Source organism: Mustela erminea, chromosome 5 (assembly GCF_009829155.1).
Source record: "Mustela erminea isolate mMusErm1 chromosome 5, mMusErm1.Pri, whole genome shotgun sequence".
NCBI lineage: Eukaryota > Metazoa > Chordata > Mammalia > Carnivora > Mustelidae > Mustela > Mustela erminea.
Genome location: NC_045618.1, coordinates 108,462,242 through 108,606,420, shown reverse-complemented (window position 1 = coordinate 108,606,420; position 144,179 = coordinate 108,462,242). Strand labels below are relative to the sequence as shown.

Here is a 144,179-nt window from a genome sequence, read left to right as displayed (position 1 = left end):
TGAGCACTGTTGCGACTGAAAACCAAACAGGGCAAAGTGGTGGGCCAGCTGTCTCACAAAGACACACACTCTCTCCATACAAGAGCTTAGGGCAAAATGCCAAATTCTGCAGAAGGGGCACCTGTCAGTACTACGAGTGGCTGATTCGGGGGTTTCAAATTCATGCTGACTTCCAAAACCTTCAGCTGTTAGGTGAAACCCCAGGTGTAGATGAGAAAGCCACGGAAGAATGTCCAGAAGGCGGACAAAAGTTAACAGACGGCAAAGACTATGCATGGGATCAAATTTTCAATTTTGATAAAGGGGGTCTCTATCATAAACACATGCTTCCAAGGGCCTATATCTCCAAGACAGAAAAACAAGCTCCAGGATTTCAAGCTGGCAAACTTGGGTGACCTTCCTCATATCACCCCATAATGCCTTGCAAGCTGTGCCACCTGCTTCCAGAAGCCAACTTCGGGTCTTTTTCAAGATAAGGCGCCATCTTTATTGTAGTACTGACCCTTTCTCAATCATTTAACATGTGCGAAGCTGTGCTATTTCTATTAATATCTCTTTTTAGTGTTACTGACAAAATTTTTAGGTGGCTGCCGTTTCTATAAGCCCCGCAGTTTTTATTGTGTGATTTTGTGCAGTGAGGGGAGTTTTCGATATTGAAAAAAAAAATACCGACTGTACTATAATGAAATATATAAATGCACTGGGATGTTATTACCCAGATCTTTTAATTCCTACATGTTTCTCACTCCACTGCAGGCTACAGGTGTGAACCCCTAAATTAAGCTGGGCCCCAGGATCAGAACCCCACAAGCTGTTCCTTATTCCTTGAGGCCCTTAGAGCTGAATCAGACGTCTTGACAACCCTACACTGTGCAGCTAGTTTGTGAAGGACTCCCCGAAATCCCATTTGTTCTCCAGAAGCATGTTCTTTCCTCTTCATCTCCATTGCTCGTGTCCTTTCTTTCTTGCACCCACATGTTGGAAGCCCCGTAGATCCCTGTGGTTGCTATTATCTGCTTTCCATGGAACAGGCCCCACCTCCCCTCCCCCAGCATCAAGTGGTGCTGGGTGAGATGTCAGGGCCTCATCAAAACTGGTACCCTTTCCTGGATGATCCTGGGAGTGGCCGGAGAAAGCTAACACAGCTATTAGTGGGACAAAGACATATGGTCTCTAGAGAAGCCTCAGTTGTGGGCTGGGCATCCTACAGGCTGTCCTCAGGCTGTTCTGGAAGTCTTGGCTCTTTTGCAGGACTCTGAAGATCTGTCTCTTCAAGGGCAAGCTGAGATCAGCCCCACGGGAGGTGAGGAGAATAGGATGAAAATCAGACCCCCGGCCACCTAGAAAATCATACTTTAGCCACTGCCATTTGTGAAATGCTTTTCCTGGGGAATTTTATTATTCTTTCCTGACTACCTAACATATGTCAGACATCGGAGACTTCAGGAAATCCCCCACTGTGCTAGCTTTATTTTACTTTTAAAAGTGAGTTTCGAGCCCTTCCTGTTTCTAAACTCCAGTAGCTTTGTCTACATAAGAACACCACTGTGCAGCTCAGCGAAGACAACCCCAGAATGAAAGGTGTAAATCATGTCACTCCAACAAGGCAGAAACTTCAAAACTGTGTTAGTGCTAGAGACTAAAGGTGGAGATCAATAGAATTCTTCAGAAATCTGACTTCCCTTAACCCCTTGCTTCAGCTGAATTGCGTGTGGTTTCAGAGCGGTTTTCAAGGGGATCACATTGAACTTGACTAGCAATTAGGAGAATTGTGTATGATTCTGAATTCATCTCCTGACCTCTTAGCGTGTGGACTACTTCAGCTCTAAATCATAGACCACAATAACGTAATGCTGAACAGTGTCTCCCGCAAAAGTGAAAAAGGTAGTGTTTTCAGGCTCAGAGAAGAATGTGTTGGGCGGGTGATGGCCCAGAAACATTTCAGTAAGAAATACATTGCTTTTAAATCAAGGTCAGACATCTATACTGACAGTCAGGGATTGCCTAGGAACATTCAAGCCTGGAAAGGCTCACTTTGGTGAGGCTTTGGTGCCAGGCTGCCTGGGTCTGATTCTTGACTCTGCCATCAATGAGTTGTCTGACCTTCAGGATGTCACCTTCTGTCCTCTGTTTCCTTAACTGTAAAATAAGCATCATAATGACACCTGACTCATAGATTATAAAAAAACCCAATGAAGAGTTCATGGAAAATATCAGGTGCGTAGTAGGAACTCAATAAATGTTTGCTATTTTTAACATCTCAAACTACCTTATGAACAGTCTAGAATAACATGCAATTTTATGCAAAACTATTTATTCACCGTGGTAATTTGTTGAAAAGGCGCAATCTTCCTAACAATACCACTTTTCATGAGTTAATACATGGGAAGTACCTGGTACATAGTGGGTTCTCAATAAATGTTACTGGTTATGGACCATCTCAAATTGCACGTGCCTAGCCGTGGGATGCTATCTGAAGAACACTCAAGATTATTTGCTCTTGTTATTTCATAAGAGTGGTAATCTTTAGTGCCTTCTGTCTATTTGAGTCCAAATGCCGGTTTGGGTTCTGATAAATGACTTATTTTAAACCCTGAGCTCATGAGGTTATACTCGAAGGAATCACAGCCAACTATTGGTTGTTTATGTTGAAAGAAGAGAGGAAACACAAACAGAGCCAAAGTCTATAGCAGTTACACCAGTTCCCCTCAGAATTTGCTGGACCCCTCCCTCCTTTCTGCAAGAGGTCTGCAGGCCTAACCCCTGGGGCAGTGGAATGCTTGAGCCCATTCTTCCCCCACTTGCCAGAGCTGATTTGGCTCATTTCTTCCCAACTCTTCTTTCAGGGACTCCTAGTTCACATCAGGGACTTGCAATTGGGGGTGGGGAGAATGTTTACACCATGATAATTGGCCAGTGCTACAAACTAGAGATTTCTTTTCCGGACAGCCATTTGTTAAACATTTAATAGCACACACTGCTTGGTGGGGCCCAAAACTTTGTTCCCTCTTGTACAAATCCTTTCCAGAGATCCTCCCCAGGCAAGGGACCATCTGGCACCCCTGCTGGGGGCGTCCCTGTGGGAAGCCTATTGCCATCTGGCACTCTGCAGAGCCCTGGTCCTCCTGATGGGCTGCCTGCCACTTCCACTGGAGAGGAGGATGCAAGATGACTCTCTCTCTTGTCACTTTGCCCCTCAGTCCCCACAATACTAATATACAGGCTGCAAAGACACAGGCAAATGTCTTTAAAAGAGTTAATACACTTAGTCCCCCCGGGGGAGGAGAAAGACTACGGGTCCTCTCAACACACATTTTATTCAGTCACTAATCTTCTCATTTCACCTAGTGATTCAGACATGAACTCAAACTTTTCAACCACTAAAAAGTAGCACAGCTAAGGAACTTGAGTTTTGTCTATTTTTCCCATCTTTTCTCCCTTTCAGGCTCTACTTGTCCAATTATGAAGAGAACCAGAAGAAAAGAGTAGAAAAAACCCTGAAGATCTGGTTAATTGACAGTTTTAATCATGGCTATGGTTGCAAATAATTGTCCTTCACTGGTATGTGTCTGCCCTTGGCTGGACAGATGGGAGCATTTTCATACCTACCAACACCTTTCCCAGGAAATGAAATGTCTTTGGCTCAGGACACCCCAAAGAATTTTCCCTGTCCTAGTTCCATTGACAACTGCCTCCGGAAATTTCTGTAGCCATTTATTCCAATTCAGTAAGAATTTCTCCTTCTAAGACCTTGGCCCAGAATTCATTGAGTTCCTCCTTAAGTTCAGTGGGGTTCCAAGTGGCTTCCATTCCCTTCCATAACCAGCACAGCCCAGACTCAGAGAGGCTGGTTCCCTCCAACAGAGAGTTGGATGAGGGGAGTGAATGGGATTTGTCCCAAAGAGCCAGAATTGCAGTGGAGTTTCCCTAATGACATGCCTAAGAGTGGAAAGAGCCGCATAGCAAAACTGGAACAGAGTCTAGAGAGAGAATGGAATTAAAGGTGGGAACCTCTCAGAGGATAAGGGAAATTGAAAGTGAGAGATATTGGCTACTTTCACAAATGAGGCCCATCCACAATGGGTATGACAGCAGAGGGCACTGGGCTCCTGTAAAAACGAGGCTTGGGATCTGCCCAATACACACTTGGGCAACTCTCAAGTATCAACGGAATCTCTCATTTCCCTAAAAGCTGATTTCATTTCCAGGAAAAAAAAGAAAATGAAAACTTCCCTATTAGAGTAACAGTTGAGGTATAAGTACTAAAAACAGATTCATATTTGTGGAGACAAACCCAAGTGTTTTGTTCCCCATGTAAAATTCAAGCAAAACACCAAAACAAAACCCTGTCCTTTTGGAACATAGTCTGAGTTCCCTGAGTGTTTTGAAATTTAAATCCAGCTCCAAACCTAAAGTATGTTTGGCTAGTTCTTAATTATTAAAATCTTGGGGAAATTTGAGGGAAATTTTATCCATATACTTCTGATCTGTTTGCATTCAACCCATCAAAAAAGTATTTAAATGCTACTTCATTTCAAGAGATTTTTTACAAAATCAAAAACCAGGAAGTTCTATTTTACAAAGAGTAAACAAATTTAAACACCAACTGTTCTCATTTGGTGGGATTTGCCTAGACCAAAGAGACCAAATGAATTCTAAACTTGGCCAGATACAGCCCTGCCTCCCTACTGGACTCATTCTATCACATGCAAAAAGGCATGAAGTGATCCTAGGAGAAAAAAATTTAAATATATTTTTGATTTGCATACAAAGCTTTGTTCATATCAAACTAGAGTAGAAATTTAAAAAGCTTGAAAAGTTTCTGCTCTTTTTGTTGTGATTTCCATCTCAATTTCTCATGGGTTTCCATGGCACTGGGCCAGTTTTCTCATTTTGCTGGAGCTCAGGTCTCTCAAGGAAGAAAGAGTCCCAGCATAGGTCACTCTCATAGAAATATACTGAAGGATTTTCTTCATTGACTACAGTGCCTGGAAGAGCAATAATTTATTTTACCATAAACTGTGGTGATCGTGTGAACTGCCTTGTTACATTTAAAGAGAAAGTTTATAAAATCCCTAAATGATTTTCCATGGCGTCCAATTCATTAGCTTTATTTCTTTTTTCTTCAGTTGTTCAACATTTCCACTGGGAAAAGATAACATGTGAAGTGCTGGCATTGCAAATACCAATGAGTTTAAGTAAAGATCACTTTTAAATTGACCAGATGACCATAAACTTTTGAATTCTTAGTCTCTTAGAAACTATGTGAGATCCAAGCCCAAAAACATTAGATTTTAGTTCAAGAGGTAATAAGAAATGACAACATTAGAGGACCAGCCAGGAAGCTGGAAGGGAAGGAGACACAAAGACAAGTATAAAATAACTCTTTATCAAGGGTGAGGTTAGAAATCTCCAACCATAGATACACTCTATCATCACCAAACCCACTATAGTAGACAGATTTCATCAATTGCTCTAATCATTCACCTTTTGCTGTACCCACTGTTTGCCAAGGAACTTTCTACTTGTCACTCTGGTGTGAAGCCTTAGACATAGAACTTTTTAAAAAAATCAGTTTTTTTAAGTTATAATTTATATACAAGAAAATATACCCATTTTTAAATGTATTGGTAGATGGGTGTGATAAATATATAATTACCAGCACGATCGAGCTATAAAACATTTCCATCACTCAGAAAGTACTCTTATACCAAGGTCACAAATCTCCAGCCCCAGGCAAAGACTAATCTGGTCTGTAGCTCTATAGCTTTGCTTTTTCTAGACTTTCCCAGACATCAAATCACCTAGTCTTCCACTCTGGGCTTCTTTTGCTTAGTATCATGCTTTGTTCTTTCATGTATCAGTAATTCATTTCTTGATGTATTCCATCGTTAGGAAATACTATAACTTATTTATCCATTCATGAGTTTATAGATATCTGGGTTGGTTTCGCTTTCAGCTAGTGAAAATTAAGTTGCTATGAACATATATGTACATATCTTTATGTGGACCCATGATATTTTTCTTATGTAAATATCTAAGGATTGAATCACTAGGTCATATTTAATGACCAACTCCATTTAATGACCAACTCCATTTAATTTTATAAAAAACTGAGAAACAGTTTCCAAAGGACTGTACCATTTCCCATGTTCCATCAGTAATAGAAGAGAGTTCACATTGTTCCACATCCTCACCAGCACATGGTATTGTAAGTGTTCTTAATTTTAGTCATTTAAGTACATGTGTAGCAGTAACTTACTGTTTTTAACTTGCATTTCCCTAATGACGACTGATGTTGAGCATTTTATCACATCCTTATTCACCATTTATATATCTTCTTTGGTGAAGAGACGGTCCAAATCTTTTGTCCATTTGCTTTTATTTACCAGAGTTGTAAGAGTTCATCATATATTCTGGCTACAAGTCCTTTATAATATATCTGTTTTCCAAATATTTCCTCCCAGTCTGTGGCTTGCCTTCTCATTTTCTTGATAATGTCTGTTGAACAGCAAAAGTTTATAATTTTGAAGAAATTCAGTTTATTTTTATTTTTCAAAGTTTGTGTTTTTGTATTCTAAAAAATGTTTGTCTAACCTAGTTCAATTTTTTTTGGTATGCTTTCTACTAGAAGTTTTGTTTTGTTTTGTTTGCTTTTATTTGAGAGAGAGAGTAAAAGCACTGAGGTGGGAGGGGAGAGGGTTGTAGGTTCCCTGAAAGCAAGGAGCCAGATACAGGGCTCAATCCCGGGACCCTGAGATCATGACCTGAGCTGAAGGCAGAGGCTTAACTGACTGAGCCTCCCAGGCATTCCTCTACTGGAAGTTTTGTAGTTTAGGTCTTACACTTAGGTCTATTGCCTACTTAAAATAAATTGAGTGTGTGATATGAGGTAAGGTTCAAAGTTCATTTATTTCCTTACAGATGTCAGGTGTTTTTTGTTTTGTTTTTGTTTTTGTTTTACTTTTAATATTTTTTAAGGATTTGATGCATTTATTTGAGAGAGAGAAAGGCATAGAGATCATGAGCATGGGAGGGGCAGAGGGAAAGGGACAAGCAGACTCCTCACTGATTCGGGAGCCTGACACAGGACTCAATCCCAGGACCCTGAGATAGTGACCTGAGCTGAAGTCAGACGCTTAAATGACTGGGTCGCCCAAGCATCAACTGTTTTTTTTGAAAAGACTCTCCTTTCTCCATTGAATTACACTGGCACCATTTTTCAAAATTTGATTGACCACGTATGTATGGATCTATTTTTAGACTCTCTATTTTGTCTGTATCTCTCTATTAAGTCTTTAATTTCTCCCAACAGAATCTTATGTTTTAACAGATGCTGCACATATTTTGTTAAATTTATCCCCAAGCGGGCACCTGGGTGGCTCAGTGGGTTAAGCCTCTGCCTTCAGCTCAGGTCATGATCTCAGGGTCCTGGGATCGAGCCCCACATCAGGCTCTCTGCTCTCTCTCCCCTCTCTCTTTGCCTGCCTCTCTGCCTACTTGTGATCCCTCTTTGTCAAATAAATAAATAAAATCTTTTTTAAAAATTTATCCCTAAATATATCATGTTTTTCAATGCCATGCTAAATGTTATATTTTAAAGATTCAATTTCTAGTGATTTGGGACTAACAAAGATACAGTTGACTTTTGTTTAATCAATGTACATGTTTCAACCTGTCTAAGATCACTTACTCATTCTTAAATCTTTTTTGGTAGATTTTTAAGAATTTTTCCACATCAACCATCATGTTATCTATAAAGAAAGACATGTATCAGTAGCCCATCCTTTTTCATTGCTAGGTAGTATTCCATTGCAAGGATGTACTATGTAAGAGTTCATCATATATTTGGTTTTGTATTCACCATTTGGTTTTGTATTCACCAAAGAAGATTGGCTTTTTTGGCAATTGTGCATAAAGGTACTATAACATTTTTGCATATTATTTTCTGTGAGGACATATGCTTTCATCTACCTTGGGTAAATACCCAGTTCTGTTTCATGTTTCTGAAGTTCTTGCATTAGGTGCATGTGTGTCTAGGATTGTTACATCTTTCTGATTAATTTATTCCTCTCTCATTAATAAATATCCCTCTCTATTTCTGTTATTATTATATGTTCTGTTGTGAACCAACATGCTGCATTCATGGAATGAATGTTTAAAAAGCCCCAGAAGTTTCTGGAAGGCCTTTCCCTCTAAAGAGTGTTCTGAGATCCGGGTTATCCTAGTTATCTCAGACCGGGGTTACAAAACAATGCTTGAATCACCTTCAGATCAGAGCCTGGCCAAGGAGAAATCCAGTTGGCAAGAAAGCACTGTATTGCCTTAAACTATTTTCAAATATCACAGTCTTGAATCTCCTCAAACCAACAGGAAATTAAAATTCATTGAAAACTCCTATATCAAGGCTCACAAGCCAGAATGACTCAAATGTGAGATGATGAAATGTCAGGAATGATTTTTGAGGTTTTGGTTCATGAACTTTTTGGTTACTTCTTTTTTCTCTCCTCTGTCTTCCTTAGTTTCTTCTAAAACTTTTTGCAAATTCATGTAAGTTATGCATGGCTGTGCCCACCATCTCCACAAACACTGAGGACAGAAAACCATCCTAATGTCCTTCTGTCGTTCTTCCTTCCCTCCTTTTCCTCTTCTCTTATGCCCCTTTTTCTTTCCTCCCCATCATTCAACATTTATCAAGTACCACTATGCATAAAGTACAGTTGCCTCAAAATTTTTAATCATGACCCACAGTAGAAAACACATTTTGACATCAAAACCCAGCACCCTCCCATCTTTCTTCCCTTTCTCCACTTGCCCTCTTCTCCAGACCGTCTTCCTGTCCCTCTCATCTGGTCGGAGGGCAGAACCGTTAACAGAACAGTGAACACCAATGGCGGGACTGCATCCCCAGCAACTCTAATCTAACTGGTGTGCTGCAAAACTCACAAACCCTTTTTAAAAGCTGCCCAGGTGATTTTAATACAGAGTCAAGGCTAAGAGGCATTCAACTTAATAGTATTTAAGCCCCTTGTATCTCCTTTCCTGGGAAACTGTGATTAAAATATTGAAAGAATTGGCCCCAAATTACCCCATGAGGCAAGACTAAAGCCCCAAGATCTTGTGTGTATCTATGCCCCACCTCTATCTGCCTAAAGAGGATGAATATACAGGCAGCCCTTTGCCCTCGATCTAGTGTGGCCTGAGGATTCCCGTCTTCTCTTTCGCTACAGTTTGTAGGTACTGTACCTCCCATTAGTATCTCTGTTGTTCCTGGTTAATAGCCTAGATGGTATCAAGAGCCTAAAGTGTGTTCACTAATAGCTAGAAAGCATCTTAATAAAGACCAAGCCTTTTTCAATTGATCCACATTGATTGTTTCCTCCGGTTAAATGGACTGAGACAAAACCCAGAGCAGGGCGTGTTCTTGTTGTAGGTAGTGAGATTCCACGAGGCATGGAATCGTCCCTCAGCCCCAGTCAGAGACAGGTGATGGAACCTCCAAGACTATCTCCACAGGAAGAGACAGGCTGACAGCAGAGAGAGGAGAGCACACTCATCCGCCACGCTCATGGCCAGGGCTGGCCTGCTCACAGCTGACGTGTCTGGTTTAGACAGTGTAGCTCAAGCTGGGGTTTGGATTCCTTCAAACAATCTACACACAAGGAAAGGAAAACACCAACATGATTTTCTTTGACACTTTCCCCTGAGTTCCTTTTCCATTATTATTGTTAGAAATTCCAGAAAGAAAAACACTGAATTAAGCATTACATACATTCCTCCCGGGATGAGAATCGGGTGTGTACATTTTGGACTCATGATTAAAGTTCTTGGGTACCCAGTTACTTGGCAACCCAGGAAAGGCCACAGGAACTCCATGCCTTTACCTTCTCTAGGGGTACAATGCGCTCAGCACAGAGACATTAAAGGCCAAACTACCAACCACAGCCTTGCTTGAATTTTCCTGACTGGAAGTTGGGATGGTCAAGAAAGACAGGGACTCGCCTCAGCAGAGCTAGAATGTTAGTCGGTGTCCCTGCAGGAAGCAGATGGCACGCTCCAAAGGGGTGACTGGAGAGAGTTTATAAATGGATAATTTGCTGGGCGATGGGTCAACCTACGAGGGACGATGACGCATCCCAGGGCTGACAATATACTGTGCCTTCCCTTCCTCGGGCTTGAAAGGAAAAAGTGATAAAAAGCAGTTCCTGGAATCTGGTGAGACCTGCCATTGTAGGAGCTGTGGTCTTCAGTGATGGTATGGAGCTGCTGCCAACCCACAGCCCCACCGGGAAGCAAACACCCCAACCTCACTCCTCCCTCCCTCCCTGCATGATCTCCTGCTGTGCCTCCCTTTGGCTGAACCCAGCAGGAAATGGGGGCAAAGAAGTCCAGCTGATGCAATCCTTAAAGGCCGGCCTCCCATAGCGCCTGAGCAGGATGGAAAGGGGAGGCAGGGGGAGAGCAGATCCAAGGGGCAGGCAGAGTACAAACAGAGAACTGGGCAAAAGCCCCAGAGTCCCCTGAAAAAGGAAAGTCCCAAAATACAAATCCACGGTGTATACTCCTACTTCAAACATCATATCATGATGCGTAATTGTTAAATAAGACTTTGTACACAAAAACACACCATCAACTCTAAAGACCTACCCATAGTCCTATTATTATTAATAATACTATTCAAAGGGGAATTAGAAAACTCTATAGCGATTGGATGTCAGGAGCTGAGTAAGTAAGTAATTTAGCAGCTGTAAGGTACAGAGTCTGTTATCAGGCGGCCTCAACCCCTGGGCCCTGCCCCATTTGGGTCCCACCTGTAACACCAAGTGGCCCTACTAGGGATTCCAACAGTGTAAGCTACGGTCCCTTTGCCTGCTCGGTGCTGATTTTCCTCTCTTGGGCTCCTGCAGGGTGGAATGTCAGCTGAGTGGCAGGGAGCCTGCTAACCAAGGGGCTGGGTGATTGCTTTGGAAACCCATCCCTCTACTGGAATTTAATAAAAACCACCCACCAGACGCAGGGTGGGGGCATTGGCTCTTTAAATGATGCGTTCCTTTAAGGGAGGGAAAAAAAAATCTATCTGTGCCAGCAAAAAAGAGAAAGAATCTAGTTATTCAAAGATGGAAGAAAAATGTTTTTAATTTGTAACTTTGCTAATTTCATTCCCCTGCTCAAAGCTCTTTGATGTTTATCATTGCTGAGAAAATAAATTTCAAATGCTTTACCCTGAGCTTTGCCCTCATCATTTTCTACCCAAACTCTCATGACTCTCCTTCAATTCTCCTTCTTCCTTCAGAGGGACCGACTCAGAGAAATTTTTCTAGGCCATTCCATGTGTGCTCCCATACACCGGTCTCTCATGCTTTCTACCAATATTTCCCAACCCAGGATAGTCTGCTACTTAGGGGGCATTCAGCAATATCTAGAGGCATTTTTGATTGTCAAACCTAGGGAGGGGAATTGCTACTGGTATTGAATGGCTGGGTTTTAGAGATACTGCTCAACATCTCATAAGGCACAGAGTGGCGTTACGGAGCCCCCAGAAGACAACAGGGCCAAGGTTGGGGAGCCTTGAGATTCTGCCAGGAAGTCCTCCTATGCTCCCCCTCAAAATGCTGTCCATTCCCTCACCACTTAGACCTGCACTGCCCAACTGAGGAGCCACTTACCCTCTGGGGCTATTGAGCCCTGGAAATGGGGCGAATATGAGTTCAATGCACTGTGTCAAATGCTCATCAGATCTCAGAGACTTTATATGAAAATTAGAATGTGAAATGTTTCATTCATAATTTTTATATCGATTACATGTTGAAGCAACATTTTGGATGTTCTGAGTTAAGTAAAATACATTATTAAAATTAATTTTACTTGTTTATTTTCACTTTATTAACGGGGCTACAGAAAATGTTCAGTTAAGTATATGACTGAGTTATATTCCTATTAGTACTGGTCTAGACCAGGTATTGGCAAACCTTTTCTGTAAAAGACCAGACAGCTTTTAATGTTTATGGCCCATACATGGCCTGGCATGTATTTTCTCCTTCTTCTCCTCCAACAGCTCCTCTTCTTTCTCCTTCAACCTTTTAAAAATCTAAAAACCATTCTTAGCTCAGGGGTATATAGAAACAGGCCTTGGCCCCAGACTTAGCCTATGGGCCATCGCTGACAGACCCATGGAGATCACTGAGCTCCAGAAGTAATCCTCCCTTCCTGGTCTTTCACCAAGAACTCGGACTTCTCCAAATCCCTTCTCCTATAAATTCTGATGTCTGCATCTCGGCCTTTCCTAAATCCATGAGCTCTTAGAAAGTTGATACCGTCTTTCCCAGACATGGATCCTTCAGAGAGACGAGCAAGATGCCTCCACCAAGCACAGCCCCATGCGGAAGGCAGGAGCACACAGGGGTAAGGCACCCAAGCTATACATAGCTCCAAGGACCTCCCTGACCTTTTGTTTTCCTTAGCTCTAAGTGGAGCTAATGGTACAACTGAGCTCAGAGACTAGGCGTGAGGATGGATGGAATAAAGACAAACAGAGCACTCAGCACTTTGTTGTGAACAGAGCTGTGCTTCTCATTACTGTTATTATTTTTGTGAGTAATCATTAGAATTAAAATTTAAGTATTTATTGAGTTAGAGATGAGAGAAATATGAAAACAATTCTTGTTATTCTTCTTGTTGTTATGATTATGTTTTAAAAACCCAAGTATTTATGAATTGAATTATAAAGTCTATAGAATTATAGCCTACGGCTTCCAGAAATCTGATTGTTTTTCCAGGGAGTTACACATACGCATGAATGTGTATATGTTGGCAGCTCAGAATTAACAGGGTATTTTTTCAAGTTCTAAATTCCTCTCAAATGAGAACGAAGTGTTCTCCTGACCCTTCCTACACTTCATATTACTGTCGACATCTGCAACTAATTGGTGATCTATAAGTCAAAACTGTGACCAATGCAAAAAACCTTTAGCAAAGTCGGCCCCAGGTTTGGCTGACCCTTCTTAATGTATTTCAGATTAAGACTAAAACAAGCTACCTTTTAACTGTTCAACTGAGTACCAAACGGTAGCAGTGAATATTTATCAAACATCAAATAATAACATGATCAGATAACATGCTTACCAGTGAAAATCTAATTTGGAGCATTTCTTAAATTTCATTTGAATTTTTAAAAACTCAGACATTTTTGAGAGGTATAGAGGAATATATTGTCAGCATGCTATTTGACTGATTAAAGTAACCCTTTAAGACAACAAATCAAATTACGACCATCAAACTATCTTCGTCATGACACTTTAAGAAACCGTAGGAAGAGGCAACATAGCATTTTGCAAAAGAACTTGGGACCTGAAATAAATTGGCCTGAGTTTGGGTCCCAGCTTTACGTTTTACTAGCTAGGTGATGCCTTATACCTTTGCCTTCATCCATGAAATGGGGGAGAGCAGAAGCTTCTTTGCAGGGAAACTCTGGGAGGGTTAAATGTGATACCTTTAAAGCAAAGTGTTTGGCACACTGCTAACTATGTGCTTCAAACATCAGACACAAGAAGGCTACAAAATGTACAGTCTAGGTAAGTAACTATCTTTTTAAAATTAAAATATATAAAAGGTGATGGACTTGATAGCCTGTTTGTGTGTTGACTAACTGACCTACCCCGTGTTCTTTAGGAGAAGATGGATGTGACTCCAGAGAATTGCCCATATGAGAAGCAGCTTGTTGCAAACCAACAACCACATTCCAACTTAGGGCTCCTGTGTGGCAATTTGCTTTCTTGGTCCCATATCTTAATTCTGGGGCCAGCACCCCCTCAGCTGCCAGGCACGGCTTCTTGTCGCCAAATTTCAGTTTCATTCCTTCTGAAGAATGATGGCTTATCTTCCTGAGATTCCCCTTGGGCAGAGCACACATTTTCATACCACCCTACCATGCTCTTCAAACCTGGGAAAAATCCACCCGGCAATCTTCGTGGCCTGTAGTAAAGGCAAACAAGGAAACAGAACTCTCGTTTCTAAGCTGAAGTTCACTTACGTTCATTTATGATCCAGGTAATTCAAAAACAGATTAATAGGATGACGCTTGTTTATTTTTAAAGTACTAATAGTTTTGAGCAGGATGATTAGACTTTGAATTCTTTTCCATTGACATCTGCCTGTCTCAAGCCCTGGGTCAGGCATCTATAGAGCTGTAGACATTTCCTTCCACCTGAGCTGCTACTGCTTAATGTCGCACCACCGCTCTGTGAAAGGAAGTGGCCCCCCAGCCTGATGTCTCTGCAGAAACGGGGTTCCCGGAGCCAAGAATGCAGGCACAGTGGCCACGTACTCCTCAAAGGGGTAAGTTCCTTGGGCTGCCGTATCAGTACACATTAACTTTCCTTCATTTGTAGGTTTCTGAAACTACTTGGAGTGAGGGAAAGTACACTGACCACTTGCCCATACCAAGGTTTCTGGGCCCTTCTGGAAGCTGTGGCCACTTCCCAACAGAAGACCAGGTCACCAGGGAGCCTTGGAAATAGTCCTCTGAAGCCATGCTTAGGAGAAAGTTGTCTTCCCAGAGTGGAAGCAGTTGTTGATGGGCTAGGTCAGTCCCTCTTCCATAACCAGGGTAGGATGTGTGCATGGGGACAATCACATACCAGTGACATCAGCATACTCCCTTCTTCTCCAGCCCAAATATGGCCCGCGGCAGGGGAGGGAAAGTGACCACTGCTAGCCACCTCCAGCCAACCTGCTTAGGCGAGGCGCTGGGGGATCTGGGTATATTACCTCATTTAATCCACGACAGTCTTTGGAATTAGGCCTTTCTCTCCCCATTTTATACCTGAGGAAGCTGAGGTCCAAGGAGGTTAGATCATTTGCCCAAGCTCCTGCAGATCATAAGTAGCAGAGTCCAACCCAGGTGTGAACAACACATTCTTACCCAGACCCCCACAGCAAGCCAGGAGGGAGTGCGCCCCAATGCCCCCTGATGGCTACCTGTCAGGGTCACTGGGACCGGGGCTTTGTTCCAGGGCTGAATGCAGGCTCCCTCTCCCACTCCCCCTCTCCCCAGGTTGCCAGAGTAATGTGTCTGTTCTGTTCTGCTCCCAGTTTCCCAACTCAGAGCGCCGGAGTCCTCTGCTTGGCTTGGCCAGCTCTCAGCAACGCAGGGCCGTCCATCACTCATGTCTCAGGTTTGCTCCTCGGAGAGCCGCAGTTGACCACAACTGCTTTGGCGCCGTTCCACTGTGAGGGAGTCACAAAACTGGCATTTAAGTCCAGAGCGGAAAAAACACCCCAAGCTTGTTCGTTTTTTCTGACAGGTGCTGGAGCCCATGAAAGGTCAGATTCCAGCTCGCAGTCACATCCTGGCTTAGCCGGCTCCAGGCACACAAAGGCCTGTCTGTCTCACCCGAGCGCGGGGAATGAGGACCCAGGCCAAGGGCTTAAAATGGCCGCCTGATGGCCCGCGCCTGCTGATCCGTTCCTTCACGGACATTGGCCTAAATGAAGCATTGGGAAGCCCAGCTGCCAAGGATGTGTGAAACCGGTGAAATGAAGAAGAATGCAGGCTTTTTTCTGATTTGTAATTGCAAGAGATATTAACCCCCACCCCCACCCCCACCCAGCAGCCCATGAATCCATCCCCTGACATCCAGCCCTGCTGTGGCTCATTTGTAAGAGCCCTGGGACACTTCTGTTTCATGTTCAAAGACTTGCTGGGCTGGAAAATTGAGCGAGAGCTGTCCCTCCAACCCCAGCCAGGCTGCTGGGAAAGGAAGGAGTTCGTTCTCTTCCTTGCTGAGGTATCAGGGGTGGCTCCGCGTTGTGGTGTTATTGGAACAGAGGCTGTGTGTGTTTAAATGCACGTAGTGCACGCTTTCCACCAGGAATATTTGTTTTTGCTGCCTTTATGAAAACATGCCCCAATTCAAAATGGCTCCAAGGTCCCACAGTCCTGTATTCTAAGTTCCTCAACAACAGCTGTAGGCTGAGGTGCTTTGACACCTTTAACGTTTTCAAAAGATGGTCACTTCACTGGCCCTCCAGCCCCTCTAGTCATGTGAGTCCTTCCCTCCTCCTTCCCCCTCCCCATAACTTTACACAGAACTGTGATGCTGGCAGGGAGCCAAGGGACAGCGGCTACCACAGATCACCCTGGAAAGGAACATGGGAGATCCTGATTTTATAAGGGCTTCATTTGAAAGCTCCTGTTAAATAACAAGCTCAGACTTCCAATAAAATTCTTACCCCCCCCCCCAAAAAAGATAATAAATCTGTGAAATAAAAACCATTGTTTTGGAATAATTTCTTCCCCATCAGTGGAGAATCTCACCCTAACAAGAGACTTTCTTAGTAACATAAGCCACGGACCAGGCACCAGGGCCCTAGCCTCTTGTCCTAACTCTGCCTTGGAGTTGTTCTGGGTCGAAATGTGTTCATACCCACACGACCCCTGAAATTCCAGTCTCTGCCACCTCAGCAAGGTTCCATCCCACAGACTTCACCAGTGGTTGGACTCAAAGAACTTCTGTTGACAGCCTCTGTGAAAAGGCGTCCTGGGGGCCTGTCCCACAGCCACTCTATAATCTCTCTCTGGGAAGCACAACTCAACCCTAATAAACACACCGGTGCTCACACCTACAATATGCACATACTGTGCTAAGCTCTTCCCCAGCACAGTCATAGGATTTCCCCAACACTTGAGGAAGTAGATATGATTCTTCCCATTTCGTAGAAAAAGAGCCTGAGGTTCAGAAAGGCCCCCTGCATGGGGTGGAACCAGCATTCAAACTGTATAAATCTGACACCACAGTTTAGCCCACCGGGCTGCTGAGCCTCTCCCAACCAGGGATGTCAGGAATAAATAATCCCCAAGAATCTTTACAAAGAGTTTAGTAGAAAACAGCATTTTGGCCAAAATACCTCTCATGTTTTTGGGCTCTCAGTATGTGCCAGACACTGCCAGGAGCTGTGTATAAATCTCCCCCAGCATTCCTACAAGGTAGCCAACGTGACTCCATGTTGTGTCAATGACCTGACAGACATGAGAACAAAGCAAAATGCTGAGTGAGCTCGATCCTAGAGTAAGACGACCCTGGCCATGCAGCTGGCTTCCATACGATGTAAATGTGGCAGCGTCCGGACAACTCACTGCTCCATCCTGTTATTTTTTCTTATCAGAAACAATAAATGGCATTTATTGAGCATAGAGCACATGTTTTCGGGTTCCCGTCCTAGGTTAGGTTTGTGGTCCCTCTTTAGGGATGTCAGCTTTCCCAAAAATGTGATTCCTGTGATTTCCCAGACTGCCTGGGGCTCCGTGTGTGAGTGTGTGTGTGTGTGTGTGTGTGTGTATTTGCACACTCCCGCTATGTGTCGGTCACACTGCAGGGAGCTTTTCCTCATTTAAACAGCCAATTAAAACCCACTTTGGCACTTAACGCATGTCACTGCTTCTAGGCGCTCAGCTGCCTTCCCAGCAGGCCTTTAATTTGATAAAGAGCTTCTAATAACGACTAACAGAGCCCCAGTAAGTTAATTAAACCTTGTCCTTTATTTTGCTTTCAAGGTGTACCCTCCCTGTAAAAGGCCCAAGGTCTGTGCTTGCAAATGACTTTAGACAATGTTCCATGCTTCAATGAGAAAAGTATGTCTGTCATGTCCTGGCAAGTTACACTTAAAGTCTCAATTTCAGCATCATGTCAGGCTTTAACGGAGGCCAGAAGCAGATGGAAAAAAACCTCTGCACCCAGTTGTATGGAAGCCAGAGTTAGCAATGGAAGATGAGTTTCCTCTGAGACTATAACGCTGAAAGACGACCTGGCTGTCATACCAAACTCCATTTATCCCATTTCTTTAAAGTAATCTGAGAGACCAGATGGGCTGTATAAACAGAACAGGAGGTTCCTGGGAGTTCACTAGCTTAATGAAGCCCGTATGTTTGACTCATGTAATAAGTATTTAATCATGCTGATGAAATTCATTTAAACCTCAGCCACACACGCTGTTGCGAAGTCCCGATAATGCCCCACGTCACTCGTGCTAGCCGTGCTGGAGTGAGATAGGTGCAACAGAGAGCCGGTGACATTTCTCCTGGTAAGTGGGCTTTGGGAAAGATAATGAGCCGTGAGAAGCTAATATGCAGCATTACAGCCTCTGAGTCCTCGACGTTCTGCTCTGCCTCTGCCCGTGAAAGGTGCTAAATGCTGGGTAATAACTCACGTGTCCCCTCTGCCTAATTTCTGAGTGATCAATGAGAAAAGATACATCACTTGGGAAGCTCTCTGCTGGAAGTAACAGAAACCACCCCCCACCCCACTCCACCCACTTAATCTGGAAGTTTTCTGGATGCACATAATTAGAAGTCCTGGTACACTGTGCTGTCAGACCCTGTTAATTCAGCAGCTTGATCACATCACCAAAGACCCGAGTCCTTCCTGTCTCTCGTCTGCTGTCCGTGGTGTGTGCAGGTGTCCACAGGCTAGCTGCCTCCACAGCCTCCATGATGGCTGCCCGTGCTACGTCACAGCGGGATGTAAATTATTGTAGTCCATTCATAGCCAGAGGAAGGGGATAAGCCATTCGTTCCTTTATTAACAAAGAAAACTTTTCTTCAAGTGCCAGGTCCCATCTCTAATGGCTTTTGCTCACAAACCAAAGACAGACACCAGGATGGGATCACCTGATTGACTTAGACTCTTTTATCTCTGAGTGGCTGTAGCAGCGCTGGACTGGAGCAGCTCAGGCCAGTTTGCAGGTGCGCATAGCGCACAGCTCTTACCCTCTTACCAAAGGCCTCTGTTTAGTGACCTTGTGCTGGTATCTTGAAACCAGCCACAATGGGCAGATTTATACCACATGAACTGGCAGACACTACAAACAAGGCTTTTTCCTGAAGAGCCAGCTGATATGTATTTCCCAGCACATCACTGCAGTAGGGTCACTTTCCTTATTTATTTATTTATTTATTTGACAGAGAGAGAGATTACAAGTAGGCCGAGAGGCAGGCAGAGAGAGAGGGGGATGCAGGATCCCTGCTGAGCAGAGAGCCCGATGTGGGGCTCGACCTGAGCTGACGGCAGAGGCTTTAACCCACTGAGCCACCCAGGCACCCCTAGGGTCACCTTCCTTAAGGCTGGATACCAGAACGAAACCGGGGCTCTTTTAGCTAGAAAGAAAAATAGGGACGTGGGTGCCACATGAGCACTGAACGTTTTCTGTCTGAGAAGGGCTCAATGGCCTGATCGTTCTCTCTAGAAAACACAACACTCAGAGTCTGAGCAAGATTAAAATACCTCATAAAAGTATAGGGCAAACCCTAAGTGGCTTTCAAAATATCCTAAAAGAATCTGCTTGGGTAGGGAGCGCCTGTTTTGTTGTTTGGCTTCATTTTTCCACCAAAATTGAAAAACTTCTCCTAAGAAAGCTCTTGGTGTCCTTTTGTCTGAAACGGTTCTCCACACGTAGGGTGTTCCATGACCATCCAGAAGAATCTGGGACCACAGCAGGCTCCTGGCAGCCTCCCCAGGAGTCTGGTTCACTGGCTCTGCTGAGAGAATCAGGAAGCTGGACTTTGAGCACCATCCTCCTCCCCCGCCCCCTCTGTGATTCTGATGCAAGTTGTCTGAAAAGAAATTCCACACGGCAAAAGAAGCCTTCCTCATGGTGGTCTAACTCAGAGGTTGGCCAACTAGAGCCCACAAGCTAAGACAGATTTGTATATTTTTAAATGATTTCTAGATCTCAAAGGAAGAATATACTGTTGTGTGATGTTAAGGTGATAGGAAATGCAAATTTCAGTGTCCACAATAAAGTTTGCCTACGACACCATCACACATGTGTGCATGTGTTTTACAGAAAACAGCTGCCCTCAAGCTATGATAGCTGAGTTGAGTTGAGCTGCAACAGGAATCCCATGGCCTGCAAAGCCTAAAGTATTTACTCTCTGGCCCTTTACAGAAAAAAGTTTGCCAACTCTGCTCTAAACATATTCCATTTAGTTGAAGGACCAATGGAATGAGAAGACTTTCCCTATCAATTCTCTAGCAGAGGGGTTCCCAATGGGTTAAGTCAAATCCCACGAGCCACATCAGAGCCTTGCAACCTGGGAATCATTCTATGGCTCCATTTCCTTTGGCTCAAAGATGACTAACAATGGCCACATGGTTTTCCCTTTGACTGCTAACGGGCCCTTGATGGTGTGTAGAGTAGGTAGTGGTGTTTTCTTAGTAATATGCTCCACATATTCAAAATCAGTAGCCATCATACCATTCCCCACAGTGCTTCTACCCTGGACACACCCCTGTGCTTGCCCATGGTCAGGGTCAGTGGGGAACGGATACAAACACATAGGACACATGGCCTCTGCCCTCCTGGGACTTACACTTTAGTTGGAAAGAAAATACAGAAAACCCGCAGGCAAGGCAAAAACAGCAGCACTTCCATTCCAAGCAGTGGGACTTTTCTCAAAAAAAGTCAGAAATGTGTCCAACCATTAGCCATCCTAGGTCAGGGCTCCATGAAATCAACATCCTCTGAGACAGGGACCCACAAAGGAGAGCTCCAAGGACTGAAGGCCATCACCGAGGATTCTGGAAAGTTCCATTCAAGGGCTATTTGCTGTCTGAATGTCCCTGATGAGTAGGACACAGAATGTGAACTCAAGGAAGCAGAGGACTCAAAAGTGGGAGCTGAACAAAAACTAAGGACGAATGCACAGAGAAGATGATATCTGAGATCTTAAAGTTGGGGGGGCAGTTCATAGAACCTTCAGAGTAAGGGCGCAAAAACAAGAAAGTATAGGATGACTGAAGAGAATATGTCCCCTGGTGAGGTTGGACTAGGGGGATTAGTCTGAGAAGGTAGGTCAGGTCACAGCGCAGAAGATCCCTAATGCCAGAGTCAGACAATGGCACTTAATTCTATAGAAAAGGAGGAACTGTTTTTTAATGTACATTTTTACTAAAATATAACATATACAAAAGGGAGCACAAATCACAAGGAATTTTCATCAAGTGCGAATATCCAAATAACTAATAGTTCTGTTCCCTGAAGTATCCCAATCTGTGGGAATTCCCCCCATCTTGGTATATAATTAATAATAACCATGATCATTATGTCTCATACTTATATAGGATGTTATGATTTTTAAATGTATTTACATGCATTATTTAAGCCCCCCAAATTATGTGTGGCTATCATTATCATTGGCCTTGCATCACAAAGGCATAAAGCAGTAAGACCATGTGTGAGTAGAAGAAGCTGGACTCTGTATCCTCACTCCGTTAATGGTACAATCACTGAAATGATGTGGCAGATATATATTTATTTAAATAGAAACATGGTTAAAATACATTATGGAGTTGAAGAAAATAAGACTACTGAACAGCCATATAGAATTTCACTCGTGGAAGATCTCGTGGGGCAGTGGAACATTCCAGAATCAGACCATCTGCTTTCAAACCCTGACTCTGACATATACTGGCTATGTGACTGCTAGGGACTGAATTTTCTGTGGGACCCCCATCTGTGGAAGCCCTAGTCCTCAGGGCAGTGGTACTTGGAGCTGGGCAGGTAAGGAGGAGCAGAGGAAGCTGTCACAGAAGTGCTGGTGACGTCTCTGCTTTTCCCCCACCCATATTCTGGGAAACGGATGACTTGATCTGAATGGCCTGGATTTAACTGTTTGGAATTTTGACTCATTTGCCTAGTGTTTCTTAGTGATCTGAATTCTGATAACCCTTGTGGAAGGGGTTAGTTCACATCTTAAACAGGGGAGCGTTGGAGTCCTGTGTAGAATTCTCGGCTCCCCCAGTGACTGGTTGTTTGATCTTGAATAATTAACCTCAAAGGAAGCTCAGTCTCCCCATCTGTAGAAGCTGAAACACATCGCATTCCTGACAGGCTACTGAGAGGATTCAGTGAGACGACGTAAGGTTCTGAGCACAGTGCCAGACAGAAAGTAAGCGCCCCAGAGGGGTGGCATGAGTTCGTTAGTAATCACCCACAAAAGGGCACCATCCCAAGAGCAAGGACCCCTGAAACAAGCACGGTGGGTGCCTTCCCTACAATCCATGAGGTCCCCAAAACACCCCAGAGTGTCCAGCCCACATTTGTGCTGAGCTCTGCTGAAGCAAGAGGCACAGGCCGGCTGATGGAGACCATGGAGGCCCGTAGAGACCAGGGGCGGGGGGAGCCACACGCAGGAGCCTGCTGAGCTGAGAGTAACGGCCCTCTCCAACCTGGGACCTGCGGTATCCTGCCACTGGCTTGAGATTGTCTGCAGATGCCTGCCTCCTCCAGGTGAACACCCAAGCGCCCCCTGTGGGTGTGAGCGAAGGAAGGTTCTTCGCCTAGGAACTCTGGCTTCCAAAGCAAGCAATGTCAGGAGGTACTTCCCACCCTCCCTCCTACTCTGTCTCAGTTGGGCCTCTGCCACATCCCAGACCCCAAGGACACCAATGCCCTGATGTAGCACCAGAGTAAGGCTGGGGCATCCAAGTACAACAAAGAGGTGAATGCCATTCTCTTGTTCCTTCCTTGACTTCTTGGAGCAAAGGGTGGTTTTGAAAACACTCGAGGCCCATCCGTAGTACAGCACAGAGTGGGCCCAGGGCCCTAGCTTGGGACAGCGATCATGACAGTTCTCCTCTCCTGGAAGGAAACTCCAGTCCCCTCAGTTTTTATGCCAAGAAATCAAAGACCTGTGCATTATAGGAACAGGAAGGAATAAAGGAGGTCTGAGAATGAGAAGAACGGAGAGAAAAATTGGACTTCATCGTTTGGAGCCAGGCCCACAGTAGATGGAAAGTAGACGCCGGCAAGGGACAAAGACGTAGTGAGAGGATGATGACCAGGCCTGTGGCCCAAGAGCGACACAAAGAGCTGAAAGCACCAGCAAAGCACATGTTGCCATGGACCCACAGCCACCCAGTCCCCGATAGCAGGTGCCATGGGGAGATGGGCATGCCCCCAGTGCCCGTGCTGGTGTGGAGCCCACTTGTCCAGGGAGAAGGGGCAGAAAGAAGAAAAGGAAAAAATGGCTGGCTCGCTCTGGAGTCATAAATCACTGGAAGGGAGAGACCTTGCCCAGTGAAGCTGGAGACTCTACCTGGCAACGTTCTGAGGGCGAGCCTGGGTGTCATCAATCCCTGTGGCCCTGCCCATTGGCCCAGGGCAAGGATGATGGTTGTTTTGCTGGCTCTGGAGCAGGTGTCTGCCAACTCATGGACACAAGCCCATTCTGTGTGTTTTCCCTTGAGTGTGATGGGGGCTAAGAGCAGAGTGGAAATCTGTCCCTGGGAACCTGGGAACAGGGCCCAGCGACCTGGCAGAGCTGGAATGTCCTTGGCCAGTTCTTTGTGAGCAGAGACAGTCAGGAGATGAATCTCATGATCAGATGACTTGGGCTTGCTGGAGTATTTTCCTCAGGTTTTGGAATCATCTGAGGTCACTTGAGTGTCCTTGCTCTCCCTGTTGGGTCCCTCAGGTAGCTCGCTGAGTTCTAACTGTTTAGCTTGTGTTAATGTTTAGCTTGGGGGAGCTTGCCCAAGAGGTAGATGTCAAAGATGTTGTCAAAGATTGTCAAAGATGTGAACTGTTCACCTCACTGTCGCACCCATCAAGGAGGGGCCATACCCAAAAAGGGAGAGATTGTGGTTAGCAATTGTCTCCCTCCCTACCCGCCCAGGCGAGCTACATGGATCCTTGCTCCCCAAGGCTTCACCACTTTCCAAATCACATCCCCACTAGTACATCTGCAACAGCCCTTCCTTCTGGCAAACACTTGATAATGCTACAAGGTGTCTTCCAGGAAGCCTTCCATGACATCTCCCCAACCTCATACCACTGCATGCCCGAAAACCAACAAGAGCCGTTCTTTCTTTCGTTTGCTTAACAAATGATTGTTGAGTCCTACGACGTGCCAGATGCTGTCAGAACAAGATGGGTACAGTCTCTGCCTTCCTGGAGTTTAGTCTGTTGTGGATTAGAGAGATAATACAATATAAATAAATAAGACGGTCACACTTGAAAATGCTTTAAAGGAAATCAACAAGAAACTGAGAGCAAATGATGACGATGAAAGCTGATAAGTTACCATAGATGGGGCGATGAAAGAAGGCCTCTCTGAGGACAGATATTCAGCAGAAGCTCGAATATGAGCAGCCAGTGGTACGCAGTTCAAAGGGGACGATGTGTGCAGAGAGATCCCGAGTGAGAGGACAGAGAGGTTCATGCATCTGGAGCGCGGTCAGGCTCAGATCACTCTGGGCCAGCAGCCATGGGAAGGAGCTGGGTGGCAATCCACACTCATGATCCTTCAATCATTGGGTATTTTACCTTATTCTGGCAGGCATTCTGTTACACCGCTCCCACTGATTTACTTCCCTACCTTCCAAGCGGAGTATGAGCCTTTCAAGGGCAAGGCTGTGTTTTGCTATGACTGCATCTTTGGCGCTAGCCCATACAGCGCATTGTGGATGGACGGGATGGACATTGACCCCTGACCACCTAAGTAGATTTCATACCTGTCTGTTCTCCCCCTTTTCCTCCCTTTCCCAAGGTAAGAAAGAAGCTCTGGCTGGACGAGGGAGTGGCAGAGCCAAGTGGCCAGAGTAACTGACCTAGCCTTTGTCCTGAGATAACCCTGGCACCTGAGACACAAAATCCCCCGGGCTGGAACTGGTGGAAGCTGTGAGCGCTTCTCCAGCTGCTGGCAGCCCCAAGGGTTCTCAGCAAGACCGAGCACCTTTTATGGACTCATCCATGTTTTGAATACATGGCAGAAACTCATGAGGAATTCCTGCCCATTGTTGAAGAATTATTTACATATAAAGAATCCGGTAAACATAATTCAGGTAATATATGCTCATGGCATGATTTGATCTGTGGCAAGAAGCACTGATCCTAGGTGAGATTTTGTATTTCATTTTAACACACAATTCTAGGCTGGGCCTGCCTTCAGAGAGCTTACAGTCTGGTTAGAAGTAACGACTTGTAAACAAGTAAATTCTAGAAAGTATTTCTGTTGCTAGGACATCAGCTCTGTTTACAGATGAGGTGATCAACTGTAGCTAGGGGGAAAGGGAGAGCAGGGGACACTGGAAAGGTTTCCATTTGGGAAAGGATGAGTACGCGTTGACCAGACAGATGAGAAAATGTCTTTCGGGTGGAGGCAGCAGAGTAAGCAAGGGGGTGGGGGGAGGGGGAAGGTCAGAAAGGGAATATGGCACGAATTGTTTGTGTATTTGGCAAGGCTCAGTGTCCAGTACTGGGGAGAAGTGCGGGGGTGGGGCAGGCTACGGAGATTTGAGGGCTGGGCTGTGGAACTTAGACTTGATCCTGTGAGTATGCGGAGCCCGTGAAGAGCTTTATGTGGGGCAGAGAGTAGAGGTCACAGTGGCCAGCCCCCCCAAAGACAGCGGGAGGTGGGGGGCAGGAGCTCAGTCGAGGCACAAGTGAGAGCTGCTGCTGGGTGGAAGCCGGGGGCTGGAAAACAGGGACGATTCTGTGGAGGAGCTGAAGCCCTTAGAAAGCTGCTCTGGGCGTGGAGAAGGGCTTTCACTCTGGGAGTTTCCTTCAGGGCGGATGATGGCAGCAGCCTAGAAGCGAGTAGATTTGGCGGGAAATTCATCCCCTTTTGGAGAGTTAGAGTTTGACATACTCAGTACCAGGTGTGTAGCTGGGCAACTGGGTGCCCACCCTGAGCTTGTCAGCTCAGTGACTCCATCTGAGCCCTTCCTGGATCACACTGCTTTCCACGAAACAAGAAGTCCGTGGGACCACGGGGATAAGCCTGCCTACATGCAGGGTCATCTCCTTCTTGACCTTGACCTGGGTGACTAAAACCTGGGACTCCCCTGTCCAAATGGCCCCATCTGTGGCCTCTTCCCAGACCTGTCCATCCACGGGTGGCTGATGGGCACACTTTGGTACCAGGCAGTGGCCCAGCGGTCACTTTTTGGGGCAGTGCAGAGGCCAAGCTTGGTTGGGGGTTCCTTGCCCATGTGCATGCGGTAAGGCCTCTTGGGGTCTGGGACAGGGGAGGGGTTTGGGTGGAAAAAAAAAAAAGAGTCGCCATTTGTTTCCCACAGATATTAGGGACAGACCTAGAGGTAACCTGTAGGGTTACTTTCTTGGTGTTCTGAATCGCTCTTATACACTAGTTATAACATCTGCCAGCCTTCCCTACGCCCCCGCTAGTTGGTCTGACTCCTTTCCACACCCCTCATCATCTTGGTCACCTCTTCTGAATTGACCCTGTCTTGTGTAACTAGACATTCAGATCGCTGCTGCATAAACTCTACAATCAGGGGCGACGAGGGAATTCAGAATCAATTACACAGAACAGCATAAAGTACCCCCTCCCCAGACACTGACGGATGTAGAGGTGATCAGGAATTAGGTTAGTGGTGGGACAGAGAGTGGCAACCCGGGAAAGGGTTTGGAGCTGTAGGGCCATAATCCGGCGGGGGTGGGGGTGGGGGGGGGGAGAATGAGCAAAGAACAGAGAGGAAGAGGCGCTGAGGGCACGCATCTCAAAGAGACAAAGCCACACCTACACCTACGTGTCCTACAGGTGCACAAAACACAAAGGGAAGGGAGGGTCCACTTCACTTCCAAGCCCAAGGTGCTGACCCTCCACAGTCTTCCTTGTGTCTCTTTCCTGAACAAGGTGGGGGGGGTCCTCCTCTCCCTTCCCCTCTGCCCTGATTTCTACAGGCCGCCTTCTCCCCGGGGGTGGGGGGTGGGGGCAGCAACCATCCCGATTATCTTCTCTGCCTGGCCGGCTCTTCAGCTCCTCACCTTTTCATAATCTCATCTGAAAACATCCTTTTTCATTTGTCTCTTCACTTTTCCCTCCTCCACAAATGTCTTTCCCTCCTCCCTCTCTCTCTCTCTATCTCTCTCTCTTGCTCGCTCGCTCACCTGGCTGTTGGGGGGACAGATGACCTGAGAAAACACGCCCATAAAGTAAACCACTCTGGCTGGGTCTCTGCCTTGTCTAGACCTAAGGTAGCTGTGCGCGGTCACAGGCCCCACTGTTCACCTGAGCGCGGCCCAGCGACCCCACGGTGCCGGTGCTGGCTTAAGAGCTACTCCGTTTCTGTCAGGAGTGTCTTGTGCATGGTTGATCTTGGATCACTGGAACCACTCAGCCCGCAGCCCTGGTGGGTTACTCAAATGGAGTTTCCTGGTGGGGGTGAGGGGTACTGCTCTAGCCCTGGGGGGTGGGGCGGGGGTGGAGGCAGCAATAATTCTAGGAGCCTGACATCGGTGTCCCCGGGGTGTTTCATAAGCCCCAACATCTCCTCAGCACGGCTTTAGGGGGAGCGGAGGCTCCTCTGGCTTCCCCAACCCGTTGTTGTCCCTGGAAGGGATCACTCTCCCCACTTGGAGTCTCTTCCCAGACAAAGGAGAGGGAAGTGACTGCGTGAATCAAGAAAGGTCAAGTCTGGCCCAAAAGAAAAGGGACACGGTAGGCCCCATTTTGCAAAAACCCTTTGGGGTTCTTTGAATTAGCTTGTTTTGTGTTGCGCTAGGTGGGGAGAGCCCAGGATCACTCTGTCAACAGCTCTATCTATAGCGGGAGCCCAGGCAGGCCCGGCCCTCCCCCCCAGTCTCTCCACTTGCCGGGCGCTCGCTGGCGCTCGCTGACCCTGCGGCTCAGCTGTGGGGATCAATCATCTCCTTCCAGAACTCATCCTTCAGCAGCTGCGTGGCCTTGGCTATTTTTACCACCCCAGGAAGCCGGTGGCCAAGGACGTGCTGGGCCACCTTGGCGGGAGGTGTTGCTGTAGAAGGCTGGTGGGTTGTCAGGGCAGCTGAGCCTCTGCCTCAAGGTTAAATCCAAAGTGCCTGACCTGGAACAGGAGAGCACTTGCTCTTCTTCCACTCTGCAACAGTGAAAGCACCCAGAGGCTTAGGCTGGGGAAGCAGGTGGCCAGAGGAGGGACGGAGCCCAGGGACACCATGGTAAAGCCTGGAGGATGGGGGGCAGGGAGGAAGGGAGGCAGACAAGAGTGTGCCTGCACCTGGGCTTCTCTTAGCCAAACAGGGAGATCGGAAATCAGAAGGTCTCAGGCAGCTGGCCTCAATCACCTGCAGCTTTGCAGCCAGCCCCGAGACACCCACCCCACTGCTTTCCCATCATCAGCCGACACTTCCAGGCGCTCTCTCTGTGCTTGGACCTGGGGATCCAGGGTCTGCCCTGGAGTTGTCCAGAAACTAGAGAGGCCAAATCAAACCAAACATCACCAAACCCATGAGGGCCCCTTACTCCCCAGTCTGCCCATCACCCCCAGTTCCTTTGCCCAGCCTGAGTGTATAACTAGCTTCCTGCTCGGGTCCCAAAGGGGGAGCCTGTGTAGTGTAAGAGCAGGTGACGCAAAGCATTTCGTGTTTGTAAAGGTTCATCTGATACCCTAAACCAGCTCCTTCAGCACAATCCTCTGAAGTCAGTCAGTATTTTTAGTCTGTTTAAAAATAGTCTGAACAGCCAGAGTCTCAGCTGCTGGTGCACATGTGTGCTCTGCTCACGAAGTAGGAAAGGCAGAACTCACTAATGTCCTGACAGAGCAAAGGGTGGCCACCTTGGATTCCTGGGATGTCTTCCATCTCCGAAGAGGCAAGGAGGGGATCTGGGAAGAGAAGCTCTGAGGCTCTGTGTGGGTGCCCTTCTGAGGCCTTTAGGAAGGGAGAAATCAGAGCTCAGGAGATGCTTTACTGAAGGGTTGGAATCGGGGGAGAGCTGAGGCTCTGATCCCTTTCAGGCTCCAAAGACAGAGACAGAAACAAGTGAGCTGGGACCAGAGCCCCAGCACCCCCTGAATGGGGAAGCAGGCTGGTTCTCCAAACCTACTCTGGTCTGTTGTGGATCAGCTGGGAGGATGGCTGAGGGCAGCCTGTCCAAGGTGGAATAAGAGATACCCTAGGGAATGTTACATCTCTTAGAGCAGGGGGCAGGACGTGAGGACCTGTGTGGATTACACAAGTCCATGGGCATCCATGGGCCAAGAACGCCCTCAGCGCCCTGGGCTCTCTGTGGCTTAATAGACCTGATACTCTCTTGCCCTTGAAATAGTCTTTCCCATAGTCAATGCCAAATTAGCAAATCATTTACAGAATAAAGTCACTTGACACTCTCATTTACAGCTGTGTGCAAACCGACATAAGCTTTGTGGAGAACAATGCAGCAATTAGTATTGGACCCTAAAAATATTCACACCCCTTAAACTAATCATTTCTGCTTTATAACCCCCCCCCCAAAGCAAATAATGCCCAACAATAGGAGAAAAGTGAAATGAACAACAGAACATCCATTTAGCAATGATACATACTAATGCTTTGGGAAAGTGCTAAAAATGTAACACTTGATTTAAAAAGGCAGAATGAAGACTATAGAGAGTATGATATCACCTTTTTTTATTATTATTATTAAAACAGTAGCTATAAGATTAGAAATGTCCTGGGGCACCTGGGTGGCTCAGTGGGTTAAAGCCTCTGCCTTCAGCTCTGGTCATGATCCCAGGGTCGTGGGATCAAGCCCCACATCGGGATCTCTGCTCGGTGGGGAGCTTGCTTCTCCCTCTCTCTCTCTCTGCCTGTCTCTCTGCCTACTTGTGATCTATGAAAGTCAAATAAATAAATAAAATCTTAAAAAAAAAAAAAAGATTAGGAATGTCTTTGTTTAAGGAGATTCCTTCATAAAGCGCGTGTTCTACAAGGGAGACCTTAAGGGTTGGGTACTAATCACCATCGCCCCCCAGAGCTCTTCTGCTACTTTGCACAGTAGCAGAAGAGATGGGGGGGGGGGCTATAGTGTTGACCGTGGAGAGAAAGGGGCATGGAACTAGAGGAGGAGCAAGGAGCTGGGGGGCATGATTCTAAGACTTCTCAGAGTAAAGCAGCCAGAGATAGTCCACATTAGGGGAGCTGCTTATGAGGCAGAAAGATGCACTCTGTCGCATTTAAAGGTGACTTTGTGGCTCCCATCAACGCCTCAAGTCTGTACCCACCTGAAATTTTCAGGAAAGCCCATTTCATTAGTAAATGCCTCACGTAAGGGGATGTTGGGGGAAGAAATCCAGAGAAAGACCTAATATCCATCTAGGTTCATAAACTGCAGAACAACACAATTAAAATGACTATAGAAATAGATGCTTATGGGCAGAGTTAATTAAGAGGACCTAAGACTCCCTGGGATTTCCAGAAACACTGGGAAGGACTTTGGACTTCCACAGTATATGCCACAGGGTTGAACCTCTCCAGGAGTACAAGACACTGGGGATTCTTGCCAATATCCCATATGCCTGTATACACACACACACATACACACACACACACACACACACACAGGCACACACACAGCACTGAAAGAAGCAATACCAGGATTTCAACAATGGTTACTTTGGCAGTGGGTCTATGACAATATTTACTTTCCTCTTTATACAGCTTAGAAATCTCCAATTCAAATAATAAACAGACTTTGCATAATTTTTCAAAAACAACAAATAAAAATAAAAAAAATAAATAAATACAAATAAAAAGCACAGCCATTCCATTTGGCATCTGGAGTGTTTGTGTTTTCCTGTGAGTGGATGAGAAGCCTGGTGGGCCCAGATCCCATCCTCTATGCTGACTCCGCATGTCACCTGGGGGAGCACGAGGGGCCGGGGGCTGCCCACACATGGACAACTGAAGACCGCATTGAAATCCTGAAGCTGGAGGTCTGGGACACTCTGGTCTCTTCTGCAGCCTAGAGGGTTCTCAGCTCACATCGCTGGATCTGTGAAAGGGAACCTATTTGCCAGCAAACTGAGGCGGAATTGCAGTTGGAAGGATATAATCAACCACTGTCTCCTGGTTTCTCTGCCTTCCTTTGACTTCTGTTTTTGTGTCTTCCAAAACCTTGCAAGTAAAATACCATCCTACACCGATTTTCACCTTCAAATATCTTTCCTCTCTTTATGATAGATCAGAACCCTACACTGCTAGATTTGTTCTCTTCTCTCTCTCATTGAGGAGAAATTCTGCACATAGTCAATAGAGATGAAAAGGCAACCTACCCCCTTCACAGAACTAGAGCAAATAATACTAAAATTTGTATGGAGCCAAAATAAATAAATAAATAAATAGAAACCCGGAACACTCAAAGCAATCTTGAGAAAGAACAAAGCTGGTATCACAGTCCCTGATTTCAAGACACACTACAAAGCTACACTATCAAAATAGTATGGTACTAGCACGAAAATACACATACAGATAAATGTATAGAATAGAGAGACAGAAATAAACCCATGGGAATGGGTTCAATCTACAACAAAGGAGGCAGGCATCTACAAGTGTGAAAAAAAAAATGGTCTCTTCAATAAATGGTGTTGGGAAAACTGGAAAGTTACATGCAAAAGAATGAAACTGGACCAGTTTCTTATATCATACCCAAAAATAAACTCAAAATAGATTAAAGACCTAAATATGAGATCTGAAATCATAGAGCTCCGGGAAGAAAGCAGGCAGTAATTTGACATCAGTCTTAGCAACATTTTTCTAGATAATGTCTCCTCAGGCAAGGGAAACCAAAGCAAAGACAAACTACTGGGACGCATCAAAACAAAAGGCTTTTGCACAGCAAAGGAAACCATCAACAAAATAAAAAGGCAACCCACTGAATGAGGGAAGATATTTGGAAATGTTGTGTTTGATAAATGATTACATCCAAAATACATAAATTACTTACCCAACTCAACACCCAAAAACCCAAACAATCAATCCAATTAAAAAATGGGCAGAGAACACAGACATTATTCTGAAGAAGACACAGGAGATGGCAAACAGACACATAAAAGATTCTCAGCATCTCTTTACATGAAGGAAATGCAAATCCAAACCACAATGAGGTTTCTGACCTTACAACTGTCAGAATGGCTAGAATTTAAAAAGACAGGAAATATCAAGTGTTGGTGAGGATGTGGAAAGGAATCCTGGTGCGCCCTTAGAGGGAATATAAACTGGTGCAGCCACTGTGGAAAATGAATGGAGGCTCCTCAAAATGTTAAAAATAGAAGTATGGACAAAACAAACTGAGGGTTACTGGGGGGTTGGGAGGTAGGGCTGAGTGGCTGTGTGTGGACTCTGGGGAGGGTATGTGCTATGGTGAGTGCTGTGAAGTGTGTGAGCCTGATGATTCACAGGCTCCCATGTATCCCTGGGGCAAATAATACATTATATGTTAATAAAACATAAATAAAATAAGAGAGAGAGAGAGAATAGAAGTATTGTATGATCCAATAATTCTACCACTTGGTATTTACCCAAAGAAAAGGAAAACACTAATTTGAAAAGATATGTGCACCCTCGTGTTTATTGTAGTGTTATTTATAATAGCCAAGATATGGAAGCAACCCAAGGGTCCACTGATAGATGAATGGATAAAGGTGATGTGTATGTGTGTGTGTGTGTGTGTGTGTATGGAATATTACTCAATGATAAAAAAAGAATGAGATCATAGGGTGCCTGGGTGGCTCAGCTGGTTAAGCATCTGCCTTCAGCTCAGGTCATAATCCCCGGGTCCTGGGATTGAGTCCCACATCAGGCTCCGTGCTCAGCAGGGAGTCTGTTTCTTCCCTTCCCCTTGGCTGCCATTCCCCCTGCTTGTGCGTGTGCACATGCTGACAAATAAATAAAATCTTTAAAAAAAAAAAAGAGTGAAAGCTTACCATTTGCAACACGGATGGACCTGTAGGGTATTATACTAAGTGAAAATAAGACAGGGAATGACAAATACCATATGATTATATATGGAATCTAAAAACAAAACAAAACAAATGCATAAACAACTAAAAAGTAGAATCAGACCCACAGAGAACAAACTGATGGTTACCAGAGGGGAAGGGATGTGGGGGGTGGGCAAAATGAGTGATGGGGAGTGGGAGACACAGATTTGCAAGTTATGGAATGAGTAAGTCACAGGGATGAAAGGTACAACACAAGGAATAAAGTCACTAGATTGTCATTGTGTTGAACAGTCACGGAGGGCAGCTACACTTGTGGAATTACTATGCTGCATGCCTGAAACTAATGTACCATTGTGTGTCAACTCTACTTACATTTAAAAAAAAAAGACAACCAACCCATATGCCCATTGCACCTTCGGGTGGACAAAGCAAGTATTTCTGTCTTAGATATAAAATATACTATCACACTTGGAACTTCTCTACCATTGCCTTTGTGGAGATCTGAAAATGCTTCACTGCCCAACCATTAATTCTCAAACCATTTTGAGGGAAAAGGAAGGAAACTAGGAAAAATTACTCTCAATGTCCTTTTTCTGGACCGTGCCCTCAAATGTTTTTGACTGTGGCCAACTTGGGCTTGGCAGACGTCCCCACAGCCTATGTCCCTCTGCCTGTTCCCTCCTTCCAGAAGAAAATAAACAAAACCCTGTAGAAAAAAAAACCCAGAGGAACAAGAATTTTTTATTCACTTTATAAAAACATTCTAAGCATATACCCATGATTTTATACTAAACTTCTATTATATATAATACCTATTTCTCATGTGTATATATTTTATACAAACTTAAATCTTTTTATATTGCATTATATTTTAAAACATGAAACAATGTTTTCTTCAAAAGCTTAGTAATGCTTAATGATTCTTAGTAGGCTTCAAATAAATAAACTTCATTTAGGTGCAGGCTAGGCACAGGTATCTCTCCCTGAGTGGAAAAAAAAAAATGACCTGTAGAAGGGCTGGTTTTATTTGTACTGTAGAAGTATAAATATCAGAAAAATTGGAAGAGGGGCACCTGGGTGGCTCAGTGGGTTAAGCTGCTGCCTTCTGCTCAGGTCATGATCTCAGGGTCCTGGGATCTAGTCCCGTATCGGGCTCTCTGCTCAGCAGGGAACCTGCTTCTCTCACTGCTTCTTCTCCCTGCCTGACTCTCTGTCTACTGTGATCTCTCTCTGTCGAATAAATAAATAAAATCTTTAAAAAAAAATTGGAAGATACAAAATTAAATAAAAGCAATGAGCCTTGATGCAACTCAACACACAAGGACACGAATCCTCTCAGTACAAGATCAGCTGATCGTCCCTCCCTGGCATTCCGTCCCCCAAACAGCCCAGTCAGGCTATGCTTAGCTCCCCGCCCTCTTGCACATCTCCAGGCTGCTCTGCCCCACACAATGCTGTCCACCCAGGTCCTGCCCCACATTCTCCAGAGGCCTGTCCTGGCTTTTCAGGACGTGCCCTGGCAAGAGAACATAGTCTTTCCTGAGTTAGGTATCATTCTGGATTTTGACGTCTTCCAGTGTAGCTCAGTCTCTCTCTCTCTCTCTCTCTCTCTCTCTCTCTCCCTGTGTGTGTGAAATGAAAAGACTGGGTGATTCTCTCCCCACTTTTTATATTCTAAAAGGAGTAGGCATTGTCCTCATGCCCTGGAAATCTCTGCGAACTTGGTCTGGTCCTGCCCGCACGCAAATGGAAATGCCTAGATGGAACTAAGGCCGACGGAAAGGGTTTGGCCAGGCCCCAAAGAAAATAAAATGATTCGGCCCTAAAGAGGCAGACAGTCCTGATTCCGGGCACACGAGGTAAACGCGAATGGAAATCCAACTGTTGTAGAGAGTGATTGCTCAGATGGAGCAAATGTGCTGTGAAATCAGCCCTTGGAAAATCATCTGGAGTTCATCTTCGTGAAATCCAAAAACAATAACGGACTCCCCAGCCGCCCCAGAGGGAGCCTCAGGAGCTCCCCTCGTCAGAAGCCCGGAAAGCCACGGCAGGAGCCAGGCCCAGGGTCTCCGACTCTGCCCTTGTTTATTTACAAACCTGCTTTCCTTTCCCACCTCGGGTCATCCCTCGGCTTGGCCTCCTGGGGAGCCCAGGGCATCCATCATGCCCCTTACCGGGCAGGCGCTGAGACACACATGAAAAAGAGAGACCTTTAACTCAGTGGCTGCCTCCCCAACCCCAGGGAAAAGAGATCCTTCTCACGGCAGGAGGCAGGCAGACCAGGGACTTCGCTCTGGGCCAACACAACAGAAGTCAGAGGAAAGGTGAATCCCAAGGCAGTTCCTGAGGTTCCCTAGAAAAGAGAATGCCCCTTTGGGTTGGGCTATGCCTGTTGCAGTGCATATTCAATAAAGTCCGAAAAGCTCTGACCACTGGGGTATTTTACTCCCGAAAAGGGGCCTGAGCTCATCCGCATTCCCAGAGGCACCAGGAATCAGCCCAGAGGAAGTCCACATCCCCACCAGCCAGGAGAGCCAGGAGGTGTCCCAGTGCAAGGACGGCGACTATTCCTACACAGGAGGTTGGAGCTCTGAGGAATTCAAGGATTCGTTGTCTTGCAATAGCCTGGTTTTGACTACTGCAAAAGATTCAGTGAAATGGGTGAATTTCCGGAAGACTGATGGCTCCTGTCCCCAAACCTCACATCTGCCCTTGACACCCTCCCAGAGCCTGGAGCCAGCCCACTCTGGGTCTGTGATCTCACTTGGAAAATTCAGATGGTCAGGCTGAAGCAAAGAAGTTGGAGGGAGTCATGGGAAGGACTGGGAGAATGTTTGTAAGCTGCTTAGCAGATGAAAGTGACAACGTGTCAAATTTTCCAAGCTGGTTTCCAAAGCATTCTGTTAATGGGTCTTCCAGAAGCCCATCTCGTAACGACCTGAAAGAGGCTTGGGTCCCAACTTTTTCTGCCGCAACATAGGAGATGATGACATTCATACAGGCAACACACTCCCATGGCCCTTCCCATGTGCCCAATTCCCAGCACGTGGCCCTCTCCACCCTTCCTCTCCCACACATGACAGCACAGCAGGATGAAAGTGAGTATAAGAGCCTTGCAATGGAGGTCATCTAGAAACCACTCCAGTTACAAAAAATAAATTAGTGAACAAATCATTCACTTACTTTACTAGAAGGGACAAATGACTCTTGTCTAAGTGTAGTCTCGTTGGGATGATGGTTGAAAAGGAGAGCTGGAGGGGTGCCTGCGTGACTCAGTGGGTTAAGCGTCCAACTTTTGATTTTGGCTCAGGTCATGATCTCAGGGTCATGAGATCCAGCCCCGAGGTGTGGGGGGCGGGGGGGGGGGTCGTCCATGCTCAGCAGGGAGTCTGCTTGACATTCTCTCTCTCCTTCCTCTGACCCTCCCCTCACTTGTGCATTTTTCAGTAAATAAATAAATAAATCTTAAAAACAAAACAAAGCAAAACAAAACAAAACAAAACAAAAACAGAGAGAGAGCGCGAGAGAGAGCTGGAGTGGTATGGAACTCCCCGTGGGTGCTCGAGTCCTGGGCAACAGGCCTGGCTGCCTTAATTTCAGGGTCTAGTGTTGGGGACTGGCCATTGTTCCAGGCTAGGGTCCCCAGCCTTTCAGAAGTGGTGGCCCCAGGGCTGGCGTCACCCACTATGCAAATACTGTAGCATTTTGCACTCCCATTGTTGCAGACTTACGACTTCCGTGTCTGGCAGGGGTTAGGGTAACTCATGCGTAATCACATTGTCAAGATGATCATACTTATCATCTTGTGACCCCCAAAAAGAGGCTAAGCTCCCGGGCCATTGAGGAGAGATGAAGCTGAGGAAGGTGTGCTGGCAGGGAGGCCTTAGGAGAAAATGGGTTGGGGGGGATATCTGTGGCAATTCCCAAGCTATGGGACGAAGGATTCTCTCCGCATTTAGAATCTGCTTTCTTTGGGCCACATCTTGGGCCCCCGACAAGCTAATAACTTGTTTCTTTTCCCTTCCTGCCTCTAATAAGGAATACAGCTGAAAACATGTATTTCAGAATTTCAAATCAAACCAGCAGCTTGCCACCCCGGACAGTACTAAGTCCTGCTCCTCAAGCAGCAGCCAGAGCTCCTCGGAGGAACTAGCCCTTGGGAGGCCCTGCTGGCCTACGGGCCGGTCAGAGTTCTTTCAAGCTAATTGGGTATTTAGATGTGCTTGAAACCAAAATAGAGATTCCACAGAAAGTCTGTGTGTCCCTCTCTTTCAAACGTCCCTCAGGTCCTCCGAGTCATGGCATCTGTGCACCAAATAAACAACTGGGAGCTACGGGCTTCAGCAAGGACCATGAAGTGGTTCGTCCCATCTCATGCTCGATGTCCGCTGTCCCTCCGGTTTGACAAGAGATTCTGAGTTGACCATAGCGAGCCAAAGGTTCAGCTTGTCTAATCTGCAGCATCTGGGGTCTGGTCTTCACGTAGTGACCTTGGTCAGAAACATCCCTGTTTTGATTGTCGTCTCCTTCTCCTTCATTCCACGACATTCAAGCGTCATGCACAGCACGGACCCAGGCACACCTACACGGAGCAGCTCTTCTTCGGGTAGAGACAGACAAACAAATGCAGACACGTCCGGTGAGCTCCAGGACAGTCAGGATTTTCATCTGTTTGTCTCTCCAGACCCTAGAAAAAACACCTGGCACAAAGTAAGTGCTCAATAAATGAGTATGTGAATAACCACAGAAAAGGCGCTTGAGCTCTGAGTGGTATGGCCAGGATGCCCATGTGTGGAGACAGAGCAGTGCCCAAGGCATGGCCTGCGAGGTGGGGCAGCAGGGAGAACCGGCCCATAATGTCCTGTTCATGCACACCTGACCGACACATCGGGCATGGAGTCATTTGCTGGAGCTGCTCTAGCACATGGTGGAGACTGGGCGGCCTAAGCAGCAGAAATTGTCTTTCACAGTTCTAGAGGCCAGAAGTCACTAAGGTGCTTCCTTTTGAGGGCTGTAAGGGAAGATCTGTCCCAGGCCCCTCTCCTTGATGTGCAGATGGGCAGCTGCTCCTAGGTCTCCCTCCCTCCACACATGTCTGGGTCCCAGTTTCTCCTTACAAGGACACCGGTGATGCCCCCCACTGGACGACGACGTTACTATAACTTGATTGCCTTCGTGAAGATCCTGTCTCCAAATAAGGTCGCACTCTGAGGTACTGAGGGTTAGGACTTCAACATATGAATTTTGGAGTGGACACAATTCAACCCCTAGTTAAGTGTTTCATAAACGTTAGCTGTTAACAAACTCATAAACAAGGAAAAAGTAGAAAACAAAACCATTAATAATAAAGTCAAATGTTGGTTGCCTGGATGGCTTGGTTGGGCCACTGCCTTTGGCTCAGGTCATGATCCTGGAGTCCCAAGATCGAGTCCCACATTTGGGCTCCCAGCTCCATGGGGCGTCTGCTTCTCCCTCTGAACTTCTCCCCTCTCATGCTCTCTCTCTCTCAAATTAATAAATAAAATCTTTAAAAAAAAATCAAATGTTTGTTTAATTAGCTCAAAATCTTCCAATAGCTCCATATGCAACCCAAGATACAGAGGCCAAGTCCCTCAGCCCTACAGTCAAGGACTCCCACAATCGGCCTTCACTCCCTGTGTCAGCGGCCCGTCTCTCGCATCTCTGCCTGTCTCCCTGGAAAATTCTTCTTCTCTTCCCCACATATGCAGCTTCAGCTGCTGCTCAGAAGCCCAGCTATAGGCTCTGCTCCTTCCGGTCTATTTCCTAGGACGGTTCACTGGTCCGCCTCCCAGCACGTGCAAGGGAACTCTGAAGAATAAAGGGACTATTTTCAGAGGAAGGGGGAGACTGAAGGAAACGAAAAAGGGACCCAGGGACCCAGCAGCACCAGGAAGCCACACCATCCTGTGCTCTCCAGGAGCTGTGGCTTGAAAAAACCCAGCCAAACCAGCATCATTGGTAACAAGACAGGAAAGAAGCAGCGGGGAAACATTGCAGGCCCCCCTCCTTTCCGCCTGCCCTCGGGTCTCCTGCCTGTGGCTCCACTGGCAAAGCCCACCTAGAAGATGGGGGCAAGGGGCAAAGCCCACCTAGAAGATGGGGGCAAGGGGCTGGTCGATGTGGTCTACAACGGTCTCTCCCAGGGCACCCAGGGGGGAAAAGAGAGTCTCTGCGTGTGAGTCCCAGGCAGACAGAATAATCAGCACACACCCTGCCCCCATCTCTCTTGCCCTCCTTGGATCCCACAGGGCATTTTTGCATCTGGACCATTTCTGTGACCTAGAGCCAAACCGAGCCCCCCTGGTTGGGGACCTCACTTTCCCAGTGTGTGGCTGTGGCTATGGCTGGAGGATAAGCCCCAAAGCAGAGAGCGTGTCCAAAGCTTCCTCTGCACCCACCGCCTGTGCTGCTGAATACAAAGCTGGGCTTGTAGTACGTGCTTAGTAAATCAGAGCCGCACACGAGCTGGGTTGTAGAGATGAAGTGTGGGTGGGATCCACACAAACACATATTGAAAAATCACCGGCTCTGGAAGAACAATTGTCAGGCCCATTTCCTGCTGCAGACGGAGCCAGGAGACGCTCGGGGCTTGGCAACCTGACAGCTGAGGAGCAGCCAGGGAACGGAGCAGGAGACAGAGAAAATGAGCCCTGTGGGTCTGGCCTGGCCCCATCAAAAGCAGACTTGGGGCAAAGTCTCTCTTCCCAGATTCAGGGGCCAAGGTGGGGTGGGTGCTGGCTCTGTTTGCTCAGGTCTGCTGCGAGCCAGAGTTGGGGGTGGTTAGGGAGGAGGCAGCAGCATTTTGGAAGCCGATGGCTCAGCCTCAGGCCAGGCAGAGCTTGAAGGCACAGAGACGGTCACCTAAGGGGAGAGCACACACGTGTCTATTATGGCACCTGCCATACCCCAGACCCTCCTCTGGTAGAAACTGTCTGCCCTTGACCGAGGCTGGGCTGGAGCGAGAGGTAGGCACCGAATGGACCCACAGCAAGCACCTGCCTTGATGACAACCTGTCTATAGGCTAGTCATTGACATATCCGATGGACACTTGGTCCTCACCTCAAAATCCTCTCTACCCCGAAGACCTGAAGGGTAGAAGACCTGAAGGGAAATGTTCATTTCATTTCCCTTTCGAAGGAATGCACATGAGACTGAGTTCTAGCCAATGTAATTTATAGGAAAGTCTGATAGGGGACTTCTAGGAAAAAGAAAGTGACAAAGACAATCTCCCCTATTCCCTGCACGCCGTGTCTCGATGTGACGTTGCTGCCATCTTCTTACTGCCAGAAGTTAAACCAACACCAAAGCTTCTAGCATAGGCGTGGCAAGAACTTCAGTCTTTGAGGAGATAGCTGAGCCCCTAAAACAGCCGGTCTCCACGTTCCCAATCCCAGTACTCCAGTTGTAGGAGGTGGTAAATGCCATTATTTAGGTCTGCTTCCCTGGGGTTTCTGCTACTTACAGCCAAGAACACCCTATTTGATATGACCTGAAAGACAATAAGCGAAGTTGGATAGACAGTCCCCCTCCAGGACGTGAACAGGATAGGTAGCCCACCAGTGGTTCAGGAGAGAACTTCAACTGGCACGCAAACTTTTTTTTTTTTTTAAGATTTTATTTATTTATGAGAGAGAGAGAGAGAGGGAGAGAGAGCGAGCACAGGCAGACAGAATGGCAGGCAGAGGCAGAGGGAGAAGCAGGTTCCCTGCCGAGCAAGGAGCCCGATGTGGGACTCGATCCCAGGACGCTCGGATCATGACCTGAGCCGAAGGCAGTCGCTCAACCAACTGAGCCACCCAGGCGTCCCGGCACGCAAACTTTTAATAGTTACATATTTATCATCTACTCATTTAAACCTATAAGGAGAATATCAAACCTGTGACACCATGTTTCTTTTAAAAATAAAGTTTCTTAGGGCCCCTGGGTGGCTCAGTTGGTTAAGTTTCCAACTCTTGATTTTGGCTCAGGTCATGATCTCAGGGTCCTGAGATTGAACCCTTGGGGGGTGCCCAGTGCTGGGCAGGGAGCCTGCTTAAGATCCTCTCTCCCCCTCTGCCCCCACCCCTCCCCACCCTCCACTCTCCCCCCTCACACACACACATTCGCTGTTTCTAAAAAAAAAATAAAGAATAAAATAAATTTGCTTGCACAAAGGAGAGCATAAAACATAAATGGTACAAAGTGAAATATGATACACGGAATGTGAGTCTGAAATGTCAGTAAATTAGATCAGAGGCTACTGAGGAATTAGCCAGTGAAGAGAGAGAGGGAGGCGCAGGAACACTGAGAGGGGGAGACATTCAGCTCCACAACGACCAGCTAAGGACCCTCACGGGCCGTGCCTGGGTGGAGGCTGGGGACGCCGTAGAGAACAAGGCGCTGTTCCCGGCCCTGCTGCCTGCAGTCCAGCGTGGAGGCAAACATGGACCAGGTAACCTGACAACACGCCATCCAGTTCCCGTACCAGGAAATTCCGTAAGAGACAAAGCGGTGTTGGGAGTGTGTAGAACAGAAACACCTGACTTCACCTGGAGGGAACAGAAAGGCCAGAGAGGGCGAGAGGTAGAAAGGAAAAACTCCCCGGAATGGCCGCTCTCATCGGCCCACCTCAGCTCAAGGCGGTGAGCATCCTTAAAATAAACTTTTGCTTAGGAGGCTGTTAGGGGCTAAACTGCATCCCCTCAAATGTTCAGGCACTGACCTCCTAAACCCCAGTACTTCAGAATGTGACTGCATTTGCAGAGAAGCTGTTTAAGAGGTATTATATTAAAATGAGGTCATCAGCACAGGTCCTAGTCCAGTATGACTGGTGTCCTAATAGGAGGAGAAATTTGGGTCCAGAAACACATGAAGAGAGAAGATAGTGTGAAGATAGCCCCCAACAAGCCAGGGAGAGAGGCCTGGGACACATCCTTCCCTCACAGAGCTCAGAAGGAAGCACCCTGCCGACACCTTGATTTTGGACTTTCAGACTCCAAAGCTGTGAGACAATGATTTTCTGTTCCTTGAGCCCCCCTCGTCTGTGGTACTTGGTTTCATCTGCCCTCGAAAACAAACACAGAGGCCTAAGTGGGTTTTTGTCCTTCACAGTTAAAACAGCCCAAAGGACCCTGAGAGCACATAGACCTGAGTTTGGGAAGGGAAGATCCTGGCCAGGGAGGACTTCACAGGGCAGTCCCCTCCGGGTCTGGTAGGCCTCAGGGTCTTCCTCTTTCCCTTCTCTCCCCCAAACGGGAAGTCTGGAGCAGACACCCGTCTTCCCTCCTGGACAGGGAGGAACTGGTAAGGAGAACCCCCACTCCTGCCAGGTTATGGGCTCCCTGGCCATAACCTTGGATCACTTCTAACAGTGCTGCAGGGACAACGGGGTTTACTGCCAGGAAGAGAAACCCCAGGAAGCCAGCCTTTCTGCTTCTCGGGGTAGTGGGGTGGAGTGAGATTCTCCAGCCATGACTCATGCAAGGTTTCATGGGGAAGGGAATTTAAGAGAGTCATAACGACCATACTGAAAAGCAGTTAAGCCCATTTTCATGGCAGCATTACACAGAATTAAAAACTGGACGATTTGATCCTATTTTGCGACCACAGCTGCCGTGAACTATGCACAAGCAAACTGGACGGGGTGAGCTTCGTGCTGGGACTCAGGCTGGGCACACGGGCTTGTGGGAGGCGGCGTTTGAGCTTCAGCCGAAAACACCCCCACCCCTCCATTCCCTTCCTATTCCTCAGACTCCTCGAAATCACATGGCCATCTACCCCTTGTGGGGGGACACCAGGATAGCCAGCCTGTGCCAGAGGGAGAAAGGTCGAGGCCTCGGCAGACCAGACTTCAGAGACTCACTCCTGTCCTTGTGCGAAGAACCTCCACTCCACCCCCAACTCAGGGTTGCTTGGAAGGTGAAGAATTTGTAGCCATGCCTGCCTAGAGCCAACCAGCTTTTCCTGTCCCAGGGTTTCCTGAGCAACACCTCCCACAGCAGTGAGACTTGGGCAGACAGCATTGAGGAAATCCTGGAGAAGTGAGGGGCCCAGCAGGAAGGAAAATGGGCTCTTTCACAGACGACAGGAGATTGGCAGGTGCTAAGTGGGGGGAGGTGTGGGGTTTAGCCAGAGTTGTGCCACACACCGAGACTCAGAAGCAGCTCTGGGAGCTGAGCAGTCAGTATGTTCCTACTAGCGGGCTGGCCTCAGTGCTTCCATCTGTCTGACCACATTTATTGAGTGTCGAGTGTTTACAAAGTGCAATTCTAACAGCAGAGGAAAACTTTAATATTAACTAGGAGATTACACTTGGATGTCCCGGTCTTTGAACTTGGTCTGGATGAGCAGAAGCATCCTACTCATTCTTTTAATGGAGTAAGCAAGGGGCAGGAATGAGCATGGAAATCAGAATTATTCATCGGACTACTTCCACTGTCCCTGAGCCTATCCAAGCCTTCTTTATTTTGTACTAACCTGGCTTCCAAAGTCAACCAACGAGCATTTGCTTCGTGACCTGCTGGGGCCCATAAGAGGATTTTTTTCAACCTAACACGCTCATCTGTGAGCAACCACTAACAACACAGGCATTGTGAGGAAGGGCCCCGGACTTTTGAGGGCAAGGAGAAGCTGCTCACCCACTTCCTCACACCATCCTTGAAGGTTACCTTCTTGCCCACGTGATGGCAGCAGGAAATGTTCTTAGAAGCAAGAGCAATGAAAGAGACCATATTCTCCCAGCAACCCCCAACCGCACCACTGTCCCAGATAGGGAAGGAAATGCCAAAGCAGCTTCCCCCCAACACATCCTAAAAAGTTATTTCTAGTAACTGCCAGAACTATGTGTCTGACACTGTACAGTTATTCTGATTTCCACAATTCTGCATGGCCAGTGGTATCTCCCCATTTTATAGACATGAAAGTACAATGAGCAGACCAAATTATGGCCCAAGGCACACAGCAGGATTTAATGCAGAAACAAAGGCCCGCCTCGAAATTGCTCAGTGTTTCCATAATCAGTGATTACAACCAATTCAAGAATAATAAATTTGGAGTGTGTCTGAAAGGGAGTCAGCAGCTATAAATAAACACACATGGATATTTCTCTTGAGCAAGCTCCAGTAAATTTTAAGGAGTCACAGTTCTACCTGGAATCTGTTTTCCAGCAGCCAACGGATCTTTCCCTGGGCATCACAATGCAAGAAGAGTGAGGCCATCAGTACTGTTTCCCTGGGTCCTGCTGTGCAGCGACAATTTATTCTAGAAACCACACTGCAGAGCAGGACCAAAAATAGAAATGCAGGTTTTGCATATTTCATTCCTTAATGCTAGCACTTTGACCTTGTCCATAGTGGACCGGAATGGCTGCTGTGATTAATCCAACTTTATTGACACTTGATGTGTCCCTAGTTGGCCTGAAATGCCAGGTGCCTCAAAGGTGACAGTTACCTTCTGAGCAGCATCTACGTCAGAGTCTAATATTTTAAGCACATTTACCTCCCTTGATGCAGTGAAGGTTTCTAAGCTTCAGTGGGCACGGAGAACGAATGTGTTCTCCAAGGCCCAGGTCATGATCGAGCATGGGTTTTAACAACGTTTTGAAATGGGGAGGATGACTAAGGAGATTTGATATGGCCTTCGTTAACAACAGGTCAATTTAGGTCAATTCCTGAACCTGATGGTCTGGGTAGTCAATTCTAGCAACCAAGGCTGGATTCTCATAACAGACACAAACCAGAGGCTGAGAAAGCCCAGCTACCAAGGCACAGGCAGATCTGATGGTGGAAACGGAAGGCACATCAGCAAAGCAAACTGAGAGGCTCTCCGTCTGGTCCCACTTGGCCCCTGCAGATGTCTGACTTTCCACTTTTCAGCATTCACCCCCTCTAGTGAGTACAGTGCTTCCCAAATGACCATGACAGTCAGTGGCAAAATAAAGGTAGTTGATTTTTTATAAACCAATTATGCTCCAAGGAAAAGACTACCCTTTCCACTATTGGATGTTGTTAAAGAAGTCTTTCTTTTAGGAAGGACTGATGATGCTAGGTAGGAATTTGTTTTCTTTTTTTAATGTTCTCACTTAGCAAAATAAGAAGTTAGCCCTTTGCCAGGGGTTGCCAAAATGTTTACAGATTTCACTGGTCTGGGGAACCTCTGCATTAGAACATCATCAGAAAGCTTGCCGGGAGAATGCAGATAGTAGGCAAGTCCAGACATGTCCCGTGACAAGGAGCTTGCCAGGTTCCTTTCCCTCCAGAAGGTCGAAGCCTGACTTCCTGAATTCAGTGGGCACAGGGAGGGCGGGCCCTGGGGCCAGGGAACCAGAGGTCATGCTGAGAGGGGAGTTGGGCAAACATTTTGTATTTACTTTGTGATTCTGCCAAGGCTCTTCCTAGGTGCCTCTCCGCGAAAAAAGACGAAAGTGAATTCCCCAAAGAAAAGAAAAGGGCAACGGGGCAGATTACAGTCTGGAAGGCAACTGTTCTCATGGATCATTTACCAGCCTTCAGTGTTCTCTATCTCTCCAAAGCCCTAAATACAAGGAAATTGCCTCAAAATGAAGCAAGAGCAAGCATAGTTAGTACTCGCTGTTCTCCCGACCAGGAAAGTTCTTCCTCAACCTCTTCCAGCTTCCAAGGCCCAAATCAAACTTCTTCCAAAGACGGGTCCCAACTTCCTGAGGTGGCCCCAAACCCCACCTCTCCTGGGCCCCCAGCACTCTCCATTCATACTTCTAGGACAGCCTGGCTCATTCTTACATAGGTCATTTCCTTCTGATTCGGGAAACAAAGTTAAAATCTTGGCACTTTAATAATAACCTAGGCAAGGCCCACCACATGCCTGGCCCTCCTCTCAGCAGCGGTGTCAACACATCCATCCTCTCAATAACCCAGCGGCTCAGCAAACCCGGCATTACCCTACTTTCATAGCTAGAACCAGACCCCAGGATCTTCCTGCCTCTGCTGCCTGACCCAGTGTTGGTCACAGTCAGTGCCTACTGAGAGAAGCGTGAGCTACAAGGCAGTTGGATTTGCCTATTTGGGGTGTTGCCAAACCAAGGAATATAGGGCTGGTCTAGATAATGTTTAAGAGTTTTCTCCAGCTGTTCAGTTGTGGGAACTTTAATTAACTTGCACACTCCATAATCGTATTATTTGTGTAAATATATCAGTACACTCGTAATTTACCAGTTTATTGATCACTGACTGATAGCTAAGGGTGGGTACACAGTTCTCTCACCACCTTGAATCTTGTGAAGTTGTAGGAGTGTGTACAGAATTAGTTATGTGTGTATGAGTCCCAAAAGGATTAGCAAATTAATACATTATGCCTGTGTCAACACTTCTATTTTTAAACTAAACTATTTACTTACTTAACTAACTTTTGGCTTTACGGACAGCTGTTAGTACAGCAAACTGGTGTTTAATGAAGCAAGAAAAATAATAAACCATATTGATGTTATTTCCCAAATAAGTGCTTTTTAAAAACATCTCTTTGCTGGGAAGGCAAAAATGGAGCTGGAGAAGAGACAAAGAAATGCAATAATATGGTCAAGAAAATGGAATAATTTCTATGCAGCCAAAAAAAAAAAAAAAAAAAAAGAGGGGGGTCCTTTTTCCTGGAAAGATGAGGGATGAAAGAAAATGTGATAAAAAGCTCTAAAATTGGGGCGCCTGGGTGGCTCAGTGGGTTAAGCCGCTGCCTTCGGCTCAGGTCATGATCGCAGGGTGCTGGGATCGAGTCCCGCATCAGGCTCTCTGCTCGGGGGGGAGCCTGCTTCCCTCTCTCTCTCTCTTTCTCTCTCTGCCTGCCTCTATGCCTACTTGTGATCTCTCTCTGTCAAATAAATAAATAAAATCTTTAAAAAAAAAAAAAAAAAGCTCTAAAATTGTGAAAGTTACACAAAGAAGATAAACATGAAGAGTTGCTTCCAAATCCCAAAATCACAGCATCACTTTTTTCTTTCTACCTTGGAGATCAATGTAAATACAAGCACCTACCAAGAAATAATACTGCTTACATATTGAGAAAGAAGATAAAAGGTAGTACTAACTTTTTACACAGTGACAACTAGTAAAAGCTAATTGGCTTAGAGGTGGATGGATTAAGGCGACTTGTAAATTATGAAGAGAAAACAGTATGTGGGAGGAGGGGAGGTATTTTCTATGTTGATGAGGCAGACACTGTTGCCAGTAACTCTGCCCTCTATCTGTCCTTCCTCAAACCAAATATTATGCTGGATGGACCATGAATCAATGTACCAATATTGGTACCAATGTACCAATCAGTGTACCAATATTACACTTCTACCTTTCCTATTGTGTTTCTGTATCAGATGATGAATTTGACTTTTGCCAGAATATATATAAAAGCTGTCCCCCGCTGACCAGTTTCATTGCATTACTATTCTATAAAAACAATCATCTTCTAATGAAAGGGTCTTAATTTAGTGACAAATGATAGTCCTTCTGAACAGAATTACCAGCAGGACATTAATTCATGCAAAGGCCTTTTAGCTGATCTTAGGAACATTAGCCTAAGTTTTGTCTTGGGCCACAACACCTCTCCACCCTTCTCTCCCATGACCCCAGATCACTGAGCTGCCATGTGTTCCCGATGCAAGAGTCCTGTAAATAAATGACCCCTCTGCTCATAAACTCACCTTGGGCTGGGGACAATGAGTCCTGGCACCAAAGCCATGAAGGTGCCCACAGGGACACATTCTAACATTCACAAGAGGACAATGAAAAGGACTGGAACCCCTTCTTGGGTTCTGGCTCAAAGTGCTGCTGCCTTTCCTCTGGCTTCTCCCGATAGCCTTCTCTTAGCAGATAATCACATCTCACCCTTTAGAACATGTACTTGATATTAACGTTACACCCTCGCCTAGCAGGGCGGCCAGCTTTCCCGTGGTGGCTGGGTGAGGGTGGCCTTGGTCCACAGCAGGGACTGTGCCAGCGCCTTCAGGTCCAAATAAAATCTTGGAGATCTTTGCCTTCAGTGGTAATTATTCTGGCAAAGATCCTTTATACAGTGCTCTAAATGTTAGCCCTTCAAAGCAGAAAATGACTCTGTGGAAAGTCTTTTGTGTTTAAAAAAAAAAAAAAAGCAGCAGCAGCAGCAGCTTTAGTAAAGGCATAGCAGCTTTGGAGATAGAAAATGTATATTTTTACAGGCCATAGTGAAACCCACTTGCGTAGCTAAGAGCTATTGCACATACCCATTCGCCTTCTTCAGTGACCTCCCAGGATTCAAGCTCTCAAACCAAATATAGTCTTATGTGTTCCCAAATTAGTTTTTCTCAGGGCTAAAGAGAAATTCCCCTAAAGCCCCACTTTTCCAGAATGCAGCACCCTCTCTCTGCCCAAGAAAAAAATACACTCAAAACTCCATTTCTCGATATTAGGGCATATTATGGATATGAAATCTTGGTCCAAATCCCCATGGTCATATAAAACATGTCACAGAATTGCGTTTGGGGGCATGGAAGAGTGTTACAAAATAACTATTTCCCCATCAGAGCACACTGGGAAATGTTTGCTGACACCTTCACTTGAACCCAGCAGGTTCCCTCGGAAGAGTTTGGCAAAGAACAGGCCCGTCCATAATGAGGTGCTGGAATTGGTTAAAAATTTAATATGAATTTACAAAAATGGTCCATCCTAAAAATCAGACCTCGGGCCCGCACAGGGGCGTCTGTGCGGGCTGCATGGCTTCAGCTTTCGGTCTGTGAAATGTCCTGAGTCAACCAAGGATCATCGCCTTGTGTTGGTCACTCCTTCTGTTTCTAAAGCAGTCTGTGGAAAACATCAAGAATTTTTTTTTCTTTCTTAAAATTTTTGCCTTTATTCCCCCTCCCGGAAAATTCTTCCTGAAACTGTTGGTGATTTGTTTCAGAGGATTCCAAGAGATTCCTATTTGCAAGGGCCTTGGGAGCACAAGTCAATAGGTGTGATAATTGCTGGTTCCTCTTGGAGAACGGTTTCCTCTACACATCGTCTACATACTCTGGGCTGCCCGGTCATGCCCTATTGCTCCAGAACCCTCAACTGCCCTGTCTCTGGCTTTCCTCTATGGCCAGATTGAAGAGAGAGGACCACAACGGTGGCCGAGGGCTTTCCTCCCCACTGCCCTTCTCCATCAGGTTAGGCATTCTGATTTTCAACCACTCAGGGGCTCTCAGTTCCAGATTTGGTCATTTTCCTTCCAGCTCCCATGTCCTTCACAGAATCCCCTTCCCTTCTCTACACACACATTCACACACTCACTCAAATCACACAAAACTCTGTCTAGTTCCGTGGTCTTAATTTATAAGTGGAGTGATGGTTGCAAATTAGTTATTATAGTCGTCCTTCCAAAGCAGACTGCATGCATTTTAATCCCTTAAGATTCTGGGAGTCTTTCTTTTACTTCTAATGGTAGAATTTCAAGGCACCAGAGCAAAGGGGCAAAGTTTTGAGGCAGGCTGGCCTTTGAGCATTCTTCCAAGCACAACACCTACTTTGGCTGCTATGTTCAGATCATGGGGATGGGAGTTTCAACACATTATGGGACGTAAATTAGTCTACATATTTTAACACCTTTTCAATCAGAAAAGGTTTTTGTTTTTTTTTCTTGGAGAGTTTGGGAGATGACAAACTTGATAAAATGATTCTAACATGCATTTAAGAGAATAAATATATGAGAATAGCCAAGAAAAGATTTTTTGAAAGGAAGAGGAAGGAGAAGATACATGCTTGATTAGATATGAAAACATGAGTTCCACTTCTGTCCAGTGTGCCAAAAGCTGAAAATAGTGCCTCTCCCATCCTCACAAGCACAGAAAGTCAGATAAACTACAAAATCATAGATTTTCCTAAACCCATCAGAGAGCTAAGCTCATATAGAATCAAAACACATGAAATCTATAGAAAGACAGCCCCTCCAAGGAGAAATGGGACACAAGCAAGGGCCTTCTTGTGGTTGAGTATATGAAGAAAGGGACCAGGAACCATACAAGCAGAAGAAGATGAAAGAGAAGAAGAAGAAAAAGAAGAAGAAGAGAAAGGGGGAAAAAAAAGAAAAGAAGAATTCAGCTACAAATTGTAATAAATTGTTAAAGGCTAAAAGTGGGCTAGCCTGAAAGTATAGCACCCCTGGGAGTCGGAAATACAAGTGGAATTTACACCCACTTGCAGGCTTTCATCAGAGGCCTCCACCCACTGCTTGAGAAAAGACTGAAAGGAGGGCAAGAGACCAAAGCAGCTCCCCTCCGTGGTGCAGGTCTGTGGGAGTGTGAAGCAGTGTTGCTGAGGGAAAGGCACAGATTTATACCCAGACTCTTCGCCTTAAGCCACAGGGGAAAGGCAGTGAACTCTGTTGCCCTTGGGCATAGATGAAGACCCATTATAGCTGGGAGAAGGGTAAGAGACAAAAAAATCCTCTATTTTGGGGAAAGGGAAAGGAGAGAGTCCTGGACTCAAGATTCTATAAGAAGTCTCTCACCAACAGGAAAGGGACAGGACACATTCTCCTGCATAAGACAGAAGGCATAGCTCAACTGCCATGGGGAAAAAGGGCAGAATTTCTGAGTAAGCCCCACTCCTGAGACCCAGATACACAAGGGCAGTCTGGGACTGCACCGGGATGAAACCCACCCACACATCCCAGCACCCAGTAACAAGTAATGGCAGTCTACCCCACAGGCTGGGTGCAAGAGCATGGAGAAAGAACTCTCTGAGGCAGAGGTACAAAGGTTGAAAACTGCAGCTGAAGAACGAACACCGAGAAAAATACCTTTGATATTCCAGCCATGATCAAAAACATAAGGTAATGCTGAAGGAATTTGAATCTGGTCATGCACTGAATACTAACATAACAACAACAAAAATCCAAAAAGCAAACAAACCAAAAAAAAAAACCAGAACCAAACCCAAGCCCAGCTCAAATCCTGCTATATTCATTCAATCTAACAGAACAAGGTAAATGTCTATTTCCAGGCACAAATTTTATTTACTTTAACTTTCTGGACTACATACAATGTTGCATCAATAAAAAATTAGGAGAAACATAAAAAGGGGCGGGGGACAACCCACTGTCAAGAGACAAAGTAATCAATGCAACCAGACTGAGACAATCCAGATAGAATTATCAAATAGGGAATTTAAAATAACCAATATATCAATATATTAGAAGCCTAGTGGAAATGAACACATCAAAATTTTTATCAGAGAAATGAAAACCATAAGAAAGAATCAAGTAGAAGTATCAAAAGTAAAAAAACATAGCAAAGATGAGGAATGCCTTTGACGGGCTCAAAAATAAATTAGACACAGCTGAGGATAGAAACAGTAAACTTGAAGGAAGGTCAATAGAAATAACCAAACTGAAACACAAAAAGGAAAAAAAAAAAAAAGCCCAGAGAATCCAAGAGCCATGAAACAATATCAAATACTCTAATCGGAATTCTAAAGGCGGGGGAGGGGTGGCAGGGAAGGGAGAGAGAAAAAAAAAAGAAAGAGAGAAAGAGCAAAAAATTGAGCTAAAGAAAGAAAAAATGAGACAGAAATATTTGAAAAGATAGTGGTCAAAATTTTCCAAAACTAATGAAAGACATCATGTCGAGAACCCCAGGCAACATAAATACAAATGAATAAAAAGGCCAACACACCAAGATACATTATTTTCAGACTTCTGGGTTTGGATTATACATATATATGTTTGAAAATAAAGAAACCTAAAGAAAGATCCAGATGGTTTCGCTGGACAATTCTATCAAAACTTTAGAAATTACCACCTATTACATGCAACATATTCCAGAAAATAGAAGAGAGCATGACACATCTCATTTTATGAGGCCAGCATTATCCTGACATCAAACCAAAGGTAGTTTAAAAAACTATTAATATCCCATATGAATATTGGTGCAGAAATCCTTTAAAAAACAAGAGCTATATAAAAAGAATACAGGGAATAAAGACCAAATAAATGATAAATGTCTAAAATTGCTCATGTCAATATTTAAAAAGTGGAAATTTGGGTGGAAAAATAAAGAATAATACATCAGAAAAGAATGGAGTTTATCCTGAGAAAGCAAAACTAATTCAATATTTAAAAATTGTCTTCCACCATATGAACAGCATTTTTAAACACATATATGCATTGCTACTTTTTCCTCTTGTCATTTGTCTTTTCAGAACAATTAAAAAATTTGTAATGTATTTTACCTTCAATCATTCAATTCTCAGTGCTCTTCGTGTCTTAGTTCTGGCACCTGTTCCTGCTTGAAGAACTTCAACATTTCTTGCAGACTACATCCCAAGGCAATAAAGTCTTAGTTTTCATTTTCTGAATTTCTTGCCCCTTGGTTAGGGTGGAGGGTTTTGGTTTTTCTGTATCCTTCCCTCAGTTTTATCAGGGCTTTAAGGAAAATGAGATTTTGTCCTATCTCCTGCAGATTAAGGCTTTTGTTCCAGAAGGGGTGAGGAGGGCTGGGGAAGGCTGGTTTTAGGTCCCTCCACAGTGGGTATTTTTCCCCTCCCTGGACTGCCCCATGGAGGGATTCTTTCCCGGGACTTTGGCCAGTCTTTTCTGTGAGTGTCTGATGGGCTTCACGGAGAAGAGCCTGCAAAACAGATGCAAACTCCCTTGTATGTGTGGTCCCAGGGGCTCACACTCCCTCACCAGCCCCCACTCATTCTCTGCTAACTCGCTCCCTACTCCAGGTGACTTCTGTTGGCCACATCAGCCCCCGGGGAGGCAAGGGCTCGTGGCCTGCGCTTTTCCACCCGCCCCCACTGACCCTTAGATTTCAGCCTAGTTGCTTGCCCTGTAACCTCAGCTCTTGGAGGGGCCCCTTGGAGCTTGTCGGAGTTTGTTTACTTTAATAAGAGTGGAGGTGAGGGTCCTTCTATACGTCTACATCTTGAGCGTTTTATATTCTTCATACCTGGCTAGCCCACACGGCCATTTCATTCCTCAATAGGCTTTTCATACTCACAGGAATACCTGTGACAATCGCACGAGCACGGACGTGCTCCCACCGGCCTGGAGGGAGCCCCCTTCCAGGAGCCAGCCTACCCTGTGGAGAGCCAGAGGTCCAGCTGGGGAGGAAGCCGGGGTCCTCAGTCCCGCACTGGGAAAGGTCAGTAGAGAACACAGCTTGCAGAGAGCGCAGTCAGGATGCAAGTGACCTTCTGGGGCCCTTGGATTTCCAGACTCTGTCTCAGTCTCCCGTGCCTGTTTGTGCCCCCACAGTTGTCCTCTAGGAGCCTGGGACTGGAGAGCGCCCTCTGCAGCTGGGGGCGTGGAGACTGTTTCAGTCTCGGCAGGTGACGATAATGTGGTTGAGAAGCCATGTTTACTGGCAATAGAAAACGGGATCCAGGAGACACCCTGTGTTCCCACTCCACACTGTGTACGTTTTTCGGGATCTGAGCTGCTCTGGCTTCCAGCTGGTTCATTTGCCTTCACTCTCTAACAAACAGGAGGGACAGGACAGAGAGAGGCCTGTTGTTTGGATGGGGTCTGTATCAGTTGAAAAGGAAGAGTAGATTTCTCTCTTTCCTGTTAGTGAAGAGCGAACAGGGGCAGCTGAGCAGCCAGCGGAGCTCCTCTCCTTTACCACACTCAGGGCTGTGCTTCAAAGTAAAAACCACCATGCTCTTGCTTTCGAAGACGTCAATGCTCCGTGCATATTTATCAATGAAATTGCTTACAGAGAGGCTCTAGAAGAGCCCTCTGCTTTTTTGTAGGGTTTGAGACTCAGTGGATTCATACTTGCCTCCCACATTCATCTCAAAATACCCCCCTAAGGAGGTAGACTTCGTGATCTACGCCTCACAGATAGGAAAATCGAAGCTCATAGGAGTAAGGACCACAGTCACTGGGCTCCTAAGGAGGAGACATGTCTTGGAGTAGCCCTAGAGCGCTTGATGCATTCATGCAATGGAGGGAGTTGACATGGGAGCTGCTTTCTGCAACCTACATCCTCGCCTTTGTCCCTAAGCCCTCTTGTTGGAGTCTAAGCTTGTCTCTCAGTCAGGAAAAAAGAAAACAGGTGATATGTTCAAAAGGAAAGTGTAGTAAAGAAACTTTACACAAGGTAATAAGCAGGGTTTAAGGAAATCACTGAAGGACAGTGAAGTATGTTCCTGGCCAATGTATGAGTTTGCTAGGGCAGCTGTAACAAAATAACACAGACTTGTGGCTTCAACGATAGAAATGTATTTGCTCATAGTTCTGGAGGCTAGAAATCCAAGATCAAGGCGTTGGCGGGTTTGGTTTCCTCTGAGGCTTCTCTTCTTGACTTGCAGATGGGCGGACGCCTGCTTGCTGTGTTCTCACATGGTATTCCTCTGTAAATGAGCATCCCTGGTATCTCTTTGTCTAAGTTCCTTATTCTTGTAAGGATGCCAGTCAGATTGGATAAGGGCCCATTCAAGGTCCCATTTTAACTTAATCACCTTTTCAAACGCCCTATCTCCCAAGTCCAGTTACAGTCTGAAGTAATGGGGGTTAGGGCTTCAATATATGAATTTGGAAGAGGACACAACTTAGCCCATAACAGCTAGTAACAATGAGGGAGAGGTAGTTATTACTACCTTATGACTGAAGGGGCAAAGAAGAAGCCCCCAGCAAGGATGGCTATATGGAGAGGGCCACCTGACAGGAGTTGTGCCTTCAGTAGAGAGATGCAGCCAACATGGCCTAGCAGAGAGGGGGTGTGGAGGGGTAATTACCCTGACATCACTTTTCTTTCCTCTCTGACCTCCCATGGGTGTCTTTCTTTGGCTGAACCCAATGGAAAGCCAGAGGCAAACAAACCCACTGACACAGTCCACAGGGGTCTGCCTCCTTGACTGAGAGCAGCATGTGAAAAGTTGAGGGGCAAGTATGAGATACTCAGCATGGCTTACAAAGTGCACACTAAGGTTTGCTTTGAAGTGATGGTGATTTACAAGAGGGGCATTCAATTGCCTGGTTTTTCAATTATTCCTAGGTGTGTTCAATGGTGAGAGAATACTGGGGAAACAACTGTTGTCTGTAGGGTCATTCTGAGAAGACATTTCCTAAGAAAACAGTCTTCAGAGATGTCTTCTCTAGGGCTGGGGGCAAGAGCATCATTCATGTTACTTAAATAGACAGTAGAGAAGGGTCAGGGATGACCTGGGTTTCTACCCTCTCGTCAGAGCCCTTCCAGTCGGAGTCCAGGTGTGTTCATGACTGCTTGTAATCATGCCTCTAAGGCCTTTACTTGTGCTGCTCCCTCTGCCTGGAGTGCCCTCACACTCCTTTTCACTGGCTGACTCACTTACTCTTCAAGAGGGTCATCCACTCCCAGAACGCTTTCTTGGACTTTCCCGCCCACAGTAGGTGCCCCTCAGCATGCTGCCATCATAGCCAATGTTATCTCCATTGTAATGCTTGTTTGCTTGACTAAAACAGACATTCACAGAATGAGAAAGCCCAGTGGGGGGACCCATGGCAACAGGCCTTGGCCCAAAATCAAAATCAAGACAGTCAGCAGGACTGTGGGACATACTCTGACTTTCCTGTAAGGTAGGGAGACTCTTACTGCAGATGTAATAGGCAGACCAGTTTTCTTGTTTTAGCTATGTGCCAGGGGACAGTTGCAAGTGAAAGTGGTGGTCGCCCAAAGATCTCAACATTTTAATACATTGAGGACACATGTTAATAGGTAGGACACAGCACAGATGAAGGTGGAGGGGGTTAACTGTCCATCCATCCGAGCATACCCTCAAGGGCCACTGTGCTTGGAGGTCAGCGGGTTCAGAAAAGCACCAGCAGCGGTCCCTGTGCCGTCATTACTGCCAGCCAGGCAACAGAGACAGTGCATGTGCACGTGGGGCCTGACCCAGCACTACCGCGTGCTCCCCTGAGGGGTCTCCCTGAGGCCCAGCTGGTCTCACCCATGCAGAGCTAAGTGGCACAGGCAACATAGCACGGCTCCACGGGTCTGTCACCTGCTTCAGTGCTTCAGAACTGGCCTTTGGAATCAGTCCTCCACCCTGACTCTGACCAGTTCTGACAATGGACACAGTATTTAATCTCTGTGAAGCGATTTCCTCGTCTGTACGACGGAAGCAATAGTGTCTTTGGCATGTGGTTGCTGTGAGAGTAAAACGAACAAGTAGCACACATTAAATACTCAGCAATTGTTAGTTGCCTTATTTTACTGACGGAAGTACTTAGGGGTTCAGGAGAAAGATCGCCATGGGCTGGGTGGTCAGGAAAGGCTTGGCGAAACATGAGAAACTTGAATTGGGCCTGGGAAGGTGGGTTTGGAATGTCTGTGGATGGTGAACAAAAGGGTGGGCCAAGCAATGACCCCAAAACACTGGCCAAAGTAATCCTACGGCCTCTGGGCTCAGACCCTTGTCCAATTTACTTTGGTTTTTATTCCTCAGTCAAGCCTCCCACCTCAGGCAACCGCCCCCTCACAGCTCCTGCTTCCAGGTCTGGCTAATTCCCCTTGTGCTCGAAACCTCCATGATTTGCTACATGCCATGTGGCCCTCTAATTCCATCCCAAGGCTCTAGAGGTGCAGATCTGCAAACCAGCGTGATTAGCCACCACTGCTGGCTTCCCGTTCAGCATATAAATCTACTGCCTGGGATTACCTCATGCCAGAAAACCGAAATCCAAGTCAGATGGTTAAAGCATTAATAGCAGTGAGTGTTGTAAAGACTCAACAATGCGAACCTTCCCAAAATGAACCATCCTGACCTCCCTTGCGCTGACAATGCGTGTGTGACATCATGTGTAAATGAGCCTTAAATTTGAACCAGGTGCCGAGAGCTGTCTGGCGTCTCCCGGCTGCTGTATTAACCACTAACATGCACAGGGGGATTCTGAGGCAGTAAAATGAAGCGAAACCGATGGCAGTGACCAGTGCTGGGGCGCAGCAGCTGTGGCAGTGAATATTCAAATCACGCCCACCCTGTTGGCCCCCAGGCCCTGTAAAGCTTATTTCCGGAGGGCTGGGGAGCCCAGGGAATTTGGCTGGCTTCTCTCAGTGACAAAGCTCCACCATGCAAATCAATCCATTCTGACTTGATTCTCAGGCTTGATTCTGGGCTGTTTGGATTTGCATCCGTGAGGCAGGACTCTGAAGCTCTGTCTAAAGCAGTAGTTGGTGGTGGTCAAAGTTGGTCATGCAGGAACAGGCAGCCTAGGAGAAATTTTTGGAGGGCACAAGTTCCAAAGAAGAGGGCCACAGCTCCAAACCCTCAGGTGCTATGGCTTCCTCTGGCCTGGGACCTGGAGATGAAAGTGTGCCTTTGTCTGTGCGGCATTATGGACTCCCCTGAGCTGGGCCTCTCCCCACAGCAGGTTACATGACAAACAGGCTCTGGAGATCACGAAACAAAATTTGGAGGGCTGGAATGAGGCGTGTATGTGACCTACCATTGCTAGTCATAGGTCCCAGAGAGTGGATGAAGCAGGTAAAAGTGAGTTAGGAGGAAATGAAGCCTGGATACAATTAAGAGGGTTTTTGTTTTTTGTTTTGTTTTAATGTTGTTTATGGTGCCCGATCCCAGGTTATTAAGGGCATGACCATGTTAGCAGCCTGCATTCCTATCATCACTAGAAACTGGAGGCCTGTAGAAACTGAGACACTGAGGATAGAAAGAAGGCTTATGAAATAATTGCTGTCTTCGTGGATACTGTTCTAGAAGCTCTATACATGCTGGTAAAAAGAATGTGGAGCCCAAGATGGGTGAAAGCCCACACCCCACATATCCTATAGATCTTCAGCTCCAAAGAAACCCTGTGTTATTGAGGGCAAGCTCTTAAACCAACACTCACCAAGTGCACTGCACTGTACTGTGAAGTTCGGGGGTGGGGAGGCAGGATGGGAGGCAGGTCCCAGACACAGGATATAAAGGGTCTGCTAGACAGAGTATATTTTCTAAAGCCTGTTATAGTATGGTTAGATATAAATATACAATAATTTGCGTATTTCATGATGTAAGGAAATTAAATGTAGTACCAAGATGTTAAAGATGGGTTTCCTGGAAACAAATATGAAGCAAATAATTTCATATTAGAGTCTTAGAAGTCCCTTCAGAAGAGGCAAGTATTGAGTTAGGTTTTGAGGAAGAGGAGGAACTTTGGAGAGGAAAGAGAACATAGCATGTATGGCTTTGTGCAGAATTGTGGAGGCAGAACCATGGCGAGTCCCTTGAGATGCCAAGGGTTATCATAGGATCTGAAGGCATGGGGGATTTCCCACAACTCCAGGAACAGTTCCTCATGCCCCCTAAAGCTGAGACTTTAGAACAAATTAAGTGTGGGTTTTTAGATGACCAGCCCTTGAAAGCAGAGCGTGCTTATTCTCATACAGCTTTTGGAAGATAAGGATGGTGATAGGCAATGCAGAGAAGCAATTAAGATCACTTTTGGAACATGCCTTATTCAAAAGCCTTCAACTAAGACTCTACCTTTTGTTTGATTTAAAGCCCAAACTCAGCGGTGCCTGGGTGGCTCACTCGGTTAAATGTCCAACTCCAACTCTTAATTTTGGTTCAGGTCATAATCTAGGGTCATGATATTGAGCCCTACATTACACTTTGTGTTCTGCATGGAGTCTACTTAAGATTCTCTCTCTCCCTCTCCCCCTTCCCTACGGCTCACATGGGTGCATGCTCTCACTCTAAAAAAAAAAAAAAAAAAAGGGCCAAATTCAGCCTGGCTTCCAGAATTCTCTACAATCAGGATCCTACCCCTCGGCTTTCTTTCTCAAACTGTTCATTACATCTTTACTCCTGACAAAATTTTTACTGGTCACTTCTAAAATATACCTTTCATTTTTTTATGCATTTCTTTTTTTTTCCAAGTGGAAATGCATTCCTCCCATTATCATCTCTACTTTGGTTGTCCTACAATTTTACTCAGCTGTTACTTCCCTTGGCAAATCTTTCCCATTCATCCAGGCCATAAGCCTCCATTCCTATGAACTTGTCCAGCAGAGGTTTTAATGTTCCTATTACTCACCAAGCTATGTCATTCTTTCAACAAGTGTACACTGATGTCCAGGGCGCACATGGCATGCACTAAGGCCAAACCCCGTCCTTCCGGGTATTATGATCCTAGTTGTACACAGCTTGCCTCTGTTGGACTGTGAGCTCCAGGAGTGATTGGATTGAGCAACTAAAGGTTAATCACTGTGTGTACTGAGCAATGCCACGCACCTCTATGACAAAATCATCCTTTGGCACATGAGGTTGGAAATGGAGTCTAAGAATTTTCTCTCATCAGAAAATTAAATTAAAATTAAAGTTCTAAACTGCTACAGTATGGCTCTCTGACTTACTGAAAGCAAGTTTCTTTTTGTTTTACTAGAGAAGTGGAAACATTGTGAAATGTTTAAGTAACTGAGTCTGGGAGTGATTAGATATCTTTTGGGGGACTTGATTGAAAAGAAAAAAAATCTGGGAAAACCATTTTTACTTTCACATTAAAATGCATGAATGCAACTCTATTTATTTAGTCTGGTTAGCTAATAAGTTGAGAACTATTCTGGATGAGTGAAAGCAAAGAATTTATTTGAATGCAAATGAATGACAAATCTTTAGACAAAGACATGGGGAGTATCCAAGTATTTGCTTCCCTGTGAAATGTAAATATTATCATGGTATAATCATTACTGATTGACTCGACAGAACATGTAAACCTATGAAGCTTTATAGTAGAAATGCTACTTTTCCTGAATGCTGAAACGTTGGCCAATTTTTTTAAAATTTGTAAACCATTAATTATTTAGATATTTTTCCCTTCCAAAGTTTAGGATCAGCAATTACTTGGGGGAAAACCCAACTAAAAAGGGGCGGGGGATATGTGGCAAGTTTTTAACAAATACAGGCCTATTGCATTTAAAGGACTGTATTATATTTTTATGCTGTATTATGATCTTTCTTTTTTATATTAAAGGATAATGATGATAAGATGGCAAGCATTTCTTAATGCCCTCCATCACTTTGCAAAATAAAAAGCTAGCAATCTTAGGACTGTCCCCAAAATCTATTTTGAAGGTCTAAGGATCCAAAAGAAATCCAAAGTCTGGAAAACAATAAATCAGAATCTTGATGGTCTGAGATATAGATATAGATATAGATATAAAACAAATTTTATTTGTAGAGAGTCATAGAACACAAAATTGGATTTCTAACACTGTTTTTCAAGGGGTCTAAGTTTTCGCAAAGTCTGATTGACAAATACTGGAAAAATATTCCTGCTCTACCAAAAGCCCACATGCCTTTCCTTTGCAGAGAATTTTCCTCTGAAATACTTAACAAAAAAGAAATAATAATGTTGTGGCAATAGACCATGACTCAGAGGACAAAGTGTGGGCCCAGTGCTGTCTGGCTGGCATGAGAGAGCCGACTTAGACTCATGTGCAACATTTCAATGAATAAAGGAGCTTCTATACAGTTGGTGTTAACTATGTATCAACTATGAGCAGATATACTTAGCCATTAGCTGGATATACTTAACCATTAGCAGGATAGTTAAGCACACAAAAATTTGTTTACATTCTGGGTGGGTGACCTTGGGCAAGTCATTTAACTTCCTAACTTCTATAAACTTTAATTTCTAATCTTTTAAAGGGGGGAAATAGCTGTACTTACTTCAGATGACATGTGATCACGTGCTTGGCCTGGTGCCTAGTCCATCCACACATGGGCTGGCTCATGTTTGGGATATTATTTTATGAGACTGAAGACCTCCCATTCACTTAAAATATCAAACTTCCTCGGATATAAACAGAAAACTGACGTAGAGAATGAGGGAACTACAAAAATAGTCTTCACTCTTTCCTCATGGGGGTGCCTTTCCCTAGAGACCCTCTCCTTTCGATTCCTACTTTTACCACCCAACTAGAAGTAGGATCAACAGGTTCTGATCCCAAATACAAAACACCTTAGGTTGATAAAAGGCACGTTCTGGGAGACCAGTCTCTGAGCTACCATGTTTGGTTCTGGAACCCATGGAACCCTTCTAAGGGGAAGAGTTAGAAGCACATAGCTGCCCCAACCCTTGAGATCTACTTCTTTGAAGTTTGGTCTTTTGTCTTATAAAAGAGAGGCATTTCCCTACAAGGACAACTGAAGACTAATCACGAGTGATTTTAAGTCAATGAAATGACATTTGGGTGCTCCTGAGATGGCACCTGAAGTGGCCTCACTTTGAGAGCCAAGCCTAGTTGGTTCAATCACATCTTCACAGGGGGGTGGCCTCATAGCCCTTCTGACATCCCCAGTACTCTGGGAAGAAGCAGCGGCTTACGTTTTTTTCTGGGCGTCACTGGCTTTGAGGTCCACTTTTCTGAGGGTTCTGATCTGGCTAGCACAGATGGTATTATTCTTGTTCTGCCCCATGTGGCTCCAGGGAAGGGTTCTGCACGCACAAGCTGGCTCACACAAGGCATTTCTGTGTATCGCTTTTATTGGTTTCAGGAGACAGAGGCAGGCAAATTAAAGCTGAATATTAGACATTTCTGTTCGTTAAATGCCCTTCAGCCACTTTCACTCACAGGCTCCAGACTCCCACCGCTGGCTCAGCACCCACGGCCTCTTTCTCTCGACTTTTCCTCAACCCCTAAATCCATGCTCTTTTTATAAAGAGTGCTGTAGCTATTTCTTCAACTTCCTCTTCTCCTGCCAACTCATTCTCATAAGGTCTCAACCTTTTTTTTTTTTTTTTAAAGATCTTATTTATTTATTTGACAGACAGAGATCACAAGTAGGCAGAGAGACAGAGAGAGAGGAGGAAGCAGGCTCCCTGCTAAGCAGAGAGCCCGATGTGGGGCTCGATCCCAGGACCCTGGGATCATGACCTGAGCCAAAGGCAGAGGCTTTAACCCAGTGAGCCACCCAGGCGCCCCAGTCTCAACCTTTTTTTAAAAAAATTGAGGTAAAATTCACATAACATAAAACTAACCGTTTTACAATTCATAGGCATTTAGAAGAGGTTGCATCCCCAGTGACTTATCAAGACAGTTTCCTAAATAAAGACATGAAAGATATTTCCTAGTACTAAGAGGAAAAAAATTTTTTTTTAAGATTACATATTTTTAAGTGATCTCTATACCCAATGTGGGGCTTGAACCTACAACCCTGAGATCAAGAGTCGCACTCCACTGACTGAGCCATCCTGGTGCCCCCTGAGGAGAAATTTAGAATGCCAGTTGCTTCCCCTCCCTTAAACCTTGATCTTCCATGGATAGAAGTCTTTTGGCATTTGAGGAAAAGATGCATGAAACAGCTGCTTATCCTTTTGGAGAAAGAGATATAATTTGTGGGGGGAACACGGTTGTGAAACATTTAAAATAGATTTGTTCACAGAGGGTAGTATTTATAAAACTAATTTTCAGCTTTATTTACTACTCAATGGAATATCAGCAACTTACTTGCAAATCATTCATCAAACATATATACATTTATATATTTTTATATATTACATATAAACTTGACATTTGTTCATAGTTGTTTTGGTACCTACATATATATATTTATATGTTTATATATGTAGCAAAACAACTATGAACAAATGTTAAATTTCAGTAGTGGGTATATGGACATATTATTCCAACTCAGATGTATATTTGAAGTTGTTTATAATATAAAGTTGGGAAAAACTCATGGAGAATAGATTTTTATTTAGATAATTTGTACTAAATGGTATAAAAATGTGTTATCCATGTTTTTAGGATATGAAATTTTAGGCTATGAAGGGTACTGGGCCCAAGTCTGGTGTCAGCCACAGTCCTCACACTGATCATTCAAACTAAACAAACCTGAGAACATATCCAAAGATTGGCTGAGCTGAGCAGAGATTATACGGAATCTGAAGAGTGACAGCAATGGCCAGCCTCTCTCCTCAGAATATCAGTCACACCACCTCCTCTCCCAGGAACAGTTCACATGTAAAGGGCACAACTTTCACATGGTGGTCATTAGAGCCATAAGAAAACTCCCTAAACACACAATGAAATAAGATTTTTAACAAATATTTACTGAGCACCGATTGAGTGAACTTACGGTATTAGGTGTTGTGTACAAGCTAATATTTGCAGGACGTGGCTTCTGTTTTGGGGTTAATCACAATTGAGGGAGAGAAGGTGCTTAAATGTGAAAAGCTAAGTAACACCACAAAATGTAAAGAGTAATTATTACATTGTTGGTGAAAATGTAAGTCAGTAAAACCTTTACTGGAGGACAATTTAGTAATAGGTATACAAATTAGAAATATGTATACCCTTTGACTCAGAATTCCAGTTAAATGGGCAGGAACAAAATACTATGCCACTGTAAATAGAGTTAGGCTGCTTGCCTTTTTATTTTATTTTTTTAAAGTAGGCTCCATATTCAGCATGGAGACCAGCATGGGGCTGTAACACACAACCCTGAGATCAAGACCTGAGCTAAGATCAAGTCCAATGCTTAACTGATTGAGCCATCCAGGTGCCCCTAGGTGGCCTGAAATGTGTTGATAAAGAATAATCTCCAAAACAAAAAGTGAAAGGAAAAATAGACAAGTGGGATTACATCAAGCTTAAAAGCTTCTGTGCAAGAAAAGAAACAATCAAGAGACTAAAAAGTCAACTGACAAATGGGAGAAAATATTTGCAAACCATATATCTTATCTGATAAGGAGTTAATATCCAAAATATCTAAGAATTCCTACAACTTAATAACAACAAAAATAACCCCAAATAACTCTATTTAAAAATGGGCAAAAGACGTGAATACACATTTCTCCAAAGGCATACAAATGGCCACTGGGCATATGAAAAGATGTTCAATGTCCCTGGTAAGGAAATGCAAATCGACACCATAATGAGGTATCACCTCACATCTGTTAGGATGGTCACTATAAAAAAAATCAGAAAATAACAAATGCTAGTGAGAATGTGGAGAAACTGGGACCTTGTGCAGTGTTGGTGGGAATGTAAAATGGTGCAGCCACGGTGGAAAACCATATGGAGGCTCCTCAAAAAATTAAAAACAGAATTTACCATATGATCCAAAAATTCCACTTCTGTGTATTTATCCAAAATAACTGAATGAGGTATTCATCCTACCATGTCTATTACAGCATTATCCACAAGAGCTAAGAGGTGGAAACAGCCACAGCCAGATAAATGGACAAAGAAATTGTGGTATATCTGTACAATGGAGTATTATATAGCCTTAAAAAGGAAAACCTACCATATGCTACAACATGGATGAAACTTGAAGACATTATGCTAAGTGAAACAGCCAGTTACAAAAGGACAAATACTGCATGATTCCACTAAGGCAGTGAAACAGCCAGTTACAAAAGGACAGATACTGCATGATTCCACTAAAGCAGAAATACTCATATACACAGAAAGTAAAATGATGGTTGCCACGGCTGGGAGCAGGGGAAAATGAGTTTTTGTTCAATGGACATAGAGTTTCAGTCCTGCAAGATAAAAAAAGTTCTATAGATCTACTGTATGCATAATAATGTGATTATAATTAACAACAGTATTGTACATTTAAAGGTTTATTAAGAGGACAGATTTCCTGCTTTTTTTTTTTTTTAAAACTGAAATTATGTATCTATACATATCTTTTTTTTTTTAACTTTTTTTTTTTTAATTTTATTTATTTATTTGACAGAGAGAGATCACAAGTAGGCAGAGAGGCAGACAAAGAGAGAGGAGGAAGCAGGCTCCCAGCTGAGCAGAGAGCCTGATGCGGGGCTCGATCCCAGGACTCTATACACATATCTTTAAATATCTCTAAGTAAAAAGAAGTCAAGATGCAGAGGACTGCAAGTTTGCCAATGTTGTGTGTGTGTGTGTGTGTGTGTGTGTGTGTGTGTTATATAAACAGATAGTTAGCTCAGCTTAGAATATATTTTGCAAAGATACAGAAAGCTGTAAGAGCAGTTGCTTTCAAGGAGGAAAACTGGATGCTTGGGGCAGATACTGAAGGAGGGAATTTTGTAACTTCTGAATTTGTACCAATTACATTTAAATTTTATCAATCAAAAAATATTAACACAAAGCAATTTATAAAAAAATAAGAAATATATTATAAGGTAATAATGACACACACCAAAAGACTTATCTAAAAAATAAGAGATAAGGTGAAATGGAGAATGAAGTATTTACAAGATGGAATTTGAGCCAGGCCCTGAGAAATGGGAAGTGCTTGGGTAGGCAGAGGAGAGGAGTAAGGACAGGCCAGGTGTGTAAGTAGAAGTCAGAGTGGGGAAGGAAGAAGAAGAGGAGAGGGCAGGGTAATGAAAGGCAAATCAAGTGTTGGTGAGATGGTTTCAGTGTATCACAGAATGTCGGTAAGAGAGAAAAGAATGAAATACAATTTAGTAGATGACACAGGGGAAGGTGGGATTAATGTGGCAGGCAGTGGGGAGCCACAGTAGGCTCTTGATGAAAGCTGAATTCCAAGGAGATCAATGAACACAACAGACAAAATGAACTAAAGGACAGCTGTTAGAAGACTGATGCAGCCATCCAGTGGGTGCCCATTACAATCGTCTGGGAAGATTTAAAAATATGTATTGGGGCCTGAGTTTCAGGCAGAGATTCTGATTTCATTGGTTTGAGGTGGAACCTGAATGTTCTCATTTTTTAACGCTTCCCAAGTGATTCTAAAGAGCAGCACAGGCTGAGAACAGCTGTAATAATCAGGCAGAAAGGGATGAAGGCAAAGGTGCCGGGATTGGCAGGAGACTGGGAGGTTGGGGATAGGATAAAAGCAAATATAGGAGACATTTCCAAGGAAGAACTGATGTGCAACAGACTGGAGGTAATGAATGAAAAGATATATATGGTCCATTGGATTTATGCAATCACTCAACAAATACTTACTAAGTCACTCCCAAGTACTAGGTACCATTCTAAGCTCTAAGGATATAGTGACGAGAAAGACAAGTCCCAGTTCTTAACAAACCTGCAGTCCAGTGGGCCCCGACAACAGGAGAGCCTGCCAGCAATGGGCTGTGCTAGAAAGCATGACTGTGCGCTGGGGGCTACTCGTCTAAGCCAAATGGTCAGGGAAGACCTTGCTGGGCCAGTGACACTGGGCTGATGCTTGAATGAGGAGGAGCTGGGCCTGCAAATCTCACTGAAGAGAAAGTTCTAACTCGGAAAAACAGTAAGCCTGTGGGAACAAGCTGGGTGTGTTCAAGGCAAAGAACAGCTAGAGAAGAGTCAAAGATATGAGACAAGGTCAGAGAGAGAAGGCGTAGACCAAGCAGAGCCTTGTGGGCCATGACACAGATTCCATTCTCCATGAGATGGAGGCCCTTGGAGGAAATTAAGCAGAGCAATGACATGACCTGGTTTACATTTTTAAACAACTACTTTGGCCGCAGTGTGAAAACGAACTGCAGGTGGTGGGAATGGAAGCAAGAAAACAAGTTGGAAGAACAGATTAGAACATGTTGAGTTTAGTAACTGTGCAGCACCTAGGCAGAAATATCCCAGGACAACTAAGAATCTGAGTTGTACCTACTGCCTTGGGAGTCACTTCTAGAAGGACTGAGAAATGCAGATTAGATGACAATACAGGAATACAGGACAATAACTATACCCAAAGAAGAGATTAATAACATGGAAGAAACATCTGTAGTGGGGGGCTGCAGGCTCTACAGCTGGTCTTGTCTCACTGAGCATCTTTGTGAATGGGATGAAGAAACGTCAGGATCATGAAGGATGTCAAAAAGCAGGAATTGGGGCGCCTGGGTGGTTCAGTGGGTTAAAGGCTCTGCCTTTGGCTCAGGTCATGATCCCAGGGTCCTGGGATCGAGCCGCACATCCGGCTCTCTGCTCAGCAGGAAGCCTGCTTCCTCCTCTCTCTCTGTCTCTCTGCCTACTTGTGATCTCTGTATGTCAAATAAATAAATAAAATCTTTTAAAAAAATTTAAAAAGCAGGGAATGATGATGCACTAGAATCAAAACTCCAAAAAGATCTCAACTGCTGGAAGGATGAGCTTAAGTTTAGACAAATTTAACATATATGGATAGATAACAGGTGTGTATGAGTAAGTATATGTATATAAATGTGTATATATATGTGTGTGTGTGTGTGTATATACACACACACATATATATGATATATTCCTTCATACTTAAAAAAATTAAAATCAAGTACAAGACCTAGAAATCTGGCAGTTCACTTAAAAGAGAGCTGGAGCTTTTACTGACCACATAGTTTACGAGGCTGAAGCATCCTAACATTGTGAAAAAGCTGAGGTAAAATCAGACTACGGTGACATTATTGACATTATTACAAAACTATAAAAATTATTTTTCTGGGGAAGAATACATCAGTCATGAAAATAAACTGCACTGATCAGATATTTCTAGAATATTATTTTCTCATCGGACTACTGAAGCAGAGAAGGGAGAAGAGATATGTGATTTTTAGGAACAAATAAAACCACCTATATTCAAGTCAGTGCTCAATTCAAGAATACTCAAGCTTTCCCCAAACATCATGTCAACTAACTTGAAGAAACAAGGTGCATTTCCCCTGGCTAAGAGAAAACTTAGTCTTCAAACATGAAGGCCTTTAGAGAATTCACAAAATTCAGAAGACTTGTCCAAAATTGGACAAAAAGAGATAGAGCTGGGATTTGGACACAGGTAAATATGACTCCAGAATCATTAAAAAAAAAAAAAAAAAAAGAGTCTACCTGTAGGTAAATATATGAAAATATGGATTTTTTTTCCTTTGAGTTAAGCAGTTTCATTTATCAAGTCCATCTGAAAAAGGTTCAATGAGAAAATTCCAAGTTTTATCTGAGGTTTTTTCAGGTAAGAAATTCAGGTGTCCTATTTAACCTCACAACTTTAGGACTAGGTACAACTCTAGTGCATACTGTGTGCTCAATAAACATTTTGTTCAGTAAATTAGCCAGTCCCTTTGCTTGTGTTGTGCATCAGTCCACTAACTGATAAAAGATAAAACACATATACATTTAAACAAATGAGAAACAATTTTCTGCAAGTCTTTTTTCCCTTATACCATTCCATATAACCATGTCTTTTAATCATCTTTTTTTGCACCCCTGACAACTCAATTTCCCTCTCCACCCCTTTCCTTTGTCCCACAGGCGAACAAACCTTTCACTTCCACCTGTCCATCTGGCCATCAGCCAAGATGAGTCTTCCTGCTTCTCAAAACTGCTCACCTTGATTGACAGCTTCACAAGGTAGGACAGTGGATCAGGAGGACCGTAAAAACAATCAGACTGTTCACGAACAGTGAGAAACACAAAGAATTCTGACTGCAACAAGGAAACCACATCTGTAATATCTGTACTTATCCTTCACCAAAATTTTGTTTTCCTATTTTCCCCCCTCTTCATTGTGAGAAGACTATAGGAGGTTAATGGTAGAAAAAATGAATAAGTGGTGTGTTTAATTAAAAAAAATTTTCTCAGTACTGTAAAAGATTCTGAGAAGTTCTAAGACCAAAAATTATGACACCCAAAATCTAGGCAGAGTTATTGGCAGGAAACAAGGTCTTTTTTTCATTAGGGCTAATTCTAATATAGCCACGGAGTACTGTCAACATGCCAAGAAGAAAATCAGGTTAAAATCAACTGTTTTGAGTTCTTTTGTTTCTCGCATCTACTCCTCATCTCTCCATACCATACTGGCAATGTCAGCACTAGAAACTAGAAACTCCACACCCCGCTACACACAGATTATCTAGTAACCTGATCCTGCAAATACAAAGGACAGGAATGGAGAAGAGAAAAATCCATTTATCTTCAAAAGAGATCTTTCAAATTCATTAACATCTCATGTAATGCTTACCATTTCATTAGTGCTCACAGAACCTTATTCTTAGGCTCCAAAAATGAATCATTTCAGGGTCAAATGCCTATAGCACTTCCAGGAAATGGGGGGAATACACATTTCAAATACAAAATAGTACCAGTGCAAAGGTCATGCAGAAAAGGAATGAATCTTTCCCAACTGATCTCTGTTCACTTCAGAGATCACCCCCCAAACTGTTCTTAAAGGTGGATGCCGTATATGTAGGCAAATACAGAACATGAGATTTTACAAAAGTGAAAAAGTTTCTAGAAGCACATGAAGGCCAATGATTAGCTCGTAATCCATTCAAAGGCATGTGTAAAGGTTATCTGAAAATGGATGGTAAGCTTCTGCTTTTCCACTGGTGAATTTACCAGGATACTAAACTTGTATTTGAAAGATGTCATGGTAGAAGAAACAGAGGAGCAAATAAAGCCGGAGAGTTTGGGCTGATCTGGTAACTTGCTACCCGCCAAATGCCTATTGGGAATTGCCACAGGGAGGAATCTATGGTAGTTTCTAGACTGCAGCTCTATACCTAGATTGTGCGGCATTTCAATTCTGCTTCTAGATGGAAAGGAAACATACACACACACACACACAATTTCCAGACCTTGGGTGTTTAAAGGGCCCTTCACACAGTAAATCAACCTACTCCTGTCTTGTTTTCTCCGCAGCCAGACTGAAATAATACAGCACCAGCAGAGGTGTGAATTACCCCCATTCATCTTAATGGAGTGTTAACTTCAAAGGCTTGTTTTAACCATTTAAATGCTAAGCTCATGAGTAAACATTCTGTTAAAAAAGGGTACAATTTAAACATTCACCCTCAACATATGAAAGTAATTTATATTCTCAGCACTTCGTCTTTTAATTTAGCAAACAAGTCTCCAAGTGTTAGAAAAGTATATATTTTGTGCTTTACTTAGTTTTATTTTAAACAGTTCTTACCTAATAAATTATGAACATTAAGCCCATAATGCAAGGGCCTATATTTCCCAGGAAAAATGCAGCGGAGTACTTAAACAAGGTTTTTTGGTAATCCTGGTGTAGGGGGCACTGCTCTTACCTGCCATCTTATTAGTTTCCTCCAAACTCTTGGGAAGCTGTGACTCCAAATAGGCAACTACATAAGGCAGAATATTAAAGTGAAATAATAATAATAAAAAAACTCTTCCACAAACAATTTCTCTTGATATTAACTAAGTTTTACACAGGGTGTTCAATAGGTTACTTGTCCCTTTGCCAAACCTCTCATGATCCTACCCCATGAGCAGGTGACAAATGTATTAACTGATGCCCAGCTGTCATCACACTTAACATTTGCCCCAGGGGGCATCCTTGCATCTGTTGCAGATTTAGGGTTATTTTGGTATTACTGGAATTAGATTTATGTAAGCAGCTGAACACCTATTTGTATTGGGATCTATAATTTCATAAAGAAAAAGAGGGTACAAGAATTAGCTTATCAGATCGATGGGCTCTGGCTGACCTGAAGCCACATGGTAAGCCACGCCTGGCTAAGCCCCTGGGACAAGGCTAAGTGTCCAGTTTCAGGAAGATATTAGTAAAAGAGTACAGTGGGGGCAGAACTGTGGGGAAACACTACAAAGAGTGCACGTGGGGCCAGTTCCCCTGTGGATGAAGGCTAGAGCAAGATTCTAAACATATTAGCTCTGCAAGATGGAAGATGAAGAAATTCCACATCGCTGATTGAAAGCAAATTTGTTTTACTGGTCCAGATGAGGCTCTCTTAAAAGAGCCTGTCTTGGTCTGCACCTAATTTATACAAGGTCATTTAATCCTCTCAACACAACCCTGTATAATTGGTATTAACTCTATTTAATACGTATGTGAAAGTGGAGGCTTAGAGAGGTTAAGTACTTTGCCTAAACTCACTGAGATTTGAATCTAAGTCTTTGTAACCCCCCAAACCTGGACTTTTCCCATTATAGTACGCTGATCCCAAGTTGCCAAAGAAATATCTTAACTCAAAAGAGGTCAGTTGTCAATTTTTCAGCCCATTTCTTCAGTGGGAAGCAAGGGGGCACCTGCAAAAGTGGGTATTTCCATACATGCAAATTGTACTCTGCATGCAATTCCCTACTTTACATGTACACAGGGGTAGAATTACATTTTTACGGATACACCCTGGCTTTGGTAGGCTGCTAACAAGGTGCTCTTTACATAGAACACTCATGGGGAGGAGAGATCTAGCTTCTGGTTTCCAACCAGAAAAAAAGGCCACATCAATGGGAAACAATGATTTATAACCTCCACAGAAAATATGATATAAATCATCACTATCTGTCTCTGTTTGCCAAGTAGAAAGTCACATGTTTTCGTGACAAATGAGAAAGCTCAGAGAAGTTCCAAATCCACAGCCAATCATCACAGCTCTATCTCACAATGAACAAGAGGAAAATCACAAAAGTTTCTTAGAGAAGATTTGGAGGCAGGGCAAAATACCAAATGAAATAATCCCACAGTTTTGTTATTAGTGATTAATGCTGACAACATTAACGCACAGCTAACATTCAATTTTGTATATAAGCTCAATATGCTGATTTCTTAAAAAACAAAGAAACAAATGAAAGACTGACATTAAAAACTTCTGCTCTGCCATAAACACTGTTGAGAGAATGGAAAAGACAACCCGCAGACTGGGAGAGAGTCTTTGCAAAACACATTATCTGCTAAAGGACTGGTATCTGAAATACACAAAGAATGCATAAAACTCAATAATGAGAAAACAATCCAATTTAAAAAATGGATGAAAGAACTGAACCTCACCAAAGAAAATATACAGATGGCAAATAAGCATATGAAAAGACTCCCAACATCATATGTCATTAGGGAAATGCAAATTGAAACAACAATGAGATACAACTATACAGCCATTAGAATGGCAAAATTCCAAACCACTGACAACACCAAATGCGGGCGAGGATATGGAACAGGAACTTTCATTCATTGCTGTCAGGAATGTAATATATTACAGGCAGTTTGGAAGGCAGTTTGGCAGTTTCTTATAAGACTAAACATATTCTTACCATTTGATGCAGCATTGTGCTCTTTGGTACTGACCCAAATGAGCTGAAATTTACATTCACGCAAAAACCTGCACACACATATTGATAGCAGCTTTATTCAGAACTTTGAAAGCAACCAAGAGGTCCTTCAACAGGTGAATGAGAAAACAAACTGACACATCTATAAAATGGAGTATTTTCCAATGATAAAAAGAAATGAGCTATATGAAAATGCATGGAGGAAACTTAACTGCATTTTGTTAAGAGAAAGAAGCCAGCCTAAAAGGTTAGATAATAAATAATTCCAACTATATGACACTCTAGAAAAGGCTCACAGCGAAAGGCTCATAGTTTCTACGAAGTCACTCAAGAGATCAGTGATTGCTGATACCTGCATCAATAGTGAACTCTAAGGTAAACTATGTACTTTAGTTAATAATACTGCATCAATATTGGCTCCTCAAGTGTAACAAATGTATCAGAGAAAGGCAAGATGTCAATAATAGAGGAAACTATGGGTGTACTGGTGGCGAGGGGATATAGAAGAACTCTGTACATTCTGTTCAATAGTTCTGCAAACATTCACTCTACCCTAAAAAACAAAATCTATTAATTTCAAAAAAAACCCCAAAGATTGACTTAGTATACTGAAGAACATTTTGTATTTCTTATTTTAATTAAAACTGTTATAAACCAACTTTCCCCTACATATTCCCACTTTGTTCTGCTTTTCTGATAATAATGTTTACAAAAATGTTTACCCATATAAAAAGGATTTATCCAAGGGGTCTTCCAGAATTATTCCTTTTTTGCATACAGAGGTAAATTATTCTTCATAAGAAGAGGAAAATATTTCTTTCATTTATTAATCCAATTAAAAATGATTAGTGCTAAACTAAAATTCCCAACCAAAATTCCAAAGATGAGCAAAACAAAAGCCTGTGGAAATAAAAAGATAAAGAACAATTAAGAGTATTTTAAACCTCTACCTTCTCCAATAAAGTATATTGCAGTTCAAAATATATTAACTTCCTTAATGTAAATAAAGTAGTCAGTTATAAAATGATGAATTATTTCTCAAAATAGAATTCTTAAAAAAAATAAATAAAAGCTAACCTACCCCAAGCTTTTTCCATGAGAGAAAATCCTCTCTGCTAAGTTTAAGATAAAATAGTCCTGGGAATACAAAAATCAGACATGTTGATGTACTGGAACCTTTGAACAGGAGGAAAAAATAAAATAAGTTATTGCCAGATTCAGATGTGAGGCTGGATGACAATGTTATCCAGTCTGTTACATGGGATTTTTTGAAATAGAAAACTTACCAACTATACCAAATACATTCTTAATGTCAGGAACATATAATGCAAGCAAAACAATGATAATATTGAGTGCTAGAGTGATCAAAGAATGGCGAATCCATGAGAATGGAAAGTTGGAGAAAAATATCATCATTAAAGCTTTCCGTGCCTGTATAACAGAAAAAGAAACAGATTTAAGCAAAGAAAAAGTGTCAGAGCCAAAATACTTGCTTAGGGAAACACTGGTATAGTACAGTAATCGTGACATTCTTGTTCCCTGCACCACTTAGATTTTAAAAATATAACATAAACTATTATTATAAAGTATTTATGACACATGAACTAAGAAATATAACTGTGTGCGCTTCATAAAAATATTTTAATTCTTGAAGAAATGTTCATATTCAATTTCTCTAAGTTGCATACTTTTCAAAATGACCAACAACAACATTATGTGATGAAATCTCAGAGAATCATTTTCATTAAATTCACAGAGAGAAGAACAAAAGTTTAAAATAGAAAAAGAAATCATGCTATGGGAAAGAAACACCATTTATTACTTTATTTTATATTATCTGTTTTATAGCATATAAATATAAAAACTAGTTCATACTCCCCATTGCCAAAGTGGTCAGCCGACAGTCTCGCATCACACCAATGTTCATTCGCCACCCCAACCCCCACTGAGGCACACCTGGCAGAGCAGTCCATACAGGTAGTGGGCCAAAGATCTCGAGGGCCCAGTTATTAGGGAGCTCAGTGTTTAGGGGTTCGAGACATTCATGCAGCACCATTCATACCTAAAGCCTCTGTTTCCATTTTCTCAGAAATTCTTAAGATTTTTACATATGGCAACTAAATGCAGAAGGAAGATCTGTTCTGCCCCTTAATTATAATTCTTGAGTAAATAAAATATTTTGACTAAGATTAAATTAAAATGTCTATGTGAAAACAAATCTACAATAAACCAGAAGGAGCTTATTTTTGCTGACTTGACTTTTGCCTCTTCATGCACATTCTTTTGAAAACAGAATACAGAATTAAAGAGGGGGGAAAACCTGAAACTTTAGAAGAACCATAGTCTCTAAATTGGAAACAATGCTGTGGGAGAGCGTAAATCTAAACTAAATCTCAAAAAGCACAAATCAGCTTAGTGGTTCACTGTTACTTCTGTGCTTTCATGGGGCCATATGCAAGTATGAGGTCTTTGATCAATTACTTGACAAATGAATAAGATACACAAGAGCTAGATGTGATTCAAACACTCTAGTCTGCAAAGAATTAGTGTTGCCATATTAGAGAGCTGCTACATTAAGCAACAAGCCCTTTAAGGATACTTACAGGGAAGTGGATTAGAGGGACTGTCAAAAGCACAGCAAATAGTATGCATAACTTCACAGTCATGACAACAACATCATGGGGCAAGTATGTGCTATAACCTTGCAGTAATTCTGACGCCACTTTGTCTGTAAAATAAAAAAATAATAAAGACCACATTATAAACCACTAAGATGTCAATAACAGCAAAATTATTTTTCTTGCACAAACAGATCTTAACAAATGTTGGATTCCCAGTACCAAATCCATCTCTGGCCTTTCTCCAATCCTATCTGAAACACAGAGACATAAGTTAAATATCTTCTTGAAAATTACAATCTTTTCTTTCAGTTAAACTAGAAACCAGCATAGGTAGAACCTCTAAAATTATGACAATGAATATATATTTATATAAATATCTCTTTAGAACTCTTCCATCATCTGAAGGTTTTGAACATTTAAGTTTGTCTTGTAAGGTGCTTTCACATGTATTACTGAAAGTGTATGATGTGTTCCCTTCCGATAACAATAAGACAGATAGCTAGGCTAAGAAATATTCACTGACTGTCCAAGATCACACCACACAAAGGGGAAGAGCTCTCAGAGCTAGACGCCCCACTTTTTTTCTTTTTTGGCACCAAAGTCAATACGTTTTCCTCAATACCGCAATGTTTTCTAGAATCTACATTTCTGTGCATGCTGCTGCTCCACCAACATTTCATCTGTAGATTCCTCTTCCCTAAGAAAATGTAGTTGTAGGGGCACCTGGGTGGCTCAGTGGGTTACAGCCTCTGCTTTCGGCTCAGGTCGTGATCCCAGGGTCCTGGGATCGAGCCCAGCATCTGGCTCTCTGCTCAGCAGGGAGCCTGCTTCCACCTCTCTCTCTCTCTCTACCTACTTGTGATCTCTGCCTGTCAAGTACATAAATAAAATCTTAACAAAAAAAAAGAAAAGAAAACGTAGTTGTAGGGAAACGGCTTACTCGGCGAGCCAGTGTGGTAGTCAGGGAGAGAGTGTGTACACGCTGACCGTGCTTTGCTCTGTGCTGTTCCTCCAGTTTCACAGTGTGTTCTGCACCCCCAGGTAGACAAGGGGCATGAAGAGTGAGCACTCTCAAGACCACTCCATATCCTACCTTGCAGGGAAAGATCAGTTTGTACTTAAAATGGAATGGTGCTTCTTAAATTTGAGAGTAATAGATATCAGAAAAGATGCTCTGGAGGAAATAAAAAACAAGGATCTAAAATATAACATCACAATAAGATGGACACACTCATAGAATAGAAAATGGATGTACACATAAGCGGCAGTAGGCATTTTAAACAAAGAGCTACGGTGATTCTGAATCGGGAAAGGTAACAGTGACTTGGGGATGAGCAAGGAGGCAATCCCGGGAGGCTTGGGGAGAATCTTCATGATTTAGAGAATGGCAGGAAGGCAGAGGGCCCTGAATTCTGGGACTACACAAATTAATGTTCAAATTCCTCTACTTGTTATCACCTTAACTTCTCTGAGTATCTCGGTACTCAGTACATCTGCAAAATGGGGAAAATAATATTTTGACCTGTGGATTATTGAGAGCAGTAAATGAGATAATGTATGTGTGGGGACAGAGATTTTGTCTCAGAGCAAGAAGAGCACAGGTAGAAGCCCTAATGTAGCAAAGAGAATACGTAGCTGAGAAAATGAGTACCCAATGCTACTACAAAGGCTGAAGCAGGACGTGCTGTAGAGCAGACAGTGGTGGGTGATAATGTCCAGAAAAGGCATTTAAGACCCAGGAGCAGAGCTCTTCATAGGTAAGCCCTATGAAGTGGGCCACAGAGACGCAATGACTTATAAAGACTGGTGTATTATGATCTGAACTAAGCATGAAGAAAAAGATACCCAAAACAGAAATAACAGTTAGGAGGATACTGTCATAATCACTGCGAGGTAAAGAGAAACTGAACTGGACCAGTGATAAAGAAAATGGGAGAGAAATGAATTGTCTAACATATCAATGAACTCATGATGTGAGACTAGTGGACTAAGAGATTAAGAAAAGCCAAGAAAGCTGGGTTCTTGTTTCCAAATCTGAGATATTTGTGAGCCTTTGAAAAAACACGGTAAACTTTTATTTCCACTTTCTGAATCATGAAAATGAGCTATTAACACAGATTGCTTAACAATTTTGTAGATTTTTAAAACGGTCTGATTATGATGTAACATTTGGGCATTGGCTTGGTTCCCCAGAGGAACACTTCTTCTCCCTCAACTTATAATACCTTAACATCCATAAAGAGCCAGTATTATTAATCTAGGTACGTATAGGCCCCTGTAGTCTGACAAAATTGAGATGTTAACCAAGCCCTGGGAGCACGGGATAAAAGGATCCCAAGCAGCTCCAGAAGCCTGAAGAACTAGATTTATTATAAATTCAAACTATCTGTTACATATCCACTTTCTACTTTCCCAGGTCTGAGACAGTCAATTCTGTGTTCTTAGCTGAGCCTTAACATATGTAAGGGATAGAGTACAACACACTTCCCTGAATTCAGATAAATCCCTATAAATCTCAGTAAGGATCTGACGGTGATCTCTGCAAGTTATGTATGCCATTAAGTCAGGAGGCTGTCCTGTGTAAGACACATTGTCAAACCATATGAAGTTCATAAAGATTACCAGAGAGTAGCAGAAAGATCACTGGATTCGTATTCAGGAGACATGCTACTAAGTGTGTGACTGACAGGTCACTTCACTTCTTTGGGCTTCAGCTGCTCATTTACGAAATGAGTTGGAAGGCCTCAACTTATGACTACTAGCCCTTTTGATAATTGTTCAATCAACATTTTTTTTTCCATAAGACTGACAGCTACTGTTATCTCGGTAGAAATATACCATAAAAGATGCTCCTCAAATATAATTAACCCCCCACAAGCTAATGTAAACAGCAAAATCAGTATCTGAATCCTATAAAAATTTTTTTGAAGATTTTATTTATTTATTTATTTGAGAGAGAGAGAGAGAGAGAGAGAAAGAGAGAGCAAGCATGCAAGAGAGCACAAGCAGGGGGAGCAGCAGAGGGAGAGGGAGAAGCAGGCTCCCTGCTCAGCAGCCTGCTGACCAGGGAGCCTGATGTGGAACTCATTCCCAGGATTCTGAGATCATGACCTGAGCTGAAAGCAGACGTTTAACTGACTGAGCCACCCAGGCACCCTAGCTGAATCTTTGTGTGTCTCTGGAGGAGAATTACTTTTATATCATTCTTTTTAATCTATCTATCACCTACCTATGTGTTCACGTAACAACAGGTGGGCAGGTATACAGACAGGCAGGTAGGTATGTAGGTAGGCAGGTAGGTAGGCAGATAAAGATACACAGATATGCCTGCAGCTTAAGTGAGCCAGGTTCTTCCAAAAGCTCACTAACCAAAACTTGTTATGAAATGAAGGAATGATGAAGGGATGAAGGAAATCTGGGTTCTACAGTGTAATTCCCTAAGAGGCAACATGGTAACAAAAGCACTGACTCTGGAGAAAGGTCAGAACTGGATTCAAATCGCAGCTCGTTATTCATTAGCTGCAGGTATCTGGCCAGCCGAACCACTCACCCTATGTGAACCTCTAAGGGTTCAATTAAGCAATGTATACAATATCCTGGGCACTCACGGAATAAATTTCAGCTCAATAGATGTATTAGTGGCTATCCTTTCTCTACTTTCCCTTCAGTCTAAGCTTTCTTACAATTTAGTACAGCAACTCATGGTCATTTACATAACTATTCCTCAGGAATCCTGGAGAATGGCAGGCCATTTGTGGTTTCTTCCAGAAAGCTATTTATCCATGAGGAGGAAGAGGTCTATTTTTTGGATTTTTTTCTCAATGTCAAAGATCTCTAAATAGAAAAGTATTTGTGCCAGGTGACAGTTTTACCTTAGAAAAATATACAGCTATTCTGTTATATTAAGTTTCTGCTGAACCCCAACAAGGAACCTGCTACAGTATCCTACTGACATAGAAAAGTACTACTGAGCTCAAGTCTATGCAAAAGTTTAAAAATCCAACAACCAAAACTAGAGCTTATGTAGTTCAAGAATCCTGTTTCATCAGCAATGATCAAAAAAGCTTAACCATCTGCCTTAAATTTCTTTGTAGTTTATCCAGCAGGGTACCATAGTCATGCTGAAAATAAAGCTTTTCCTGATGGTGTACACAGAGCTTTACTATACTCCTCTTATCTACATGAGTATAAAAAGCAAGAGCAGATTTAAATTAATGAATAGCCTTTATTACCGTTAAAATAGCACAGATAATAAGAAAGGGACTACACAGCAATTACAATTTTCTCATATGCTGAGAACTCCAAGACCATATTTAAACATAGTACTGTAGACTTACCATATTTAACTTAAATTCCATTAAACATAGTGAGAAGTAAAGGTCTGAAAAACTCAACACCTGAAGTTATAAAATAACTACAATACTAATGATAATAATAGTAGTAACCACCAGTAGTAGCTCTTCTTTGTGGAAGGCTGCTATGTGCCAGATACTATATCAGGCATGTTTAACTCATTTCCTCCTCAATACAACTCTACATAATTATCCCTGTCACAGATTAGGAGATGAAGAGATTACAAGGTGACCTTCCTGTTCAAGGTCACATTAGCTATTTAGAGCAGACTAGTTTTCTGTACCACATTTGTTGGATTTCAAAATCATACTCTTTCCAATGGGATTAGGAAAGGTAGCTGGTTTAGTAAAGGTAGCTGTGGAAGTAAACATTGTCCAAAAACTTGTCAGACTTGGAAAAACTCTGGGAGAGAAGGAAAGTGCCATTAGAAGTAATCATGGCTGTTTAACACCTGCAGCACAGGCACAAGGGTATCAACCATGAAATTAATCAGTCATAACAGCTAAATATCACCAGAGCTATAACAGCCATTTACTTGGAGAGTTGTTATAAAAGCACTCAGAAGCTGAAAAATGTAATAAAAATTGACAAACTGTGTGCAATCTGTTATAAGGACTTTGTTTGCAAATTAAATATGTTTGCAAATTAAAAAGCCTACAACATTTTCCTTGTTCTAGACTTCTAAGTTTTACTTTTTCTTAAGGTTCTTCTTGGACAGGGAAAAAAACACATACCAAGCAGGCAATTTTCCAAAAATAAATAAAAATTTACTTTTATTGTAAGAATTTAAAAAAATCCTTTACAGAATTTATGGGAAAAGATCATGGTGCATCATGGAATGCACATTGTCAAATTGTGTGAAGCAAGTCTGAAGGCATACGACCATAACCTAAGCGTATAACCATAACCAAGTGTAAACCCTTTCCTTTCTTAACTTGTTCTTCTGAAATTAAGATGATTGATTCTCCCTACCTCCCAAACTGAACTGCAGTGTAACATATTGAATTCTCAAATTAAAAAATAAAATCATTATTGCACATTTTTTTCTTGTGGAAAGACAACAATATCCCTAAGCTTACTTAGGTGTTTAAGAAAATTTTCATATGACATTATTAATCATTTTTTTTAAAGATTTTATTTATTTATTTGACAGAGAGAGACACAGCGAGAGAGGTAACACAAGCAGGGAGCGGCAGAGAGAGAGGGAGAAGTAGGCTTCCTGCCGAGCATGCAGCCCGATGTGGAGCTTGATCCCAGGATCCTGGGATCGTGACCTGAGCTGAAAGCAGACACTTAACGAATGAGTCACCCAGGCGCCCCTGAAGTTATTAATCTTGAACTTGATCCACATGTATTAAAAGGAAGAAAATCAGTTTTTTTAAAGCCCATAAAGCTACTACAGTACTGCACTGAATTTTAGCAGCCTAAACAAATTAACTTATTAATGAAAGGCAGAAACAAAGTCTATATTCAGGTGTGACATCAACTATAGAATGATTTCTTTTGTCATTGGTAATTAAATAATATACTTACCATAAAAAGTGAGGTACCCAAAGAGTGCAGATACAAAATAAATGAGAAAACTTAAAACAATTGCTGTATGGGTTACATTTTGCATTCTTTTCTTTGAAGGGCTAAAAGACAAAAATGGCAAAAGTAGAAACTATGATCTGAATTATATCTAAAGAAACAAATATCTCCCAAGCTAGTTGTCAAGAGGATTTCTTAATTGCTCAAGACCTACTTTATTAATAACTATATACCAGAATTTCTGATTTGAAATTACTGTGCAAAGATTATGCTTCCAGGAAACATTCTCAAGTTGGATGGAAATAACTCTCAATTGTTTTTATTTTATTTTTTTTGTGTCTGTAGATATTTATTTTTTTTCCAACTTCAGGTTATCTTTATTAATAATATTAATAGGGATCACATTAAATTTATATATTAACTCGGAGAGAATTTGCATATTTAGCATATTGAGTTGTTCTTTTTTTTTAAGAATTTATTTATTTATTTGACAGAGAGAAATTACAAGTACACTGAGAGGCAGGCAGAGAGAGAGAGAGAAGGAAGCAGGCTCCCTGCCGAGCAGAGAGCCCGATGCGGGACTCGATCCCAGGACCCTGAGATCATGACCTGAGCCGAAGGCAGCGGCTTGACCCACTGAGCCACCCAGATGCCCCTTGAGTTGTTCTTTTTTCACTTTTTTTTTTTAAATTATGTTCAATAAGCCAGCATATCATTTGTTTTGTTTTAAACTAACACTTAGGGGCACCTGGCTGGCTCGGTTTGTAGGGCATGTTTCGGAGTTGTGAGTTCAAGCCCCACACTGGGTGCAGAATTTACTTAAAGACAAAATCTTCAAAACAAATAAATAAACTAACACTTAGAATCCAGTGATAGGAAAGAATGATTCATAAAGGAGAATGTCATTTGATCTGAAAGACTAAGTAAAAAGAAGTTCTTAATATACTTAAAATATTTCAGGATCCTATGGTACCTTTGAAGTTCACAGTATATTGGCAATATGGAGGTATGGCAGAGAAATGAAAAAGCCATGGTAGGTATGGCATAAACACTCTGGAAAAGAATTTAAAAAGATGAAATTATTAAATGCTGTTCTAGTGAAGCCACTACTTCAATTGATAATAAACTCAGGTCCAAAAAAAAAAAAAACCAATTTGGTCAAATTTATTTCAGCTTGCACAAATCATCTCTTTATAAAATAAGGTGTTTTGTTTTGTTTTTAAAGAGAGACACAAGTATGATCACCAACAAATGTTTTGCTTGATTGTTTAGACCTCCTGTCCTAGCCACAGTATATCTTGGCTGGCTTCTATAGCATGTTCATGGTACCACCAACCGAATCTAAGGGAATACCGAAAATACTAATCACATCTTAGCATTTTTAACTAGGATCTGTTTCAATGGGAATGAATATGATATATTCTAGACTGACAAATTCTTAAAGATCCACTGAAATGCACAAACATAAGTGTTTTCTTAATTAAAATACTTAAGAGCCAGAGGAAGTTATAAAGCAAACAAAAATTATCATCTAAGTGAAAATACTGTCTTTATATAATGAATGGTGATGATTTACTTTCTCTTTTTTACCATAAAAAGATTTCCCTCTAACAACTTTAGGCTCTTTGACAAAAACTCCAGATGAGTGAAGACCTGTCTTGAAATATAATGCCTCCTAAAATATCTGAAGGGAGCTGCAAAGGAAAGCTATAGCATTTCCTGAGGCTGGATTAGGGGAATGAGAATTTAATTCACAATTTCTTTTAAATATATTGCTCAATGTCCTGGCTTGTCAATTACTCTACAGAGATCTTTAAGGCAGATAGCCTTTACCATGTAAAGGACATAGTAATCTCCCTTATGGAGCCAGAGAGACATTTCTTATTGAAAAACTGGGGATAAAAAAGGAAAATTCTTCATGGAGGACTTAGCACACTAACATGCTACACTAATTGAGTTGTGCCAGAGTGGAGGGGATTCTAGTATCTGGGACTTAGATTTCAACAGAAGCAAAAAATGTAGAAGTTTCAGAAGAAACTGGTGGCAACGGGAAGACTTTGGGCTCTTCTGGAATAGTAAAGTAGACATCCATCCATATCACAGCTCCTGTCTCCTCTGCCAGTGCTCAGGGGCTCTTACAGACACTTCCAGGATCCTGGTTCCCAGAGATGGCAAGGAGACTTGGTCTTCTAGTCTCTACTCCAAGCATCATAAATTTCAACTTTGGAATGTCAGCCAGAAGATACATTGGCAACACTCACTTGCTGATCCAATGATGAGGCTGTTTAGCTACAGACCGAGGTTCTACTCACCGGGGAGGAGTTTTTGATATAATTGGCTATTTAGCTTTACAAGTCCAGAGGGCAACAGGAAGTCTGTATCCGCAGAGGACCTTATTGGCCAGACCAGACATTTGGTAAATCTGTTCTTTTAGGCAGTGGCCCATTTAAAACAAGCTCCATTTAAAGGCATGCCAAAAAAAAAAAAAAAAAAAAAAAAGGTGGCTGTTTCATAATGGGCCACCCTGTGTTAAATAATATTATTCTTCTGGTAGGCAACCCTATACTTAACACTTTCATGAAAATTAATTAGTTACAGGTACAAAGACCTAAGAGACCCTGTTATACAAATCTCTTAAAACTTGAAATGTGAAAAATCAACCAAAAGTATCTGTTAATAACTTACACACCTCTTTGGAGAAATGAAAGAGCCTTGGTTTACAATCATCTGTAGCATTTGAAATCTGTTTAAGAGAATTGAGGGGAAAAAGAGAAACCAGCAGTCATTAAAAGTCAGAATACATCAACAAAAATGATGTATTTATTATTAGTAGGCTTTCAAATAAAAATATTTCAAAACAAAGTTTTATAGTCATTACTTTTTCATTAATTAGGAAAAAATTCATTATTAGTCTGATTTTTTTTTTAGCTTAAAAAAAAGGAAGAAACAAAATATAAACTATTACCTGGAAGTATTGCTCTACATAATTTAGTGGCAGAGGACAAGGAATGGACCACTTTTTAATTATTACCTGTAAAAATAAGTAGAATCCACACTCAAGATTATTTCTTGTAAAATTCATGACAAGAAATTGATTTCAAACAGGTCAGCATTATTTTGATTAAACTAATACCATATCAAATAATAGCCATTTGATAGCTAAAGATTCTTTGCTCATATTATTTTTTTCCAGTTAGAATGGGTCATCCTTTAACATGGTTACCTATCTTGAGGGGAGAGGGGATGCTGTATATCTGTCTAGCGGGGTTCTCCCCCATTAAAGATGGAGAGTCTTCTCATGTCAACTTTCAAAACCCCAAAAGCATCAAGGCATTAAAAAAAAGTACAACTCAAAAGTGGGAACATGATGTTTTTAGTGACAATGGTATATATACTATGGCTATTTGTGGACCTGGCACCAGTAGCAGATAGAGAAAAATTAACAGCAGTTTGGGAAATGGCCACAAGCAGAAAGAAGTAGGGAACTCATGCAAAGCAGGAATTTAGGGATTTCTGATGGAGAAGTTCTGCACTGCTGACTTTTTTAAGACTTGTATTACTTTTAACAAATGTAGATAAAGCAGGCTAAGAAAAGTGCACATAGCTAGCAAGCTCTAGCTGTTAAAAAGAAATCTTTAAAAAATTCAAAGAAATCCAGAGGGATGAAAATCTCTCGGGATTTTACTCTGGATTGTGGTACCACCCTCCTCGACTTACACTTGTGGTTGTGTGGACATTACCACTGTTGCAGTAGTTTCAGGGCACGTAATTACTCTGCAAATATTTGCTCCAGGCTGGAACCCAGCATCCACAGGGGCAAGGGAGAATAAAGGAAGCATTTGTCCTTAGCAGGAGACCAATAAGTAAATACTAGTCCTATTGCTCTTTAGTATTTATCTAGTTTTTGATTTTAACTAATTCAAACAAAATTTTATATACTGATAAAACAAATCTAAGAAAAACATACACTTCTATAGTTAAGTTAATGAGTGAGCTAAAGAATTACTCTTTATTAAAACCCTCACCAACTAAAAAAGAAAAGGAAATGAAAGGATAAACTGAGCAAGTTGCTTAGATATTTCTAGGTAGGTTTTCAATATGAAATAAAACTAAATGGTCAACTTACCAAGACAGGAAAAAAAATCAAAAGTGATAATTTCAAATCTGTTTTCTGATATGTTTTCAAAAAAGTATGAGGAGGGGGCAAGACAGAAGCTAGAGCAGCAGGGTGATTCCTGGTCTCTCTCTCAGCGCTACTTCAAATTCCGTGTTGCACATCTCCCCCTTAGTAGCAGTGGTGTGGGGGTGGCAGCAACCATGTACTGAGCACCTGTGTACCAAGGACTTTGACAAGGTCGGAACGTGAGTGAGCTCATTTATTTTATTAGCTATTATTATTACTTGGCTTGGCAATCAAAATATTTCAAAACATGCTCCAAAATACAATATAATGATTCTTTCATTCATTTTTTAATAAATTTCTAATTAATGAAAAGGTCATTAGCAGTTTGGTATTATATTAACATAAAATTCAGTTACCATAGCTAATTTCCCTGCAGACTCCTATCCCAAGCCCAAGCCTGCCCAGTGGGATGGTGAGATGTGCTGTTCTATAAAGTACAGTACAGAATGGGAACAGAAAGACACCCAACAACAAAGCGTGATGGGGAGGGCTTGCTCAGGTTGTAGATAGAACATGGTAAGAAGAGAACTCCAGGGGTTAGAAAGGCAGAGGGAAAAATAATTCACTGGCATCAAAGGCCCTTCTTTCTCTCTAAGTTCTTCTCATCTTTCGAGGTGCAGCTCAAGTTTAATTTCCTTCTCTCCATCAACTGCTATGACTCTTATTCTGAAGCAAGTAAAGCAATAATTAATTATGTATCATCGACATGGTTCTCTGTTGTTTTCCAATCAATTTTTCTCATTTCTCCTATGAGACTGACAGATCCGTAAGAGCAGTGACTACCAGTCTATCTGAAGCACTGATCATGCCTCACTCAGTGCTCAGAACAAGCAAGGATTCTGACTATGAACCATCCACAAAGTTTTCTATTTTGATTACTGGCTCATTAAAATATTACTTAAAATACTAATCTGCATTCAAGACAGAACTTTTGGAAAGAATGGCAATCCATTTGTTTTCTAAAATGGACCGAAAAAGGTAAGTCCATCTGGTTACTGTCATTCTGAGTCACTGCTAAAATAAAATGGATTTTAAAAATTTTAGATATTTCAGAGGAGGCAAAATTTTATTTTAAAATTTTTAGACAAAATAAAGATCTGGGACAACAGATAAGACTAGGTTTGGGGGCACCTGAGTGGCTCAGTTGGTTGAGCTTCAGACTCTTGATCTCAGCTCAGGTCCTGATCTCAGGGTCATGAGTTTGAGTCCTATGTTGGGCTCCACACTAGACCTGGAGACTGCTTTAAAAAAAAATTTTTTTTTTTTAAAGACTTAAGTTTTGCTTTCCATCTGATAGCAGGCATCTGCTCCAAGGTCAGCCAAGATGGGCGTTTAAAGTACATCCAGGAGCTATGGAGGAAGAAGCAGTCTGGTGTAATGCACTTTCTTCTCAGGGTGCACTGCTGGCAGTACCCACAGCTCTGTAGGGCGCCCCCCCCCCCCCGCAAATTCCCCACCCAAGCCAGCTGATAAAGCACATGGACTGGGGCCCAAGGCCAAGCAAGGTTATGTAATATATCAGATTCACCACAGTGGCCCCAAACGCCATTCCTAACAGTGAGACCTCGAGCAAGCCCGTGCTAACCAGCTAAGGTTTCCCAGAAGCCTTCAGTGGGCTGCAGAGGAGCCAACTGGATGCCACTGTGGGTCTCTGAGAGTCCTGAATTCTTACTGGGTTGGCAAAGATTCCAGGTACAAATTCTTCGAGGTTATCCTCATTGATCCATTCCATAAAGCCATGAGAAGAAATCCTGACACCAAATAAGCCCACAAGCACCGGGTGACACAAGGGCTGACATCTGCAGGCCACCAGAGCCGTGGGAAAGGGTCACGGACGGGTTCCAGCACCCCATGAATGGTTCTTGCCTCAAGGCAAGGGGTAGACACAATACTCTCTGCTAATATAAGGAATGTTTGTAAAATCCTTACCTAATCAACAATTTAGCTCAGTCATGGCTGCTTTAAAGTGTTCTTTGTCAAAATGAGTTCTCTGTAGATTGTTTCATGAATGCATTGTCAAATTATGAAAGTTAAAGTGCAATAATGTTTGAAGACTGTAAGTGATGGTGTGTCTTGTTCCTAATAAGATAAACGCTTTTATCTTTGCTTTATGTCATTAGGAAGTTTATATGCCAGTGTTTAAAATGCTGTTCAGGGGGCACCTGGGTGGCTCAGTGGGTTAAACCTCTGCCTTTGGCCCAGGTCATGATCCCAGGGTCCTGGGACCGAGCCCCTCTTCGGGCTCTCTGCTCGGCAGAGAGCCTGCTTCCCTCTCTCTCTCTGCCTGCCTCTCTGCGTACTTGTGATCTCTCTCTCTCCGTCAAATAAATAAATAAAATCTTAAAAAATAAATAAATAAAATGCTATTCGGTATGATAGGTGTAAAATAAATTCCATAAAAGTGGATGGCAGAAGCTAGCCACATCACTTATGGGCACATGTAATGAAACCTACAGCTTCACTGGAGTGATATAATATTCTGCTGGTTTACTCTCAAATGGTTGTTTTTAGGGGTTTGGTAAGAACAAGCTTTTTAAATTGGATTTTGCTTGGAAATGTGAAGAAAATCCAAATCCCTTATCATGATCATATGCAGAATAATAAAGTTAACTAGGGCCCACATTTTTAGGTTTAATCCAATATTCCACTTAAGTAATTGTTGCTTTTCAAAGAATAGTTTTAAAGAATGCCACCATTTTTAGAAGAACTGAATAAACCTATTGTAAGAGGGTTCTCTTACAAATGAAAATAAATCCTCCTTAACCTAAGCAAAATTGCCTTGATTTCCATAGTACCACCGAGGTTCACATAAAAGGTGGAGGCTCCTGATTCTATCCCATGACTCTGTGGGATCTATAGAATACTGAATTTCATACAAAGCAGCCAGTAATGTATTTACACCAGTGTATATTAAAAACTAGTAGAAATTGAATATTAGGTAAATGAGAAGAATTTACCTTAAGATTTGTAAGCTAGTAACCAATGCTAGGATTGGGAAACTGGCAGCCATCAGATAAGCTTTTAAATATGAGAGTAAAAAATTAAAGTCGTCTTTGATCAGAATTTTAAAAAAAGACTAAGTTACGATTTACATTATTTAGAGAGTGTAATTTAAGAAAGTAATAGGTTTCTTGACTGATTTTTTAAAAAAAATTTATCTTAAGAATTTAAAAAAATGTAATATAGATATTATATAGATTTATAAATACATATTGACCAAAACAATAAATGGAGCCATTGACACCATTCCAAAAAGTCTGGGTTGATATACACATGTATCCTTCCCTAACCACTATGTATTTCTAACCTAATTATTTAGAAAATATAAAATAAAAGTCACAATTAAAAGGAGCATTTTTAAAAAAGTGCACAGTGTCTTCACTGTGTCTTCACTGTCCCGTTGTAGACCAAATTTAAGCTGTGCTCACCAGTAAAAATTTGAGCAGATGGTTTGTAAAGCATTACAATAAGTACAGAATAAGGGTCTTATTTCCATATGACTGTACAGTAAGAAATCTGCATCAAATTTAAGAGTAGCTGCCAGGACAGAAATGAATATTGTGAAAACTACAAAAGACATGCCATATCAATATATTTCACATGCTTCAAACTACTGGCTATAAAAACCCAATTACTCTTACCTATGCAATGCTTGGATTGCCAATTATCTGTGAGGAAAAAACCGAGTGTTATCTAGACTGATTCTGTTTCACATCCATATGTTCATTTGCATACACAGGTCATCCCTAACCATACAGATGTTTCTCAACCATCAGTTTATGAAACTGGACTACTTTCTAGCACCATATAGAAAAATAAACTCAAAATGGATTAAAGATCTTTAATTAGGAATAAACATGAGACCTAAAACCATAAAATTCCTAGAAGAGAACATAGGTAGTAATTTCTCTGATATCAGCCATGGCAACATTTTTCTAGACATGTCTCCTAAGGCAAGGGAAATGAAAGCAAAAATAAACTATTTGGACTATGTTAAAATAAAAAGCTTTGGCACAGTGAAGGAAAAGCACCAGCACAACAAAAAGGAAACCTACTGAATGGGAAAAGGTATTTGCAAATGATATACCTAATAAAGGGTATTCAAAATACATAAAGAACATATACAACTCAATGTCAAAAAACCAATTCAATTAAAAAATGGGCAGAGGACTTGAATAGACATTTTCCCAAACAGGACATATAGATGGCCAAAGGACACATGAAAAGATGTATCTTTTTACTAATTATCAGGGAAATGCAAAGCAAAACCATAATGAAATGTTACCTTATACCTAACAGAATGACAAAATAAAAAAGACAAGAAATAACAAGTCCTGGTGAAGATTTAAAAAAATACAACCCTTGGGCACTATTGAAGGGAATGTAAATTGGTACAGTCACTATAGAAAACAATATGGAGTTACCCCAAAATATTTAAAATAGAAATACCATATGATTCAATATTCCATTACTGGGTATTTACCCAAAGAAAACAAAAACAATAATTCAAAAAGATATATGCACCCCTACGCTTATTGTAGCACTATTTACAATAGCCAAGATATGGGAGCAACCTAAATACCCATCAATAGAAAAATAGATAAGAAAGATGGGTGTGTGTGTGTGTGTATGTACACACAATGGAATATCACAACGCCACAAAAAAGGGTAAGGTAGTGCCATTTGCAACAACATAGATGGACCTAGAGGGTATTTTGCTAAGTGAAATAAGACTGAAAAAGACAAATACCATATGATTTCACTCACTGTGAAATCTAAAAAAAAAAACAAACCAAAAAACCAAAAAAACACCAAATGAATAAAAAACAAAAAGCAGAATCAGACCTATAAAAACAGAGAACAAACCGATAGTGGCCAGAGGAAAGCAGGGAAGAGGGGTGGGCAAAATGGATAAAGGAGAGTAGAAGAAACAGTCCCCCGGTTGTGGAATGAATAAGTCATGGAAATAAAATGCCCAGCATAAGGAACATAGTTAATGATACTGAAATAGCATTGTATGGTGACAGATGACAGCTATAGTCACGGTGAGCAAAGCATAGTGTATAAACTTATCAAATCACTGTTGTACACCTGAAACTAATGTAACACTGTGTCAACTATACTCAAAAAATAAAGTGCCACTGCAAAAAAGAGTCCATTTATGGTGAGAATAACTATTGTCTCCCTTTTCAATGTGGAACCTAAAAAGTGTATGTTCAGGGGTGCCTGGGTGGCTCCGTGGGTTAAGCCTCTGCCTTCAGCTCGGGTCATGATCCCAGGGTTCTGGGATCGAGCCCTGCATGGGGCTCTCTGCTCGGCGGGGAGCCTGCTTCCCCTCTCTCTCTCTGCCTGCCTGTCTTCCTGCTTGTGATTTCTCTCTGTCAAATAAATAAATAAAATCTTTAAAAAAAAAAAAAAGTGTATGTTCATGCATGTTACCTAAACTTACTGTGGTAATCATTTTGCTATATATATAAGTCAAGTCTTTATGCTGTACACATTTAAGCTTATACAGTGATGTATGTAAATCATATCTAAATTAATTGAAGGGGGAAAAAGTGTATGTTCAATTCATTTGTCTCTAAGATAGAAGTCAGACAATTTGAGGTGGGGAGGGCAATGATTTTTAATGCTGATAAATTCAACAAATGATTAAATGTAAACACTGTTAAGTATTTTAGTTTTAAGAGCATCCATTAAAGTTTTTCTGAACACTAACACCAGGGTTCCTTCCACCTCATTTAAATGATCTAAAGTTGTTTCACCTCTGCATCCCAACAGATAGTTCAACCTAAATTAAATGCATCCTGGATTGTTGTGACAGCTTGAAAATCTGGCTCTATAATATGGTTTAACTACTGAGGTGTTGTGTTGCTCCTTTGGGTACCATTTTTCTTTGACTCATTTTCAACAACAAAGAATCGTTTAATCACATACACACCCAGTATTATACAGAAATAAACGGATACACACATCGACGCAAAGAATTAAACTTCATCTAAGGTTTTAACAGAGTCAGTGTGCTTTCCTTTCTAGTTAACCAAAAGAGATACTGGATTTGAAAGGATGTTCTAGCTAAGCCTCTTCAAAATAGGTACAATAATTTTGTGGAATAAAAGTGCTTTCAGTAACACACTGAAATAAAACTCTGACAGAAAACAGAGTTAAAAGATAAAAAGAAGACATTAACACAATAAGTTCAATTTTAGTGAGGAGATAAGCAATATACTGTATTTTAAACTTACCACGAGAGCAAAGAACACCATAAAGAAAAATGATAAACTACTTGTGTAGCCAAGAAAGCCTGTAAAATAACAGTAAAATAAAAAGCAATTTATAAGGAAAGTGATCCTAACATACAGCTAAAGCTATACATCTTGGGCATGTTTTCTATTACAGTGCTTGGTATCTGGGGCTTAGGGCTGAGAATAACAACATTCCAACTATCTGTCACAGATCATTTATGCAGCTCTGTACAGCAGAATTGGAACTGGCTTACCACTAATGGTACACTGTAAGGAAAGGCTGCTCTTTAATGTTCCACTGTAAAGATTTTATTTTAGTGGGGCAGACAAAATACTACTACAAACCAAGTAATAGGCTAACTAAGCAAGGCTGAAGGCTGAACAACCTAAAATAAGTCCAAGTTCAGAATTATTCACTGTTACCACCCTTCTGCTAAAAATGTGGTACTGTGAAATTTAAAAGCCCCTTAACGTTATCTTCTTTCTTCCTTCTTTCCAAACAAAAACTGTCTTCTTCTCTAAAGACTTACCTATTTTAGGAAGAAGTGCAAGAGGGAACACAATTCCAACACAAATGATTATTAGTAGTGTTTGTCCATCAAGATACCAAGACCTAGTAGAAAAAAAAATAGTCCTATCTTAGGCACAGGAATCCAGTGCTTGTGTTTACACACACACACACACACACACAGTTATAACCATTACAACCACCCATTAGGAAAAGCCTACTTCCTTTCATTAAAATATGTTCTTGAGGGCGCCTGGGTGGCTCAGTGGGTTAAGCCGCTGCCTTCGGCTTAACCGAAGATCGAGTCCCGCATCGGGCTCTCTGCTCAGCAGGGAGCCTGCTTCCTCCTCTCTCTCTCTGCCTGCCTCTCTGCCTACTTGTGATCTCTCTCTGTCAAATAAATAAATAAAATCTTTAAAAAAAAAATATGTTCTTGAGAAATCCCATTATTCTTATTAATGAATTTATATTTAAAAAGGTATCAAAACAATGAGATGTCATTTTTCAACTACCAAATTAGCAAGTATTTAAAAGTAAGATAATAGTCAATGTCGCTGAGGAGTGACAAGGTGTACACAAACTGGTGAAGGTAGGGGTGCCTGGATGGTTGAATCTGGCTGTTGTTTTTGGCTGTTAAATCAGTCGGTTGAATCTGGCTGTTGTTTTTGGCTCCTCATGATCTCAGAGTCCTGGGACTGAGCCCCAGGGTCAGCTTCTGCGCTCAGCGGGGAATCTGCTTGAGTATTCTCTCCCTCTTCCTCTGCCCCTCCCCCATGCTCAAGTGCACACACACACTCTTTCTCTAAAATAAATAAATAAATCTTTAAAAGTGGTGAAGGTAAAAACTGTGTATATTACCTTTCTGGAAAGCAATTTGGCAAAAGATATTGAAAATTTTCAAATATGTAATACTTATAAAAGATTATTAAAAATAAACAATCAGAGACGCCTGGGTGGCTTAGTCAAGTTAAGTGTCTGACTCTTAATTTTGGCTCAGGTCATGATCTCAGGGTCATGAAATGGAGCCTCCAGATAGCCCTGTGCTGGGTATAGAGCATGCTTAGATTTTCCCCCATCTCCTTCTGCCTGCCCCCACTCCTCCCTGCTCATATGTACCCACTCTCTCTCAAAAAATAAATGAATAAATAATCAGTTGGAGTGCCTGGGAGGCTCAGCCAGTTAAGTGTCTGTCTGACCCTTGATTTCAGAATTTCAGCCCAGTTTTTGATCTCAGGGTCATGAGTTAAAGCCCTGCACTGGGCTCCATGCCAGGTGTGGAGCCTACTTAAAAAGTAAATAAATAAACAATCAACAATAAGAACAAAAATATTTGTAGAAAGATGGTTACTGAAAACATTTAAAATACTGAAAACTGGAAACAAATATCTAAGACTACAACAATTTAAAAACAAATTATGGGACTATGGGACAATCATAAAAAAGAAAATTCTACACATATAGTAATGAATAATATAACAATATATTGATATGAAAACATCCTAAATATACATAGCATGATTAGCAATTTTGAGGAAAAGCATAGATTAAAAATGGAAAAGAACTGCAACATCTTGATAGCCATCATGTTTTGGTGGCATTAAGATGGGTAATTTTTCTTCTTCACAGTTTCCATATTTTTCAAGTTTTCTTGAAAGAGCATGAATTACCAGGAAAAAAATATTACATTTTTCATATAAAGACACGAGAATATTAAATGAAAAAAAAAAGGTAGCTTAAAAGTATGATGATGTATTTGATTACTAAAAAAAACCTGAATGAACATTAACAAAAAAGCCAGAAGGATATTCTTAAAATACCAGAAGGAGACATTTCTGTGTGGTAGCAATATCAGCAATTTTTATTTTTTTCCTTGTTTGCATATAGATGGTTTCAATTTTCCAATATAAAATACATGTGTGGAAATTTTTTAAAAGTTAGAGTTAATTCCCCAAGAATTTAATAGTAAAGACTTCACTTTAGTATGTAAAGGACAAACAATTCATGAAAGAAGTATAACTAGTAAATACACATGAAGAAAAATCCAATCTCTGGTGCTAATTAAAGAAATAAATATGAGGCTGTTGAAATTAAACTAGTAAAATTATTCAACAAGTAATATTCAAGGATGTGGCACAACTGGTCCTTCAGGCATTGCTAGTGATCTTGTCAATCAGTACTACTTCTGGGAAAATAATGACATTACGTAGCAAATGCAATAAAAACATGGTACTCTAAGAAAATAATCTATAATTTAAAGAATTCTATGTGCATGAAGCTATGAATACAACATTACTGTAACATTAAGAAGGTGGAGGGAAGTCACATATATTTAACAAAAGAAAATATTAGGCCAATAAAACCATATTCAGTGGAATGCTATGCAGCTAGAAAAAAAGACAATTTAGTAAAATGGAAAATACTAACAATGAAAATATAAAATATATGATTATTAACTATGTTTTAAAAAGCTTTTTGAGAAAAACTAAAAGGATAAAACAGTGATTAGGTAAGAGATGTTATTATGTCTGATTTTTACTTGCTTTCTTTTCTGAATTTTCTATAATCTTTTCACTGAAACATGCACATATACACACATGAAGAGTAGTAACCAAGTATAGTTAATGTCAATATGGCAGCTGGAGCATCAAAGACAACAGGGATTTTTTTTTCCCCCAAATCAGTTGGCAGGGTGCCTGGGTGACCCCAGTGGGTTAAAGCCTCTGCCTTCAGCTCAGGTCATGATCCCAGGGTCCTGGGATCGAGCCCCACATCAGGCTCTCTGCTCGGTAGGGAGCCTGCTTCCCCATCTCTCTCACTGCCTGCCTCTCTGCCTACCTGTGATCTCTCTATCAAATAAATAAATGAAATCAGGGTCAAATCATTTGGCAGATACTCTCAGAATTCCCAGCTGGTGAAAATGCATCCTCTTTTTCTACCAAGTAGCTAAAGTCACCCACTGACATGTTAAGTTAAGAAAATGGATACAATTCCTGGAAACAGATAATATATCAAAATCATGAGAAATAATAAATATGAACAGAGCAATAATGAGTAAAGAAAATGAATCAGTGTCAAGAACTTCCCAACAAAGAAATCCCCAGAACCAGATAGTTTTACTGGTGAATTCTACCAAATATTTAAAGAAGAATTCATGCCAATCCTCAAACTCTTCTAAAAAACTGAAGAGAGGGGAATATTCCCAAACTCACTTGACAAGGGTAGCATACTCTTATACAAAAGCCAGATAAGGACACTACAAAAAAAGAGAACTACACATCAATATCCCTGATGAATACAGATGCAAAAATCCTCAACAAAATATTAGCAAAATGAAAACAATGGCACATTAAAAACATCATACGCGATGATTAAGTTGAATTTATCCCCAGAATGCAAGAGTGCCTGAACATATGCAAATCAATAAATATGATACAGCGTATTAACAGGATGAAAGATAAAAATCATACGATCATCTCAACAGATGCAGAAAAAGCATCTGATGAAATACAACAAAACTTTTATAATAAAAGCCTTCAACAAATTGGGTAGAGAAGGAATATACCTCAATATAATAAAGGCCATATACAACAAACCTATAGCTAACATCATATTCAAGAGTGAAAGGTTGAAAGCTTTTTCTCTAAGATCAGGAACAACAGGGTGTCCACTCTCACCACCCTTATTAAACATAGTACTGGGAATCTTAGCTAGAATAAATCAGGCAAGATAAAAATAAATAAATAAATAAATAAATAAATAAATAAATAAAAGGCATCCAAATTGGAAAGGAAATAGTAACTCTGTATTTGCAATCATATGATCTTATAGGGAGACTATCCTAAAGACTCTACCAAAATGGCTGTTAGAACTAATGGACACATTCAGTAAAGTTGCAGTTAACAAAATCAACATACGGAAATCAGTTACCTTTCTATACACTAACAACAAAATATCTGAAAAAGAAATAAAACAATCCCATTTACAATAGCATCAAAAAAATTAAAATATGTAGGAATAAATTTAACCAAGCAAGTGGAAGATGGGTACACTGAAAACGACAAGATAGAACTCCAATGACAGAATTTGAAGAAGAAACAAATGGAAAGATAACCTGTCTATGTTCATGGATAGGAAAAATTCATTTGTTAAAATGTCCATGCTACCCAAAGCCATCTATAGATTTAACGCAATCCCTATCAAGATTTGAATGATACTTTTTACAGAAATAGAACAATCCTAAAATTTGTATGGAACCACAAAAGATCCCACAGAGCCAAAGTAATCCTGAGAGGGAAAACAAAACATCATACTTCCTGATCTCAAACTGTACTACAACGCTGCTGTAGTTATCAAAGCAGTATAGTACTGGCAAAAAAACAGACACATAGGCCAATGGAATGAATAAAGAGCTCAGAAATAACTCTGTACCCATATACAGCCAAACTGATACTTTCAAGGGAGCCAAGAGCGCTCAATGTGGGAAAAGTGTCTTCCGTGAACAGTGTTAAGAAAACCAGATAAACACATGCAAAAAGTGAAATTGGTCTCCTCTCTTATACCACTCACAAAAATTAACTTGGAGTGGATTAAACAGATTAAAGACTTAAATGTAGCACCTGAAACCATAAAACACGAAAACATAGGGGGAAAGTTCCTTGACATCAGCCTTGGCAATAATTTTTTGGATATGATACCAAAAGCACAAGCAACAGAAGTAAAAATAAGTAGGGTTACATCAAACATGCAAAAAGCTTTCGCACAGCAAAACAAACAATAAACAAAGTGAAGAGGCAATCTATGGAATGAAAGAAAATGTTTGCAAACCATATAATTGATAGGTGGTTAATCCAATTGAAAAATGCACAGAGGAAAACAACGGCCATTTTTCCAAAGAAGACATACAAATGGCCAACAAGTACATGAAAAGATGCTCAACATCACTAATCATCACAAAATACAAATTAAAACCACAGTGAGAGACCACCTCACACTTGTTAGCATGGTTATCAAAAAGAAAAGCAATAACAACTGTTGGTGAGGAAATGGAGATAAAGCAATCCTTGTGCACTGACAGTGAGAAGGTGAACTGGTTCAGCCACTATGGAAAATAGTATGGAGGCTCCTGAAAAAATTAAAAATAGGGGCATCTGGGTGGCTCAGTCGGTTGAGCGCCTGGCTCTTGATTTCAGCTCAGGTCATGATCTCAGGGTCTTTGGATGGAGCCTAGCAAGCAGGAGTGCTCAGCCAGGAAGCTGCTTGTCAATTTCTCTCCCTCTCCCTACCTCCCCCCTCGTGTACATGCATGAGCTTGCACTCCCTCTCATAAATAAATAAATAAATAAATACATCTTTTTAAAAAATTAAGTGATCCTGCAATGCGCTTCTGAGTGATATATCCAAAGGAAATGAAAACACGATATTGAAAACATATCTGCTTTTCCATATTTATTGTAGCATTACTGACAGTAGGTAAGATATGGAAACAACCTAAGTGTTTGTCAATGGATGAATGAATAAAGACGTGGAGGTGTGTATGTAGGCATTTATTTTTAAATACCATATATATATAATATATGTGAAATAATGGAATATTATTCAGCCATGAGAAAGAAGGAAATCTTGCCATTTGTGACAGCATGGTTGGATTATGAGGGTGTTATGGTAAGAGACAGAAGTCAGGCAGAAAGACATCATTACTGTTTATCACTTACATGTAGAATCAGAAAAAGCCAACCTCGTGGAAACACAGTAGAATGGTGGTTACCAGCAGGACTGGGGGTAGAGGAGCCAAGGGAACTGCAATGTTGGTCAAATGGTACAAACTTACAGTTATGAGATGAGTAAATTCTGGGGATTGTGACTGTAGTTAACAATAATAATATACCTGAAAGTTGCTTAGAGAGTAGATCTTAAATATAACAGTGATGGTGGGGTTAGCTAACACCACTGTGGTAATCATACTAGAATATAAAAGTGTATCAAAATGTTGTACACCTTAAATTTATACAATGTTACATGTTAATTATATTTCTTTTTTTTTTTAAGATTTTGTTTATTTATTTGACAGACAGAGATATCACAAGTAGGCAGAGAGGCAGGCAGAGAGAGAGAAGAGGAAGCAGGCTCCCTGCTGAGCAGAGAGCCCGATGTGGGGCTCAATCCCAGGACCCTGAGATCATGACCTGAGCTGAAGGCAGAGGCTTTAACCCACTGAGCCACCCAGGCGCCCCGTTAATTATATTTCAATTTAAAAAGAATGAAAGAAAAGGTTTTCCCCCACACGGGTTTCAGCCCCTGGCTTCTAACATGGACTTCATGATTCACTGTGTCTCTTTTTTATTCCTGGTTTCAGAGAAAATCCTTTGTAATGTATCTTTAGTGGGTATTGGTGGGTGCCAACAACTTCCTTTTAAACAGAACAAAAGAGGGAGCAGCAGCAGAAATAGCACCATGATCACAACTTTCCCTTTTTCACTCTAATTCATGTCTTTAGGAAATGCCTGTGTCAGATCCTAAAACCTGTGAGTACTAGCACAAGTATCACTAGTACTCACAGACCCGAAGCTGTGCTCCCTGCATTTATATGAGCCTCTCAATCCCTGTATGGAGGAGGACCTAAGGGCACAGATATTAAGAATACAAAATGATACTGTGCAGGTTCATCTTCTAGTCACTCTTGAGTAAGTATCAAAATGGGAACCTCAAAACATCCCTCGTTGAGGAACACTTTGCAACTAAATTTCTGGAGCCGGCAAAAAGCCCAGGGCTCTACGCTTAAAATCTTCTTCCTTCAGGGACCCAATATCAGAGCCAGACAATTGCAGTGTCAGGAGGAAAAAGACCCAATGCAGCAGCAGAGCAGATTCCATGTGTTAGCTCTGTTGTCCCTACCATCATGAAGGTGGAGTTGTGCAACGGGCACATTCATCCTTAGGATCCAAAACTCTTCTCTTGCATAAGAATAAACATTTTGAAATCCTGAACTTTACAACTTATACTATTATCACTAGACTATGTCAGACCACAATTCACTCATGCCCAGAAGCCACAAGACTGCCCAGAGCACTGAACTGTGGGACTGAAAACAACGTCACCGCCTCTCAGCAGTCTCTAAGCGTCACCGTTATGGTATGTTAGTGCAAGAAGAGACCTCAGAGATCCTTTGAGTCAACAACTTCATCTTATATGTCTGTAAAAGCAGCAAAAAGATGAGAATGATCTTAGTGACAGGAGAAATGGAAATAATCTCTACCCCCCCTTTTAAATGATTTATTTGAAAGAGAGAGAGAGAGAGTGCGCATGCACACAAGCAAGGGGAGACATAGGAGGAAAGGGATAGAGACAGGCACAAGGCTCCATTTCACAAGCCTGAGATCATGACCTGAGCCGAAACTAAGAGTAGACGCATAACAGACTAAGCCACCCAGGCGTTCCTGATCTCTATTATTGAATAGTCACTCTTGAGTTTACGGTATTTTTCAGCTACTTCCTCATTTTTCTCAAGATGGTGCTTTCCTTTACACTCTCCTAGTCACAGGATTGAATTTTAAATTACTAATATCAAAAGAACTTTATTGCAAAATATAATTTCTCTATTCCTGGCTTGGCTTCTGGTTATTATTAATCATTTCTTATACTTATTAAGGTAGATTAATAAAGCCAATTATAAACACAGTGCTTTTCTTTATCATTCAACTATAAGGCAATTCAGTAACATACACTAAAGGTAGTTTAGATTTGATATGCATGTCACAGGCAACTGAATTGTGTTTGGCAATGGATATTTTCCAAAGAACAGAGATGATTAAACTTGGAAAATTAAACCCAGCCCGAGAAATACAAACCAGCAAAAAGTAATCTCCAAAAGCACATATTAAATAAGCATATTTTATAAATCAAGATTTTAGAAGAATATACTACCCTTAAATTTTTTCCTAAGAGGAGAAAAAGAATTATCTAACAGAACCCCTGTTTTCCTACTGTAATCTAAATATGCATTCCTTTAAGCCAAAAGAATTAGAGTAAAAAGTTTTATACTTCCTAGAAAACTTGTTTGATCTATGGATTTAATCCTATATGATAAAAATGTTCCAAGTATGAAATATAGAGTATAAATCTTTAGCTGTATTGCAAATGCTTTGGCATGCAGATGCTTTTTTCCATATTTTAATGAAAACCAGATTTATTTATAAGTTGCTTTAATTTCATTCTCGAATGGAATGGAACAAGAGTATCATATGTTCTGAATTAGGATCTTACTCACATCCCATATCAATTATGTAACTCAAATGCAAGACAACTTAATTGTGTCAATCATATTCCACTGACAAGATCATTAAATGTTAACAGAGAGCTTCCAACTTTTAACAGCCATAGATTTTTAAAATATAAATTATTCTCCAAAAAGTACAGATGCCTCATACAAGTTTGGAATAAGTATTATAGCTTCTGACTTCTAACAGTAATTGTTGAAATTAGAATATTATGAACATAAAGTTTCTTTTTGATAACATCTTTATAAAGGCTTATATTTCACAAAGGTACATCAAATCTCACAGAAAATAAGCACACATGAAAGACCTTAAGTGCAATTTATTGTCAATCAAACCCTAAAATAAAAGCATAACAATATCACATTGATCTCAGAAAAAATAATGCTACGTAACTTTATTTAGAAATAAACTGTCCTAGGTAGTTGTCAATTACCATAATATTTGTTTCTTAATTATTTTACAGCATTAAGCTTTGAAGATTGGTGATTTATCTGCATTCTAACCACTTAATACAGTTTCTTATTGGAGTTTTTTACAACTCTGAAATATAAAACAAGCAAATGTACTTCATGTATAAAACAAGATGAGGCTGTTAGAGAGGTGTACAATTTTCAACAAAACACAGATGATGCAAACTGGTCATAGTATTTTGAAGTATACCTTTAAAAATTCATTTCTGACATATAAAAATATCATTTTAATCAATTTTCTACTAATATGAGTAAGATGGGGGTTAATTTTTATTTTTTTAAGCAAATGAGGAAAAAACCCAACAAAATAAATGGTAACTGATTTAAAGTGAAAGCTATGGCAAAAGTATCACATTTAGAGAAAGAAGACCTAAGTTTTAATAGCAGTTCTGTCTCATACTACCTTAATTATTTCTAAAATTTTATAAGCATGTTATCCCTCCTCTTTCCACAAGGCATATAGCAATTAAAAAAATGTAAAAAGAAGTCACCAAATTCAGGAGCAGGGAAAAGGCAAACACGTGACAACTACTGGGATTAACAGTTTATGCAGTATATTCAAATTTGACTCTGACCTCCCTGGCAGAGCAAACAAGGAAAATCGACCTTTAATATAATTATTATTATTGAAATTTCTTTATTTTTAATTGAGGATATATCTGACATTCAACATTCAGGAATTTAATTCTCCACATTTACACTATGCTATCAGCTTACAAGAGCATATATATATATATATAATATCTTATTTGATCATCTCAACAACTTTCTTAAGAAGGCAATATTGGTATGTCCATTAAGACAGGTGAAGAAACCTAAGGCTCAAAATTAAGTTGTATGGCCAGAAGAAGTAAAATCAATTACCTGAGGTCAGTGACATGGATAGAACACATGTCTCCTTACTCCTCGTCTAACATTCATGATTCTACTTCTCATTGCCTTGAGTTCTTAGCCCTACACTATAAATTTGTCACACAGAATTTTTTGAGTAATGGAAATTGTCCTGAATATTTTTACAGCAAATGAAAAAGTGAACTTCACATAGCTCTTTCTTATAGCAATTGTTCATCAAACTAAGGGCATAAAACTTAAATGAATATGGAAACCCTACAAGCAATAAAGTACTACAGAAAGGCACAGTATCTTCTGATGATGAAAAATCATTAAAGACTTCCAGTTCCTATTCAGATCTAAAGTATACCATACTTGCCTTTTATATAAATATGTATTTGCAGTTGTCTAAGTAGAACTTTTTCATGGAAGTCGAGTTGTAAAAGCTAAAAAAGTTAAAAAATTTGCCCTGCAGTTCAGAACAAGTACAAATATTAGAGCAAAACAACCAAATATTTAAGTCCAAAAGTCTGATGGGTTTTTGTGTTGTGGTTTAGAAAGTGTGTGAAATAACTTGATGACACTTAAAAAATTTATTCTCTCTTTTCCAGTGTATTTTTCTAAAAATTTCTTTTCCTATGCAATGAAAGGAAAAGTAAAATAGTTTGCTTTCCCATAGAAAGAGATGAGTCAATAGTCTTTATTTTTTTTGAGTCAATAGTCTTTAGAACCCAGTATTTTATAAATAATAAAGGAGAAAGGAAGTATAATGTGGTTTAGTATTGTTTATAGTATTGTTAAAAACCAGGAAATGAAATCATTAAGTCCCTGCAAATCATTTATTTTTTCAAACCATGCTTTAGAATAGCAATCTCACAAGTGCGGCTGTAACTTTACCACGGCGGTTTGTGGAGAAGTGACAGCAGTGTGATCCCCTCCCCCCCTTTGTTTAAGACATTTATACTCCGTACTTCTCACCATTCCCCATTCCTACCTGAGTCTTTCACAGTCCCAGAAATTTCTCCTTTCCTCTTCTCCAAGAGAGAGTTCCCCCCTGTCCTGCCCATTTTACCATATCATTAATAAATACTTATTGAATTAACAAATGAGTGGATACAACATAAAATATTTTTTCTTACCCAGTATGGTCTCCAGACAAAAATTCTGAAATAGCAGCAGGAAGCTCTGTTTTAATAATTAAAAGATAAGATGACATAGCTGCAAAAAGGATAAAAATAGTTCCTATTAGAATTCTATAATTTTTAGTCATTTAAGAATAATCTATACAGAAACACAGATGTCCATTAGGACTTTGACGACATGTGGAAGATTAACTCATACTGCACTATCCCAAAGGTATAGACACACCAGGAATGGAGATAAGTAACTTTGCAGAGAATAACTGGTAGTTCATTAAGTAGTCTTTGTTTACATTTCAAACCCAATACAAACTGTTTAGGTAAGAGAAATGGTTTAATTACAGGCCATTTACAAATAAAATTTTCTTTGAAGTTTTGCATAAATTTGTGTATGTTTTCAACCCTGTTCAAGGCATCAGAAGTTAGTTTAGCAATAACTGATAAAGAAGCAGGAGTTTAATAAGTACAGCTAATAATTTTGATTACTTGTTTCTTCTTACTAGAGAGAGACAGGCTCCCAGAAGTCTCCCTCTCTCCCACTCCCTCTTCCTTTCACTGCTTGCCCCCAACACACATAACATTATGCATGTTATTATAAAACAGAAATGAAATGTATTATGAATTACATTTTAAATTGTCCCTAAAACTGATTAGAAAAGATTCAATGGAAACCATTATGCATATTAAAGGGACAAAACTTACAACTTTTATTCCATTTTATTAACAGCTGGGATCACCTTTATTATGCAATCACAACCTGAAGCTAACACTGCTTCTTATATTTTAACTGACAGGATCCAAGAAAGAACTAGCTTTTTTAGCATTTTAATAATGATCCTATTTCTGATGTAGCTATTAAAAAAAAAATCCTATAAACCTTCTATCATATATTAGGAAATTTTTTAGTATGGTCACAAAATATAGAACTCACTTATAGGTAAATACTTGAGTTTAAGCTTATATGTTTAAGTATATAGTAACCCAGATGACTGGAATCAGAACTCAGTTTAACAGAGTAATAATCTCTCTTTCCCCCAGAGATTAAGGATATATTAAAAAAGGACCAACAAGAATATATCCAAGAAGAATAAAGAGTGTACTCTGTATGCACATTAATTTTATTACTTATTTATATTTCAGGAAACATTTCAGTTTCTCCTTAGACCTACAAAAACTAAGAAAACAAATGAATGCCAAGTCTGAATGGTAAAAACTGATTAAAAGTTTCGAATGTTTAAGAAGAAGAGTGTGTTTTTTTCAAACAACATATGTAAACATAGCTAAATTTCTCCACAATTATTACAGTGCTGTGTGGCTAAGAAAAAAAAGGAAATATACTAGTTGCTATATAAATTTATATGAAGATAGACAATAAGCAGATACACATAATTTTTTAAGTAAAATGACATACCCATGGCAAAATAAAATTTAGAATAGTTAATACTCACTTCTCTGTAATGAGAATACATATATATGCATTTTCCAGTTTATGACTATTTATTCTCCCCCCAAAATGCAGTTGTTGAAGTACAGCTTTTTCCCCAAGAAGTACAGTACCTTTCTTCAAACTCATTTTGTTTGGGGACATTACAATGATTATATATGAAAAGGTGTTCTGTATTGTTCATACTGTCAAAAGGAAAAATGCTATCAATTTGGCACAGAACAGAAGGAAGGTTTCGATTAACCTCCTCCACTCAAGGATTTGGAGGTCTGTGTTTATAATACTTTATCTATTCCAAAGAATCACACACATATGGTATAATGAAAATCATGAGCTGAATTTTCTGAAACTGGCCTAGAGCTGTTTAAATGAATCTTGCAAGGAAAAAAAGAGGGAAAAGTACCTTGAACAAAAGGAATGCAGACTTCCTATACAATGTAATTTATTATCTGACCATCAGTCTTTCTTGCTTGGATTAATCCAACACCACATGCATTTCTAAAGTTTCAGACATTCATCTCTTTCAGTAATTTTCTATTATTTCTTTTAGATCTTTAGTTGTAAAAGCTTCAATGAATATGATATCGTATTTCTTTCTAATATACAATCTGTCATTCTTCCCAGAATTTCTATTAGCCCCTGGCTAATCATCTGATCACTTTTATCCTCTGTTGTAGCCTTAACTCTTTGGTTTTCAAATGGGAGTCCTATTTCATTAGATTCCAGTCTGAAGAATCATGTATATTTCAAGAAACATGAACTCACCAAACATATGTTTCTCTCTCAAAAAGAGATCTCAGCATACAAGATATAATAAAACATGTAAAATACTGCTTCTTTCTTACCGAATGCTGGTGTTTGTTTTAAGAGCTAAAAAACCACACAACTCCCGATGAGGAAAAGCCCCACTAATTAAGCAGGTAAAACAAAAACACTATCCTTTTTACTGTCTTAATCATTTTTTCTTAACCACAAGTAAACTTCCATTCGAGGACCTAGCACCTTAACATATTATATATAATACAGAGAAGAAATAAAAGAGATTGCCAAACATGCAGTAACTTAGGAAATATATCTTAGATTCACAAAAAAAGGATAATTAGCTCAATAAAATAAAATAAGAAAAGTTTTAAAGATATAATATCAATAGTAAGGCTCATATACCCATTGTTTTTAACCAAAAGGTTCACTAGATCAAACAGCTGCCTGCCAGAGCTCTTGTCTCATGTCTTCTATTAATGGCATAAGGAAGTGTTTAAAGACTTATTTTAGAGACAGGTCATAAGCAAGAATTTGTAAATGATTTTTGCTGACATCAATACATAGCATAGACTCCTAATACAAGACACACCACGTTGTTCTCTAAATTAACAGCTGTAACAGGGTCATCCATTTTAGCCTTCATTATGGTTAAGTGATTCTAGCCCACCGACTAGCAAGCCAGAAGACTTGGTGCTAGAGACATACCTTGATGACAGGTATTCAAGCCATTACAAATCATTTACTTTTACCACATAAACTAAACAAGTATTCTTTTCTCCTTCATCTTAAACATAACTAGTAGAACTCATTTAATGGAAACTACCCTGGGAAGGAAATTTTTAAAAATCTGTCAATCTAATCACAACACAGAAATTGAAAGTATTCTTTGAAAACCATGTGGAAAAGCAACTGTTATATTAAGAAATGACTAAAATAGGGCAAAATCTGATTAGGCAATAGCAAGTAGTAAGATATTAATATTGGTTGATCTAATCATAGAAGAGAAACACATGAACTGGGAACATGGATGTTGAAGGGAGAGATGTCAGAAACAACAGAAAAGGGGAAAGCGCCCTGTTGAGAGAAGAATCATAACAGTGAACATCTGGGGGTTCTGAATGCCTATTCCATGCTTCACAGTATTCTAAGTGATTTGCAAGCTATTTTCTTAATTAACCTTTACCACAAAACTGTGAGGTAGATATTTATTCCACAGATACAGAAATGAAGGCACAAAGAAGTAACCTGCCCAATGTAGTGATAGTAGAAACAGCCAGTCTGGCTTGAGAAATGTGCCCTATTAACTATCAGGGAAAAGTGCAGGAGCAAAGAGAAGAAGAAATCACTACTGCAAAGAAAAATAAGGGAGGTCTGTCAAAAGGACCACTCTCTAGAATTATTTTGCGTCTTTTTCATCGGCATTTAAATGACAATTGCTTACAAATACTGATGTCAATGGGTAAGATAAAGGAAATGAATGAGAAGTCTTAAAAATACTACATTCATTTCACTTTGACATATTTTCAATGTAATTTATTTCAGCTTTGTAGCTGGTTTGATAAAAATTATTAATCCAAAAGTCCTCAGATAAGCTAAGGAGTTTCCTGAGGGCCTCTACTGCTCATCTACCACTATGATTCTAATGCATCTGCAACTATTATTGTAATTCAGAGGGAAAAGCTTCCTATTCTCACACATTTGAGATATTAACATCAAACTGAAATGAAACAAACAAAACTCTTCCCCAAAACCCTGAACTCACATGGACTATTTTTCCCAGGACTCCTTAAAAAAAATTAAAAGCCTCATTTGGAGTCTGGGCCTAAGAAATCATTAGTTTGCAAAAATAATTACCCTTTTTGTTAAACTCTTAAAATACACGTATGAAGATAAGATTACATACAGCTATTTTTAAAACAGAATGAGGTTTTCAGCACTTGGAAGAAGTTCAGCAACTTCTTAAAGGATTAGTCAGCCAGCCCTAAACAGATGTACTATGGGAGGAAATAAGTTTGCCTTCCCATCTGAGAGACTCAGTTTTACTTCAAACATGTTTTTAGTCCTGTATAACAACAGGTTTATTCTACTCAACTTGTCTTATTAACCTGGTGTCCCTCTTAAATGTCCAAATGCCAGTGAGAGTCTATCCCCGCTCAAAATAGTACACAAGACAACCTCTTTTTCTAAAACCCCCCAAAATGTCATTTCCTTAATTTGTACATAAATGGAAATCAAAATACATGGAGGAAAATTTTCACCATAATCCCAGGAAAATGTTTATCTTTGTTTTTTTATCATTTATCAAGATCTTAAATTTGAACACAAAAGGAGAATATTTACTATTCTGAAATCCTCCAATAAGCTTCAATAAGTCACAGGAATAAACAGTACAACATAATGAATACAGTGGAGGATAGTATAATAGCAATGTAACAAGACAGATGGCAGCTAGGCTTGTGGTGAACACAGCATAATGTATAAATATGTCAAATCACTAAGCTGTACACCTGAAACTAATGTAACATTGTGTGTCAACTATAGTCACATAAATAATTTTTAAAAATTATTACTAAGAAATATATTACTTTCAGAAAAAAATTTTTTTAATTTTTTTGGAAAGATTTTATTTATCTATTTGACACAGAGAGAGAAAGAGAGAGCACAAGAAGGAGAAGCAGCAGGCAGAGGCAGAGGGAGAAGCAGGGACTTCTTCTGAGGACTGAGTAGGGAACCCACATTCCAGGACCCTGGGATCATGACCTGAGCCCAAAGCAGTCGCTTAACTGCTTAACCCACTGAGCCACCCAGGTGTCCCTCAAAACCTTTTTAAAGTGACATGTTGCCAGCAAATTTTATCTGTGAAAATAAATTTTTACTTGTGGGAAAAAAAATCTCCTTCCAAATTTCCTGCATCTTTCCCACTCTGAAGTAGTACTTTCTAGAATTTCTGGACAGTACTGCTCAGGCTCAAAGAAGCTGCAGTATGTTTACAGATGAGCTGACCAGCAGATGGCGTTGTAACAGCACGCCCAGTTCCAGTCTCCCAGGGGAGAGTACAAACTAAAACATCTAAAATGACTTCACTATCCCACAAAAAAAAAAAAAAAAAGGCAGAAAATAAAACCAAATAGTTTCTAATTTATTTAATATTAAATCGTGAATTTTAAAAATTCTGAGAATTTGAAATTTTTATAGTTCTCAAATTATTTATACATTTCTGATGATGAGATTTAGAAATTATGCTGCCAGAGTATAAAAAAAGGCTGCAGAGCTTCTCTTAAAACTTAAGATTTCCAGACTGAGGTATTAATCAAGACTGCTGGGATAAGGTTTGTGGGATCTGTGCCAAAATGGAAAATCTAGATCATTCTAGCACTTTCAGGAAGTTCCAGTAATGTTTAGGGTTCTACTTTCAAAATATATAGCAGTGATTCAATCTTTAATCTCCTTTAAGAAATTGGGGCTTTAAAAAATTAATATGCTATTGATAGTGGTCCTTCACATTTTATAAAGAGCAAAGTAAGGATTTAACATACTCAGAGTCACTAACCTTTCCACACTTTGAGATGAGTAGGACATAAAACCAGAAAAAAAATCAAGTAACTCCACTTTATCATGCATTTCTAGTTCACAGGACTTTCTCTGGTTTGACTAAAAACAATTTGGGGCTTATGGTTTGAATACTAGGACTATTTAAGCCTACTAAATGGTCTATCTCAAGAGTTCAGATGAATGTGAAACTAACTACTTACTTAGGTTTTTAGGAAAAGAATCTCATAATGCAACACAGCTAGAGGAACTATGTGGAAACTATGTACACTTACTTGCTACTAGGGTTCTTATTCCTTTTACTAATAGCCCACCAAATCCAAACCCTAAGCCAGAGTTCTTATGCCTGTTACAGCATTAAATATTAAAACTTCCAGATGTCTCTTTTCTGACTTTGTGTCCCAGCAGCTCTCAGAGCCTAGGGAAATGGGCAGCTGGGGGCTATTACTAGTACTTCTTTCAGCTCCCTAATTCATTATTGCAGGGTGGGGGGGGATCAGGAATCGCTTGGAAGTAATAAAATACTTGCTTGAGGGCTCTCCATATTCCAAAGACAAAAAAGTTTCCATCAGCTTAGAATAAGAGTGCTAAATTTCTTGAGTCACATTTTTTTCTATCACAAAGTTTGGAGATTTTTTTCAAGGACACTATATTTTTCCAAATAATTTGTTAGACTACACCAGTGCTCTGTGATTAATACTTGGTGCCTCATTGATGCTGGGTGAAAAAAAGGTTTCCTGTAAAGTTGTGACAGTAAATTCTTTCCTAAAGAAACTATATACTCACTAATCTATTCCATGGTCTCCTCTTCCCAGCTGATCAATTCTTCTTCCTCCTAAGGAATAACTGAGCCACACGGCTGGCTTTTCCTTCTCACTCTCCTTCTCTTGTTCCTTCTTTTCTTCCTATCATAAATATTACTAAATTCCTACTATGTGCTAGGTAATAAGAACATAAATGAGCAAATTACTTAGATTTCTGTAATAAGGAGATGTAGGGGACAACTGGGTCTTCACTGAAACATCCATGTAACAAGTATTGATCAAGAGCAATCCATGATCATTTTGACTTTAAAGGTCTCTCTGCTCCATTTCCTCATAGATTCATCAAGGACATAAAATCCTAAGAAAACTGAAAAATGTTTAAATGTTACAAAGAACAGAAGAGTTAGGAAGCATTAATCTAAGACATGATTACCTAACCTGAAAACAGATTTCAAAACATTTTATATTCTATTTTATATAAATAAGATTGAACTCTACTCAATACTTTCAGTCTTTTAATTTTTATATAATTCTAGTCTATAAATCATTCTATGGATTTTCAAGTCTCTTTCCATCATTTATATAGTATATAAGATTATCTCTTTGAGGCAAAATCTTAGACTTTTACTTTTAAGTAGAAATTTTAGAATTCAACAAATATTATTTATTGATCTCCTCTACCAGAAATTAGGTCAAGTTAGGAAAACAAATAAAAACACACAGTCCCTATATCCAGTGAGTTTTTAAATCCTCAGCATTTAATCTTTTCAGAGATTTTCAAACACTGTATCACAGCAGGAAGGATAAAGGCTTTAGAAGTAGACAGTGAAGTTGAGTCCCAGCTTTATCAAGGGTTTAGTAAAAGTAAGCAAGTTACTCATCTCCTCCATGCACTGACTTCTTTCTCTGTAAAATGAGGATTTCATCTCCCTTGAAGAGTTTTAAGTACAGGGGCACCTGGGTGGCTTAGTAGGTTAAGCACCCGACTCGATTTCATCTCAGGTCATGATCTCAGAGTCATGAGATCGAGCCCTATAGCAGGCTCCATGCTGGCCCTGAAGCTTGCCTAAGACGCTCTCTCTTCCTCTGCCCCTTCCTGCTTGTTCGCTCTCACGCTCTCTCTCTCAAAAGAAGAAGAAGTAGTAGTTTTAAGTACAATTAAAGCGTCTAGTAGAATGTTTGACCTAGAAAGGATCTATGATATCCATTTTTCATTTCTAACCAATCAGGGTAAAAACTCAGACCATTTATACTAATAAGGATCATCCTACATTTCAGGAAATGGTATCAGAACCAGATTACATTCAGATGGGCATGTAATAAGCCTAAAATTTCAATGTGATGCTATATACGTCTATCATCTTATAAATATCCAACATGTTCCTAATTAATAAAGAAAAAAGGCAAAATCCACTGTGAAAAATAACGTCATATGCACGACATAGCCAGGAGCCTCCCAAACCAGTATGTCGTTTCTTCTCAAGCATACATACCTAGTTGGTGTTAAGGACTCCACAGAACCAACTTATATCAATCAAAAAACTCCTTAAAACTAGAGTCCCTACACTTTAACCCCAAAGGCTCAGCAGCTGCCACAAAAGGTAGTTTGAAAAACTGAGACTCCCCTTTTCTGACAAACAGCAGCATTCATGAGAGCTTTTAGAACAATAGTTCCTGATGTGTTAATTACCTAAGAAAAGACCAAATCATCTTTTGAGCAAAGTATAACCCTCCTACTGAACTTAACTGTAGTAAAAATATTTCAATACCCTGAAGGAGTTAACATACCTCTCAAAGTGCCAAATTAGAAATAGAATTTGGGGGCGCCTGGGTGGCTCAGTGGGTTAAGCCGCTGCCTTCAGCTCAGGTCATGATCTCAGGGTCCTGGGATCGAGTCCCGCATCGGGCTCTCTGCTCAGCAGGGAGCCTGCTTCCTCCTCTCTCTCTGCCTGCCTCTCTGCCTACTTGTGATCTCTCTCTGTCAAATAAATAAATAAAATCTTTAAAAAAAAAAAAAAAAAAGAAATAGAATTTGGGGGCAAGAAAGGACCAGAATGAAGTCCTTGTTACCCATCCTATTCCCACAGCGATTTAGCTAAAAGGAAACTGAAGCCAAGAGGGTAAGGGAGGGATTTCCCCAAGATACATGATTATCTAGTGGCAGAGACAAGAGTAGACAGAATTCAAGGTATTTGACTTCTGGTACAGTGCTCTGCTCACAAGAGCAAGCTTGCACTTCTACTCTAATAAAGGAATGATTTATGCATATCTGACAAAACAATAGAAGGCAGCTCTGAAAATATTTCAGTTTTACTTCGTGGGTTCTCAATAAATTACCCTGTAGCCAATATGAAGAAAATCATGAGGACATTTTTCTAAAAACTAAACATTATCAGCTTTTCTGAATTTGAGGGACATTAAAAATTACCGTGACTGTTTCTAAGCCAATATTTCTTCTTTTCTCTAAAGATTTGTTTATTTGAGGGGGGGGAGGGAGGGAGAATATGCACACACGTGGGGGTAGGGACAGAAAGAGGGATCCCCCATGGGGTTCAATCTCACAACCCATGAGATCATGACCTAAGCCAAAACCAGGAGTTGGCAACTTAACCAACAATGCCACCACCCAGGGACCTTAAGTCATTTTTTCTTAAAAAAGGTTATAATAATAAAAAGCAAACAAGCAAATTAACATACTTAGGGCTGAGAGAATTGCTGATTTATCTGCCATCAGATGCAGGAGTCCTTTCTAGGACTTTCTTTTTTTAGAACTTTTTTTTATTTTTTTAATTTCATGTCAGCTTTTCAAATATTTAAGGCTAGTGATCAGTCTAGCCATTCCTTTTTCTTTTTTTTCTTGATAAATATATCTAGAATATTACCAAGTACTTGGACATAGCTCATACAGATCATATGCAGCTCTGTTCAGCTCAACAAAGGTTTATCAAGCCCTTGTGCTAGTTTCTGGGAGTACAAAAAGAAATGAGACCAAGCTCTTGCCTTGGAAGTGCTTACAAAAGAGTAGGGGAGAAGAGCATATACAGAAATAGCTTCATTCTAATAAAAAGGGCTAAAATAGATCACGTACAATAATAGATACAAGATTAGAGAACAAGGAAGGGATGAGAGTGAAAGATACCAAGAATATAACGGTGGGCATTTTGGCAGGGTCACACATTCGGATCCAAATTCCTGGACTGAAAATACTGTATAAGGGGTATCTAGGTGGCTCAGTCAGTTAAGCGGCTGCCTTCGGCTCAGAGCATGATCTCAGGTCCTGGGATCAGCCCCAAGTTAGGATTCCTGCTCAGTGGAGAGTCTGCTTCTCCCGTTGCCCCTCCCACCAGCTCATGTGTACGCTCACACTCTCTTAAATCAGTAAATAAAATCTTAAAAAAAAAAATTCTACATAAAATGCCAAACAATAGTTCAACCTAACCTAAACAAAATGCGATGGTTCTCAGTAATAAGATAGAATAATGAGGGACTGAAAATATTAAAATATACACTCATATTAGGGATGCCTGGGTGGCTCAGCTGGTTAAGTATCTGCCTTCAGCTCAGATCATGGTCCTGGGGTCCTGGGATTGAACCTCCCATCAGGCTCCCTGCTTGGTGTGGGGGGGGATGTGTTTCTCCACTCTGCTGCTCCCCCTGCTTGTGCTCTCTCTCCCTCAAATAAATAAAATCTTTAAAAAACATATATACACTCATATTAGCCATTACAAGTGTACATTTAAGCTATTATATTTGCTAAAATAAGATAAATTATTCTAAAGCAGATCTTAAATTCAATGGCATTATACAAATTCATAAAGGAAGAGACTAGTTACTGGCTTCTAGTGTGAAGATGAAGTAGTGTGTGTTAGAAGGAGATTATTTGGTATGACACCCAAAAAAGCATTCTTCTCTTTTTTCCATGTGCATTCAAAGAATTAAAACATGTATGTTCAGGATTCCCAAAACAATGGCAGGTATAATTTGTTGTTGGAAGGTTAAGTTTTTCCTTGAACAAGAAACCCATTAAAGACTGAATTTGGTTGAACAATACTTAAAGTAAAATAGCTCAGATCTCTTGAGAATCAGAGTTGAACTTTATTAAAGCTGTCATCTTTAAATTATTTTGAACTGTTACACATAAGAAATAAGATTAAAATTTCCTCTGACCATACAATCTTGTGTAAGTTCCGAAATGCATGTCAACCTTCTCTGTGTATTTTCCTTTAAACTACTAGCATTTATTTAGCCCTCAGTTAATGGTACAAGAAAATTAAGACCTTGTTCAGCACTATATAGCTTCTTACAAAATATACAAACATGACTCCCATATTAAATATTTAATACATTTAGTTAGTAACTGTCCATAATTAACAGTAATTTTTGTTTCTACATGGTTCTCAATATTGGGATCTTTTTTAATGAAAACAAGATGCAAGATACATGTGAGAACAATTCTTATTTGTTTCAGGTTTGTTTGTTAATTTTTTTAGAGAGGGAGGGGCAGAGGGAGAGGGAGAGGGAGAATCTTACGCAGGCTCCACACCCAGCACGTAGACCACTGCAGGGCTCAATCTCTTGACCTTCGGATCATGACCTGCATGGAAATCTGAAGATGCTTAACCAACTGAGACACCAAGGCACGCCAGGTTTGTTTATTTTTTAAACTACCCTGTCATTTTAAATTTCTTGGTTATAACAGGATATTACTTATCTATGCCAGATCGCCCACAGCCCAGGAAACATCACTGCCCCTGAAGCAGTATATGCCAATGCAGTAATTAGGACAAAAGCAGAGGGGAAATATTTTAGAATAACCTGGAGAGTTTTTCTAAACTGTACCTTACAACACTACCACAACTACAGAAAGCCAGTGCTTTAGAGGTATATTCCAGACCTAAGAACAAGATTGAAATAAAGGATTTACTTGGAACTAAATTTAGAAGCTACTGTCCTACAAAGGCTGTTAATAAAAAGGATCTTAAAAAAAAGAGAGAGAGAGAGAAAGAGTGAGAGTAATAAGACCAATACTGAAGGTTTCTGAAGATACCTATGGGTGCAGAGGTCCAGGTTCCCAGCTAGACTGGTAGTAAGACAATAAACAAAAGGAAGAAATTGCTGCCACCCATTTATGCGTAAGCAGTGCGCCTTCAGTGGCTTACCTCCAATATTCTGAATCAGGATGGTGCCGGCTACCACCACCTATAAAAGAACAAATGCATTCACAAGATGAAAGAAGAAATAATATAAAAGGACCCATATTTTATTAAAATCCCACAACCATTACTAAAAAACAGATGCAGAAGTGAAGAGAAATTGAAAATACATTGTCAGCCATTTGTAATACATAAAACTAATTATTATCACATAAAAAGCCTTTCTTTAATAGTTCCACAGTTACTATAAAGAATGCTTTGGAAAATTTTCTTGGCAATCATTTTAAACAGTTAAAAGTGTTAAAAAGCTAGTAACTGGTGATTATCAAAGTAGTGAAACATTGAAATTAAATCTATCTGGTCTCATTCTCCCTTTTTCACTGCTTTAGAGGTAGAACGAGACATTGCTTTAGTAGGTCAACTGCTACAGCTTGACGTATACTACGCAGGTACCGTTTTGCATAGAAGAAACTCATATAGTCTTCTGAGTGTGTCAGCACGGCATAGAGCAAGTTTTTGAACATCCTGTCCCAGGAATTAGTAAAGTCTAGAGCAGAAACCTCTAGAGCCCACAATTTCTCAAATTTGAAATTTTAAGTAAACTATTTCAAACTCAATAATATGAAGTGGGCTTAGGGTTAAGACAAAAAAGAAAGTCATAAAGACTGTAGTCTATTGGAGAACTCCTCCCCTTTCGAACTAGGGTAGCTGCTGCTCAGCTCTGGCCAGTGCTGGCATATGAGAATGTGCATCCAATGTAGCTAGATCTTCTATATTTCATTAATTTTTCAAGAAAAGTCAGAAATGGAATTCTTTCAAAATTTCATAACTCTTAGCTGGCAATCAGTTAAAAAAAAAATGTAAGCCAAACCAGTATGCCTAAGGACTAAGTTGAACTTGTAGGTTTGCTGGCTTGTGATTCAGATAAGCTTCCCAGGAAACTCAAGACACCTTATCCATTCTTGGTAATCAGATGTACTCAAAGGAAATGACTAAACATTCTACTTCCACTTAGGTCTTTCAATTGCAGAAATCTTGGTGGATCTACACCCCCAATGGATATTTGGAATGGCCTAGCTACCTAGGATCATTTAGTTCATGGACTGCAAACAGATCACCTCTCAGACTCACCTCTATTAGGAATTCCATTGGAATTCCATCATTGCCTATGATGGAAACACTGGAGGCCTTGGGGTCTGCAAATCAAGGCTAATGACAGGTGTCTTTGAAGATGGGAGTAGTTGCCACTCTTAACTTTTCCAGAATAAACGTTGCATGTTAACTCATTTAAAGTTTAGTATAAAATGCCACAGTTGGGGTACCTACGTGGCTCAGTGGGTTAAAGCCTCTGTCTTCAGCACAGGTCATGATCCTAGGGTCCTGGGATGGAGTCCCACATCGGGCTCTCTGCTCCGCAGGGAGCCTGCTTCCTCCTCTCTCTCTGCCTGCCTCTCTGCCTACTTGTGATCTCTGTCTGTCAAATAAATAAAATCTTCAAAATGTCACAGTTACTTGTGAAAAGACTATTTTGAACTTTTGCACACTCTTTCATATGCAATTGATAGCTATTGTCAGTCATACATGAAATTTGGATTTCTACTAATATATTGCAAAAAACAGTAAAATCCAATTATTCATGATTATCTTTCCATCTTAAGTGCTGAATATAAACACTCAAGATCTAGAAAGCCAGTATGTCTATCTACCTATCTATGTGTTCAGAGGCTACTATAGTGCATGGCACATGGTATTAACTCACTTATTTGTTTGATGAGTAAATAAATTGATTTATAGACAATTTTAAAAATCTTTCTTCAAAAGTTCAAAAAATTTAAACATATTTCCGAACAATGTTATCTTATCATGTCCTATCCACATCTGCATGATAACTGGAAAGAAGGAAATAGGAAGGTTTCAACCCAATTATGGAAGTGGAGAGGAAGTAAAAAAAAAAAAAAAAAAAGGGCAAGCAAACAGCAACTCCTCATTTAGAGTATCCTCTGTCCACGTACTTGCCTCCTAAGAACTGAGTGCGTACATGAATGATAATGCAACTATTTCAGAGTTTTAGGGAAAGGGGGCTCTTAATTCTTTTAGATTTTACTAGTCAAGGAATGCAGGAAATGCTAGGGTGAAATAACAGTCATGATGCTTAGAGTCGTATTTATGGATCATACAAAATTCATTTGAGAGTTCTTTTGTACATATAAATAACATCGTCTTCTTCCTTGGTTAAACTGGATACAGGAAACTGATGATGATTATACCAAACATCCCTGTCTTCAGGAAAGAAAAACTGTTATCAGGATGATTAACGGAACCCTTTACCTGTAAGTAACCTATTCTCCATTTTGTTCAAGGGTGATCTATGCTTCTTTCTTTTCCTACCTTTATGAGGATTTGCCTAGTTAATAGAATCAAAATTAATTAAAAAAAATTAAAACAGGCCATTGTTACAGTTATAAAATCATTCAAGTCACTGCTCTCCTTCATTAGCGTGAAAAATACTAATAGAGTTAAGTGTCAAATTAAATTTATAGATGCATCTTCCAGAAGGGAGTATAGAGAGATTTCTTCTCTTTGTCTTTCTGTTCCCATCATTCTTTCTTTACTTTAGTTTCCTTTTAGTCTCCTAATTTCTTTCTCTTAGATATATCTATCTCTTTTAACTAGAAATGGAAGGTAAAAAATGTCTCTATGGATTTAGGAGACAATAAAGAGAAAAAAAAAATTTACCTTTCCAGGTAATCCAAATGCAAAGAGTCCAAGATCTTCATAAGATGTCACGGCTGTTAAGAGAGATTATAATTTTTACTTTTACACAAAATGATTCGTGTGTCAAACCTTAAAGGGAGGAAAGCTATTCTACTATGACCTTTTAGCTATGGGATGGTCAGATTAAATTTAAAGCAGAAGTAACCACTTCTGGGGGAAACTTTTGGAGACTTATGGGCTGTAAGGATAGTCTTCTTAGAATAAGCAGGGCTTAGCAAATCCCAATGTTATCTAATTACCACCCAAGCTACAGTAGCTCAAATGCACTAATTACTCAAGAACAACCCCACTTCTCCCTAAACAATACTTGCATACTACACTACCCAAAAGCAAGTTTTCACTGGCAATAGTTTCTGAAATCTGCATATATAGTTAAAGTTAGATAAAGTATGAAATTTGTATCATACTTCCAGAGACATTCATTTTTCCTTACCCTCATAATTAGTAGGACATACACTTTCTTTTTCATAAAAGTATGGAATTACATTTTCATTCCACATATTTAAGAAATACAGGCACAGAAAAGATGAAAATTAAATGGCTCATAAAAGAACCAAATTTTCCCTTAACCCATATAGCTTCATGTTCTAACTAATGACACCACCAGTAAAAATGAGAAGTAAAAACACATATGTAATCCTATAGTTTGGAAAAAATGCTTAACCTTATAGTACTTAAACTAAAAAGAAGCAGACTAGCAGATGCTAAGGCTTGGTACTGCAATACACTTTTCCTATTGAGTCCAAGATATGGCTCATCATTTTTTAAAACAAGTTTTAATACATTCTCTCAAGACATACATGGGTTTTCTTTAAAATGTCACTAAATTAACAAAAAGCTCCTCTCTACTTTTGTATACAAAGATCACCAAGTTTGTAAAGTTAAGCATTTTAAAAGCCATATGTGGCCTTTGCATGTTATACCTACAAAGCTGAAAAGAAAACAGAAATGTTGAAAATAAAAAATTACTAAAATACTAATTAAGAACAGAAATTTTAACATTTTTTTCATTGCAAAAGTTAATTTTTTTAAAAGATTTTATTTATTTATTTGACAGACGGAGATCACAAGTAGGCAGAGAAGCAGACAGAGAGAGAGGAGAAAGCAGGCTCCCTGCTGAGCAGAAAGCCCGACTCGGGGCTCGATTCCAGGACCCTGGAATCACGACCCGAGCCAAAGGCAGAGGCCTTAACCCACTGAGCCACCCAGGCGCCCCAAAAGTTAAATTTTTAACTTTAATCTATTATCAGAGTTCATGGATGACAGGTATTTTTTGAAGTCTATTTACATACTGTTAAACACAGTGAACAAAAACAATTTAGCTATGATTTGGGGATATATAATTTGATTATAAGTAGAAATCTTTATATTTTAATAATGAAAGACTTCTACAATAATCTGACAGGGGTAGATTTTGGATATATTTTAGAACATGAAAATTAAAAAGCGGAATTACAAAATTAAGAACTGAAATTTTTTCCTCCTATGTGAAATGCCAAAATTCTTTTTTCCAAATATACATACTCTAAAGTGAATGTCATCACAAAAATTAATAATTATTTTAATCAATAAATCTTTCCTAGTTTGTTTTAATTTTCTAAACATAATCGATAATATTATATAGGGGCACAATTCCTTAAATTTGACATTCCAAAGCCTTGGTATATGTATTAAACCAGAAAAATTATCTAAATGTTAGCTTCTAACTAATTTGCCATTGACAAGGTAAGTTTGCTGAATATTATGTGTATATGAACCAAGTTGCCAGAAGATCTCTGATTTGCCACTGAAGCAGATTAAAGGAACATCATTGTTTAATTTTAGCACCCCTCTTTAATATTACAATGAAAATTATCTGTTCTTTTTTTCTTTCTTTTAGATTTTATTTATTTATTTGCCAGAGAGAGAGAGAGAGAGAGAGAGAGAGAGAGAGAAAGCACAAGCAAGCACAAGCAGGGAAACATGTAGGTTCCCTGCTGAGCAAGGATCCTGATGTGGGACTCAATCCCAGGATCCTGGGATCACGACCTGAGCAGAAGGCAGATGCTTAACTGACTAAGCCACTCAGGCATTCCTTAGGTTCTTTCTTAAGAAAAACTTTCCTTCTGAAAAAATGAAACAAGATGGGATTGGGAGGTAGACAAACCATAAGAGACTCTTAATCTCATAAAATAAACTAAGGGTGGCTTGGGGAGTAGGGGGGTTGGGAGAGGGTGGTTGAGTTATGGACATTGGGGAGGGTATGTGCTATGGTGAGTGCTGTATAATGTGTAAGCCTGAGGATTCACAGACCTGTATCCCTAGGGCAAATAATACCTTATATGTAAGTAAAAATAATTTTTAAATAAATAAATAAAATGCAGGCTTCCATCAGTCTCTCATAAGAAAAAAAAAAAAAAGTAAGAAAGAAAAACTTTCCTTCCAAGAACTTAAAGTGAGGGGGCTTTTCAGTGTCTCAATATACTGAACAAGTTGCTATGTAGAGGTTCTCAGTCAATGAGCAAGTTATTAAGATGATAATGATCCAAAAATTTAACTAAGGTTTATTTTATTTTTGAACAGCAGAAAACAAGTATAGACTGTATATTTAGTAAACATGAAAAGCAAATAAATTTCCCACAAGCAAGTCATAATACTGAAGGATTCCAAAAAAGATTGGCATTTCAATTACCTAAATTAATTAAACGTTTATTAGTTTTTATATTATAACACAACCTTTATTATCACAGAAAATACCATCAAACTAACAGTTTAATAAAGATAAATGTAGTTGCAACTTCTTTTTTAAAAATTTTTATTTATTTATTTGTAAGAGCGACTGAGTGAGAAAGAGAGCATGAGCAGGGGGAGAGGGAGAAGCAGGCTTCCCACTGAGCAGGGAGCCCAGTGTGGGGCTTGATCCCAGGACCCTGGGATCATGACCTGAGCCAGAGGCAGTCGCTTAACTGACTAAGTCACCTAGGCGCCCCTGTACTTGCAACTTCTGACAGTAGTGGCATACATTTTAGCAAGGCCAAACCTGCTCTCTATTACTTTCTAGTTTTATAAAAATACCTCCAAATACAACAAACTCCCATAAGCAGAGTAAAAAACCTTTAGACTTTTAAATGGAGACTGAGTACAATGTTCAAATCTGCACTCTATCTTTCAAACCAGCATGTCTGGCTAGCCATTCAGTTTTGTCACTGTCATCATATTTCTTTTATGTTGCAAAAATTAGAAGCATTTTCCCATGTCTAAGACATCGTGAGTATAAGCAATGGCCTCTGGCTTACCATTGAGGCTTTACTAAAATATGTACCAGTCAGCCAAATGTTTTATCTCTACAAATTCCCTTTTTAATGGTTTTCTGGATCATCTCAACATATAAACCAAAACAACCCTAGAGAAACATTTTTAAAGCTCTGTTCTATCATTTGGGCAGTTAAGATGCTAGTATACAGTGTAAACTGGTATGACATTTGGAATACAGTTTAAACAATGAACCTTTAAAAAAAATCTCATTCGGGTGCACTTGGGTGGCTCAGTCGGTTAGGTGGCCGACTCTTGATTTTGGCTCAGGTCATGATCTTAGGGTTGTGAGATCAGCCCCCTGCCAGGCTCCAAGCTGCCACTCAGCACAGAGTCTGCTTATACTTCTCCCTGCCCCTCCCCCAGCTCACTCATTGCCTCTCTCTCAAATAAATAAAATTTCTAAAAAAAATTTTTTTTTAATTTTTTTTATTTGACAGAGAAAAAGATCACACGTAAGCAGAGAGGCAGGCAGAGAAAGAGGAGGATGCAGGCTCCCCACTGAGCAGAGAGCCCAATGTGGGGCTTGATCCCAGGACCCTGAGATCACGAGCCAAGCCAAAAGCAGAGGCTTAACCCACTGAGCCACCCAGGAGCCCTAAAATATATATTTGTAACATTTTACCCCTAGAAGTTTGTATCTTAGAAAATAAGACTAAAATTATATGCAAAGATTATCATGCATAATTTACACTGAAAAAAAACAAAACACAAACCACCTAAATGTTCAATAATGATAAAGTGGTTAAGTATATTACAGTAAGTATTCCTGATCCATTTAATATGTAACCATTAAAAACTATGCTTATAACATGAAAAATGTCAATACTGAGTGAAAAAGTTGATTTGAATATGATCCACAAAATAGAAAACCTAAAAAGAGTGGGATTAACTATAAACTGATAATAATGAATGCATAGTTTTCTTTCTTTGTCTTCCTTTCTTGGGGGGCATTCAAATATTCAACAATGACCATAATAGGCTGGTGGCACTTTAAAAGCCATACCTCTTGAATAGTTCTATTTTTTCCACTAAATATCAGATAGGGTTGATTTAAGCTGCAACTTTAAATTTCTCTGGTGTTTAATAGTTTAAGTATCATTTGGTCTACTAATAAAGGATATTTTTCTGCTCTTTCATATGATCAATGTTTTAATATCTTATTTATAAAGTGAAAATGTTTTGAGAGATCTCAAAATAAGACGTGGTAATGACCAGTCACATTAGAAGCATATTCCTACAGAATAGGAATAACATTAATTATGAAAATTATAAAATTAATTCAGTCTTTTACAGGAAACCATACAAGCAGTACTTGGCACAATTCTCCTAAAATAAATAACTGAAAGCAGTCGTTAGCAATCTATTTTAGGAAATTATTTTTTGATATTAGAGAAATCAATGTTATGTTTTCAGGAGGCAGAAAGGCTGTAAATCTTAACAAGTAAATTGGGGGAAAATTTCTTCTTTAATGTACCATCAAGGCACACTTTAGTGCTATTTTGGCTAGACCAAGAGTTTGGCCTCCACACGAATCATTTGGAAAGCTGCTTCCCATAAAGTCGTGGAATATTTCCAGCTAGTTACTCCAGTGTTCTGTCTGCTTTGCATTTTTTCCTCAATGAAATAGGACAATTAATAAACTCTGGTTACAGTACAAAGCCCAAGTTTCAGCAGCAGCAATATTATCTTTGGATCCGAATTGAGGTACATGAGTTATTCAAATAACAGTTCAACTCTCAGAAAGTTGGCCATTTGGAATGCACCCTTATTATTTTGAAATTCTTTTCTCTCTTGTGCTTTCCATCATTTTCCTCTCACCTTTTTCTCCCTAATAGTGTCATGCAGGTCATTCATTTATTGAGAGTCTACTATGTAGCTGTAATCACTACTTCTGATCTTTCTCAATATGCAATTAAATGTCAGTTTACCCACCAAATGTGGCATGATTTTAGAGAATTTGATGCAGGAAAAGAAAATAAGACACTAGAATACTAGAAACATTCTCCTTTCAAGTGATGCAGAGGTTGTGATATTGCATGTGTAGGGAAAGTTCTAGGATCCCAATATACTGCTTGGCTCTACGATTTACATTTACATAGTCTTATCCTATAAATGCTATTCATTAGTTTCCAACTTTAGACTCAACTTACAGAGAAAACGTGAATGACATACATACGATTACAAAACAGAAAGTAAATACTGTCAGTCTTAACAATATAAAAGTGCAGCAGGGAAATACGAGGAATATGGGAAATAGGGAGAGGACACATGTAAGGATAAGAGCACTAACATCATATCACACAGCAGAGAGTTAAGGGATGCTGTGTAAAGTCCATGGAACAAAAATAAAAATTTAAGTGCATCAGAGTTACAAAATAATCAGATAGGTTACAATATCTATAGGAATTTCATTTCAGATAGTAAATGGAGCACTTGGAATTTTTTAAAAGAAGGGTATTACAATGGGGGCACCTGGGTGGCTCAGTCAGCTAAGCATCTGGCTTTGGCTCCGGTTATGATCCCAGGGTCCTGGGATGGAGCCCACACCAGCTCCCCACACAGCAGGGAGCCTGCTTCTCCCTCTGCCTCTGCACCTCTCTCAGCTCATGTATATTCTCTCATAAACAAACAAACAAATAAGAAGCGTGCTGCAATGGACAGTATTGAGAATCATTGCTCTAAAGGGCTTATGTAAAAAAAAAAAAAAAAAAAGTGCTTACCCAAGTGGTAAGCACAAAGGAGACATTTTACTTCTCATTTATTTCATCATCATTGCTAACAATTAAAATCCTACTAAAAGAAAGATAACCTTATTTTAGGAAGAGGAAGTTAGGGGGTTATGCTCTCTTCATTGGTGGGCTCTAAGAAGGACCAAAATTCTCTTTGGAAGCAACAAGTGGTGAATCCCAGTATCTGCCTTGACTCTTTTCAACCACCTCAGTTGATTTTCACTGGTTCAGCAAAAACACCACAAATGCCTTAAGTGACACTTAGTCTATCTCTTCAGTTTCATTTTCTCTTTTGTAACTCATACACAAACTAAACTATTTTTGGTATCTTGAATAACATATGTAGTACCTACCTTTGTATATGCAATATTCTCTCTTGCCTTGTCTCCTACTAGTCAAATTCCCTTTCAGCTCAGTCCTCCAATATTTACTGACCCTCAACCCCCAACCCAGACAAGGCAAATCACTCCCTCCTCTGAGCTATCACTATATCTAGCCCATATTCAAATAGCTACAATTGTCAAACTGCCATTATAATATTTTTTTTAACTTACGTATATTTCTCCCCAATTAGACTATGAACTCTTTCAGGGAAGGAAGTCTTATTCATCTCTGTATTCCCAATAGATAAAAAAGAGTACTGAATAAATAAATGAACCTTACCCTGGGCTTTAGTTCTAGAATAGATCCATCTAGATATAGAGTTGACCCTCGAGCAACACAGGGCCTATGGTGCCAACCCCCATGCAATTGAAAATCTGCATGTAACTTTTGACTCCTCAGCAACTTAACTACTAATAGCTTACTGTTGACTAGAACCCTTACTCATAAGTCAATTAACACAAACTTTCTATGTTATGTACATTATATACTGGCTTCTTATAATGAAGGAAACTACAGAAATGAAAATGTTATTAAGAAATCATAAAGAAGACAAAATACGATTTCCATACTGTATTTATTTTTTTAAAAATCCACATATAAGTGGATCTGCATAGTTCAAACCTGTGTTGTTCAAGAGTCAACTGTTCTTCAAAGTCCACCTATCCAAAACTGAACTCATTTTTACTTTGAATCAATGCCTTCTGCTATGTTCTTATGTCCATTTAATGATGCTATCATTAGTCCAGTGTCTCATAACAGAAATCTGGGAGATATCCTTAGACATGTCCTTCTCCCTTACCCTCCACATTCAGACATCAGCTCCTCTCAATTCTAACTCCCTTAACCTCCATATTCCCTAATCGATTTCTTTCTTTTATTTCCCTTGAATACTTTGTTTCAATCTTCCAGTTTTTGATTCTTAGACTTTTGTGACAACTAGGCCTTACTGCGGACTTACTCAGGTACTGTTAGTGCAAAGCAGAGCCTGACAAATGAGAAAGGCATTCTTTTCAGGAAAAAGATAAAGAAAGGGTCGTCATGAACACAATCTTGAAGGCAAGCATGGCCTGGAAAGCTGACTATACCTTTGCGAAAAATAAAACAAAATAAAACAAAACAAAAAACTACTCCAGGGATGGCTGGGTAGCTCAGTCAGTTAAGCATCTCACTGTTGATCTCAGCTCAGGTCTTGATTTTAGGATTTTGAGTTCAAGTCCCGCCATGGAGCCTACCTACTTAAAAAGAAAAAAAAAAAAAGAAAAAGAAAAAGAAAAAGAAAAGGGAAACCTACTCCAATCTGGAGGTAGCTTTTAGATCAGCTGCTCAATTGTCCTGGGAATTCCCATTCTCCCCTGTGCTAAATTCCCTATTTCTTTGATAGTACATAACTTGGTAAATGGCATCCTCTAATGCTCTTTAAGTAGGAGTGCACAGGAAATAACTTTTTGAGTCTTTGCATGTATGCAATATTATTATTCTACCATCACACTTACTTGATAGTTTTGCTGGGTATAGAATTCTATACTGAAATCATCCCACCCTAATTTTTGAAGGTATTGTTTCATAGTATTCTTATTTAAAGTATTTCCTGGGAAGTTATTTGCTATTATAGTTCATGATTCATTGTAGGAGAATTCTGTCTGTTTCTCCCCTCTGAAAGCTTTTAGAGCATTCTCTGGGTTTCTGAATTTTCACAATGATGTGTGTTGGTATGAATTATTTTACAACTATCATATTGGATACTAAGAAGAATTCTTTCAATCTGGAAACTAGTTTCCTTCAGTTACACAAACTTTCTTTGTACTATTATGTTGATAATTTTCTACCATTGTATTTTTTCTCTTTTCTCTTTATGGAATTCCAATTATTTGCATGTTGAATCTCCTGCACTCGTCCTCTATTTTTGTATCTTTTCTCTCTCATTCCAAGCTCCTTGCCTTCCCCTAAACCCTCTGCCTAAAAAATGTCCTTAACTCTTTCAAGCCAATTACTAATTCTAAATTTTATTTTTAATTTCTAGGACTCTTGTGTTTCTCTTCTTATAACCTTTTAATCATTTCTTATCTTTGTTTAAAAAATGCAGTTATCTTCTTTTAGTTCTCTGAAGCTACTAAATATAGTATTTTTTAAAAGTTTTCATCTGGTCTCTGTATTATCTCTGTTTCCTCTTTTCCTCTGAGTTTGTTTCTTTCTTAAATTTTTTTGGGGGAGGGGCAAAGGGAGAAGGAGGGAGAGAGCACCTTAAGGAGGCTCCATTCTCAGTGTACAGTCCAACATGAGGCTGTCTCACAACTCTGAGACCATGACCTAAGCCAAAACCAAGAGTCTGATGCTTAACTGGCTAAGCCACCCAGGTGCCCCTTTAATTTTTTTTTTTTAATAAACTTTCTTTTTAAGAGCAATTTTAACTACATAGCAAAATTGAGCAGAAAGTAGGGAGAGTTTCCACATCCCCCTAACCCCAAACATGCACAGTCTCCACTACTGTCAACATCTCCCCTGCAGCAGTACATTTATTACAATCAGTGAACCTACACTGACACATCATTATTACCCAAAGTCCATAGTTTACATTACAGTTCACTTTTGGTGCTGAACATTCTATGAGTTTTGGCAAATGAATAATGACATGTATCCACTAGTAAGGTATCTCCTGCATTCGTCCTCTATTTTTGTATCTTTTCTCTCTCATTCCAAGCTCCTTGCCTTCCCCTAAACCCTCCGTTTCACTATCCGCAATATCCTCTGTGCTCTACCAGTTCATTTCTCCTTCCCCTCTAGCCCCTAGAATCCACTGGTCTTTTTACTGTCTCCATAGTTTTTTCTTTTCTAAAATGTCATAGAGTCAACCATTTTTTAAAAAGTAGGCTCCACACCTAACATGGGGCTTGAACTCATGAAAATGAGATCAAGAGCTGCATGCTCTACTGGCTGAGCCAGCCATATGCCCCAAGAATGTCATATAGTTAGAACTGTACAGGATGTAGCCTTTTCAGATTGGATTCTTTCCCTTAGTAATATGCATTTAAGGTTTCACTATGTCTTTTCATTGCTTGATAGCTCATTTCTTTTTAGTGCTGAGTAATATTTCATTGTCTGGATGGACCACCATTTATCCATTCACCTACCAAAGAACAACTTGGTTACTTCCAAGTTCTGGCAATTATGACCAAAGCTGGTTAAATATCCATGTGCAAGTTTTGGTGTCACATAAGTTTTCAACTCATTTAGATACCTAGTAGTATCATCTAGATCTGGTAGTACATCTGGTGGATCAAATGGGAGCCTCTACACCTTTCCATCAGGGTCTTCACGTCTTGTGTCAATGTTCTACCTTCAAAATTATAGAATGGGTGCTTCCTCACATTTGGAGCTTGCATTTGGAGTACAAGGGGAAAAAATGAGTTCACCATAACTCCAGGATCTTTGACCCAAGCAACTAAAAGGAAGATGCTATCATCTACCTAGATGAGAAAAGAGTGGAAGGTATAGATCGGAAGTACAAAACTGGAGAGTTCTGTTAACTTGGGATATATATATTAGTATCCAAGTGGAGATGTCATGGAGGTGGTTGGATGTGAGACTGAAATTCAGGGGAAGAGATTCAGGCTAAGGACATAAATTTCCGGGTCACCATGAGCCCTAGTGAGTATAAAAGAAACTAGAGGAAGAGTCCTGGGGTACTCCAATGTTTAGAAGATGGAAAGATGAAGAATATTCAACAGAGAAAAAAGAGGAGTATTCAGAGAAATAGGACAAAAACCAGAAGCGTGTAAATAAGTGTCACACAGAGGAAGGAACAACTAACTACCAAATGCTGCTGAACGATCAACCAAGGTGAAGACTGACAACTGACTGCTGGATTTAGCAACTAAATGTAAGTCACTGGTACAATAATTCCAATGGAATGATGGTGGAAAGCCTAACTGAAGTTGGTTCAAAAGAGAATAAGAGAGGGGGAAACAGACAGAGATAGAATAAGAGAGGGAAACTTTCTGACATAAACAAGTCTTCTGAAGAGTTTTGCTATGAAGGTATGGGGCATATTGAAGGAATGTAGAGTCATTCTTAAAATGGAAGAAATGACAGATTTTCTATAAGCTGATAGGAAGAAAACAAATGAACAAAGATGATAAAAAAGAAGTGTGAAGGGAGAGAGTGACTGGAGGGATGTAGGTGAGAGCAGATGTGATCAGAGCAGAAGTAGAGAAGCTGACCTTAGATAAGAACACTAAGAGTTCCTCCAAAGTAAGTGGTGGCAAGAGCTTATAATGTTCATTTATGATTCCTTCTATTTTCTCAGTGAAATAGAAAGTGAGGATATCAGCTAAGATTGTAATCAAGGAGAATGTGTTCAAGGCATCATCTCCTAGACAGAAGACTAAGCACGTGAATGAACTAAGGAAGTTAATGAGGATTGTGTGATAGTGTCATAGGTCCACTAGACACCGAATTATAGTGATAGCAATCTGCGAGATTGTGTGTTTTTCTTCAGGAACATTCAGTTGCACAGGTGCATGTGTGAAGTAGGCAGAGTCACAGTTAACCATGGCTGGAGTTTTGCCAGAGGAGTAGGATGATAAAAGGGAGGAGCAAGGGAGTGCTTCTAATAACATACCATGAAATTTCAAATGGAAAAAGGGGGCTATATGGACAAGAGAGTAAGGGAAAGTACAAAGGTGGTAGGATCAATGAACTCCCTCCTGCTGACAGTAACGTGCAGACCAGAGAAGGGGCCCTATGGGTTTATTCCCTAAGTACAGAAGTTTCCCCAAAGAATCACAATAAGCCAACTGTTTCTGAGACAGCAGAGTGTATAACATCTTGCAAACTTCAAGGGTTTTGCATCAGTGAGAACTCATAGTAAAAGCTAGCATTGACCAAAGACTTGGCATTTTATATACGTTACTATATTTCATTCTCACAACAATACCAAAAGGAACAATTATTATTACTGTTTAATAGATAACAAACTAAGGCTAGAGAGATTAAGGTACCTTATATGCTACCTCTGTTCCCCGAAACAGTCTTAGGAGAACTCAATTCCTATATAAAATCCAAAACAGCAGAATTTCACAAGAAGAAATCCTTTATTTTTATAAAGATAAACATTCCTCTTGTACTCCAGGCAAATAAATGAAGTTATTTTGTAAAGACTTAGGAAAGCCCTTTCTCTGACCAATCAATTTGATCTAATACTCCTTTATGACAGTCCAATACATTGAAGAAAAATTTTCTCTAGTCTTTTATGTGTGTGCATATGTGTATATATATATATATATATATACATACATATATGTATATACATTTTTTAAAAGCCTACCTCCATAGAGAACTTTACAACGACTGAAGGAATTCAACAGAATACAGGTGCATCAATGTATATGAAGAACCATGAAGAAGTTAGTTCTTGGACCAAGTAAGCTACAAAAATAAAGGAAAAAGAAAAAAGAGAAAGAAACAGAGGTTTTCAGTTCATACATCCTAAAGTAAAAGAAACCAAGACAGTGTCAGAATGTTAAAGTTAAATATAGATGAACTGAAGGAGAAAAAAAAATTAGCATTACTTGGAAATCTTCCTAAATTGAATATTACTCCCAAATAATTGAAATTAATAAAGCATGTTATAACACTTTGTTAATGAAGACATAATTGCCATATGGTTGACTAAAATATTACTCTTTCAGTAGAATCCATAATAAAATAACCTATTAAGATGTTAAAACTACCACAGTTAGGTAAAAATAATTTTGTCACATAAAGAAGCAGAATTTCAAAACATGTCATTAAAACTCCAGTCAAGTTTCAGGCGGATTCATAGACACCTATTTAATGCTATTATTCCTGAATTTGGAACGTTCTTATGAACACCTTTTACTTTCAGATTAATATCACTGCATTGTTTCCTAGTATGTTCACTGTTTGCACTGTTACCAAAGCTCCTTGAAAGCAAAAGCACACATTTGCAGGTTGGATGGCCAAAGGCGCTGGTACAAGATATAGCTGTGAACTGTGGATCCTAAATCAGTTTTGCATAAGAATCACCAGGAGGACTTTTAAAAACATATTTCTTAATTGCACCTCAGATTCTTGGAATGAGAATCCCCATGATTTATAAATCGCTATTTATAAAAAGATCTGCAGGTCTGTCTGATACATAGACAGATTAAATAGAGTAGAGCTGAGGATTTAGAACTATGCTCTGGAGAGTCTTAAAATTCTCAAGAAATACCTTTGGGCTTCTCTCACCTGTTCCAGTCAGAATAATCCCATTTTTATCTATTTTATGTAACTATTCTGCTTCTTCAAGTCTGAAAACTACAAAATTGATAGAGCAAAGTGAATTCACCCACATAAGAATTAAACTCATAATTCTACCATCAAAACTGACCTAATCCAAACATAAAAGAGACCAGATAGATAAAAACATCAGGATTGAGAGACAAAGACCATGTGTTAATGCCATTTGAAAAACTCTATTAAAGCAGTTCTGTAATTCATATATTTTTATTCATTGCAACTGAAAAGAACTGAATACATGACTGAATTAAATAATAAAGTTCCAAATGGTAAAACGCATATACACATCTATATTGTTTTAATTGCATATAATTCTGTCAAAAACTACCTTCTTCTAGACTTGCAATTAAAAATATAAAACTATCTAAATAAATCCAAAGTTTAGTGACCTTGCCTCCTACAGAGCAGGCAGGAATAAAACTGAGAAGGTGTTCTCCTTGGGGGAAATAATCACCCTAGGAGATATATGGTCAGAATAAACACCTGTCTATTGCTTCCCCATAAGATAAAGTTTGGATTCTTTAAACACCTTGCAGGTGCTTCCCCTAATCTAATCTACCGGAATCTAGAAAAACTATGCTGTGTGCTGTAGAGAAAGGCAGGTAAGTTTCCTCCTCTCATTCTGTCCTTAAATATTCTCCTAGGATTGGGTCTATCTATCCTGGCCTTTTGAAATTCTCCAGTTCAACCACCCTACCTAAGAATAATAATATGCCTGCTGGAAATTAAATTTGACACATCCACCCCTATCTGTGGTTATCATCTCAAGGGGCTGCTTCAACAAATGACCCAGGACAATATTTTTACTCACCTGTCTGAATGCACATACTAAGCAGGAGGTGAACTGAGTAAGAAGCCAGGACAGCAACTATCAACAGCAAAAAACTGAAATATAAAAGAGTACATGGTCATGGGGTGCCTGGATGGCTCAGTGGGTTAAGCCTCTTCCTTCAGCTTAGGTTATGATCTCAGGGTCCTGGGACCGAGCCCCGCATCGGGCTCTCTGCTCAGTGGGAAGCCTGCTTCGCCCCCCTTCTCTGCCTGCCTCTCTGCCTACTTGTGATCTCTCTCTGTCAAATACATAAATAAAATCTTTAATTAAAAAAAAGTACATGGTTAAATCCCCATAAAGTTTCCTTTTTTGAGGTATTTCATTACAAAAACCAATTTTTTTCATATTCAAATGTTCATAGGGACTATCTTCTGAGTAAGTGAATTATGGTCACTCAAGAAAATATTCTGTATTCACCAAATTTTATTTAAATGAAAATATATAGCTTTTAGATTAAAAAAAAAACAAATTTTATTTAAAACATAAACAATTTTCTCCTTCAGCACTCTTGTCTGCTGACTGCTGGCTCAGCCATTCAGTGATCTTGCAGTATTTCCCTTTTATAACTATTTCTTCCTATTTTAAGTCTAAACATAAGTTTTAGTTGTGAAATCTCATTCTCTTCTTTTTCCTTCCCTCCATCCCTCCTCTTCTAATGACTGTACCTCCATATCATACCTTCAACTATAATTGTGAATTAAGACAGCATTTCCTAGGGCAACCTGGGAGGCTCAGTTGGTTGAGCATCCAACTCTTGGTTTCAGCTCAGGTCACAATCACAGGGCCGTGGGATGGAGGCCCAGGTATGGCTCCTCACTCAGTGGGGAGTCTGCTGAAGATTCCCTTCTTTCCCCACCCACTCACATATTCTCACCTTCTCTCTAAAATAAATAAATCTTTTTTAAAAACGGCATTTCCTAGCATTCATTAAACACATATACGCTCGCCAAACCAAACAAAAGCAGTTAACACACATCTATTGACACAATTTCAAAAGGTGCAAATAATGTAATAATTAGGATCCTTGTACCAAAAGTGTAAAAAGAGACAACATGCGTAATTTCCTACTTATTCTCAGGAGGATACTAACAGGACAAGCTTCTTAGAAAGCTGGCACTAGTGGAGTGCCCCAGAAGTTGAAGAAATTCTTCGTGGTCTACTTAATACTTGTTACGAAGTAGCAAAGCTGAGAGGTACACTTGTCATTTGTATACAAGTACACTCGTCAGTACACTTGAGGCCTCACAAAATAACTGTTTGGTAACACTAAATAGAATATCTGATATGATTCAATAAGGACATGTTCCGTGGTATACATCTGCACGCAGATTTTAAAAAGGGAATCCAAAAATAAGTCCTATGATTATGTCTTGCCTAAGATATCAAATACACTACTGAAGTTTTAAAATTATGAGAGTTTGTTAAGAAACAAAACAAGCAAAGAGGAGAAAAGAGAGAGAGAGAAAGACAAATCAAGAAACAGACGCCTAACTATAGAGAACAAACTGAGGGTTACCAGAGGGGAGGTGAGCGGGGGATGGGAGAAATAGGTGATGGGGATTAAGGCGTGTACTGTGATAAGCACTAGATGATGTATGGAATTGCTGAATCACTATACTGTACAACTGAAACCAATATAACACTGTATATTAACTAATAGGAATTTAAATTAAAGCTTATAAAAAATTATGAGGTGCACCTAGCACTCAGAAGAGCGTGAGACTTCATCTCAGGGTTGTGATTTCAAGTCCCATATTAGTGTGGATTCTACTTAAAATTTTTTTTTAATTTTTAAAAATTATGAAAGGTTGTGCACATAACCAATTATAAAAACAAGTCGGGGTGGGGGTGTGCCTGGATGATACAGTTGGTTGAGCATCTCACTTTTGGTTTCAGCTTGGGTCATGATCTCAGGGTCATGGGGTGGAGCCCCAGGTCAGGCTTCTGGCTCAGCTTGAGATTCTCTCTCTCTCCCTCTGCCCCTCCTGCTTGCACATGTGCTCTCTCTCAAATAAATAAATCTTTTTGTTTAAGTTGCATTACTTAAAAACCGGTTGCTTATCAAGAAATGCAAAATAAAAGCAGAAAATAAACCTAATGGGACACAATTTTTATTTTAAATTTCCTGGTAAAATAGATATGCTTCTACTGATAAAGAAAACAAATGATAAATGCTAAGGATAAGGTCTAGTTCTAAAGGATTTGAGTTTAGCAGGGTAACGAACTTGCAAAAAAATCATTATAACACATTATAATAACAGAATAAATACACAAAGTACTACGGAAACACAGAAAAGCCAAGGATTTCTCTTTTGGGCCAACTGAAATGAGTTAAGTCTAGATGAAAAGCAATAGACACAGAACACATGTCTAGACTCAGGGAAATAAGACTACCTAACAGCAGGAAGACAGGAGAAGATGGAGAGAAATGAAAAGATTATGAACTTTACACTCACAAAATTGCTATTTATAGGTAATCTGTATGGCTGATAAACTTTAATTCACTTTGGCCAACTTGGCACAACAAATAGCCACTCCTTGGAGTGCCTGGGTGGTTCAGTCATTAAGCATCTGCCTTCAGCTCAGGTCATGATCCCAGGGTCCTGGGATTGGGCCCCACATCCGGCTCCTAGCTCAGTGGGAAGTCTGCTTCTCCCTTTCCTATTCCCCCTGCTTATATTCCCTCCCTCTCTCTTTCTCTGTACGTCAAGTAAATAAACAATATCTTAAAAACAAACAAAAAAACAAACAGCCACTCCTTAAGGTTTTTATAAGCAAGTGTGGATCAAGTTTCCATTTTTTAAAATTGGCCACACTTCTGGATAAAAAATACAAATTATATTGCATCCCTCCAAGCTACAGACTAACAACAACATAAGAGTAGCAGGAAAATGCCAAAACCCCAGAAATAATTTAACTAGACACCATGTAACACTAGCTCTGGAGCCTCTTTGCTTCTTGGTGTACTATCAAAATGGGGGAAAAAATAAAAGTAACACTAAAAGAAGAAGAAGGAAAAAAACAAAAACTCACCTAAATCCAAGGATGCCAGTATGAGCCATAACATAAGCTAAGCCAAGGATGCCACTTCCCATGATGGCATTCGTCAGATTAAACACAGAAAAACCAAATGAAACACCTGGGGTTCCCTGTCTGTAAATTTCCTGCAAGCACACAAATTTAGTAGTGTTAAATGTTTGGATGGTGAAGTTCCAATTTCATCACGAAATGAATGACAAGTTATGGGTAAAGTTTCCTGCAAACCACAGGCACCGTGGGTTCTTTCTTCCCTTCCCACCACCCACTAGTGAGGGCCAGGAATCTCGTTTCCCAGAAAAGTCATCTCCACCAGTACAGAGCCCAGGCAGACTTCAGGAAAAGCCATGACTAGCCTTGTGACTGCAAAAGATGAAGATAGGATAGGAATGAAGTGGGACAGAGAGAAGGGAGATGGCCTCAGCCCATGTGATTACTGAAGAATTCCTGAGTCAGCTTGAGGCTGCTGTAGACAAGGTTGCTCCCCAATTACTAGGACTGCAAAAGTAATCTCTATATATTTAAAGAATTAAGTCAGCTCAAATGCAAGGATGGTCAGGAATACCTTGCAATGACGATATAATAAATAGAAACAATTCACGTTGCTCTACCGAAGATATCCTTGAAAACATTCTCTCCCAAAACAGCATTTGGGAGCAAAGTCTAGAAACTGTTAGAGTGCAGGGACTTGAGTTAAAAGGCCAAAGACCCATTGCACAGGCTTTAGGGTCAAGGAAGTGCTTATGTACTTTACACCAGGCCACCTCCATTCCTTCACCGCTAAGGCTCTCTGTATGAAGATGTTTCTAGGCACCCAATGACTAAGTCTAGAAAAGAAAAATCTTGTGACTCTGGCAAAAACCTCACAAGACTGGTGGACGGAACAGGAAGTCCACAGAGACACTAAGGAACAGCACTGAGTTACATAACGTTAGGGCTGCTCATCCAGTCATCGTTTTCCACCTGTGCCTGCTGCGCCTTCTTTCTGGACCCTGTTATGCGGCTAGCACATCCATGCACTCCGCCCAGTCTCATCGGCGTCTGGATGCTGCCTTAGCGCCCCACGCCCCACGAGTCAGGCTCCAGCTTCTCCCTTCTCCCCGTGCCGCACCCCCACCTCCTTCTTTCCCCGGTCTTCTGTGCCAGGCATTTCAGGGAAGCCCGGACGCCTTCAGCACCGGGAAGCTAGCAGAGGCCACTTACGTTGCTTAGCAACGGGCTCAAGTCTTCCGCCTCCGCCTCTTCAGGCTGCTGGGCAGAGACGTACCAGCTCCGCTCAGCGTTGACGATCCCCCAGGGTGCCTCCATGCTGCTCGCTGGCCGACTACCAGATCCATCTGGGAGATACCACCCCAACCCTCCAGTCGTTAGTCGCGTCGGAGGCGGGGCTGTGGGACCGGCCCTTCCGGGTTTGCGTACCTAATTCCGCGAGGCGAAGAAAGGAGGGAGTAGACGCGACCTGATGACGCTCGTCTCTTGGTGGCGAACGGTGATGATGTCATCGAGGGCCAGCCTTTCCACGAGTGACCCGTTTCCGACCCGCACCAGAGCCTGAGAGGGGTGTAGTCTTGGAGTCAGCCGCGGAGCGACGCCGGGAATTGGGATGGTGACGTTGGTGAGGTGGTGAGCGCAAGGCCCCTGAACGGAGAGGCTGATGGTCGGGTGGCAGTACCCGGCCACCAAGGTCTGCTCTCCGCCGCAAGAACGTTGTGAGGTCACCTATCGCCTGGGTGTTGAGCCTAGGTCCGAGTAGTTGCTAGGAAGGAATGAGTTTAATCTTTTCAAAAGCTTTCTGAAAGAGCCTTTCGTTTTACACGTGGGAAGCCGAGACTAGGGTTAAGAAATTACAAGATCACACAGCTGGCTTACTGCCAGACCAAATTTGAACCCTGACTGTGAAGTTCGAAAATTGCGTTACGGGGTCCTGGGACAGGGCCCTTTCCCTACCGGTTGGTTCTTTGGTATTTTAGAAGGTAAAGTGAATAACTGATACTGTTAATGTAGTGGGCATATAAGACTTAGCAAATCCTCGTCCTCCGAATACCGAAACCTCAAGTCATCGACTTTGGTAGGAAAGCGTTGAAGACAGACAACCCAGCAATACTAGCAATATATTAAGACCACAGGCTCTGAAGTCAGGCCGACCTGGCTTTTCATCCTTGCTCAGCCCCTTAAAGCAGCGAGACTGGGTGAATTAACCTACTTCTGACCTTTAGTATGCTTGTTTACTAAATAAGGATGTGATATCACACACCTGGCAAGATTGACAGTGTGTTGTAAAGCATGTAGCACTCCTAAGAATATCCTAGTAAATATTGCCATTGGTACAGTCATAAAATTAATGGCCATTTCATTTAGAGATTATCTTTTAACTTAAATCACAGCCTTCTATCCCACATGTATAGAAAATTGTGGGTGGAGAGGTTCATTGACTATAGGGAGGCTGATGGATCACTAAGCCTTGTGGCCGGAGGTGATTTGAAGCTGCAAATTTATTATTAACTACTAATAAAAAACAATGTATCATGGAAAAGATAGTATACTTGTCACACATTACTAAAGTTTGAATTATCAGCATTTAGCAGGTTGTTTAAAACGGGAGAATTTTAGGGGCACCTGGGTGGCTCAGTGGGTTAAGCCCCTGCCTTCAGCTGGGGTTGTGGTTTTGGGGTCCTGGGATCCTGGAATCAAGTCTTGCATAGGGCTCTCTGCTTAGCGGGGAGCCTGCTTCCCCCTCTCTCTCTGCCTGCCTCTCTACTTTTGATATCTGTCAAATAAATAAATCTTTTTTTAAAAATGATAATTTTAGATTTTTTCCAAGATTTTATTTATTTAGAGAGGGGGGGGCAGAGGAAGAGAATCTCCAGCAGACCTCCCGCTGACCGAGGGGTCTGATACAGAGCTCAGTTTCATGACCCTGAGATCATGATCTGAGCCTAAATGAAGAGCCCCACACTTAACTAAGCCACCCAGGCACCCCTAGAATTTTATTCTTAACCTATTGTGCACATATAAGTTTGTAATTTTATGGTATTTTAAAAAAATCCATCCTTTTTTTAGGATCTTACCGAGGCCATTTGGATTCTCAAGAATACTTTTCAAAGTGGAAAACTATAGAATATCTGAATCAGAATCACTGACTCCACTATCTTGGACATCACAAATACAGAAGCATAGCAGAGCACCTTTCTTGTTGGATCAAAGAAAAAAATTCTCAACTATGCCTGAAATAGAAACAGACCAGAGAGACTCTGAATTGTTTTCACCACCCTCTAATGTTCGAGGAATGACAAAACTTGATAGAACAGCTTTTAAAAAGACAGTAACCATCCCAGTGCTTAAAGTTAGGAAAGAAATAGTCGATAAATTGATGCGATCCCTTAAAAGGGCAGCACTGCAGCGCCCAGGCATAAAACGTGTGATTGAAGATCCAGAAGATGAAGAAAGTAGACTAATTATGTTGGATCCCTATAAAATATTTACTGATGACTCCTTTGAGAGAGCAGAACTCAGTATTTTAAAGCAGCTTAATGTCAATCCACAGATTTCTAAATACAGTTTGGAACTAACTTATGAAAACTTTAAGTCAGAAGAAATCTTGAAAGCTGTGCTTCCTGAAGGTCAAGATGTGACTTCAGGTTTTAGCAGAGTTGGACATATTGCCCATCTGAACCTTCGAGATCATCAACTACCTTTCAAGCACTTAATTGGTATGTGTCTTAGTAACATTCATGTACTAAGTAGTAATTAGCAAGTTCTAATTTTAGTTCTTAAAATTATTTGATGTCAAATTACAGAAGCAGGACATTTTATCATTTTAATTTTAAACTGGATCTTGGGCTACACACCCTCTCTTTTAAGACCAGTTTTGAAATATTCTTCCCCAAGTGACAGCAAAGCTCTAAGAATCAGTTCAGGCTTTTGTGTATACAACATACAAGCATAGATTAAACTCACATCTTCAGCTTTGGCAGAATTCATTGGCATCTTGTCATTTTGGTACACAGAACTTATTAGGCCCTCAGAGCTATATTGAATTCTAGGTTTCTTAAATTTGAGTGTTTTACCATCAAAAGTGCAAGACAGTGTTTACTCATGCTTTGATTCAACTGATTGTCTTCTGTATGTTAGGCACCATACTTTGTTTTTTAGTGCCCTTAACCTTTTTAGAAATGATGCTTTTGTGTGTTGTACCTCTTTAAGCCTTCACGTTTGAGCCTGGGTCCTTTATCCTTTGGGATAAGAAAGAAGACTAATCATGATTGCAGGTATCCCTTTATAAATATTGATGTCTATGTATTCTCCAGATCAAATTTTTTTAATGTAGAGTAATTGTCAGAATTTATGGGAATTATTTTCACCTTTAAAATATAGTTCTCAGTATTTTGTATGGGTTGAATTTTAGAAATATGCCATTATGCATTTCATTGGTTCTTATTGATGATAGGGGCTGATAATACATAGTGATAATATAATAAATATCTAAGCAGATCTTTATATGTATAACTGGGCACAAATGTCAGGATAAGCTTTGCTGTGAGTCATTACTTGTCATAAGTCAAACATACCTTTCAGCATCCCTATTTTATAAAGGAGCACTCATAGATTAAAAGTGAAACATTTTCATACAATGGCAATTTTAAAGCTTCTACTATAGACTTTCAGAATTGGTTTTGGTTTTTTTATTTCATGCCTCATTTCAAGCTACCATACCTTAAAAATTGAGTTCTGATACCTGAAGTGGAACAGGATAAGAACAATGATTGGCTGGAGTTTATTAGTACTATCATATTTAAAATCAGGTATCTAATTATCAGGAAGAAACTGGACAAATTTTTATTATATATCAGTGTATTTGTATTTTTGAGTACTTTTTACTAGCTTACAAATCAAGTTATTTTTGTGCAGTGAGATAGCATGTAGATTCTTATAAATTTTTTAAGTGCTGACAAAAAAGGTAGACTTTAATTGAGGGGCATCAATATACCATTTCTGGTGTGTTTTATTATTTTGTAGCTTTTCTGGCTCTGGCAAATATTTGACAAAAACAATTTAAGTAAATGAACACTGAATTTAGATAAGACTCTAAAGATCTATGTTTTTTTAAAATATTTTATTTTTTTATTTGATAGAAAGTATGCAAGAGAGTAGGTGGGAGGGGTAGAGGGAGAGGAACAAGCAGATTTCCCACTGAGCAGGAACCCTGAGATAGTGACCTGAGCTGAAGTCAGATGTTTAACCAACTGAGCTACCCAGGCACCCTAAGAATCTATGTTTCTTTTATTTGAAAACTTATTTTCCTGTCATATATTTCCAAAGCGAAGGCATCTTTCTGTTTCAAGCACACAGTAAAGAAGACATTTGATTTGGGGCCAGTGAGGACAGACTGGTGATTTCTGAGATCTTTGTTGCCCATGGTCCTTACATCTCTTCTTTCTGTTTTTTACCTTATGGTCTCCCTTTTTGATTATTGTTGTGTATTGGTCCATTTGAGATTTAGTAAAAAAAAAAAAAAAAAAAAAATTTAAAAGAAAAATATTAAGTAGATCCAAACTCCTTGAAAATTTTTCTTTTTTTTTTTTTTTTTTCCAAATACTTTATTTATTTGACCGAAAGAGAGAGCACACAACTATGGGGAACAGCAGAGGCAGAGTGAAGAGCAGGCTCCCCGCCTACCTGATCCCCCTGGGATCATGACCTGATCTGAAGGCAGACACTTAACTGACTGAGCCACCCAGACGCCCCTCGAAAATTTTTCTTTAAAAACGTACCCATGGGCGCCTGGGTGGCTCAGTGGGTTAAGCCGCTGCCTTCAGCTCAGGTCATGATCTCAGGGTCCTGGGATCGAGGCCCGCATCGGGCTCTCTGCTCAGCAGGGAGCCTGCTTCCCTCTCTCTCTCTGCCTGCCTCTCCATCTACTTGTGATTTCTCTCTGTCAAATAAAGAAACAAAATCTTTAAAAAAAAAAATAAATAAATAAAAACGTACCCATAAGGTTTTTTTGTATTTGTATTGGAGGCGACACTAACTTTACTAATCTGTTGAATTTTTAGCATTGTATGCCACTCTATAGGTGCAATTTTTGTCTATAAACCAAAAGAAAATTGTTTATTTCCATTTCATATATTGTTTTATTTTGCGACCAACTGGCAGTATTTATTACAAATTCTTATCTTTCAGGCCAAGTTATGATTGACAAAAATCCAGGAATCACCTCAGCAGTAAATAAAATCAATAATATTGATAATACATACCGAAATTTCCAAATGGAAGTGCTATCTGGAGAGGAGAACATGATGACCAAGGTATGGAGTATTTTATTGTCTCCTAGTTACATATTATATTGATTAATGTTTAGAATCTTAAAAAGATGACAAAGATTAAAAATATTTATAATAACCCAGTATTGATGAGAATGTGAGCATTTATATAGCCTTTTGATGGAAGTGCAAATTTGACAGATACTCAGGAAGAATATATGGTAATATATTGCTGTTTTGAATACGTACGTTCTCTGACCTATCATTGCATTTACAGGAAGTTATCTGAAGGATAAAACTGGACAAAATTGTAATGCTGTATGTACTAGGTTCTTCATCATCATTTTTATAATAACAAAACAGGAATGGAAACAATCTAAATTTTCATCAGCGAATTGATCAAATTTTGGCATATAGAATAGTATATAGAACATCGCTCTATTTTAACTAAGTATTTATGTAAATATGCATGTATATTAGAATGTTAACAGTGGGCATATTTTTATTTGATGTAGTTACTAGTGACCTTTGTTCTCATCTTTATACTTTTCTACTGAGCACATATTTCTTTTATAAGAAAAACAAATCTATTTCAAAGAAAAAATATTTTTAATATGTGGGAACAGATACCTGGTACCCCTAAAATCTCATCCTCTACCCCCAAAATCCTCTGAAGTGCTGGAGAATATAAACTTTTTTTAAGCCAAAAGTCTTAGATGATTATATATTAACATTATATGAAATTTTATACCCAAGCTAGGAAATAGGTTAAACTCTCTCCATAACGTGACAAAAATTTTAGTAACAAAGTCCTCTTAAAATGTAAGATACGTCTTTTTGTTTGTTTCTTTCAAGTTTTTATTTAAATTCTAGTTAGTTCACATATAGTGTAATGTTGGTTTCAGGGGTAGAATTTAGTGATTCATCATTACATATAATACCCAGTGCTTATCACAAGTGCCCTCCTTAATGCCCATCACCCATCTAGCCCCTCCCCTTCCAACCTCCCCTCTAGCAACCCTCAGTTTGTGCTCTATAGTTAACAGTGTCTTAGGTCTACTTCCCTTTTTCCCCCTCCCCCTACATTCATCTTTTTTTTTTTCCTTACATTCTAAATATGACTGAACATTCTCATGGCACTTATCTTTCTTTGACTGACTTACTTCTTTTAAACAGGATTTTGTAAAACTCAGGAGAGAGTTTATGCAAAATAATTATTTTTTAAAGGTTCTGGGACACATAAGCTTAGGTGAATATTTCAGGTATAATATTATTTCTCCATAATTTAATTGTAGCTGAATATTAAAATACCATTTACTACACACTTAGGCCTTAGCTAATGTTTTAAATATAACATATTTTAAGAAGCTCACAAGATAATGGTTATTCTTTTTAATATTCTCTTTATGCAGGTAACAAGGTATGACTGAGTAGGGTGTTGGGAGCCAGGCTTCTGACTCCAGAGTAGTCTTTCCCTGTATAAAACCTCCATGGCCTACTGCTTGTATGTAGTACATAGTATTACATACATGTAGTTACATGTGAGATTTGAATGTGAATCCTTTGCTGGTATCACTGCTTATCTCAGCACGCACTGATTGAATACTACATGTTCTTCATTTGCTACCAAGCTTTACGATAGCAGGTGGCATCCTTCTCAGAGCTCTAAAAGTTCTGAGAAACTTATATAATTTTTGAAATGGTTTCTGACTGATTTCTTAAGTCAACTAAAGTTTGTTCTTAGGGTATATTTAATACTTAACATTTATACCATAAACGTAAAGGCTCACCCAGTATAATTTCTTTGCTCCAAATAGAATCACATTTAAGTTTGACTTTAGGAGCTCATGCAGCATATAAGTACTTTGTGTGTATATTGTGAGTAAAAAGATACCTAAAAGTTAACTGGGCTGAAAGTAATGCTGACTAGGTGAGTGACATACCAGAGACAGTGTGAGTAAAACCAGAAGGATACTTAGAATTATTTTTTTTTTCAAACTAGTACTGTGCTTCACATTAAAAAGGGGGCGGGGGGGGTGGGGGTTGGGGGAACCAGGTGGTGGGTATTAGAGAGGGCACAGATTGCATGGAGCACTGGGTGTGGTGCAAAAACAATGAATACTGTTATGCTGAAAATAAATAAAAAATAAATTAAAAAAAAAAAACAATCAAACAAAAAGGGGGAATAGAAAAGATATTTCAGGAAAAGCTTCCCAAGACATATTCAGAACCTTCCAGGTTTTAGTTGGCAGAATAATGAAGGAACATTTCCAATTCTGGAGCCTTAACATGGCCAGAGCATCTGATGTGGTTGGGATGAAAAAATATTTACACAAATTTGAAGGCAGAATATTCCATGAAGGCAGAATATAGAAAATATTTATCTCTACCAGATTTATAGAACTTACAAACTTTTCTTGCCCTTTTATTCTTCATCCATTAAAATAAGGGCTGAACCAATTTAGGTTCAGGTTAATAAAGACTTAATTTTTTACAAAAAAAATAAAATAAAATAAGGGCTGAAGTCAGATTCCATGACTATAATTTTAATTGTTTTCTGTCGTGTTTATGATAGCCCCCCCCAAAATGGCATTAAGTCTTAAATGTGTTTCAAGACTTAGCTTCATTGTATAAATTTAGTTTAATCCATGAAAACTCAAATTTGGGAAAAGAGAAAATAGCAGAATGATTTGTTCTGTACACTGGCTCTAATATGTAGTCATGAAACTTGCAATGTCCATGTAACTATCTAAAAACATAGCAAAATACCCCCAAATTCACTGGTGCATGACACCAGTCATGCACCAGTCATGCCTCCCTCTTACAAACTGAAAACTAAGGAAGCTTATTTGCTGAGTGGAAGTGCTATCTGCAACTTAGCTAGTCATTGTGAAGATGTGTGTGGTGTGTTGTTTCAAATTATAGGTTTATTTCTCTCTCCATCGGGTGACAAAATAGAGTATGATTAAGCCAGTCAGCTGGCCTGTCTGAAAAATTCCTCATGTGATTTGGGAACCACTTTATGACCCCATTAGAATGAGATGGAGAGCCATTTGGCTTTAAAGAGATGAATTTTCTCATGTCAAAGTCTAATGTGGGTTGTTAACTGGCCTCAAGGATAGCATAAACACCAGAATTATAATTAAAATGCACTGTTATTTTCTATTAAATATAAATGTATGTGTGTGGGTATATCCATTCCAGTATTCATGGCTGGAATTTAAGACTAATCAGGTTAATCAAAGTATAATACTTCTTTCAGGTTCGAGAAAACAGCTACACCTATGAATTTGATTTTTCAAAAGTCTATTGGAATCCTCGTCTCTCTACAGAACACAGTCGTATCACAGAACTTCTCAAACCTGGGGATGTACTGTTTGATGTTTTTGCTGGGGTTGGGCCTTTTGCCGTTCCAGCAGCAAAGAAAAACTGCACTGTATTTGCTAATGATCTCAATCCTGAATCCCATAAATGGCTGTTGCACAACTGTAAATTAAATAAAGTGGACCAAAAGGTGAAAGTCTTTAACTTGGATGGGAAAGACTTCCTTCAAGGACCAGTAAGAGAAGAGTTAATGCAGCAGCTGGGACCACTGTCAAAAGAAAGAAAACACTCTGTGCACATTGTCATGAACTTGCCAGCAAAGGCTATCGAGTTTCTCAGTGTTTTCAAGTCACTTTTAGATGGGCCACCATGCAGCACTGAGCTTCTTCCCATAGTGCACTGTTACAGCTTTTCCAAAGATCCTAATCCTGCTAAGGATGTTCAGCAACAAGCTGGGGCTGTGTTAGGCATTTCCTTGGAGGCATGCAGTTCAATTCACCCAGTAAGAAATGTAGCCCCTAACAAGGAAATGTTATGTATCACCTTCCGGATTCCTGCTGCTGTACTCTACAAGAACCAGACCCTAAATCTAGGTGAGCAATTTCTGGGAAATTAAATATAAAGTATAATACCTTCATGGAGCTTTTTTAGTCTACATATATATTTTATTAATTAAATTTGGAAATATGTGAAACTAATTCTAGTTAGCTATTTCAATTCAGGATTCCTTGCTGCTCAGTTGTGACTACTTTCTCCCAATTTTACAAATTTTAGCATGGCATACACACTGTTCAGTCTAGTAGAAGACAGCTTCATTAAAATAATAAATCCATGGGAATGTTACTATTTCATGTATAAGTTGAATATTAAAAATCTTAAAAGGCCTATATTATTTGGTTTTTGAAAGTATTTTCCAATGTTAAGTATCTTACCTAATACAGGTTTTCTGGATTTGTTACAGAGAATCATGACGATCCACCTCTTAAACGCCAGAGGACAGAAAAATAAAGTCTTTTCAGAAGAAAAAACTCAAATTGCCTCAGTCACTTAATTGGAAAAAGTTTTCTCTGTTTCCCCACTAGACACTTACGTAATGAAATATAACTTGTATGGTTTCATAAAATGTTAGCTATGAACTTTAGAATTGAACACTTCTGTTTTGCTCTTGCTGTCTTACAAGTTGAAGATTATCGAATTAGAATTTAAATGAAATAAATCTACTAAGCATATTTTATGTTAAAATCTTACAATCAATTATATCTAATTCTTTATTATATTTAAATATTGAGTATCTCCTGGGAAAATAGGTTTTGAAGGTGGGATAATTGCATGCTAACTAAGAAAGCACTAATACCATTTTGTAGTGATCCTCAGTTGAAGAGTGTGCCTAAATTTTATATAAGTACCCCAACCTATCACTACATAAGTCATAAAAACGAGATCATTAGATCAGGGATGGCAAACTATGCCTGGCAGGCCAAATCTAGCCTACCACTGGTTTTTGTATGGCAAATGACTGGAGATTGGTTCTTATACTAATCTTGAAAAATTAAATCTTGTGACATGAGAATTATATGAAATTTGAATTTCAGTGTCCATAAATACAGTTTTATTGGAACATACCATGCTCATTTGTTTATATGCTGTCTGTGGCTGCTTTCATGGTATAACAGCAGCACAGTTACAACACAGACAGAAAGTGATTCTCAGCAGTTCATACTGCTGCTCACAGGGACATGATTCTAACTCAACACCATTTTGAGTGCCATGTAAATCGCCAAGCTATAATATCTTATTGCT

The 144,179-nt window shown here is 40.5% G+C and overlaps 2 protein-coding genes and 1 pseudogene across 6 annotated transcripts; 2 read left to right on the top strand and 1 right to left on the bottom strand.

Moving 5' to 3' along the window:
* Positions 1-40,868: 40,868 nt before the first annotated feature.
* On the bottom strand, positions 40,869-134,219 carry SLC38A6 (solute carrier family 38 member 6). 5 transcript variants are annotated; one of them, XM_032344405.1, is made up of 17 exons: positions 133,999-134,042; positions 129,739-129,812; positions 127,951-128,051; positions 116,182-116,234; positions 113,452-113,491; positions 101,774-101,852; positions 91,083-91,165; positions 90,553-90,611; positions 83,090-83,155; positions 82,814-82,867; positions 81,098-81,177; positions 80,128-80,228; positions 74,224-74,348; positions 72,907-73,051; positions 72,702-72,796; positions 69,619-69,675; positions 40,869-41,267 (listed from the first exon to the last, which is right to left on the bottom strand). In XM_032344405.1, the coding sequence occupies exons 6-17, from the start codon at positions 101,848-101,850 to the stop codon at positions 41,040-41,042; spliced, it is 1,170 nt and encodes a 389-aa protein (XP_032200296.1). In that variant the 5' UTR covers positions 101,851-101,852; positions 113,452-113,491; positions 116,182-116,234; positions 127,951-128,051; positions 129,739-129,812; positions 133,999-134,042; the 3' UTR covers positions 40,869-41,039. The 5 variants fall into 5 exon arrangements, with proteins under 5 accessions (XP_032200296.1, XP_032200297.1, XP_032200295.1 ...); XM_032344406.1 differs by lacking the exon at positions 133,999-134,042 and adding an exon at positions 132,793-132,803; XM_032344404.1 differs by lacking the exon at positions 127,951-128,051 and having other exon boundaries at positions 133,999-134,111.
* Positions 85,272-86,162, top strand: LOC116591986 (annotated as a pseudogene).
* A 68-nt stretch (positions 134,220-134,287) lies between the features above and the next one.
* On the top strand, positions 134,288-143,613 carry TRMT5 (tRNA methyltransferase 5). Its single transcript, XM_032344408.1, is given in 6 exon segments — positions 134,288-134,418; positions 135,856-136,505; positions 138,976-139,100; positions 142,318-142,972; positions 143,341-143,384; positions 143,386-143,613. Coding segments are annotated over 6 exon segments (1,539 nt in total). The 5' UTR covers positions 134,288-134,398; the 3' UTR covers positions 143,431-143,613.
* Positions 143,614-144,179: the final 566 nt, after the last annotated feature.

What these genes read in the sequence shown, in the direction of transcription:
- SLC38A6 (XM_032344402.1), bottom strand. Translation starts at nt 134,103, where the DNA reads ATGGAGGCACCCTGGGGGATCGTCAACGCTGAGCGGAGCTGGTACGTC. An exon ending in CCTGATTCAGAATATTGGAG is followed by an intron (nt 101,853 to 113,451) that starts GTAAGCCACTGA and finishes TCCTTTTTGCAG; the next exon opens with CTATGTCATCTTATCTTTTA. An exon ending in ATATACTGTGAACTTCAAAG is followed by an intron (nt 80,229 to 81,097) that starts GTACCATAGGAT and finishes TTTGTCTTTTAG; the next exon opens with CCCTTCAAAGAAAAGAATGC.